This window comes from Aulonocara stuartgranti, assembly GCF_965226115.1.
Source record: "Aulonocara stuartgranti genome assembly, chromosome: 4".
NCBI classification, from domain to species: Eukaryota; Metazoa; Chordata; class Actinopteri; order Cichliformes; family Cichlidae; genus Aulonocara; species Aulonocara stuartgranti.
In genome coordinates, this window is record NC_138942.1 from 32912696 (window position 1) to 33056874 (window position 144179).

General features: G+C 41.8%; 4 protein-coding genes and 1 long non-coding RNA gene across 9 annotated transcripts in view; 2 read left to right on the forward strand and 3 right to left on the reverse strand.

Annotated features, from left to right (window-relative positions):
- The first annotated feature begins 27297 nt into the window (after positions 1 to 27297).
- On the forward strand, positions 27298 to 70289 carry hdac5 (histone deacetylase 5). The gene is made up of 28 exons (XM_082530021.1): positions 27298 to 30619; positions 40184 to 40279; positions 41869 to 42116; positions 42197 to 42341; positions 42442 to 42547; positions 46016 to 46149; positions 51238 to 51369; positions 51517 to 51626; positions 53887 to 54003; positions 55146 to 55257; positions 55381 to 55491; positions 55586 to 55779; positions 55889 to 56007; positions 57382 to 57577; positions 60421 to 60532; positions 63733 to 63866; positions 64048 to 64168; positions 64730 to 64779; positions 64856 to 64963; positions 65051 to 65106; positions 65195 to 65282; positions 67255 to 67374; positions 67786 to 67883; positions 68055 to 68173; positions 68374 to 68507; positions 68961 to 69042; positions 69135 to 69315; positions 69485 to 70289. The coding sequence occupies exons 1-28, from the start codon at positions 30463 to 30465 to the stop codon at positions 69522 to 69524; spliced, it is 3420 nt and encodes a 1139-aa protein (XP_082386147.1). The 5' UTR covers positions 27298 to 30462; the 3' UTR covers positions 69525 to 70289.
- A 7603-nt stretch (positions 70290 to 77892) lies between these two features.
- Positions 77893 to 83776, reverse strand: pex12 (peroxisomal biogenesis factor 12). 3 transcript variants are annotated; one of them, XM_082530097.1, is made up of 4 exons: positions 83533 to 83776; positions 79660 to 79784; positions 79039 to 79574; positions 77893 to 78522 (listed from the first exon to the last, which is right to left on the reverse strand). In XM_082530097.1, exons 2-4 carry the CDS (start codon positions 79780 to 79782, stop codon positions 78129 to 78131), a joined length of 1053 nt encoding a protein of 350 aa, XP_082386223.1. In that variant the 5' UTR covers positions 79783 to 79784; positions 83533 to 83776; the 3' UTR covers positions 77893 to 78128. The 3 variants fall into 3 exon arrangements, with proteins under 3 accessions (XP_082386223.1, XP_082386222.1, XP_082386221.1); XM_082530096.1 differs by having other exon boundaries at positions 79660 to 79787; XM_082530095.1 differs by having other exon boundaries at positions 79660 to 79881; positions 83533 to 83775.
- Positions 83777 to 98209: 14433 nt separating this feature from the next.
- LOC309705563 (nephrocan) lies at positions 98210 to 102265 on the forward strand. Its single transcript, XM_082531488.1, has 6 exons — positions 98210 to 98263; positions 98376 to 98624; positions 99821 to 99966; positions 100234 to 100426; positions 100790 to 100952; positions 101195 to 102265. The coding sequence occupies exons 4-6, from the start codon at positions 100253 to 100255 to the stop codon at positions 101500 to 101502; spliced, it is 645 nt and encodes a 214-aa protein (XP_082387614.1). The 5' UTR covers positions 98210 to 98263; positions 98376 to 98624; positions 99821 to 99966; positions 100234 to 100252; the 3' UTR covers positions 101503 to 102265.
- A 5488-nt stretch (positions 102266 to 107753) lies between these two features.
- On the reverse strand, positions 107754 to 120472 carry LOC309704671 (T cell receptor beta chain MC.7.G5-like). Of its 3 annotated transcripts, XM_082530011.1 has the most exons (7): positions 120387 to 120472; positions 120002 to 120295; positions 110533 to 110589; positions 109061 to 109408; positions 108946 to 108969; positions 108743 to 108849; positions 107754 to 107966 (listed from the first exon to the last, which is right to left on the reverse strand). In XM_082530011.1, exons 1-7 carry the CDS (start codon positions 120430 to 120432, stop codon positions 107940 to 107942), a joined length of 903 nt encoding a protein of 300 aa, XP_082386137.1. In that variant the 5' UTR covers positions 120433 to 120472; the 3' UTR covers positions 107754 to 107939. The 3 variants fall into 3 exon arrangements, 1 of the variants encoding a protein (XP_082386137.1); XR_014276326.1 differs by lacking the exons at positions 110533 to 110589; positions 120002 to 120295; positions 120387 to 120472 and adding an exon at positions 111326 to 111943; XR_014276327.1 differs by lacking the exons at positions 110533 to 110589; positions 120002 to 120295; positions 120387 to 120472 and adding an exon at positions 109894 to 110520.
- Positions 120473 to 141920: 21448 nt separating this feature from the next.
- Positions 141921 to 144179, reverse strand: part of LOC309705944 — a 3264-nt gene continuing 1005 nt past the window's right edge. The window contains exons 3-4 of the long non-coding RNA XR_014276639.1: positions 143754 to 144179; positions 141921 to 142608 (exon numbers count right to left, since the gene is read on the reverse strand). The exon at positions 143754 to 144179 is cut by the window's right edge and continues 137 nt beyond it. This is a non-coding gene — a long non-coding RNA (uncharacterized lncRNA). The remainder of the gene's footprint in view (positions 142609 to 143753) is intronic.

Below are 144179 nucleotides of genomic sequence, written 5' to 3' on the forward strand. Positions count from 1 at the left end.
TCTTCTGAGCTATCCAATTAAATCTGACAGTTGTTTTCACCTGTTTACATCAGACTAATTGCTTTTTTTAAAAATCAGATTTTGACAAATTTGAACTGAAGTGCTCCTGCATTACTGATATGCAGGACTTTGACTCTGATTGGCCTAATATTAGAAATTTGGTGTCCATTATGATGTATTACTACATCTTATCCATGCCACCATATGTTTAGTGGGCTACAGTGAGATTCAGAAATGCCTAAAAAATGGCAACATTTTCATGCACCTCCGCACACTTGACATGACTGACATGATTGAAGTGCTGCCCTCAATAAAGGTAGTTATAATAATAATAATGAAAAAAAGAACTATTGTGTCTTATTGTAACAACGTATCCTTTTCAGTGAATGATTGTCTGAACTCAGCAGAACATGGACATCACAAAATGCTAAGCTTGCTCCCTAAAATAATTTGGTAGGCCTTCACTACAGTTGCCTTCAGTTATTGCTAACTTATGGGTTTTTTTGCCATCAGATTAGTCTACAGTAAGTAATATAATGCTCAGATGAATTGAGTTCAGGTTCCTTAATTTCCCATTTGAGAACATTTCATTACCTTGTTTTGAGTCACTTTTACAGTTCATTTTGGCTCATTGTCGATGTGTACTGTGAAGTAGTGTCAAATGTTCTGCATTTTTACTAAATCTCAGCACAGAGTATAGCTTTATTTGCTTCAGAATCTACCCTGTTACTTATAAGCAGTCACACCATCACTAAACAGCAGTGACCCATTTCTATTGGCAGCCAAATGTGTCAGTGCCACAACACTGCCTATGGACAGGTCTAAAGACTACGCTGTTCTGGACAGCAATCTCAGATGTTGTTCCTGGGATCTGCTGGAGCCACTCACCCAGTTTTGGAGGTCAATGCCCTGAGTGCTCAGATTACCATGGGGACCACTGCTGCCTCCACATTTTCTCTAGCTCCTCTCTCAGTCCCTGCTATTTCTCGTGCTTTTTGTGGTCCTTTTCACATATGTTGATATCATTTAGAATAGTTACATCTATCACTAAGGCTTGCTTCCTCTGCTTGTCCACCACTATGATGTCAGGTTGGTTAGCCGTCACCATTTGTTCTTCTGTATCTGGAAGACCCAAAGGATCTTAACTTGGTCATGCTCAACCACCTTACGGACCGCATCCCACTTTGACCTGGTGACTTCCAGGCCAGCCTTGGCACAGATGTTCCTGCATACTATGCTAGCCACTTGGTTATGGTATCCCATGTATACCCTGCCTGCTAGCATATTGCACCCTTCCATAATGTGATGGATTCTTACACACTACACCTGGAATCTGGCTTGGTGTAGACCCCATCCTCTATTGATCTTGTCCTTAGAGCTTGTTCCTGTGTTGCCATGATTAATGCCTTTGTGGTGTCTTTCAGTCCAGTTTTTTCAGCTATTGGTGTTGGTAGCCATTTTCCAATATCAGCCACTGCTTCTACCTGCAAATAGTAGGCTCAGCAAGAGCCTGTTCTTCCATGATGGTTCCTCTTTTTGCTCCTTTTCTTTCTCTTATTTCTGCCTCCTGAGGTATTCACTAAGCACATTATTGGATGGATCTTTGTTGTTTCATCCTGGATCATAGTTCTGACACTCACTGGAACAGTACAGTATCAGGGAGGTGAACCTGGGCTGAAACCCTCCATGCATTGCAAGGTGCTTTCCAGTCTTGATGTCAGTGGCTTTCATCTTCTTCTTTGGCCAGCTTATGACCTCAGCAAGGTATCTAAAGACTGGCATGGCATAGGTGTTGATTGCACGGATCTTCTTCCCATTCAGCTGACTCCTCAGGACTTGCTTTATTCTCTGCAGGTATTTGGTGGTTGCTGCTTTGCTTTCCTAGTGGCCTTTTCATGGTTCCTATTTGCCAGTGGGATTCTAAGGTACTTGTAGTTATACTTTCGCCAATAGGTGTGAATCATGTCAGGGCCTGGTGCTGTCCAATGCTTCATACTTGAGACTCAAGACAGTTCTTGGCTTACTGGATCCTGTTCAGGGAGGTTGCTGTGGTCTGTTCTTAGATCCACTAGCAACTGAGTATTGATGTGTTGCATCCTCTCTTCCATATATCCTTACAGTATTGCTCAGTCTCCAGGCATAGTGGCATTGTTCTTATATTGTTTCCCTGCCACTGAGAGTATACTTTGGATGGTTCAGTGGAGGACATCTGTTTTTTTTATCCTAGCTACTATTTCTCTGGTATACTTTTTCGGGGGTTAGCCAAGACTATGAGTCTTTCCTTGGCAGTTTCTAAGGTCTCAGGTATGGCCAGCTTGCCTTTCTTCAGTCCTGATAGTTGGCTAACTTCCCTCTGTACTAACCTTGAGTTTGGCCTCTAGTCTCCCTTTTCAAGGAGAGTACTGCTCCTTGTCCTTGTTCATGTTGTAGTCAAACATCTCAGGAGTCACTGTTGCCATGGTGTCAACCATCTGGTTGGTTTCAGTGATGATTGCAGCGCAGTAGAGATTGTAATGCTGCATTCATATCTTCTAGTAGACGTTCAGGAGGTACTTTCTTTAGTCTTTGTAGTTAACCACAAGGGCCAGGTTTCCAGCTTAGCCACAATTTTCTTTTTCAGGCCAGCTGCTCTTGCATTCGATGCCTAAAACGCACCAGGTGTTCTTGGAGCTTGGTATCAAATCTAGAGGGTGGGGATTATGTGTGTGTGTGTATATATATATATATATATATATATATATATATATATATATATATATATATATATATATATTTATATATTTTATTATTACTATTATTATTATTATTATTTTTTTTTTTTTACTATTTAATTTGTAAAAATGTGTATACACACACACACACACACACACACACACACACACGTAGGAAAATATTTAGTATACACATCCAGAAATGCATACACTATTATATATTGTACATATATTTATTAGTTTCAGGTTGGCCATTCTTGTATTTTGCTCGTTTGTGTTGTTGTGTTTGCACATCTCTGTTGCTTGTGGGGCTCGCACACAAGAATTTCACTCGCATGTGCTGTGCCAGTGTGCCTGCACATGTGATGTGACAATAAAAGTGATTTGATTTGATATATATATATATATATATAACAACACCCAGCACGCCCCTGCGGGCGGTTTATCCTTCAAGCTCGGGTCCTCTACCAGAGGCCTGGGAGCTTGAGGGTCCTGCGCAGTATCTTAGCTGTTCCCAGGTCTGCGCTCTTCTGGACAGAGATCTCCGATGTTGTTCCCGGGATCTGCTGGAGCCACTCGCCTAGCTTGGGAGTCACCGCACCTAGTGCTCCGATTACCACGGGGACCTCCGTTACCTTCACCCTCCACATCCTCTCGAGCTCTTCTCTGAGCCCTTGGTATTTCTCCAGCTTCTCGTGTTCCTTCTTCCTGATATTGCTGTCATTCGGAACCGCTACATCGATCACTACGGCCGTCTTCTTCTGTTTGTCTACCACCACTATGTCCGGTTGGTTAGCCACCACCATTTTGTCCGTCTGTATCTGGAAGTCCCACAGGATCTTAGCTCGGTCATTCTCCACCACCCTTGGGGGCATCTCCCATTTTGACCTCGGGACTTCCAGGTTATACTCAGCACAGATGTTCCTGTACACTATGCCGGCCACTTGGTTATGGCGTTCCATGTATGCCTTGCCTGCTAGCATCTTGCACCCTGCTGTTATGTGCTGGATTGTCTCTGGGGCATCTTTACACAGCCTGCACCTGGGGTCTTGCCTGGTGTGATAGACCCCAGCCTCTATGGATCTTGTGCTCAGAGCTTGTTCTTGTGCTGCCATGATTAGTGCCTCTGTGCTGTCTTTCAGTCCAGCTTTGTCCAGCCACTGGTAGGATTTCTGGATATCAGCCACCTCCTCTATCTGCCGGTGGTACATACCGTGCAGGGGCCTGTCCTTCCATGATGGTTCCTCGTCTCCCTCCTCTTTCTTGGGTTTCTGCTGCCTGAGGTATTCACTGAGCACTCGGTCAGTTGGGGCCATCTTCCCAATGTATTCTTGGATGTTCGTTGTCTCATCCTGGACTGTGGTGCTGACACTCACCAGTCCCCGGCCCCCTTCCTTCCGCTTAGCATACAGCCTCAGGGTGCTGGACTTGGGGTGAAACCCTCCATGCATGGTAAGGAGCTTTCTTGTCTTTATGTCAGTGGCTTCTATCTCCTCCTTTGGCCAGCCTATTACCCCAGCAGGGTACCTGATCACGGGCAGGGCGTAGGTGTTGATGGCCCGGATCTTGTTCTTACCATTCAGCTGACTCCTCAGGACTTGCCTGACCCTCTGCAGGTACTTGGTGGTTGCAGCTTTTCTAGCGGCCTCTTCATGGTTCCCATTTGCCTGCGGGATCCCCAGGTACTTGTAACTGTCCTCTATGTCTGCAATGTTGCCGTCTGGTAGTTCAATCCCCTCAGTTCTGACTACCTTCCCTCTCTTTGTTACCATCCGACTACACTTCTCCAGTCCGAACGACATTCCAATGTCATTGCTGTATAGCCTGGTAGTGTGGATCAGTGAATCGATGTCTCGTTCACTCTTGGCATACAGCTTGATGTCATCCATGTACAGGAGGTGGCTGACAACTGCTCCGTTCCGTAGTCGGTATCCGTAGCCAGTCTTGTTAATGATCTCACTGAGGGGGTTCAGGCCTATGCAGAACAGCAGTGGGGACAGTGCATCTCCTTGGTAGATCCCGCACTTGATGGTGACTTGTGCTATGGGCTTGGAGTTGGCCTCTAGTGTTGTACGCCACATCCCCATTGAGTTCCTGATGAAGGCTCTTAGGGTCCCATTGATCTTGTACAATTCTAGGCATTCCAGTATCCAGCTGTGGGGCATTGAGTCATAGGCCATAGGAACGGAGCAGTTGTCAGCCACGGTACATGGATGACATCAAGCTGTATGCCAAGAGTGAACGAGACATCGATTCACTGATCCACACTACCAGGCTATACAGCAATGACATTGGAATGTCGTTCGGACTGGAGAAGTGTAGTCGGATGGTATCAAAGAGAGGGAAGGTAGTCAGAACTGAGGGGATTGAACTACCAGAAGGCAACATTGCAGACATAGAGGACAGTTACAGGTACCTGGGGATCCCGCAGGCAAATGGGAACCATGAAGAGGCCGCTAGAAAAGCTGCAACCACCAAGTACCTGCAGAGGGTCAGGCAAGTCCTGAGGAGTCAGCTGAATGGTAAGAACAAGATCCGGGCCATCAACACGTATGCCCTGCCCGTGATCAGGTACCCTGCTGGGGTAATAGGCTGGCCAAAGGAGGAGATAGAAGCCACTGACATAAAGACAAGAAAGCTCCTTACCATGAATGGTCCAGAAATCCTACCAGTGGCTGGACAAAGCTGGACTGAAAGACAGCACAGAGGCACTAATCATGGCAGCACAAGAACAAGCTCTGAGTACAAGATCCATAGAGGCTGGGGTCTATCACACCAGGCAAGACCCCAGGTGCAGGCTGTGTAAAGATGCCCCAGAGACAATCCAGCACATAACAGCAGGGTGCAAGATGCTAGCAGGCAAGGCATACATGCATATATTGTTCCAGTAGCCCACTTCTCATTAGAGTATCCTGGTTCTTTATCACCTGGCCCAAACCAGGGCCACATCTGAGCCATTATGGCTTCAGCTATATGTCTCTCGCTCAGATTCCGATGTAGGGTTTGATACCATGGGCGTAGCCTGAGGACCCTTATTGGATGTATGCTCTGGATGTATGTCCTAGTGTATATACATATATAAAGGCTTTTTCTTAATTTGAGCACTCAAAGCATTTTCTTACTACAAAGTCTTATTTTCCCATTCAAGCACTTTGCCTAACATTTACACTCACACACACACTGCTGCACACAATAGGACAAGACAAAGATTATGCCATTCATAGTAATTTTTACCAAAACACTTTTTATTGTTAGCAGCTCTGTTGGAAATGCACTTTGTTTCTGAGTTTTGCTGTGTTTATAAAATCTGTAATTCACCAGTCACTTAAAAACAAATTAAATGACAAGCTGAGAAATGAATGGTGGCACATCTTGGATGTGTAGCTCACGGATCTGCAGCAACTGTTTGATGCTATCATATCAATATTGACCCAAACCTCACAGGAATGTTTCCTGAACCATGTTTAATGCATGCCACAAAGACTTAAGGTAGTTCTGAAGGCAAAAAGGGTCTAACCTGGTATTAGCATGGTGTAACTAACAGTGAGCAGTCAGTGTAAAAAAGCTATAAACTGTGAATCTATAATTTACAACATATTGATGTTGTAAATGATATATGCTTTCGCAAACACCGTGCATTGAGTACAATTAAATGTATAATTAGGGTTGTATGATGTGGTAAAAAACAAACAAACAAACAAAAAAAAACAAGAAGCTGAAAAAAAAAAACTTATCAAAGAGCACTGGATGACAAAGTGGTGCAGTGGCCTTACCTCACAGCAAGGAGGTCCTGTTTTGAATTCAGCCCAAAACCTTTCTGTGTGGCGTTTCTATGTTCTCCCTGTGACTGTAAGACTTGTGGTTGTCTGCCTCTCAGTTAGCCCTGCAATAGATCGGACACATCTTATGACAGGGATGCGCTTCAGTACAAGTAGACACTGTATTCCAAGTTTCTACTTGAATCCTGGTCTCCTGGATGTGAAAATACTATCAAATCACTAAGAGTTTGTATTAACCTTTTATAGAACTTCTTCAAACATGTCTGGATTTTAAAGCGACTTCAGTGAAATCAAATGATTAGCTTAGTGTAATCGCCATACTAGAGCTCTAAAAAAATAACAAAAAAGGCCCTGCAGTGTGATAGTAGAGAGTTTGCTCATGAATAAAGCAAAAAATATTCATAGATGATAAGAATCTTAGCACTCTTCACAAGTTCATAAACCTGGCAGTCAGCTTATTTATTGCTCATGAATTGCGCAACTAAAGGGAATACTCTTAGAAAGTCTTTCCTGTGTTATCTGTTGCTCGAAAGTAAGACGCTGTCCGGTTGCCTCCACTAACGAAGATTATCTGACAAAGTAAGGTGAAGCAGGCAAACAAGCCAAACTTTACGTCTGTCTGTCTACTTCTGCCTTGTCTGTCTGCCTCCATTGGTTTCTATTGAGTCTATTTTTAGCCTCAGCAGACTGGTCACGTGGCAAGAGGAGGACGTCAATAATGTTGTTGTTGGTGGTGGGAGAAAGAGCGAGAGAGAGGGAGAGAGGCAGACGGTAAATATGGAGGAGGTGAAGCGGTAGGAGGTGAGACGCGTCCCGCTTGTTAAACTACGCGTTTTCGTGTGAATTAGAAGCGCAAAGGAGCTCCACGGAGGGACACACCGTGCCTCGGCAGAAACCAAAGCCGGGAGGAAGCGACCTCTGCTCTAATACACATTCCAAGAGGAGCCGCCGACATCCACGGTACCGTGGGGTTTTATCAGAGGGAGAAAGCGGGAGAGAGGGAGAGCGTGAGCGAGAGATTGAGGCGCGTGCGTGTGTGCGTGACCGTCCAAGAACATTATGCGTAGACATTTATTTGGTCTTATTTTGCTGCAGAGCTAAGATGTAACATTTTGTGCTTTTGCTATAACGTTGTCCTCACTTCTGCCGTACAGTTAACGCATAGGCTAACTTGGAAACTGTGTAGTTAGTGCTAAGGCTAGCTAAAATACACAAGCTCACACCTGACAGATACAACAGCTAACTAGCTACCAAACAGGTAACAGTTATTACAGCTTCATACAGGCACTAGCGGCGTGCCAGGAGTGACATGATAGCTTCCAGCTAACTAGTACAGAACAAACAGCTGACAACCACAAGTTAATAAACTAAGAGCTAGCAATGGGCACCAATTAACTACAAATATGGTGGTTTTACTTGCCAGGGGCTACCAATGAAGAACATAACAGCTGCTACTAGTAGCTGTTATGGGTACCACTACCACTGCTGGTATGAAGTCTTCACATGTATTCAGACACTAACTTATGTTGAGGCTGTCCAGTTTTTCCCCTGAATCTTATTGCATCTGCAGTGCCATTAAAGCATCATTGTCGAGTTGTATACTGACTAAAAATGTCTAATTTGTATGTGCATTTTTGCCATCTTGCTGCAGTTCAGGAGTTGTGTCATCTCATGATTAATGACTCCTTATTATGGAGCTCACTGAATTACTCTTTAGGCAATAGAAGGAGCATAAAAACAAGAGAGTGTAAGACAGTCAGTTTAAGAATAATAGGGGTAAGTAAAGTTGGTAGAAAGATATTTGTGAAAATCACAAGCAAGCAAGCCTCAGCTCTTAACCTGTAAGTCTCTGCAGTGAGAATACAGCATTAACAAATAGTCATAACCTGCTTACATCTTATAAAACTTAATTATATTTTACATTTAACAACAACAACATGCTAACTAAAAGCATACAATGAAGTAATATCATAACAATATGGCTCTAAAGGGCTCTAAAGTAAATATAGAAGTAATTCAAGTAATTTACATTAAAATGTTAACCCTCACACATCTCTGTAAAGTGCTTTTCATATGGCACTATTTCTGTTATTTTGCTTACCTAATGCTAACCGCGTCTGAGATTTTAAGCAGAACCTTACAGGACTCATGGAGATTTCAATTAACCTGATAACTTGCAAGTTGCAAAGTTATAAGTGAAGCGCCTCATAAGTCGAATCTGGAGTGTTCAGTCCTTCTCTCTTCCCTTTTTTGGATCAAGAGGCAGCTTTGTAATGTTTGGCAGCCCATGTAATCATTGATGTTATGGAAGTATCACATACTCAAGATTTATAATACTACACTAGATCCATACAAACAAAATATGGTTACATTACAGAAGTAATATTCAGTGCTGATCTTTAATGTCTGCTTTACCTTTTAGTCCCAGTAGTGCTAATGTAAAAATCGCAGACCAGGGTCTGGTTGCAGCAATATTACAAAACTTATTTGTGAATATGTTACATTTATGTTTGAAAAAATTACAACACTTTATAGCATAACATAATAAAATCACCCTGCTGATAAAATATCATAGTTCTGTCAGTAAAAAGCATCATATTTATGTTTTTCTGTAATGTGATGGGACATCTTGTTACATCGTCACCAGTCTCAAACAGAGCGCCACAAATACACACCCAACAAGCTAACCTGCAGCCACATTTTCTTCTCACCCCTGAGCTGGCTGTAGCAGATATGCTGCCCCCACTGTGAGCCTGGTTCTGTTGGAGGTCCCCTGCTGTCAGAGTTCTTCTTCCCCACAGTTGGTCATAGCACTGCATTATAGGCATGCCACAATACCTGAACGTTTGCAGTCTTTGCCAATACCAGCAGAATTACATGATTCTTGATACCTAATCTGAAAACAAAACAAAGCCAGTATCCCATCTACTTAAACTCTTTCATTAAAAAGTGATTTTAAATCACTTACATGATGCTGGCAGACCATTTATTTAAAATGTTAATGATATATTCTGTTGAGAAGACATAGATGGTTTCACATCTGTCTCAAACAAAATGGTAATGTATTTTTGAGGATAACATAATACTTTGGATGTTGGTAATATGAACTGAAACTCATTCACCTTGAATTGTTTGAACAGATCTGAATGCTGATCTTTCAGGTGCTTTGCTAAATTAGAAGCATTTCATTCCTTTGTCCAAAAAACACAGTGGGATTGTTTGCATACTGCCTCGTGTCAGTTAGCATGTCCTGGTCATCCACTTTCGACACAAAGTACTTTCATGCCTGACTGTTTCTTATCAATGAGGCAGGGCTACTCGCCATGTTTTTTTTGTTTTGCTTGTGGGTGTCCTTTGTTTTCGGTATGTAAAGTTAGACAGGTGCCCCAACTGGCTTTGGTACATACGCAGTGTTTAGATTCTATGGTTTCTATGGAGCTAAAACAAAAACTAGTACTTTTATATTAATGTGAAAGCCAAAATGACAATCAGTCATCGTGTATGGAATTCTCTGAACATCAAGGTTTTAGTTTCCTTTTTGCAAAATAAGACGACCACAGTCTGTCTTTATTATTAGATTTGTAATCCCGCCTCCTTGCATCTCTGCTGGAAAGTTAGTGATTTGCAGTTGGACTAGATGACAGTGTCTTTGTCTACTTTTATTTTGCCCTCTGGCAATATTAAACCTCAATCTATTTCAAACAAAGAACAATCTGAAGAAATTGATGTTGTATTGGACAGTAGCACTCATCACTAATGCTTGTGACCAGTATGACTAGGGACTCATCCGCAAATCATGCAGGTCGGTTATGGTGATAAAAATCCAAAAGCTTTGCCAAAACCACTTGAAAAGGGATTAAAGTTCATTGCACTGATCCTGCATGGTTCTGCTGAGTATTGGTCCTACTCCCAAGAGGGAGCACAAATTTGTGCGTCAGCATCAGCTGTTGTGAAAACACCTAGAGGCTGAGTTGTTTGGCCATAGATCATCCAGCAACTCAAAGCACAGGCTGAGGTAGAACACATTTCACGGGTAGGGATGCACGTCACAAGGACTGAATAGTAGCAGTACTGGTAATGCTTATCTGTATTAACTCTTATCAGTACTCTTATTCTTCCTTAGTTTAATGATTCAAATTCATATAATTGCTGTATTCATAACTGGACCCCACAATGTGCCCCTTATTCATTTACTTCATAAAAACTGCTACATGATCATAGCTTCCTCTTAATTGGTGTTTCCTGGAAGAAATTAAAAAAAAAATGATAACAGGTTGATATAGGGCTTCTTTTTTTTTTTTTTTTTTTTTACATGTATTCAATGTGTGTGAGAGAGCTCAACCAATGACTGCCTTTCTATTTTAAAAGCCATTGGTAAAGGAAAAACAACATTCACAGAGAGGCTAGTGTGTTAAGAGCAGTGGAATAAGTTCATGTCACACAGATAACACGGCACATGTATGAAAGTCTTTGAAGTGGATGTATCATCTATAGACATGGTTTACTTCCAGGGATTTTTGTGAAAATTTTCCCTGTTAACCCATCATTTGGGTTAACGGGCCTTAGACGATGGACAGTTGCCACAGTGTGTTTGAGTGTGGACAGAAAAATCTCTTCCCTAAAGAATGAAAAAAGCTTTATTGGTTCTGTTAATGGTCATTGATCAAACCCGGGACACTCATGCTACCATAAGATGTTTTTTTTAAATTGTTACCATGCTACCTGTCTTTGGTTAGTACTATTTTGTTAGTTACTAGTTATTGGTGAGGTCATGTCTTTTATAGCTTGGGGTAAACTGCACACAGTGATGTTGCAATATTGACATCACTGTGTGCAGATTCATTATTACTGCTTATGGTGGCGTTGAATTTTAGACTTTTAACAGCAGTCTAAGGTCTAAGTCTAAACAATCTAAGGGTACTGAAGGGTACTGAATACCCAGCACTTCTATAGGTAATTTAGAATCATCAGTTAACCTATCCCCACTAACTGCATGTCTTTGGACTGTGGGAGGAAGCCGGAGTATCCAGAGAGAAACTACGCAAACACAGGGTCTGTGTGTGTATTCATGAGGTCATATCGGCCTGTCCTAGGTAAGACTGAACAGGTACTATGTGTAAGGTGAGGTTATTTCTGCCAGTCTTGTTTTTCTGTTGTTACCTAAAACAGCCTAGTAGTAGTAGTATAGGACAATGATTGGTTTGACAATAAACACTTAGCTTAAGGCCTGTCATTATGGATTTGCATTCTCCTGAGAATCCAAGGTAACTGGATGCCATACAGGTAATTATACATACTGCCTGTATTTAACTGCTCTGCTCTAAGAGTGTATTGAAACTCTTGACTGCTACTGTAGGTAATATGCATAATTACCCATTATATCTGATTTGTAGATGTTCACGAAGAGTTTATAACAACCCCAAGGGTAATACAAGGAACAAGCAAGAATTTTCTTTATCATCACAATATTTTAAAAACCTTAAACCTAATAAGTGGTTGTGCTATCCTTGGCAGCATTTGCGATAACTGGCAATGAGTCTTTCACATCACCATGGAGGGATTTGGGCCTGCATCTTTGCACATATATTTAATTCAGTCACATTGGAGGGTTTTTGAGGAAGAAGGGCATGTTCGTGCCAAAGCATCTCAGTGTGATTTAGGTCTGGACTTTGACTGGGCTGCATCCATACTGGAAGTGAATGTCAGTGATGTCATGACCAGAGACTGTAGAAAGTGAAGGATGTTTAGCGACTTCAGGTGACTGCTGGTGACATGAAGTGAGCAGGATGCAACATAAACTTTCCTCAACTTCCAGCAGAGCAACTGAAGCGACTACCACTGAGAGTATAGCTGATTGACATGTGACCTGGTAGTAAAAACATTAGAGAGTTACCAAGGCAACCGGAGGCTTTAATGTCCACAGGTGACAGGCAGTCAGCTTCAAAACAATGTGTGAATCAGTTGCAGTGTGGGAACAGCCTTGAACTGCGCTTTGTTTGACAGCTCTGATAAACTCAGCATAGCATCACATGAACTAGTTCCTCCCCTGCCGCAGGTTCTGGTTAGAGCGACCCTTCACCTCACAGCACATTTTCATTGCAGACTGCTGGATGACAGTCTGAAAACTGTGACTTGATGATCCTGCAAGCAGGGAAATGTGACACTGGATGGGGCGGTGCTGGCTAGTTAGCGGGGACTGAACTTTCAAACTAGTAAGGCAATTGTCTCAGACTGAGAAGAGTCTATGTGTAAGTCATTGAATATATATTAAAATGTGTTTAGTAAATATTAGCAGAGCTTTTCTTCATTCGGTGATGTAAGTCTGTAATGTAATGGTATTAAAGTCTCAGTAGCTCTGGCTCAGTTACTCAGATCAGAACAAAACAGAATAGTGATTTGGCTTAAATGATATTGATTATCTGCCTTCATGTTTGGTTAGAATTTGTTACACTTTGTGAATTCTACCATCATGTTAGCAGATATTTCTTTATTTCTTCAGTCCTTCCTCCAAAGTCAAGAGGTCAGATCTTGGAGGTAAAGGCCAGCCTTTTAGTTATGTAAGAGCGATAATCATCTGCCATTCATTTTGACCTCCAGTGATCATAATAATTGGATTCTTGCTCTGTTATGTTACTCTGTCTCATTGCCTTCCAACTTTGATGCTTCTTGCTTTCTATTTCTAGAGCTTTCAGCCACTTCAGAGCCTTCTTTAGTGACAGGTTGTTGTGATGATTACGTCTCTCTGTAAGGGCCCTGCAGTGAACCCAGCAGTATGTCAACACTGTAACAAATTCAATTCAGTTTTATTTATACAGCGGCAAATCACGACAACAGTCACCTCAAGGTGCTTTATATTGTAAGGTAGATCCTACAATAATACATACAGAGAAAAACCCAACAATCATATGACCCCCTATGAGCAAGCACTTTGGTGACAGTGGGAAAGAAAAACTCCCTTTTAAAAAGGCCCGGCAGAACCAGGCTCAGGGAGGGGCGGGGCCATCTGCCGCAACTGGTTGGGGAGAGAGAAGGAAGACAGGATAGAAGACATGCTGTGGAAGAGAGCCAGAGATTAATAACAAGTATGATTCAATATCATTCAAATAGGTCACAAAATAGCCCTCAGGGTTTGTTGTTTTTGTTCTGCTGGACAGTGTAACACTGAGTGAAGCAGAGGAATATAGAGAATTATCTTGATAACACTCGAAGGAGGAATGACTAATGTAATGGTTGTATAAATGTGTGATTATGGTGTTTGTCCCTGTCGTGTTCAGGTTAGGACTAGTTATTATGTTAAGAGATAGAAAAGCTGTAAAGCATCAGTTTTGTAACAGTCAGGATGTTTGCGCATTATTAACTCCCTGAGGATTAAAAGCTAGTCGCTGAAGCTTTAACAGTTATTTTAAATATGTGCTGATACAGTAAGGTCACTTTGGTAAAGACAGCTACACCATGTGTGTGTTGGCGCGTTGGAGTTGCTGTCTCCTTTCTCCTTGAATGTGCTGGACTCAAGGCGGGGGGGCGGGCAGTGGGGCCGGTGTTAAATGCTGTCATGGTCCAGCAGCTTGCTGTGTGTGACAGAGAACAGGTGAGAGCAAGCAGGACAAAGGGACTCCAAAGAAATCCTGCAGGAGATCGCCTCTGACATTAGCTCCACATCCTGCTCCCCCTGTCTCCCTTGCTCAGGCTTGCTGTTTGTTTAGGGAAGAGGCGTTCAGGTGAACCGTTACCACGGCACCCAGCTCCGTGGTTGCCAGGCAGCACTTCCTGCTCCTTTCCAGGTTGGGAGGGGCCAGGTATTTTAGGAAATGATAGTGTGAAGAGGAGGAGGAGGTGGCAGAGTGAGAAACAGAGTAATTTATGTTTCTTGGTTTTCTGGCAACATTTGGACACTGAAGCAGCAGCTTCTGCTCTTCTGTTTTCACGTATTTCCTCTTTCTTTCTCCCGACCTCCCCATGCGTGTGTGTGTGTGTGTGTGTGTGTGTGTGTGTGTGTGTGTGTGTGTGTGTGTGCATGTTATTAGGCTAATGGAGTAGTTGGCCAGCAGGTTAGTCTGTCATGGCTAGTTAGCTCTTTAGCCTGAGTGCAGACACACACACATACACACTCACTGAGGCACGCAGACATGCTGACACCCACAGCGTTTCATCCCATTATATAGGCCCTGACACTGACATCCTGTGACTTCTTTCAGGAATTAGCGAAGTTGGAGGAGAGCTGCAAAGGCAGCTTTCCTCCAGTCGGACAGCAGCCAGTAACACAGTCAGTCCCAAGCTAATTATAGGCTGAAATGTTTCACTTGTTGTGTTTGATTTCTGATATTATTGAACTGTTGTGTGTTACACAAGCTTTGCAATAATTCTTGGTTTGCATGTCAGGACATCCCGTTCCTCCATAAAAGTCCACGTTCATTCCCCACCAGTTTAAGTTGAATAAATCCACTGTTGTTCCAGGCTGTGACTAATCGTATTAAATCATTTTGACCCTCTGACTAATTATTTTCACTAATTGTTTGGACTTAATGCGAGAGCTAATTATACAGAGTTACAGTTTTCTGAAAGTAATCTAAAAGGAAAACAAAAAACGACACAGAACAAAGTTAACATAATAGGTGAGAACCGGGGCCCCGCAGAGTGCGAGCCGTCGCTTTTCTTTTTTCATTCCTGGCCTGTTTTCTCTCCACTGCCTGACACTTTTTTTTTGCAGTGTGCACGGTCGTTATTAGTAAGTAACACCAGCCTACCTCTGTGTAAATAGGCAGCTCATTATTATCATTTGCATTGTTGTGCTTTCAGTTGTGATTAAAGAAGTGCACCTGTGTTGCAGCACAGCAGTAGTTTGGTGTTGCGTAGCGGTTGTTGTGAGCTGTGAGTGTTTTTAACGTGTCCAACAGGACAACGTGTTTCAGAGCTGGAAAAGCGCAGCTGCTCCTGCTAATTTCAACAATAGCTCTGTTCATTTCTGCCTCAGCGAGGTCCCATGTGCACCAGCAAACCCAGGACCTGGCTCATTAATGCTGTTAATTACTCCTCTGTTTTTCCTCTTTTAACATGTTTACATATCTGCCGGGAAATGATCCGGCCACAGCTGCATTATCGTAAATGCACTCATTTTGTTTCAAAATCAGTGAATGCGACAAACTAGTGTTTGCTATCAGTAATGTCGGTTACATTTGTGTCGTATTGTTGTCAGTAAGAGCAACAGTGACTTTATTTGGAGCTCATATGGTTGTTCTTCAGCAGCTTCTCTGGGAAACATTTGTTCCTCTAGCTGATCTCCACTGTGTTGTAGTGCTAGGTCAATATGTTCAGTTCCTTTTTAACACTTAATAACTGCTTAAAAAGTCTGAACTAAAAATCACAAACATACAGGTCGTATTTCTTAAATGTGCTGAAGCTATTCAGTCGGTGGGATTGTTAAGGTGGTAGAGGAAAATGACAGCTGAATGATTTATTTCCTCATGATTTATGCCTCAGTTTTGTGCTCAGCTCTGCTGTTTTCTTCAGTGGTTTTTCATTTTTCAGCTTCCAGAGCTGCTCCTTTAATGGCCACTTGAGGCTGGCTCCAAAAGCAAGTCAGTCCCCGTAGACTTCCATCATAAAGTAGCCAACTTTACAGCATTAAAAACATATTTTTAGAGTGGTTTTGGCTTCTGTGCTTAATTTCCCTTTTCACACAAATCTGGTATATTTTTAGAAGTCAGCAGTAGTTAGTGGTGTGGCTGCTTTGACTGACAGGTGTGCAACGCAGGCAGCAGTAGGTGGTGTCTGCTTGGCCTCTCCTTTCTTTGTTATTAATCTGGACCTCTTTACTTTGGGTGTGCTGTTTGAGGATTTTAATGTATTTCTAATGGATTACACGACTAAAGTATGGATTGCTGTGTGGTAAAGGTTCACAGAGGGCGGAGACTGCGCGAGCTACCCCAGTCTGAGAACTGGGGTACACCCTGGATAGTTCATCAGCCTATCAGGACTAACACAGAGAGGCAGAAACTATGACCAGTTTAGCATCAGCTTTTAATCTAACAGGCATGTCTTTGGGCTGTGGGAGGAACCTGGAAAGAACCCATGCAGACACAGGGAGAGTGTGAAAAGTGCTGGCAAACAGCCTCAAAGCGCTGTATAAGAACCAGTCCATTTACTATTTACCATTTACCAGTTCAGTTAATTCAGTTTTATTTATATGGCGCCAAATCACAACAACAATAATACAAGAAAACAGAGAAAACGCCAACAATCAAATGACCCCCTGTGATCAAACACTGTGGTGACTGTGGGGAAGAAAAACTCCCTTTTAACAGGAAGAATCCTCCAGTAGAACCAGGCTCAGGGAGCGGAGGTCATCTGCTGCCACAGGTTGGGGGTGAGGGTAGGAAGACAGGATGAAGACATGCTGTGGAAGAGAGGCAGACATGAATAGTAACTAGTGATTAAATGCGTGGTTTCAAGTCTAATCTTAAAAGTAGAGAAGGTATCTGTCTCCTGACTCCAAATAAAAAGAGCTTTTAAAAACCTTCTTGTTGTGAGCTGACACTGAAAACTAATGCTCTGCTGGGCCACCAGTTATTCCAGTTTAATGTGTATTCCCAGCCAGTCTCCAGTTCCAAGTACTAACCAGGCCTGACCCCGTCTGACATCACATGAGCTCAGATGCAGCCTGGTTGTGCTCGAGTTTTCATCTTGTTAAAAGGGAGTTTTTCCTTCTTGCTTGTTGTTGGGTCTTTACACTATAAAGCGCCTTGAGGCGACTGTTGCTGTGACTTGGTGCTATATAAATGAATTAAGTTGAATTTGTGGGCATACAGTACGTAGGCACGCACCTGTAGGCTTGTTTTTATCTGCGTCTGTAAGCAGTCCAGTGTACTTTCAACCAGTCAAAGCCATTATATTGTACATACAGGTTAGTTGACTACATGTGTTAAAAAGGTTTATTTTGAGCCGATTCAGCTGCATCTACAGGCGAGTAAATGTTGGATGTATGTGACATTATGACAGCGATGAAGAATCCACCCACGCTGAGATGTCCCCCTCCATCAGTTAAAAGCATTAATCGACTGCTATCAGTGTTTGGGCTGAGAGCCAGCAGTCCTCACACAACTGCCGCCACGCTGCTCTATGTCGGTGTGTGTGTGATGTGTCCAAGAACAAATGAGTGTGTGTGGTTTGAGTGACACAAAAAGAATGGAGGAGGTGAGGGGACTTTAAATCACATTACAGCTAAGTAGCCAAGGACTCAGCTGCAACACTTAGACACACACACACCTATTACACACTTTATTGGGAACTATTTAGGGTGTCAGTATATTTTCCATAAACCCTTTTTCAGTACAAAACCAGTAGGTGGAGCCAGAGGACCAAGCAGCATCAGCGAGCCTCGGGTTTTCTCTGTGTTTAAAATAATAAAACAAAACAAATGTGCTCATTATTCTAGATCAGAACAGTCTGACATATAGCCAGTGTGAATGTCATCATATCAGACTGTACTTCATGATTCTTTGTGATGTTATTGTCGTATATCATAATGAAACAGCTTTTCTGTCAGTGTAGAGAAACGTAACTGAACATTTAATCCCTGCAATGTTTTAATATAAGACAAACAAAGTGTGATTTCAACTGCACGTCTCAGTTTCTTGACATGATAAATGTGTGAAAAGACAGAAAATGTATAAAGTTTTGTTAATTCACAGATTATTTTTTTTTACATTTAAAAAAAATGTGGACCCACTATAATAAAAGCAGAAATTTCTGTAGTAGATAGTGGAAAAAGTCTTGTGTCATTTGATTATTTTTCTGTGGCTTTGGTGTAGTATGAATGTGTGGACTCTTTATCAGCAGGAAAACCTATAAAACTTGTGACAGTTCAGCTATGCACTGGTTCATATTGTCCAAAGCCTTCCAGCGGTCCAGATTGGAGTCTTTGCCGGGCCAATTGTGGCCCCCAGGCCTTATATTTGGCAAAAGTGCATAGAGGTGACGGGAGCATCTGTCACAAAAACAGAAGATTTTATTACTACATGTATTGCTAGCGTTTGTAAGAATAAGACATAGTCTATATAAGTAGCTAAAGCTTATAAACAGTAGTAAGTGAATGCTGCATCCTGAAGGCATTGCTGCTAGAAAGAGACAGAGAGGACAAGGAATGGCAGCTTTCAGTAAAACATAAAATGAAAGCTTGTGGAAAAGTGTACCAGCAGCTTGTGTGCATAAAGATTTTATTTGAACTACTTCTGTATTCATTTGTGCTATTGATGAATGGCTTTTATTGGTGTAAAGATTGACATTTCATTTTAATATTTCAGTTAATCCACAGATAATACAACATGTACAGTTGGGCCCTGGAATGTGAAACCCTATCAAAAACACCTAATAATAATAATAATAATAATAAATTTTATTTATGAGCGCCTTTCAAGTCACCCAAGGATCTGGAGGTATTTGTTGGTTAGCAGTTCAGACCTGTGTTACCTCCCTTTACTCGTTGTCATTGAAGCTGTTTTCAGATGAGGGCAGATTAGGACATAAAGTACATCAACCTGTAGCCATATTAAACTTCAGGCACAGCTGTATTATATGGCTTTGGCAATTTTGGGGATGCGAGGTATCGGTACTAAGAGAGGTCAGACTTTCTCACCATCAAAACATGACAGGACTGGATCAGTAACTAAGGTTATCTTAGTGACTAAGATAAACCTGAACTTTACAGCAGATGATGGAATCCTGTTTTCTGATGTTTGACAGAATTTGTTGCAGCAAGAGTAGAATATAGGTAAAAAGACATGAAAGAAATGACACGGCAGATTAAATCAGTAAGGAAATATGATGGAGGAAATATTAAAGTCTCTTGATTTGGATTCCTGCAGTGCATCCTGATCAAGGAGAAGTAGCATTTCATACTTCATCTTTGTGGAGAAGGATTCACAGCAGGATAATGAGCCCAAACACACCTCAAAGCTTTGAAGAACACCAGAAAAGACCTCAGACTTATGCCTGTCATGGACTTTACTCTGAAGCTCAAATCAAAATCACGATTAATTGAACATTTTACCATCATTTTACTGAATAAATACTTATTATTTTGCACAAAGACACACACACACAAGCTGCTCGGGTTGTGCTGTCGGCTCAGTGTTTGAGTTTTCCTCATGATACTTTTTCTCTAGTGTGTTTTAAAGGGGACAGTACATAACGGAAGCAATAATAAAATAAAAAACAAATAACCAACATGGATAAAATGTTCTGAATGTCAGTTTTGATTCGTTTTGTGAACGACTGCCCAGCACTGCCTAAACCCTACTGAACATTAATGGGACCTATTGAAGCTTTACAGACATCACCAGTAGCTGCAGTAACCTGGATTATTGGACGTGAGCAAGTGCTATAAAAAGCTGTCAAATAGGGAAATTTCAGAGATTTAACTCAACACTAAAATGTTTAAGCTGGCATCATTGTTTTGAATGAAATATTTTATTGACACATGCCAATAAAAACATATTCACAGGCATTCTCAGGCTTTTGGATGCATCTGTGAAAAGTAGGGAAATAAAGAACTCCAACTATACTGTGGCTCTGACTTGACCTCTGGCAGACAGAAGAACAGAAGCCAAGAGAGACATTAAGCATGCTAATCTTTGCAGTTAACTGTCGAGCAGGATCAAATCAACCTGCAGTCCGAGTTTGTCTGCTACGCTGTGACTGGGCTGTAGCTGTTTGGTTGAGGTGTTGGTTGTTTTGAGTGTGAATGCTGAAAAACGCAATTTTGTCTTTTGCAGAAAGACGTCGAGAAGAAGGTCTGAATCATCCGTGTGTCCTTCTACACATGGCCGACTCAGAGGACCCGCTTTAACCCACACACACACGTACACACACACACAGTGTAAGGGCAGGGGAAAGAAGTCCAGGTTCAGCCATCATGAATTCATCACACCCCTCAGGTAAAGTCTTCTTCAAACAGCATGATATGTAATTAGTTAACAGTGGTCCTGAATCCTGGAAGCGTAAAACTGCCCAGTTTGGACTGGTGAATGTTCATTTTTTCATGCAGTGTCTGTGTTTAATGTGTCGAAGTTCTAAGCTCCCAGATAAATCCATATGAGCAATGCAAACTTTGGCCTTGTTCTTGTGGTTGGGTTACTGTGCAGTGTGATTTTGTTGTTGCGCTTTGAGCTCAGGTCAATTATACTGAGCGCTGGCTCAATAAGGTGCTGAGTGCTGTGTAAACACTGTGAGTACGACTAAAAGGCTCGATGCTTCAGTGGCACTTTCTAGCAGATGTTTGGCTCATCTAAGCTGTCAGTATCAAAAGCAGTCATGTCATCATACTGTAGGTAGCTTTACTCCAGCTGCCTGACAGCGCTAAGTGTGTGTGACTTCCTCCTGTGGCAGACAAAGTGTCTCTGAAGCCCGCTCTGTGCTTTATCTACAGTGTTTTCTCAAGTCAGGTCAAAATTTAGATTTGTCCAGGTCAAAACTGACAGCCTTGCAAGACTTGAGCTTATTTTATAGAGCTGTGTTGGTTTGAGAGCTTGTGCCATACTGGGCAGCATGTTTGTAGGTACATCTTGAACAGTTATATTTACTGATTTGTATACTGGCTGTGGCATTAGCATAAGGAGCAAGCTAGATCCAGTTACAGTCTGTTAACACTGTGTTTCATCCATCTGCACAACAATATACTGTCTGTGTTGAACATACAAAACAATACTGCGTTTACACCAGCAAAACAGACCTAGGAGGGGTGCTCCCATCCTCGTTTAGTATAACTGTGATAATATGCACATGTCACAGTACAGTGTATAATTACATTATTTTGGTTTTCTAGTTACATCATGTTGGTTTTTGCCTTTGTTACACAGATATTGTGATGATTATTATCATCTACACAGATCAAAACACGTCAACCTGATCGTTTTCTAGAGGGAATCGTAAAATACTATTCAGAAAGAATGATTTTGCACAGTTGGCCTTTTTCTATCTGAGCTGCACAAACCCTCCTGAGTCAATCGACACCTCGCCCCTTATAGAACCTGCTCGGTCAGTGTAAATCATATAATCATCAGTCACATTCATTGCATGAATACTAAGCAATGGTAGAGATCACCTAAGATATAAATTAGTTCCATTCAAAGCTACTTTTGCTAACATGCTAATGTTGCTACTATAAAGTTCCCTGAAAATGCTCCTCTTAGTAAATTGAATGCAAATATTTTAATTGGTTGTCATTTAATAAAAGTGAATACGTAAGTGTTAGCGAACCTTAACAGCTGTGTTAAAACACAGCTTGTAGCTCAGTCTGTGCATTTGGTGGCTAGCATCGGTATCAGTCTTTGATTACATGAGTTACATGTGACATGACCATGTTACATGATCGTGTGTTACATGTATGAAAATGCATCGTGTGGTTGTGTTGCTACGTAAGACATCAATAAATAACTAGAAAATGCATTTTCTGAAGAAACTGCAGTGTGAATGCTGATAGCTGAATGATTTGAGCTGAAATGAAGCAAATGCTGAATTTAAGTAAAAAATGCAGAATGAGATTAAAAATACAGAAATTTTCACCTGAAAACAAAAGTTGAGAACTGTTGAAAGCTGACGTTCACACAGAAGTTGAAAAGTAGGTGAACATGTTTAAAATGTGAATTAGAAAAACCTGAGTAAAGACAAAAGAACATTTAGAGTCAGAAAACATCTGAATGAATATGAAACCTTATATTATTTAAATCTCTGAATGACTGAAATATGGGAAAATCCACTAAAGACAACTAAATGTTGTAAGATTCAGTCAGAAAAGATGATTCTAAGTCATCATCTGACTTCAACTGCCGAGATCTGAACCACCAATGAACAATAAGCTTGAATTTAATGGGCCAATCAGAATGCTGTATTTAGCTGGCCTGCAATAACTACTGGCATACTGTTATTCCGACCCGTGGCACTGACGTCACATCTTATGAAGACTCTAGAGCAGCTCTTCCTCAACCTCCTCCGACCACAGGTACAACATGCCCAGGACCCACTACAGTTTGCATACGGGTGTCGGATGCCATCCTGTACCTCCTACACAGAGCCCACTCACACCTGGATGGGGGAAAAAGGCACGGTCAGGATCCTGTTTCTTGACTTTTCCAGTGCCTTTAATACCATCCGGCCCTGTATGCTTCAGGAAAAACTGAACAGGATGGAGGTGGACCCCTGCCTGGTGGCTTGGATCTCCGACTACCTCACCGACAGGCCACAGTACGTCAGGCTGAAGGACATCACGTCTGACACTGTGGTCAGCAGCACAGGAGCACCACAGGGAACTGTGCTGTCCCCCCTTCTCTCCACCCTGTACACCTCTGACTTCTGCTACAACTCTGAATTATGCCATATTCAGAAGTTTGCAGACGACACGGCCATCATGGGGTGTATCTGGGATGATCAAGAAGAGGAGTACAGAAGTCTGGTGAGGAACTTTGTCGCATGGAGTCACACAAACCACCTGCAACTCAACACCTCAAAGACTAAGGAACTGGTTGTGGACTTCGGGAGGTCCAGAGAAGGTCCACTGCCGGTTCAGATAGAGGGGGAGGAGGTGGAGGTGGTCAACAAGTACAAGTACCTCGGGCTGTGGGTGGACAATAAACTGGACTGGTCATGCAACACAGAGCACCTGTATAAAAAAGCCCAAAGCCGACTGTACTTCCTCAGGAGGCTGAGGTCTTTTAACATCTGCAGGAAGCTCCTGAGGATGTTTTACCAGTCAGTGGTTGCTGGAGTACTTTTCTATGCTGTGGTGTGCTGCAGCACAGCAAAGAAGGACTCATGCAGGCTGGAGAAACTGATCAGGAAGGCTGGCTCTGTGGTCGGCATGAAGCTGGACACTGGTGACAGTGGCAGAGAAAAGGACATTAAAGAAACTGATGGACATTATGAACAATGCTGGGCATCCTCTGCACACGGCCATAAACAACCAGAAGAGTCTGTTCAGTGACAGGTTGCTTCTCCCCAAGACAAGAACTAACAGACTTAAAAACTCCTTTGTCCCACACGCCATCAGACTGTTTAACTCCTCTCTGGAGGGGAGAGGGAGGGGAAACAGGAGGACAAAGGAGGGGGGAACAACCAAGCTGTAGTGCCTCTTCACCTCACTGTACAATACCTTGTGCAATACTTTTTGTAAATAGTCAACAGTGCAATAGACTCAATACTTGAAATGTGCAATTCACTTGTATTTTTACTTTTTATTCCTATTTATTCTATTTATCCCCTTTGTATATTTTATTTATATTTGTCTCTGTATTTATATATGTGTGTGTATGTGTGTATATATATATATATATATATAACATTCTGTAACTGTAACTTCTGTCGGTGCTGTGCTTTTTTGGAAATCGAATTTCCCAGAGGACCCACCCGAGGGATTAATAAAGTTCTATCTTATCTTATCTTATCTTATCTTATCTTATCTTATCTTATCTTATCTTATCTTATTCTGTGGCAAAACCCTGTCAAATCTGCTTTGGTGCACCTGTTGAAAAACTGCATCTAAATCCAAGACCATAACTCGTAAAAAACAGCTTTTGAACTGTGAGGATCCCAAGGAATTGTTCTACACAACAGTGTCCAGGGTCATTTACTTCTTTTTCTCCAATCACACTCAATGACTTAATTGTAGTAATAGGTAAAATGAAATCCTCATCATGCTCCTTAAATATATTACCTCCCTCTGTCCTGTCTGGGACTCTCACCAGCATTGGTCCCACATTACTATCCATCATCAACAACTCACTGAGGCAAGGCTGTGTTCCGTCCTATTTTAAACATGCTGAGGTAACCCCTCTGTTAAAAAAACAGAATCTAGATCCTACCTCCCCTAGTAGTTATCGTCCTATTTCAAGATTGCCATTTATAAGTAAATTACTAGAAAAGATTGTAGAAAATCAGTTCAGGTCCTTACTATGCCGATTGCAGATTTTTGACCCTTTTCAGTCTGGCTTTCAAAAGCAGAACTCTACGGAGTCCGTTCTCTTAAGGGTCTATAATGATCTACTAATGGCATCTGACGCAGGAAATTGTTCCGTGATCATTTTTCTTGATCTTAGTGCAGCCTTTGACACCATCGACCACAAAATCTTACTCAACAGGCTGAAGGTTCTGGCTGGTGTATCTGGCACTGCCTTAGACTGGTTTTCTTCCTACTTATCAGACAGAACGTTTTCTGTTAGGACTGATAGGTTCTCCTCTAACACTGCTGCCCTAACTTGCGGGGTTGCACAGGGTTCAGTTTTGGGTCCATTATTATTTTCTTTTTATATGCTTCCTTTAGCTGGCATTATTCAGTCTTTTAGTGACCTGTCTTATCATTTCTATGCAGATGACATTCAGCTGTATATGTCCTTTAAGCCTCATCAGCTGGATAGGCTGTCCACCCTAGTCCAGTGCTTAACTCAGGTTTCTGACTGGCTTTCTAACAATTACCTTGTTTTAAACATGAACAAGACAGAGACCATGATCATAGCTCCTCCTGATCTATATTCTAAAATCAGTCAGGTTCTTGCCCCTTTCTGTTCTTCTGCTAAGCCAAATATTCGAAATCTTGGAGTAATATTTGACTCTTCTTTGGGCCTTGACTCACACGTAAAATCTCTGTCTCGTTCCTGTTTCTTTCATTTAAGGAATATTTCTAAATTGCGACATATGGTCTCCTTAGCTGAACTGGAAAAAATTGTCCATGCATTTGTGTCATCGCGTTTAGATTATTGTAATTCCCTGTTTACCAGCTTGGATAAATCATCTCGTTCTCGCCTCCAAGCTATACAAAACGCAGCAGCCAGACTACTAACTCGCTCTAGCAAGCGAGCTCACATCACTCCTATTTTATGTTCTTTACATTGGCTCCCAATAGATTTTAGAATTTGTTTTAAAATTATTGTTTTAACGTACAGAGCACTAAATGGCCAAGCCCCAGATTATTTATCCAAGCTTCTCACAAAATACACTACTGCTCGCCGTCTCCGCTAGAAGTTAGCAGGAAGTTAGCTTGCTAGCTTCTATCTAAATACAATATAGCATGTCCTGACTGCGGGGTTTTGGAAACAAATTCAAACGTACAGCTCTGTTATCACTTCCAACATAAATGAAGACAGAAAACTAAATAGCAGTGACGTTTGTAGGGTTACTGAAGTTTGGCTAGCTGGTATATAATGATGTGCTACGTGACCGCTAGCGACACAGCTATGTTAGCATAATATAAACAGTTATGTTTGAGTTATGATGCAGCTGTTATACTGGGCAAAGTATGGGACTAATCCGTGGACAGATGATTATAAGTTGTATTGTAATAGCTTTGTGCTAACGATGCTATTTGTTAACTCAGAGCTGATATTTATTTCTTTACATCTTAGTTCTGGACATTATAGATGAAAATGAAAGAAATCAAAACTGAATGAGGATCTGATGGTACGGTCACCGGAGCAACCTGCAAATCTAAAGGCGACCACAGCATTTAAATCATTACATTGGGCAAAACATGCTAAATTGAGCATGTGCAATCGTGTGAGAGTGGTTTGGGGTCTTTGAAAGGATGAAAAGTAGTTTTCTTGAAATGTGCTTGTTTAATTTGCTTAGCTAGTGGAGTGTAACTTCAGTGTAAGGCCTCAAATCAAAACCTTGATTAACTGAACAGTTTACAGTTATTGATTGATTATTTTATTCACACACACTTATGTCATTTTTCATTCATTGCTCATCTCAACTATAAACAAAAATGAAAATTCGGCCTTGACAATGACACCAGAGCATGCAGAAGGATTTATTAATGCATATCATTTGAATGGCAACAAAAATGCCAGTGTCATGGTGGTGCGAGAGGAAAGGTGAGGGGATCAGCACACGTGATAGAATTCATCCTCTGCACCATAGACTATGATTGTTTGGACTAAAGGCACACGTGGAGAACTGAGCATCATTGCTATTCCTATGTCAAGCTGCTAGCATGCTGGGAAAGAAAAGCATATATTAATATATTACAAGTCTCTGGGTGTCGTTGCAGACGTGTGCTTTAACGAAAGCAATACGTTTTTGAACACTTGTGAGTCATCTTCGTTTTACATCATCACTGGTAGGTGTATGTTTAAGGGCACTAAATGTTGGGACACATGGCTTATGTCAGAAATCTGAGTGGACCAGGTTGGAGTCTTTAAATCGAGTTGCCGACAGTCCTCATGATTTAAAAAAAATGCTTGATATTTGCTACTGATGGAGTTAGTCAGGTGAGGGAGACATTTTTCATTCACGGTGAATGTAACGGCAGCTCCTGCTTTGCTCCATGTGCTGGATCGCTTTGGTTAACTCCATTCATGTTTGTATATGTGTGAGTAGTAGGTACCTGTGCGTCCTTCTCACAGCTTTTTTGACAGCTTTGTCTTGGGACGAGTGACGGGGTGACTGACTGGCTGTAATTTGGTTGTCATGGATACAGATGTAGTAGATACACGCGCACACGAGCACGCACAGACAGCAGTGTGACTCCAGGGGTTGATGCGCCTCAAATAGAAACGCAGAGATGAGTCATCCGCCAAGCTGCTGCAGTACACACACACACACACACACACACACACACACACACACACACACACACACACACACACACACACACACTCACCTTTAGTAGATGTGTTTGGTATGTTAGACCACTGAGATGTCAGACATGTTGCCTGGACAGTTTCATCTGCTACTATAAACACACGAAAGGCTGATTTTAAGCTAACAGCACATGTCTTTAATAAATAATCATAGTGTTGGATAACAGAGCAGCAACACAGCAGCCCATTCAGTTTCAACAAGACAGGACACTTCAAGTTAACTTTCTGTATTTACATTTTCTCCCTTTGCTGTGTATATAGTCTTTACTTGTGAGTCATACTGAGGCAGCCTTAGATCTGCTGGAGGACACAGGGAGCTGTTTACACAGGAGGTGAGGATGATGAGGGAGATGAAGGTGATGAGGAGGAGGTGGGATAGAAGTGATGATAAAATGATTCAAAGAAACATTTCTGGAAAGGAAACAGCAGCGACAGTGGTCAACGCAGAGATGAAAAGCAGACAAATACATGAATTAGACGAGTCCTGAGCTGGTCTGCTGGATTTGTTTGTCTGTTAAATGTAAAATCACTGATTACACAGAGCTCAGTTTGTTCTCCTCTTTTGCTTTTTCTAATCCTTGCACTCTGCATTTGCCAGCAGCTGAGACATCCCATTATATTTCGTTATGAGGACCAAAACCTATTCTTAATCTCTAGCTTCTGTTATGACTGAATACTGAATGGAACAAACAAATTCTATAAAGAGCAGTTTCATTGAATAATATCCACGCTGACAGCAAAGTGAGGCGTGTAGCTTCTGGTTACAAAGAAGCCTTTGCAGGATTCTCTGTGACAGTTTTCTATTGGAAGTGAGGTGACTGAAAAATGTCCGAAAGAATAGAAAAATTTTTTTGAAGCACGGAGAACGACTGCTCAGGATCAGAATATAAGAAAACAAAAGTCTGGCTCACTGGAAGCAAAATGGGAAGAAATCAGAGGTGACTTAAGACTTATGCACAGTCTTGTAGTTATACTTAATTTAAATTCCTTTTTGAAAATTACATTTTTCAACAAAATGTGAAGAAACTGTTGTGAGTTTGTGTCCAAAAGCGTCTTTGTATTGTGTTTAAGAGATTTTAACGAAAGCCTAACTAGATCTGGCTGTACTTTAACTACCAGCTTTTAACCACAAGATGGTGCAAGTGAGGCGGTGTACTCTTTGTTTAACCCAGCAAGTCCTTAAGACCACAGACGTATTGGCAGCCTGGCAAGCGGCAGATGCTCTTAAAGAAATGGTGGTAGCGAATAAAAAAAAGTTAAGCAGCCATCAAATAATAACATCTTAAACTAGTAAAACACTGCCCCCTGATGGTGGAAGTTGTAGCTAATTCAAACAAGTGTCTTTAAGGCTTCAACGTTTCTTTTCAATAAAAACCTGTTTATGGGTTAAGTGAATGAAGCCTCACAAAAACAATGATTAACAATATTGTTAATGCAATTTAACAGCAAGTACAGCTTAAAGCTGCAGAACCATTCGCAGCACCAACCTGATGGTGGTACTAAATGGAACAGTTGTCAGGATTCCTCCTCTGGGAGCCATGAATGTTGGCCAATCCTTTGGCTGAATGTTGACATATTTTATTGGTCAGGTGGACATATCGGCCAGCCGGTGGCACTAAATGACCATTCAGCAGATGAGCAGGCTTTATCCTCTTGGCACTGTGGATGCTTGGAGCTGATATCACACTGCGATCTTACACTGACTGTGCCATCCCCCAGTGCCCGCTGCTAGCTAACATAAACACCTGCACGGCCACAATTGGTGCACCCAAAAAAAGGGGGGTCGTGGAGCTAGCAGAGCAAGAAGAGGTCCACAGTGCCCGCCCACACTCTTTGATTGACATACAGTATTTGGCAAGCACAGCACAGAAACATGAAAGCACCCAGCGCCACCCTCCCATCCCCACCCCAGAGCTGCAGGCTTACTGCTCCCTCCTTCTCTCCTTCTCTCCTTCTCTCCCCTCTCTCTGTCTATTTTTATCTCTAGCTCCTCCTCTACCCTAGCAGGCTATTTTCAGCACTGTTCCCCCACCCCAATCGCCTGTGTTTGTAAATGCTTCTCTTCTCTTCTCTTCTCTTCTCTTCTCTTCTCTTCTCTTCTCTTCTCTTCTCTTCTCTTCTCTTCTCTTCTTCTCGTGTCCTTGCTCCCTCTCCTTTCTATGAAGTAAAATGAGCTGTTGTTGACTTTTCTCTGTATCCGTCTAACTTCCTTTCCACCCAGTGATCTACTTTCAGCCTCTCTCTCTCTCGGTCACCCTCCTCCCTCCGTCTCCTGTCTCTCTGTCGACGTTCATTCAGTAGCTCAGTGAGCGTCTCTCTCACACACACACACACTCATCAGTGACTCTCAGTCAGTGAATATTAGCCGTCTGACCAGCAGCTGTTTGTGGTCGCTGTGTGGAGCTCCACTATCCTCTGTCTTATGATAAGAGGACAGCGTGCCATCTCCTCTCCTGCTGCTCAGTTTCTCAGTGAGGACTCCAAACTCGCCGTCCCAGTGTTCTTCCATTTCCTTCTCTGTCTGTCATTCTCTCAGTGCTTCGTTCTAATTTTGGAAACATGGAACCTCGGGGAGCGCTCTCCCAAAGCTATTTACGTCCTCGCCTCTCCTCCTCCTCCACCTCCTCCTTGCTCTCCTCCTCTTCCTTCTCTTCCTCCTCCCTCTCGTCAGCCAGGAGGAGAACAGCGTGAGGATTCTTTGATGCACACAGAGCTGGGGAATTGGGCTGCTCCTCTGTCTGTATTTTTATTGTGTTGACGAGGCTGCAGCAGCTCCTCTCGTCGTCGCTCCTCGCTCTCACAGCCTGTGGGTGACTGGATTTTCCCTCGCAGCTGAATGGAAGAAACAAACTTTCTGTTCCTTCCATCTGCAACACACCCCAACAGCACTGGAGCCAGCACTGTGTTTCTGCATGGATCAGGACTCCAGGTGATGTAGGTACAGAGAAATAAACCAAAAGACCACACAGACACTTTTCAGGTGGTCTCCTTTGGCTGTTGACATTTTGATTGATCTGCGAAACCCAGCGGAGGGGAGGCTTTCTGTGGGCTGCAGCCGAGACGACGATATTAGAAAGGAGGAGTTTGCTCAAAGTGTCGCCCGCTCGTCATCACAACTCGAGCTGAGCAGTCAGAGACGGCAGAAGCTCCAGGAGTCCGATGGAGACTGGATTACACAAGAGAAGCACAGAGCTGTTCGATTATTTTCTTTTCTTGTAATTTGCGGCCGTTCCCTGCAGAAGTTAGTTTTGAAGTTTTCAGTTTAACTGTATGGGTCTACGGCATGCCTGCGTCTCGGATGAAGAAGTGACTGGTTTAATAAAATAAAGCGCCGGCTCTCGCCTTGGCATGCTGTTGCATCCCACCGTGTCAGGATTGTGCGCCATGTTGCAGACCATCTATGAGACTGAGTCCTGTTTTTCCTCCAGCAGCACAGACAGCCACCATCAGCCTCTGGAGCTCCTGAGCGGCAACAGGGGCTCCAGCGCTGCCATGCCCACTGCTGGTGAGTCATCTATGGGAAAGTAGGGGTGGGGGGAGAGGGAAGGTGGGAGGGAGGGAGTGGGGGTGCTGCGGTGTGCTGGAGTTTGATTAAAACTGATGAATAATTTGATGTTTTCTCTCATAAGTAACGCCTGTGTGGTATTTGTGTTGAAGTTTGTCAGCTGGAGCAGCAGCACTCGCAGCTCGCTGAGGAGACGGTGGTACCTGAGTACACTAAGTGCTCGGTGTCCACAGTTTGCGTCAAACTGTGCACTCCACAGATACCTCATACACGTATTTTTAGATTCAACGTGACTTCCCACATCTTGTCTGTATCGTCTTCTCCAGCAAACACATTGAGGATAAATATTGATGGATGTGTTTAGAAATCATAGATTTAAGTGGAATAACTGTGTGCAGGTTTCCAGTGCTAGGCGTCAGTGTTACAACGCAAAAGATACCCAACCTCAGAAAATATCCTGGTTCCATAGTTTATCCCTGCAGTACAGTTAAACAGACATTTTCTCACAATTGGAACTTTTAACTCTTTAAAAAAAAAATCGAAATATGTGTAAAAGTCTCTCGTTTGACATTGAAAGAGAAAGCTCCACATTTTATGTTAAAACAAAAAGAAAAATGAATCAGATTTTTAGAAATAAAGTGCAAGTTGACGAGCCTGACAGAAGGTCAAAGAGAGATGAGATTCAGTCTTCTTTGTAAGAAGAATATTTCACTCTTAAAGCAAAAAAGCAGTTCTCGCTCTTCTTCACATTTCTTAGAGAAGAAGGGCAGAAAGCCCCGACCAGTCTCTCTTGATCTCTTGTAAAAGGTCTGAGTATTTTTGTAGTTTATGTAGATGGTTTCTTTTTAGCTGTCTCTGTCTGGACACACTTTCTGTCATTCCGTCTCATTCTGTAGACTAAGTTAGCTTTGGGAATCCTTTGGGCATCTTTAGGAAATTGACAGTGTTTTAATTATTTATTTTTGGCTACTCCTATAATGCCAAACACAAATGTACACTAGTAGGAAACATGGGTGATAAAATGGATTTTCTGAGCTTTAGGTAGAGTAGAACTGGCCAAACAATGGTGCCAAAATGAGGTAAAGCAATGTTGAAATGTAGCTTGATGACAGCAGGCTGGAACAAAGAGGATGTATATTGACTCTAATCTTCTTTTGGCTGCAGTTACAATGTTGGCTCCGTGCATGTGTGTGTGTGTGTTCAGAATAAAAGACTTGCAGAGATTGAAGACGCTGTTAATGAAGTAGCTCAAGATTTGTTAGATTTACATGTGTAGTGGCCCAAAATTCCTTTAAATGAAGTAATGAATTTCCTCTTAGATTGCAAAATGAAAACAACTCCTGGATCAACACACCTGATAACCGCCTGTTTGTTTATATCATTATAACTGGTGAACTATGTGCACATCTTAAGCTTCTCAAAAAAAGAGAATGTCACGAAAAAGAACTTAACAAAAGAACTTTCACTTGTACCTGAAATATATCGAGTCTTCTTTTGTTTGAATTTTGATTATAGCTTATAATCAAAGCCAGCCTCTCTTATTATTAGAAGAGATATATTACAACACACAAATGGCCAAAATGTTCAAAGAAATGTTTGTCTGTACACCCATGACTCTACTCCGTTACTCCTTTACTGTGGATTACTGCGTCAGTGCATCGTAGTTGTGGCATTGCAAGGCTGTTATTGAGGTTTCTTTGATAGTGGCCTTTGGCTTTTCTGGATTTTGGGAGTTTGTCATTTTCATCTAGACAGTACTCCAGAGATTCTCTGTAAGGTTCAGGTCAGGTGAGTTCGTTGGCCAGTTTCATTTTGCACTGTGGGCAAGTGCTAATACCTAGATAAAGATATCAACATCTCGAGGAGACTGGATCCTTCACACTGCACTTAAAACACTGGGATATCTTCCTTTAAGTTCTTGAGCCTTGATTTCTAAATGCAATGCAACATTTACTTTCATCTGAAAAGACTTTGGGCCACTGATGAACAGGTAAGACATTTCTCAAGTCTTTGGTTCAGTAGTGGGTTAATCGTAGGGAAGTGACAGATGTAGCATCTTTTCCTGAAGACGTCTGTGCACGGTGGTTCTCGATGCACTGGCAACAGCCTCAGTCCATCCTAAGTTTAGAATCAACTTTTCTTGACCATCATCTCAAGACGTCAGTCACCCGGGCTCCTTTTGGATCTTTTCCTATCACACTTTTCCCTTCCACTAAACTTTCCATGCTTTGGTACGGCACTCTGTGAATCCTGTGTATCCAGCCTTTTCAGCAATGACCTAATGTGGCTTACTCTCGTTGTTGCAGGCATCAGTGACTGTAATCTGAACAACTGTCAAGTCGGTAGTTTTCCCTTGATTGTGGTTATTTGTATTCTACTAGCGCAAGAGATGCACGACAGTTCTCTTGCTCTAGTAGGCTGGAACTTTATGTAACCACAAAGTAAAAGTTTACCTTTATAAATGAGATTGTGAAAAATAATGAACTTTGTATGATATTCTACCGTAAGTAACAGCAGCTGTCACCTATTGCTATTCCTGTTGTATAGATAACCCTTTAATGTATTTACCACCCATCAGCCGTATCCTTTTCTCCTATTGGTAGTTGATCCAATCCCTTGTCTCAAAGTTGAAAGTTTAAATTAGTCCTTGCCCACTATGTGTCAGTAAAGGTTATTTTGGCTTTGTAAGTAGCTTAAATTCATTGACGTTCACAACTATAATCAGTGCTAGTCTGTGTGGACGCATCTGTTCAGTCATGTTTAAATCCACCACTGTCTGTTTTGGTCTCCACCGCCTGTTGTAGGAAATGTGCTCTGCTTTGTTCATCCGATACTTTCTGAACTTTTCCATCTGCTTAACTGTAAGCATTCAATGAGAGCTTTTTGTACTCTAAACTGATGTCGGATGCTGAAATGACCAAGCAAGATCACAACCGTGAGACTCAACCAGAAGCTATAGAGTGTAAAAACACAATGACGAAATGTACAGTGTTAAACGCTGAGGAGGCCTGCTTCATGGGGTGATAATTCTTTGAGGTTTCGTTACTGTTACTGGTTCACTTTACATTGTACGTGACCACTGAAGTTGAAATATAAAAACATAACTTGGTGCATCTTTAAAGCTACGTATATTCTGTGGCACAATTAATTGTACCAGATGTTCTCAGGTACTTTCAGCCCAGTGTAACACAACAGACAAGATCCACTGTGGATGACCTACAGTCTGCCATCCCATAATGCTTAACCCACCCATCAGTCTCTATAGCAACACCACACATGTGACTCCTCTCCCTCTCTCTAAGCTTCTAATTTGTCTAAAGTACACACAGCCATTATACTATTTTTACCTCACTCTCCCTCTTCCTCTGCCTTTTCTTTCTCTTGCTCTGTCTCTCTGTCTCATGGCTTTTTTTAGAGTGTTTTGCAGGGCTGACGTCATAGTGCCTATTTTCTTTTAGCAATGCAGAGTGAACAAGACGGGGAGAAAGAAAGCAGGAGAAAAATATTGGTTTGCAGAAATACCTCCCAGCAGAAGCAGCACCAGTGTGAAATAGGAGTGATAGAACCAGAGAAAGAGTGTAAAGTAATCCAAATTGGACTTCAAACTCCACATCCCTGATGGGATACATCATGCGATTTTCAAAATATTTGCAGTGACAAATCTTGGCCAACACTTAGTAAAGCATCTTTGACTCTGTCTGGATACTGACCGGATCACAGTTGCTTTAAAGCAGCCACATGAGGTATTCCTGTCAGAGGCATTAGTGGGAAATTCCCAGTTAGTAGATTGTAGGACTGTAACGCTGCAGCCAGGCTGACAAAGAGTCAGAGGTCCGCTGAGCCAAGCATTCCTTTAAACTGAACTAGTAGACTTCATTAATTTCCTCACAAATAAAATATTCAATATTCAAAAAATATTCAAAACCACCTCACAGACATATCATTATTTACAGATACTTTCAGTAGTATGGATATTTATTTAGACTCTTTCTCTCTGATTCATTTTTCTGAGTTAACTTCAGTAATTGTTTTCCTCCAAATCATCAACGTGTCTGTTAGATTCCATTCCTACAAAAGTGCTTAATGAAGTCCTACCATTAATTAATGCTTCAGTTTTAAATATAATCAGTCTCTATCTCTATTACTGGCCTGTGTACCACACACCTTTAAGGTGGCAGTAATTAAACTGTTACTTAAAAAGCCATCACTTGACCCAGCTTGCGTAGAAATTATAGGCCAATCTCCAACCTTCCTTTCCTCTCTAAAATACTTGAAAGAGTAGTTGTCAAACAGCTAACAGATCATCTGCAGAGGCTTATTTGAAGAGTTTCAGTCAGGTTTCAGAGCTCATCACAGCACAGAAACATCTTTAGTGAAGGTTACAAATGATCTTCTTATGGCCTCTGACAGTGGACTCATCTCTGTGCTTGTCCTGCTAGACCTCAGTGCAGCGTTCGATACTGTTGACCAGAATATCCTATTAGAGCGATTAGAACATGCTGTAGGTATTACAGGTGCTGAACGCAGTGGTTTGTATCATATCTATCTAACAGACTCTGGTTTGCTCATTTAAATGGGGGAAGTCTTATAAACACACTAATGTTAATTAGTTCCGCAGGACTCTGCTTACATTATACATTCTTACATACATTTTCATTGCTATATAGATGATACCCAGCTTTATCTGTCTACTAAGCCAGATGACCACACCAATTAGTTAAACTGTAAGAATACCTTAAAGACATGAAAACCTGAGTGACCTCTAATTTTCTTCTTCTAAACTCAGGATATTGTACTTGGCTCTAAAAACCTTAGAAACATGGTGTTTAACCAGATACTCTGGACTGCACTACCTTGTCCTCCAATAACAGTCAGAGTCATTGTTGACCAGCACATGCGCATATTAGACAAATATGTAGGACCGCTTTCTTCCATTTGCACAATATCTCTAAAATTAGAACCATGCTGTCTCAGACTTACGCTGGAAAATTAGTTCATGCATTTATTACTTCTAGGCTGGACGAGTGTAACTCATTATTATTAGAATGTCTTAAAAACTCTGTGAAATGCCTTCAGTTGGTCCAAAATGCTGAAGTGAGAGTACTGATAGGGACTAGAAAGAGAGAGCAGATTTATCGAATACTGGCCTCTCTTTATTGGCTCTGTTAAATCCAGAATCACATTTACGTTTTTTCTCCTGATGAACAAGGTCTTGAATAATCAGGCCCCACCTTATCTTAAAGACCTCATATTAGGGCGATTTGGTAATATGTGTTTCCTACAATATTCAAAAGTAGAATGGGAGACAGAGCCTTCAGCTTCCAGATCCCAGATTTGATTGCTACTTCTAAGAATAATATCCTTTTTCATAAAACTTATAGTTAGGGGTAGATCAAGTGACCCTGAATCTTTCCTTAGTTATGGTGCAGTTGGCTTCACCAATGCACTGAGCGTTTGCCACCTCTTTTCACTCATCATGTTTTTTTACGCCTCTACATTTAATAACTAGTTATTATTAATCTCTGGCTCTCTTCCACAGTGTGTCTTTTATCCCGTTTCCTCCGCTCACCCCTAACCCGTCACTGCAGATGGCCCCGCCCCTCCCTGAGCCTCATTCTACTGGAGGTTTCTTTCTGTTAAAAGAGAGTTTTTCCTTCCCACTGTTGCCAGGTGCTTGCAAATAGGGGGTCATTTGATTGTTGACTTTTCTCTGTATTATTGTAGGTTCTATTATAAAGCAGCTGTTTTTGTGATTTGGCGCCTTATTAATAAAATTGAATTGAATAAGACACAAATGGTTCATTTCACCGGTCCAAGAAACAACAACAAAATAAAGTACTTGGGGATTTTTATCCTGAATTTATAGTTGAGCGGCTGTAGATCATTTTTATTTCCTTCATGCTCATTATTATGGAGAATGTTTATATGGTTTTGCAACATCTAAAATGAGCCATTTGACAAACAATAGTAAATACTGAAGAATCTTAGTTTCATTATGCCAATTCTTAGAAGAAAATGGAAAAATGTAAAATTCATTTTTTAAAAAAAGTAACAATATTTAATACAAAATGAAGTCAATAGTTACTGCTCTCACATTTACACTGTTCTACTTTTCTGTTAATTAATCTTTTTATCCAGTAGTTTGACAATTTTCCTGAAGTACCTTTGGCCAAATGGAATCTCCTTGTGCTGGTGATTTCAGTGCTTCCTTGTGTGATGGATGGATGCACAGAGTGTACAGACTTGCTTTTATGGACGTAGCGTTGGGCGATGGAAGCTAACAGTCATTGCATTTGTTTGCTTGGTCCTTATCCATTAATTAAACTGCAATTTGTGGTCTATTGATTAGCCACTTCAACTTGCTGTTTGAATAAAGAGGACATGGCTAGTAATAGAAAATCACAAAATGCTTGCTAAATTACTAATGCTAGCTGTTTCCATCAACCCACAGATAGTACCTGATCTCGGATCAGGTAAATCAGAGTCAGCAGCGGGTTATCTAGTTTGTCTATCCACTATTAATCTACCCTCAAAGACCAGAAGTTTGTTCACAATGTGCATGCACAAATTAACAGTCCTCCTAGCTTGCCCAGCTCAAGCCAGTGTTAATGGCACATGCACATGCTCATCAAATCGACCGGTGCTATGTATTCTAGGGAGGCAAGCATACTTAAGCCTGCTTACAGAGTTAACAGCTAACTGTGGCTGCATGATGACAGTAATTTAAAGGATGGTGCACACATGCAATGAGAGAAGCTCATGGGACAGAACACTCTTTGAGATGCAAGGAGAAATATTGATGTTGATTTTTTACATGTTACTGGACAAGCAGTAACATGTTTGTCCAGTAACATGCAGTGGTGGCTTTGCTTGCCCTGATTGAATGCCACTGATACACATTTATTTAATTGGAGTTCTTCACGCCTTCATTTTTAGCTTGCTTTATAATAAACTCTCTGGTTTTACGAGGTTCATTCATTTTCTTGAAGAAGTGTGCCTGTGTATCTTATTAGGGCCAGGGTATAATGACCAGTCCGTCTTGTTTCCATCCAGATTCATTGACTGGACGAAGTGGACCCACAGTCTGTCTTTCATTCTTTTTTACTGCATCTGCCGTGGTGCATGAATGACTGCGTGGTGCTGCAGTGAGCAGTAGTCAGTTAGAAGCCGATACTGGATGATTGACTAAAATGTTGCCTGAGCCCTGCCTCTGTGTCAGACTGTACGTTAGTGTGTGTGTTTACCAGACTATAAATGTCTTCAGTTTGACGTCAGACGCTGGCTGCTGTGGAATGCTGCTCTGTTGCCAAACGGACTGTTGTACCCACACTCACAGACCGGTCTCTCACGTACACACACATATACAGACAGAGTGTGTGTTGTAGTGGAAGGGGAGACACGTGCGTCACAGTGAAACTCCAGAATATTTGTTTAGGTAATTTGTGAACGGCTGCACACATATGCACAGGCACACTTGTTTATCCAGAGCTCCCACTTTTTGGGCATTTTTGGTCACAAACCAGCAGCCTGAAAAGCTTCTGCTGATTTCATATACCTGTGTCATGAAGCACTTGTTCACTCGTTGTAGATCCACTTCATGTTTCTCTTCAGCTCTGCTATGATCTGAAGCCAAAGTCGTCACAATCTAACAGGCTTGGCCCTACTGTCGATGTTCCTGTTTGATTAGCTTAGAAGCCACATGGGAAGCGTCAGACATCAGAGACCAATCGGTCTAACTCAGAAAGGTCAAAGGTCAGACTTCACAGTAGGTAAAACCTAATTAAATTTCCTCCCTGGTCTGCAGACAGGAAATGTCCTGACGTCACAGCGTGCTGCCGTGTGTGGCGTTTCCTAAGAAATAGCCTGATCCTCTCATAGGGTTCACCAGGAGAGCAAAGGCAGGTCACGGTTACAGCCCTTCTCCCGGACACAGTGATGGCTGCTGATGGAGCAGGAATACGAGGACCTCTCTGCCCCTCTCTCTCATTGCTCTCATCTTTTACTCCCAGCCCTAAATTACAAATGACCAGAGTCTCCGTTATATGGCAGCCTTTGGGAGTGAAGAAAGTAAGAAAACAGATTTTTATTGGTTTATTAAAGTTACCTTTCACATTTTATCTGACACCCCCTTCACTGATGTAGACAGAACGTAGACAGAAGAAGAAGGTTTTCTGTGTCTTGCTCAGACCCTCTGAGGTGCGGGATCTGCAGCTTCTCCGTCCCAGCGTACAGACTGTGTGTTGATGCTGACGGTGCTTGTTGGTGCAAATGTAACACTTCTTTGTCTTGTAAGGGAAAAACACAAACAGTCTATGAAAACATTTAGGGAACGTTTAAACATTCAAAGTGAGAAAAGGAGAGTTTTCCACTGCCTGGCTCATAGTTCATCTAGCATTGCTCCAGGTATCTTATAGCAGCAGCCTGGAGAGCACATCATTATCTAAATTACAGGTTATCTTATCTAAAATATAAACATGGGCTAATGATCTAAGTAAATATTAGCAGACAGACTGTTGTGGGTGCGTGCATCGAGTCCAACATGGTTAAAACGTCATCTGATCTCCCAAAGTCCCGGACAGCTACGCAGGACCTTTGCGATACTCATCCCTAGTGTTAACCTGTTGCTTCTTTGCGCTTCCAAGGGCCAAAACTAAAGAATCAGTCCAAATGAGATCATACAAACTCTCCCCCCCTCTTCCTCTTTCTCTCTCACTAACATTCACTTATACACACAAGTGATCAGTATAAGCTGATTGGAGCTGCTAAGCTGATTGGAACCTTCCGATCTAAGCACTGCTGAGGCTTGTAGCTTAAATGTACTTGTGAAAAAAAAGAAGAAGAGTACATTGCAACAAATGCAGCGAGCGAGTGACGACAGTCAGCTTAAACTGAGTGCATTTCTGTACGTACACAAATGATGCTTCATTTCTGTTAAAATGAAGCCGATCTTATAAGTTATTGTGAAAAAGTCTTTAAGAGAGTAGCCAGTGTCCAAAAGCAGGTTTTGTTTGTAGGTTATATTAAGAAAGCTCACCAATTAATCAGTATCACAGCTCGTAATTATTAATCAGAGGTCATAGCCTGTTGACACACTTAAAAAAAGTCAGCTGCTGGGCTTAGCTAGGCTTTGTCTGAAGCAGGAAATCAATATGAATCTGGCATTTCAATTAAGAACAAGTGTTACAGAAACGAGTGTTACAAGACACTTTTTCTTTGTTCCTTTTTCTTTGCTTGCTACTCGTACTACTGTAATAATCTGTCACTATTAGTATGTAAAGTACATGTTAGCATGTTGCTGCAGTGTCCTTTAGTGTAGCCATGCTGAATAAAGGCTGACTTCAGCGCTGGAGCTCAGTGCTACCCACTGCTGCTTGTGAATATTTTTAGGCAGCAGGACTGTCCCCCTCACTTTTCTTACAACACTATCACAGCCCATCTGAATGACATGGAAGCTGTCTCTATGTGGGTGTGTATGCGATGAGTGATGCAATAATCTGCTGTGTCCCTGACATTTTCCACACTAATCAATCACTCATTTCTCTATTCTCGCTCTCTTTCCTGCAGTAGTGGAGGTGAAGAGCAGCCTCCCATCAGGCATGCAGAGCCCAGTAGGAACAGCAAGCGAGCAGAGAGGAGGAGGAGGAAGTGGTGGAGAAGGTGGTGAGTAGGGAGTCCTCTAAGAGTCCTTGAAGTGGGAGGTGTGTGTCTGTGTGTGTGTGGTGGTACAAATTTTAAAAAATAACCAGAATGTGGGAAGTGAAGTGTCTGATGCTTCAAATTTGACGCTCACAGCGTGCCTAACGTTCCTCACCCCAGCGAATGATATACTATGGCTATGTATGTCATATGTATCATGGACAGTGTGCAAGAATGATGTAGTTATCGTGATGTCACCCACCGGTTTGTTTCCTGGTACGAAACTTTCAAATCAGAGCTGGTGTTTGTGGGTGTTTGTGATGAGCGAGGGGTCTGACTACAACGTGCCATTCATGAGCCAGTGTAAAGTGTAAAACCCTTCTTTAGTAATATCAGAATAACCAAAACTGGGCTTAACCTAGACTCATATTCAAAGTTTTTACAAAAAGTGTGCAGGAATGAGGCAGCCAATCAGGACTGTGCTTAGCCTTTACATTTCAAGCACAGGCCTGATTGGATAAAACCTTCTCCAAAGCATCCCTTCTTATTTTAGCAGGTTGTAAGCATCTGTGAGACCAGTTGCTGGACTTCAGAGGGAGAAATGTTGTGCCATTCCTGCCTGATAGATTTGAGCAGCTCATGAGTCCTGGTTCTACTTTCTTATAGTTTTCAGTTTAATGAAGCAACTGTTCCACAATGCGCCCATGCTGCTGTAATAGATGCAGGGTACAGTTTAGCATTGCCTTGCTGAAATATGTAAGGCTTTTCCTAAAAAAACATCAACTGGATGGGAGCACACATTTCTCTTGAACCTGTGTATAGTTTTCAGCACTGATGATTTACAGATGTGCAAGCTTCATACCTTCATACCAAGTGAGCACTGATACTGATGATCTTTAGTTTGGAGGACTGAGCTTCTGTTTTTGCCAAAAAGAATTTCAAATTTCTAATCATCTGAAGACAGAAAGGTTTGCCTCAGTCCATTTTAAATGAGAAGACGGTGGTGTTTAGCGATCATGTTCACATAGTGCTTCTTCTTCTTCTTTGCACATAAGAGCTTTAACCTAAGTTTGTGGATGGGACGGTGCACTGTGTGCTGAGAACCTGAAGATCAGGGTCGTCCACGACTGGTTTTTGGCCTTATCCTCTTTGCACAGAGATTTCTCAGATTTTCATAATCTTTTGATACTACTGCTTTAGATGATAAGATATTCAAAGTCATCACAATTATACATTGAGGAATTTTTCCAAAGACCCAATCCTGTTACTGACGTGTTGCCAATAAACCAATATTAGATGCAAAATGTTGTTCCAGCTCATTTTATTAACACTTACCTTTGCAGCCTTTAGTTTCTCTTTTTTGTTGCTGCTGCCAGAATATAATATTTTTCATAAAATAAATAAAAGGTCTCAGATTTTAGCTTTTAAATAGTGTCCAGTGTGATGGCTGCTGTACTGTTCTTCACACAGTTTTGCTGGAAGGAAATAAAAAAATTAATAATTAGGAAATGGAAAAAATGCAGTAATTCAAATCAGACTGCAGATATACAGAATCAGAAGCTCAGCTGTGCACTTGGCTAAAGTTGATGCCATGTTGTTTTTGACATTTCCAGGTGGGAGTCCTGGAGAAAGCCCGGGAGGAGGAGGAGGCCCGGTGGACCTGCGAACTGAGCCCAGGGTAGGGTCTGTGTCCGGGGGGGCAGTGGTGGACACAGCCATGAGAGAGCAGCAGCTCCAGCAGGAACTCATTCTCCTCAAGCAGCAGCAGGAGCTGCAGAAACAGCTGCTGTTTGCAGAATTTCAGAAAAAACACGAAGTGCTAACAAGACAACACGAAGTCCAGCTGCAGGAACACTTAAAGGTGAGCTGAAGCACCAGCTCTCTTTCCCGCTGCCTTATTCCAGGAACCATTCAATAACCTGTGTGTGTATTTGTGTGTAGCAACAACAGGAGCTGCTGGCAGCCAAACGACAGCAGGAGCTGGAGCAGAAGAGGAAGCTGGAGCAGCAAAGACACGAAGAGCAGGAGAAACAACGGCTGGAGCAGCAACTGCTGCTGCTGAGGAACAAGGAGAAAGGCAAAGAGAGTAGGTCATCCTGATGCTACTCGCAGACCACAGGCTGTTTGCATACAGACAGGGAAGTGGCCTGATTGCTTTGTGTGTTTGTGTGTGTGTGTTTTGGAAGGTGCCATTGCCAGCACAGAGGTGAAGCTGAAGCTGCAGGAGTTCCTTCTCAGTAAGAAGGAGCCTGGTTCTGGCGGACTAAACCATTCCTTCTCCCCAAAGTGCTGGTGAGGACCAAAACTGTTTCAGAGTGTGTGTGTGTAGAAATGGGAAAGTGTTTCCCACTGATGGTTTGATCTTCTGCACCAGAACTAATATAACATGCACTTAACACACTTCGCTATGAAAACAAAACAGAAATAAAACAAAGCCGGACCTGAGAGATATCGAGGAAGCACTCTTCACTTTCCAAGCTGAGGAGAGTGTGAGGGTGCTGTTTTACCCGCGATATCATGAAGTTGTGTTTAGTTTGTCTTTATGTAGAGAAATAAGCATTAAAACACACATGGCTTTGGTTTTACACAGTTATACCTCGTTACCATGGTTATATGTAGTATTTGAGGGAAAATGATGCAATTTGGTGAGCAGCTCTATCTCATTAAATTGACAGTATGCAGTTAATGTACTAGAGTCATGTCTTAGGTCACTGGATAGTAACATAATCACTGTGACACCGCGGCATGTGCATGGTGCAGTGATGCACATGCAAATCCTCTGTGCTATGGCTCAGCAATAGCAATAGTAAGCAATGTTTATCTATGTGGCACTTTTCCAGACACGAGTCACCAAGTGTTTTATGGAAAACGCTGTGAATAATGCAAACAGTGAGAAAGAAACCTGAGGAAAAACTTGAGAATGCAAAAATACTGCTCGGATAATTAAAGAACGCGGACATTAGTTAAAGAGAAGTTACAAAGACAGCAACGTACACAGCAAAGAAGAAACACGTTACTCGAACATCCGAGGACACTGCTCTGTCTTCAGCTGACTTTAACAGCAGAGCTCACCGGTGCAGGTGCAGCCGTCCACAGGCCGGACTCATGGTTCCAACAATAATGTAACACTGTTAGAGCTGAGTGAGCAAGCTCAAGGGTGAAGATGACGCATTTAGGACACCATGCAAGGGAGCGTGTGATGCTCTGGAGGAGGAAACATTCAGACTGGATCCTGAATGCAACAGAGAGACGTTGAGGGTCATGCTGGGCATCGATTTCCATTTCTAATCGATTTGATTTGAATCAATTTTGACTGATAGTCAGAAATACAGTGGAACCCCGACTGACGAAACTAATTCGTTCCCGAGGGTCTTCGTAAGTCGAAGCACCCATCGCGCCTTTTCAGTGAACGATAGGCTACAGGCTAATTGCTAACTGCAACAACAATACGTCGTTTAAGTGGAACAGCGAAGTGCAAGTACCAAAGCCAAGGGGGTTGTCACATGATTCAGAAGGCATTCTGGGCTCAGCCAATCAGAGCCAGCGGATTTCGTTACGTGGGCATTTTGCCGTAACACGGGCAGAAATATTGCCGTTAAGTCCCTCCGTAACTTGAATTTTTTGTTAAAGGGGGTATTCGTAAGTCGGGGTTCCACTGTATTATATTTCTGATCATTTATCAGTATTGACACTTGTGAGATTTCATCAGAGGTGTAAACATCACAGCAGATGCCTTTGTGTCAAAGTAACTGAGGATAAAACAGAAAAAACATGAAGCAGATTTTCCTGGCCTGGCTTTTTATAGCAGATGACCTAAAAAATATTCTGCATTAGATCGAAAACTGAAGAAAACCATAAATCGACATATGAGCATTATCTGATGCTGCTGACGTGAAGCAGAGCAAAGTTAGAGGTTTCATTAGAGACACAGCAAAGCAATTTGGAATTTGGTATCATTTTAAAACATTGACATTTCTTCGGTGTTGAACAGCAGAAATCAGGCTTTCTTATCGGAGGTCATTTGTGTACAGCGCTGTACAAAACGGTAATAAGCAAGCTAATAATGCAGAAAACAGAGATTTGAGATGGGAAACCGTTCTTGAAGTACACTGAGAGAGAGAGGAAGTATGATTTTATCGTGGTGGAAGCAAAACAGCAAAAGTAAGAGGGAATCCATGACGATGTTTATCAAACGTGAAGCAAAATTTGGATCTTTTGCTGCTGGTTCAGCGAGAGCGACAAAACCTGCAGCATCAGAATCTGTGAGCTGTCGGCTCTCAGGCCCGGCGGCGTGTCCGTGTACGTGCCGTCGGGTGAACGATCCGCGCTTTGTATTTACATCTTTGTGTGGAATCCGTGTACCTGCTCTCATTTGTTGTTGTAGCTGTTTAGCGGTTGTTGAAGTAGTTTTGTGAGCTTCAACCTGAGATTCTGGCATTTCTGGCAAAATGCATTTTTATTTAAAAATATTTCAGGATTTACTTTATTTTATTGAAGCTAAAGTCGATTTGAATCTGGAAAATCAATTTTTAAACCCAGCCCTAGTTGACGGGACTCTTATGTAGACTAGCAGGAGCATTTTTGAATTTGGGTGGGAAGTGAGTCATGTACTTTCCCCCTTTTTATTTTAGTAAATGTTTCCCACTTTGTTGAACTGGCCTCTCGAGTGTTTTAGTGCTGTTTATCTAAATAAAAGTTCCCGCCTGTATTAAAACTCCAGCAGTTTCGAGTGCTTCAAAATAAAGTTTGGTTGTGTTATCTTAATGAGGCGCTGTCTATGACAGCTATTAAAGCGTGGACCCAATCCCAGTCCACGAGGGCCGGTGTCCCTGTAGGTTTTAGGTGTGTCTTTGATCCACCACAGCTGATTTAAATGGATAAATTACCTTCTCAGCATGTCTTGAGGTTCTCCAGAGGCCTGGTAATGAACTAATCATGTGATTCAGGTGTGTTGACCCAGGGTGAGAGCTAAAACCTGCAGGGACACCGGCCCTCGTGGACTGGGATTGGGGACCCCTGTATTAAAGTTTCATTATGGCCTGTTCTAACAGAAGCATCACATGTTCAGTTTTCCTACAGCAGAACGGACCAAAGATTGTCCAGTTTTGATCCTCCTATAGAAAACGTCGATCCCAAAGCTGCTCGCGTTGTGTTTTCAGTGAGCTGAGCTCTTTTTCGTTTTCTACTATTAATAACAGCCACAAACCCATCGTTCTGTGATGTATGTTTTTTTCAGTCTGATGTGTGGATAATCACCTGAATCATGTTAAAAAATATTGCTCCAACACCTCAGACACATCTCCATAACACACGCTAACATACCAGACACCTACGCCTGAATGACAAAAAGCTGTCACTTCCCATGAACGTAATGAGTTCCCAGTCTGAAAAGGGCCGCAGACAACACGATGCCACGTCCTGTTAGAATCAGCAGGGCCAGAAGCAACCGGCAATGTTCACTGATCTACAACAACAACAGAAAAGGTCAGGTTTGAGTGTCATAAGCTTTTACTCAGACCCGTTCTGCAGCAGCTATAACACAGGAGGAAATTAAAGGAAGAAGCACAGAGAGAATGTTTCCACACTGACAATCAAAGGAAATAACGCAGCATTCTAGGAAGTGTAGGAAATGACTAAATGACGTACACGTCCCTCGAGAACCTGGGCAGAAAATGACATTCAGCGCTTGGTCTCATGGTACGATAAAAGGGTTTTCCCAGGCAGCTAATCTGCCGTCTGTTTGGGTGTTTGTGTCTGCAGGGGAGCCCAGCACACCTCCCTGGAGCAGAGCTCGCCTCCGCAGAGCAACACACCGGGGACTCCTCCTTCCTATAAACTGCCCCCTCTCCTGGGGAACTATGAGGGCAAAGACGACTTCCCACTCCGCAAGACGGGTACGAGTGTGTGTGTGTGTGTGTGTGTGTGTGTGTGTGTGTGTGTGTGTGTGTGTGTGTGTGTGTTTGCACGTACACAATTCATAAGGTATGCAAAGGTGGTGCAGTATTGTCATATAATTATTTACTTGTGAAATAAGTGTTGCAGACTGCCTTACCTGGACCTGGAACAAAAGTGTGTAGATACTCCCCAATGCAACGGACAATTCCAACCTACCAGACACATCTCATATATATTAAAGGTGTTTAGGTGGATCCACACATGACAACAGGTGGAGTCCCGATGGCCGAGCAGTTGTTCCTGTTATACTTTGCAGTCTGCTGCCTGGGTGCATGAGTAGTCGGTGTAATCAAAGTCTCTGTGGAAGACGGAGTGAGTAAAGTAAATTTCGCTCACTGTTCGACCCAAATGGACCCTAGTGGACTCGCTGATGGAGAAAGTTTAAAACACACGTAACAATGTAGCTGTGATATGCTACATGCAAAGCAACTGTGGGCACGTCTCAGGTTCATTTTACTCAGCAGCATCCATGGAGGTGAAGAAAACCTCATTTTACTTATGAAGGGGCGTCAAACAATGACACAGTCATCTGCACAGTCCGAGTCTGTGTCTAACAGGGACCGGCCGTCCGCCATAAAGCGATGAGCAACAAGCCCACAAACTGAAGCTCGGTCACAGTCAGAGCACATCAGCTGGTCCCCACGTCAGCTGACGATTTACAGTTGCTAACTCTTACACAGGGAGCTGTGTTTAAGCTGCTTGAGCCTGCACACAGATGCTGGACATCTGGAAGGGAGTTTGCAGCCCACCTCCACCCCAGCTCTTTCTTTCATGCTATTTCTGAATTGTCCTATCTGTCGTCATTTGTCCTGTGGTGGGATCTTGTTGTTGCTCTCCCCGCCTAAGGCTTTTCATGTGTGCACATGGAAAGTGGAGGTTCTCAAATAGATGCCGCCAAATATAAATGGCTGCAGATGGAAACATCATTTTCTTTTGACTGTTGTGGTCTCAGCTGAAGTAGCAGTTACCGGATAACATGTTTGCCTCTGTAGTTAAATTGTTTAAATGCTCAGCGTACAAAGGTCGCCCACAACACTCCAAGACAGACAAGAGCGCAGCAGCTGGGCTACGTGAAGCTCACATGGATGTGTGGCAGGACCTCCGTACTGCATCTGCACCACCCGACTGCAAAGACTGTAGTTGTCACTCGTGCACAGCACATAGGTCTGAGGTATTTTAGCTTTACTTTATATAGTAAAGCTAAAATGTGATGGATATAAATATATATATATATATATATATATATATATATATATATATATATATATATATATATATATATGTGTGTGTGTGTGCGTGTGTGTGTGTGTGTGTGTGATATGATCATATACATGTCCATAAACCCAGCTTCTGATGCTCCTACACTGAATTATAATCATAGTCTGTATCATAGCCAACACCAGGGTGAAGCAGTTTCGGTGTAAGGTTAGCACGAGGTTGTATTTTAGCCACATGCTCTCTTTCATGCATCATGGCTTCACAGTTTGTCTCTTACAGGGTTTCTGTTTCAGTTATGCCATGTAGATGTGCACGTACCCTAACCTCCCAGCAACCTGCCAGATTTTAAGAGGTTCAAATAGAGCTGGGCGATAGAACGATAACGATATGTATCGCGATATAACTTTTACTCGATAGAGAAATTAAGCTATCGCGATAGACCTCGCCGCTCTTGTCCTCTTAAAAAAAAAAAAAAAAAAAAGGTCAGCCAATCCAAATTAAGTAGCGCAGAGCCGAACCAATCACAGCCGCAGCGTCACGTCACGTGACTTGTTACGTACAGCACAAGTGCCAAGCCACACTTGTGTTTGTTTGGGAAGCAGCCAGCTAATACAGCTGGAGGAATGGAGGAAATGAGTGTGCCGACTAGAAAAATCAACCGAGCGTGACCGAAGAGAAAACAGATGATGGTTCCAATGCCGGAGAGATTGTCGAACGGAAGAGCCAAAGAAGTTCCGTAGTGTGAAGGTATTTCGGCTATTTCAAGTCTGACAAAAAACAGAGTAGCATGCACTGTAAATTGTGCCGAAAGCAAGTCTGGAAATACAATAAACTGGTGCATGCGTCACACTGTGCGCCACGTTATTGTTTCGGTGAAATGGATTTCTACAATACTGTTACTGTTAATTCTACTCTCTGCAGTGTTTAAATGCTTACATACACACACAGTTACTGTCCCTCCACACATACGACTCGGTTCTGCTTCTATTAGTGATGGGTCGTTCGCGAACGAAATGGCTCTTAGAGCCGGCTCTTTGACGTGAACGACGCGAGCCGGCTCCTTATCGCGAGCCGTCACGTGTGTTTTGTTTTGTTTTTTTTCTCTCACCCTCTCTCTCGCACTTTTTTTCTGCTTCACTCAGCATGCGAGCCTTGTGCTTTACGCTGGGCAGAGGGGGGAGGGGCAGTAGTTACACTCAGTAGCACAGGAACAGATCCAGAGGGGGAGAGAGAGAAAGAGAGCCAGGGACAACAACGTCACATTAGAAAGGTATAGTAATCATCCACAACTATTTTCAGTTGCAGATGATAAAGGATTCAGAAAGTTTATTCATGCAGGTCCATTTGACAGAGAATGTGCATGTTTCTTTTTGTTTTCATATTTTAATTTATATTTAATTGTGTTGTGGTTTGCAGTGTTTTGTGTTGTTTCACTTTAAATTTGTAAAAGGAAAAAGCTGAAAATTTAAATAGTTAAAAGTTGAAATGTGAATAGTTGATTTTTGTATTATATGATTTATTTATTACATTTTATGTGGAGTGAATAAATAAAAGTATATTTACGGTGGCCCCTAGAGATAAAGCACATACAAACTTCAAATCACGTACGAACTCGGAAGCATGTACAAACTCCAAAACACGTAAAAACTCTAAAACACGTAAAAACACGTACAAACTCCAAAACACGTAAAAACTCCAAAACACGTAAAAACACATACAAACTCCAAAACACGTAAAAACTCAGAAGCACATAAAAACTCAAAACACGTACAAAAGACAACAGAAGTGCTCCAGGATGCTGGGGGCAGTGTTGAACTTTTGTTACCGAGTGGCTACACAAGCCAGCAAGTACCAATGACTGGATTTGTTGTGTGGTAGTAACAGGTAAATGAACATTTTTTTTAAAATTATTTGAATATATATGAGTGCCTGTGTATAAATACACAAACAATACACACATGCTTTCAATTGTGTAATTTAAGTGATCTAGTAGCTCTGCTTTGGAAGTTCAGTTCATGCTAGAAATGTGTCTTGGAGTTTGTAGTGTTTTGTCTCTAGGGACCACCGCATATATTTATATATAAACATATATAAATAAAACCACTTTTTTTACGTTAGTAATTCCTTTTGTGCATAATTTTATAATACTGTTAATAATAAATTAATTAAAGCAACAAAACAACCTGAAGAGCCGGTTCGGAGCCGAAAGAGCCGGCTCTTTTTAGTGAGCCGAACCGAAAGAGCCGGAAATCCCATCACTAGCTTCTATGCCCCAGCTTTGTTTACTTTTTCCCACCGAGGCTTCTAGACTTCTGATTGGCCAACATTTCTGCACGGTTAGGAATCTAGCGCCACCTGCTGCTTTGGCATGTTCATAGCAGCGTTTTCCTTCATTTCTGCCTTTACGTGTGGACGGGATTATTTTTTAAAACGAAAACGGAAAATCTCCGTTTTCAAAAATACCCGTGTACGTGTGGACGTAGCCTCAGTCTCTGACTGGAAGCGCTAATTCGTCATTCGGCTTTTGTCAGACTAAAGTAACTGTTAAAACTGTTTGAAAAGCTCAGCTATACAACAAGGAGAGATTGAGAATTTCCTTTTAGTTCTCAGTTTATTTGATATTGACAAAAGTTAGTCAGTTTTGTCTGATCTTCTGTAAAACAAACTAAGATTTATTTTTAGAATTAATATTTTGTTTCTAAGTGGAATTGACAATTTAGTCTGTTTCGTTTGTTCTATTTTGAAACTTAAACGCTTTAGCGGCTGCCTTTTGTGTAGTTTGCAATATTTGCCTTTATTTATCTGAAAAAGTCTCATGTTCCTTAAGTACATCTACCCTGTTGAACTTATTATGGGAAATAAATATTTAAATAAAAACAAGCTGCTGATTATTTCACATTTTACTTGTGAGCAACGGCACATTTAAATCTTACAAATATAGTTATTTGGCTTATATCGTGATAGATATCGTTATCGCCTGAAATGAAAAAAACATATCGTGATATGAAAAAATCTCATATCGCCCAGCTCTAGGTTCAAATTTGTGCTAGATGGAAAATTGGCTACAATTGCAGATAGAAGCATCCATGCCGTGATGTTTTCAGCTCTAAAGGGTTCTTCCTTTTAGCCAGTCATCCAAATATAGAGGCAGGAACACTTTGTAGATGTGCATGACACGGGTGCTCTTCAGTGGCACTTGTGTAAATCACATAGACCAGATTAAACTCACTCTTTGTAAATATACTCCAGTGTGTCCCGGGATACTGTGTGCAGGTTCTGCTGCCTGGCTCACAATAATGACAAATGGTTTTTAGCATAACAAATGCCAGGCCGAGTTGTCATTGGCTGCCCTGATGCCACCGGGTAAGCAGTGACATGTCATCCCTCTGGATCCAGATACTGTTTATGCCACTGAAAACTTCATGTTTTCCCTTCTACTGTTTATTATCCTCACCTTGACCCATACACCAAAAATAGCTTAAACTCCACTGTGGCTGCTCGTTTAGCAAACGACCCAGCCAAATTGTAATGTAGGATTAGCAGACTTCTCAGTCTGCCCTGATAGAATCTTGTTGGCAAGTCACCAGGTGACTTAAAATATCACTGAAGCCCTCTGCCAAAACAAACCACTGCATGTTACCAGTGACCTATAATGAAAAAGAAACAAGACAGATCAGCAGCCGACAAAATAACTGTTCTTCTTTCACCTGCGTTCCGAGCACAGCTTAGTATTTACAGGAAATGGTCTGCGTTACACTGATGTCTCTGCGCTGAACAGTTTTATCTCCCCTCTCTCTTTACTCGTCCAGTCTCTGAGCCTAACCTGAAGGTGCGTTCACGCTTGAAGCAAAAGGTGGCAGAGAGGCGGAGCTCCCCTCTCCTCCGCAGGAAGGACGGAACTGTCATCAGCACCTTCAAGAAGAGAGCCATAGAGATATCAGGTGAGCAGAGACGCTTACGTTTTCATTCTGAGAAGAAGTGCAAATAAGCTCTCAGGTGCAGAGTGTTTAGTGTGAATAGCTGCTTTAATCAGAAATTTAAAATGAATTTGCTGCTCATTTATTCCTGTGTCTGTGTCTCTCCACCAGTTTCCTCTCTCTGTAACAGTGCTCCGGGGTCAGGTCCCAGCAGTCCCAACAGTTCCAATACAGCTATTGCCAACGGCAATACTGGATCAGTCCCCAACATACAGACTGAGGTACACGTGCACACACACACAGGCTGGCTTCATTTTCAGTTCTTCAAACTCGACACGAAGCTCGAGTTTGCCCCCTGCAGTTCAGTGTGGAGCACTGAATCAAAAATGACGATATGGGGGAAACTGTAACAGGCGACATGTAAGCAGCTGTGTGAAAGTGATGATTGAGCAGCAAAAGGCAGCATTTAATCACCTTGAACTTCTGCAGGAACTCTGGCTTTGCCCCTGTGTTGTCTTCTTTGCTGTATCTGCAGAGTGTTTCTGCGTGTAGTTGTGCTTTCTGTTCTGTACGTTGTGTTTGCTGTGCATACTTTGATGCTGTTTGGGTCACAGCCAAAGTATAAACCATTTTAGCACTGCAATCTTGGAAAAGAAAACATTCTCGAATTTTTATTGTTTGTCAAATGTCAAAGATAAAATTGCTCACTTTGACGCAGAAATAGGGCTGCAAAAATACTAAGTTATAAATATCTAACTGTACCTTTAGTGGTTCAGAGCTAGTCACTGGAGGGAAACTCTAAAGTACTCCCTGCACCCTGGAGGGGGGATTTTATTTGTACCCTTGTGGTTTGTGCTTACAGAAACAAATCTTGAACCTCTAATTACAGTTTCACAATAGTATAACAGAATAAAAAGAGACATTTAAAAAAGGCCACAGAAAACCCAGAATCGTTTTGCTGTGAGGCATCTGCACCACCCCTACAAGATCAAACTTCTGTAATGTCTACAATTATTTTTGGAGAAAATAAAGCAAAACCTACAAATCTAAATGTAAAATTATAATTTAACATAATTTCTTTTTTTATTTGACAGAGTATTGATTCTCGATACTGGAGAATAAAATCAAGAAGAATTTGAAGTATGTAGCCTTTACTACTCATGAATGAGGTACAGTGATTAGTGTTAAAGGGTTTCAGTGGAATAATACACTTTTCCTGTGCCCTTATTTTTAGGAATGTAGAGTGTGTGATGCAAATTACATAGGTCCCATAATGGAACCCTGTGGTACACCACCAGATGTGCCATATCTGCAATAAGTTTTGCTGTTTTGTTGATAAGAAAGGAACTATACTAAGATGATATCCAGAGTTCACCTAACAGACAAACCGTAGTTGTAGGGTTGATCTGATATCCTCGTGTTGGTGTTGTTCCCAGATCATCATACTAAATGTGGTTCCAGGATCAACATTGCAAGTGACCAATCAGAATGTTGTGACGTCATACTTTTGCGACTTCAGGAAAAACCGGCGTAAAACAAAAAACTGTACCTAAGCTGCGTGAAACCGCCTCTGTCTGCCGATCAACGGACCCTGACCCTAACCGTAACCCTTTAATAAACAGTAAGCAGAATTGATATTGTCCTTGCAACATTGGAATTTCATAAATGCACGAATGGCTTGGCGCGCAAAAGAATAACGTCACAACAATGTGATTGGTCACTTGCAATGTTGAACCTGGAACAACATTTTCATGATGGTCTGGGAACAACACCAACATGAGGGTATCAGATCATCCTAGTTGTAGCCTCAGCAGAGTTGGTTGGTTTTGATTGGTTATTTCAGTATATGACTTTAAAGACACATGAAATGATTCCCCTGACATTTTTTATGTTTTCGTTGTAGGTCTTTATGAAGATAATATGACAAAGCAGTTAAATAATCATGTTTCGGATTACTCATTTACACTCATTGCCACTTGAATTAACTGGTTGTTGTGTTTGGCTACAAGCAGGTACGCAGAACGCCCTCTGGTGGTCAAACTATCCAACATCAGTGCTCATAACATGGTTTCCTGTCTCTTTACCTTTTGAGTTTTCATTTGTTGGGCATTATAAACACTGATACTGAGATATCAGTCGGGCTCTAGTTAGAGATTAAAGACAAGCATGGCCAAAGACAGTGTGATTTCATTTTTTCATTTTATTCCAGAGGCATATTTCTAAGAGTGGTGTTGAATATGGATAATATACTGGGCACAACTGTATCAAATGCATGTTAAAGCAGGCTGTATGGAGTAATTCTTAAAGGCCTTCAAGGCTGACAAGACTCCTCTGTTTATTTAAGTTGAGCGAGTGTGGAACAAATGCCATGGAAGTTTCCTGTTTTTGTGCTCTTCCAAGAAACTTCCAGGAAATGGTCTTCTTCTATAACAAGAAGAAGAAGCAGTTAATTATATTTTGCCCCAGTATGTGCTAAATTTAACAAACTGAGTTCTCCCTGTGCAGGACACTAAAACTGCTTGCGTGTTTGTTTTTCTGCAGCTGAGGTCTCTCCATCAGACGCTGGGGGCTGATGGGACATTGAGTCCTCTGAGTCTCTACACCTCACCCTCCCTGCCGAATATCTCGCTGGGTCTCCCTGCCAACACACATATCACGGTGAGTCACTGCGGTGCATGTACCCATCGACACAAGAACACACAAACACACACTATACACCCCCACACTGATGGACTCGCCACACACACTGTTACACAGTAACCTGTAGTTCTATAAGTATCTGCGTATCCTGTTTTTTCTGAGCTTGGTTCTGGTGGAGGTTTCTTCCTGTTAAAAGGAAGTTCTTCCTTCCCACTGTCACCAAATGCTCAGTCATAGACAGTTGTGGGATTGGTGTGATTGCTGGGGTTGCTTACCTCTGCAGGTTCTTTACTTAACAATATAAAGTACCTTGTGCCAGCTGTTGTTGTTAAATGGAGCTGTATGAATGAATTGGGAAAAGGTTTACTGAGGGTGTCAATCAGTCATTTGCCAGTGACTTCTTTCCAACTGGCCTCCTTGTGGTGAGCGTAGAAGTCGCCTCCTTGTTGCTTTGCTTTTTAAACCCAGAAGTTTCGTCTAGCTGACGTGCACTTTTGTTACAAAGCAGTCAGTCTTACTCACTTACACTAAGTGATCCATGAAGCAGTGGCTCTTCTTTTTCTATATGTGTGTAGTTTTCCACACAGAAGTAAACCAAAGGAGGCCGTTTTATTTCCATGACTGTTCATTTTGGTGAGAGATCACTTCTAGCTTGCATGTGTAAGCGAGTGCTATCCTTAAAATGTATGATTTGGTTAAAAGCTCTTTCTCCAGTGGGATTTTTATGTCTGCACATTTCTACACGAACCCAGTGGAAAGATATCCACAGGCTGCTTCTTATGGAATACATGGAAACAATAAAGAGTCCTATTCTTGTGTTTCAGTGTAAAGCTAGTTATTCCTGCATTTTCATAAAGGTAAAATATGCTAAGACAACCAAACACGGTGTTGAGACTCCTTTGGTCTTGGCTTTGGATACATTTTCATGATGAGTTTTGGTTGCTCCGTTTGCTCCGAGCTCTGTTTGCACCACTGTAGGAAATCTGTACCATCAGAAGGAATCCAGCACTTCATAGATTTGTTGTTCTGAGTTCTGTGTTAAATAAACAGTTCCTGTTCAAGGAGAGGATTTAAGCAAAAAGCTGAGCAGCTGAAAAACTGCCATGAGGTGCCTGTCAATTTGTGTCTGTGTGGTAACTATGGTAATACTCCCTCTAAAGCCCTCCCAGAAGCTGTCTGCCCAGCAAGAGGCAGAGCGTCAGGCCATCCAGTCGCTGCGGGGGGGTGGAGCTCTAACAGGAAAGTTTCTCTCCACGTCCTCCCTTCCAGCAGGTGAGCTGGACCGCTGCTCATATCAGAGTTTAGTGAGTCATTGTGCACTAATCATAAAAGTGCATCGTGACTGTAGTTGGTTTAAATTGAATTCTTTAGTTATGATTTAATATCTCTTTGCAGGTGTGGGACATGATGTGGAGACTCCGCCCCCCAGCTCTCATTCAGCCCATTCCTCGTTACTGCAACACGTACTACTGCTGGAGCAGGCTAGGCAACAGACTGCTATGCTAGGTGGTGCAAACACAATCACGCACACAGCACATACACAAAAATTCACGACAGCGCCTAACTCATCACCTTTTTCTGTGACCCTTGACCTGTCCAGTGCCCATGTACAGCCAATCGCCGCTGGTTACGGCAGAGAGAGGTGTGTCGGGTGGCATGCGGGCCGTCAACAAGCTGCCTCGCCACCGGCCGCTGGCTCGTACGCAGAGCGCACCTTTGCCCCAGTCCCCCCAGGCCCTGCAGCAACTGGTGGTTCAACAGCAGCACCATCACTTCCTGGAGAAGCATTACAAGGTAGACACAATTACACACACACACACACACACACACACACACACACACACACACAGATGAGCACACGTGCAGATTCTCACATAATCTTTGTGTGTTTGTGTGTGTGTAGATGCTGTCAAAGGGGACAGATTTACCTAGGCCACCACCCACTCACCCAGAGGAAACAGAGGAGGAGCTTACAGAGACCAATGACATGCAGGAGGAGGATGAAGGGGTGGGCCTTCACAGGTGTGCCAGTATTTCTGTGTTTGTGTGTCTCTGTGTGACACACAGTGCTTAACACATTATTAGCCCCAGCCTGATGTGAGGTTTATGCCAATGCCAAAATCCTCGTTCAGTAATGGTTCCTCCAGCAGTATGTGGAGGCTGTTTAATGCTAAATAGAAATATTGTTTTTATCTGTGATGTTTCAAATTTGTTGCTTTACAAAGAAGCTGAAAAGCTGTTATTTGTTTTTAATTGAAATTACAAATACAATTCCTGAATATAAAAAGTGAATGTTCTGTTCTCAGAGATGTCCACTCCGTTAGCTCAAATATGAGTATAAAAACATGAATTCAGTTTGTTATTATTTAGGCTTTGTTATTAGGCTGGTTAATAACAATATAAATATAAATATATATATATGTATATATTATTATATATCTGTAGAAATGAAGAGTGTGGCTGCTCCTATTTTTACATTTTTACTGATCTTGTTGGCTGACGTAGTCATCACAGTTTCCTCTTCTGAGCTCAGAGTTTTGAGAAATATTTAAGTGACTCACAACACGATTTAGGTTTGTGGTTGCCTGCCATTATTTCTACACATTATCTTAACTGGTGTTCCTGGCATAGCTGAGATGGTTGTTAGCGGAACAAGCTTATAATGGGTGGCTCAAACTGTGAACCCAAGTGCTTTGGTGCTAAACACATGCAGGTCATGGATCTGTTACAGAGAGTCAAGTGTGCAGTGTGCAGTGTTTTTGGTTTATAGTCAGATTTCTGTACAAACGTTGGGAGTGAAAACTGCAGAGAGCTATAGAGCTCTTCATCATCACAATTAAGCTTTTAGGAATTTTCTATGACTTGCATAACAACATAAAGTGTGTCGCTTCTATTATTGATGTAGATATTTGACTGCCTAATCATCCCATCAGTCAGCTGTCAGAGTTCAGGTTTGTAAGGTGGAAATGAAACAGCCCTGGACTCAGTCTTAAGACCCGAACGGATCTTGTTCAGTTTCCTTTGGTTTTGCTCTTGAATCAAAACATTTTTCTGAATTGCTGTTTTTCCTGGAAGGAAACACTGTAAAACATGAGCTTGTTATGTTTGTCAGATTTCAGCAACAATAGATGACTCATTCTCTCACCAGGTCCTACTTGTGTCCAGCCTGCTAATTTGTGCTGCTCTTGGTAGATCATGCCGACATCATTATTGAAATGAACCGGCTGTGCCTGTTCGCATAGCTTTACACTCTCGTTGGTGCGTTGTTCAGTTGCAGGTTGTCGATCAGTTGCCCTGCTTTGTAAATCTGACCCAGAAGCTAGTTTTCGTAAAGAGCACGTGTATCTGGCTCCTGGACACACCTTTTCCCTCTGTTCTGTCTTCTCATCCAATCAGGCTTCAGAAGGAGGGGTCTGATGATAGCACGCCTTCATCTGAGCGTCTCGGCGTGCACGTGAAGGGTGAGGAGGAGTGTGGAAGCGTGCATATCAAAGGGGAGAGCACCGAGAGTGAGCTGGAAGAAGAGGAAGAGGATGAAGATATCATTCAGTTGAGGGAGGGCGACGAAGAGGAGAGAGGGAGTTACAGTCAGGTTTGTGTGTGAATACAGTGCAGCTTTGCATCATTGATAATCAGCTTGGTTCATGTAAATGGGTGTGGTCAGTTAGTGAGCTTGGGCTCATCTGATAATGACAAGGTGTCCAACAGGAGCTCCTTCAAAGCCCACGGTCTGTCTTAAAACTCAGGACTTGTTGGTTCCACAGCGTCATCCCACAGAGGGATGAGTCACACAAATGCATCACTGACCGCCTTCCTGTTGTTTTGTATCTCGCTGCGTTTGCTCTGTTACAGCGGTTGCTTTGCGTTAGTGATCTGACTCATCCCAGCTAATGGTCGGCCTCTTACTTCAGTCTAAAGCTGAGGTGGCTTCAGGTGTTTTTCACCCACGCGCAACTGTTTTCACACATAGCAATTCTGAGCTGCAGTACATTTACGTATCACTTCAGAGTATTCCTTTTGGGCTGAGCTCATTGCATAACGTGTCTTATCTGCTTTCAGGAAAAAGAACACACATTGAATTTTCCAAAATTTGCCAAACGCATATTTTTCTCGTCTTAGACGAGGCTAAGCGTTCTTGAAGAGCCAACTTATACAATGTGATGCTCAGACCACTTGGCAGTGTGCAGGGTGGTGACGTCTAACTGTGTGAGCACAACACTGTTCAAGGACTCTGACTGAACGTAAGGATCACTTTGCTCAAAGTGGATCAGTGATGCTAACTACATGAATTCTTTCCTATTTAGTCTGCCATCTGGTATTCTAAATATGTCGTTCCACAATCAGACTCTGATGCCAACATTTGGTATCAACAGTTGAATTGGCCAAAAACAGAAGGATGAGCTGAGCAACACCAAAAGACCACGGAGACTACACATGGCAGATAAAGGTGATAATCACAGTTGAGTTGTTTCCCTGGTAAACAAAAGCCCTACATAACATTGAGTAAAGTTGAGAACATTTAAATCTACAGTTAGTGAATGTAAGTAGAGTTTAACCTCAAAGTGAGTGGCTGCAGTGACGAGCACAAACAGCCAGATTAGAACAGCCTTACAAATGTGAAACATGATAAGAGCATGAACAGGGACAAGAAAGCATCATTATTCATACACCTGATCGCCTCTCCAACATAGTAGAGACGGCATTAAGGACGTACCTGTCATATCTAAGAAGTAAAGCCTCAACAGAAATACTTTAAGCCTGCCTTTTATCAAATGGCCAACAGAGGGCGACTTCACCAGCTCTGAAGAAGTGCCGACGTTTTTTTTGTAAACACTTCTGCGATGAGCTTATGGTCACAATCATTCAGTTCAGGTCACCACTCTTCTTTATTGATTATGTGACTGCAGGTGCAAACTGTACTTTCAATCAGTTGCTGCAAAACTGATAAGATAGTGCTTCACAGTTCAGCCTTGCAATGGTCCAACAGAAGCACCTCTTAAAGCAAAACATGGAGAGGTCTTCAGTGGTTACCAGCTTACCTGAGCACACAACACTGAAGCCACAGAAGGAGAACTCTCAGTTTTTGGTTTGGCTTCCGAATGTTTAAAGGTTTCTGATATACTCAGTTATGGTACACTGCTCTTGTTACTGTGGAGGGAGTGTGTATAAAAATAGCTGTAATTCCTAAATGCTTAATGCAAGATTTGTGGTCAGCCTCTTGAATTAAAGCTGAAGTTTCCACTTCAATCGCATCTTGATTGCTTCATTTCATTGATTTAGTACGGAGGCAACATTTCTGTAGGAAAATACTTCTGGACCCGACCGTAAAGGTCCGTGTGTGACGTGCGTGCTAGCGGTCATTGAGTTTAAGTGCATTTAACCTGCACATTTCACTGTGTTTTTCAGTCATCTTTCTCTCTCCAGCCCCATGACACCTCTGACCCGTGTTCACTGTGGGTGGTACTTACTGAGAGGAGGGTTAAAGTGGATGCTGTGATTGTGGAGAAACAGCTTTATTTATTTATTTTTGCACCGGTACTTGATGAGTCATCAGAAGAAGAAGAAATCAGATGCTTAACCAAAACAAAACAAGATGGCATTTGAATATGAACAACTTCACTGCTTTTATGCAGCGTATACAGTAATATGCAAAATCAGAGGGAGGATGCTTCCTGGGAGACTACATGATGAGATCAGGGCTCTGCAGGGGTTCACGTCCTCTGCTGCAGGACCTGTTGTTGCTCAGTACTGCAAGTATCAGGTTGGATGTTTGGGGCACGTTGTTGAACAGTGGAGGAAAGACAAAAGCCTTTAAAGCTGACCCAGCCTCAAGATAATGATGCACAGACACACACACACACACACACACACTTGTTGATGCCGCAGTGACATCACCAGCTGATGACTCAACCACTGGACTCACCGCTGTGTGTGTATGTGTGTCCTGTATGTCTGTATATCTTCGAGTGTGTGTCTTTTAGTGTCCACCCACGCGTGATGAGTCACCCAGATCGCAGCAGGGAGCACAGCAACACTCCCTATATATAGACACCACAGAGTGTGTGTGTGTGTGTGTGTGTGAGGGGAGTGGTTACACAAACCTGAAATCTCACACACATACCATGAGGGGGTGGTGATCAGTTAGATTTCAGGACAGTCAGTCCAAATGTCATGAAAACGGAACACAATTTTTGTGAATGATACAATATTTTGAATAGTGATTTCAGTGTGTGTGTGTGTGTGTGTGTGTGTGTGTGTGTGTGTGTGTGTGTGTGTGTGTGCAGAGACAGAGAGACAGGACTGGTTTTAAGTGTGCTCTCCTCTTAAACACACACATCCTCCATCGCTGCAGTGAATGAGCTGATCTCTGATTCATCCTCCTGCAGCGAATCATTACTTTCTATCTCTTCTCTCCCTCCATCCCTGTCCCATCAGGCCTTGCAGCAGCTGGGTGTGTTCCAGTCCTCGTTGCCCCACAGACCCCTGGGTAGAGCGCAGTCCTCTCCTGCAGCTGCCGTTAATCCCATCAAACACCTCTTCACTACCGGTCAGTTTTCTGTGTTTGCGCTTCTTATGTGGTTGTGCGTGCGCACATCTGGTTTCCCATTGGTTAACAATGTGATGGTGTCAAGTCTGCCTACTGGAGGCCTCCATACTTGTTGCCTAGCAACAGGGAGCTGACTCTCTCGGTTGACGGTTCAGATGAACAGCGCATGAGCCCATCACTCGTACCTTGTTTTATATTTGATTATTTTCCAGTAAGAGCTCTTCCTGTTTTGATGTTGCATTGATGTGCTGGGACGAGAACGTGCAGGTCAGGTCAGGGTGTTCTTTACTGTATGCTCTGAATCCACAGGACAACAGCTCCATATGAGACTTCCTTGCATGAGTACTGTAAACTAAACTGTTACACAGAGGAGTCTGAGCACTTCACGTTTTAATCGCCTCACCTAGATTTACTTCAGCTCACACTGTGCAGCTGGCACACTTATAAAGTTTATTCAGACCGTAAGCTGCGTTCTTGGCATTTTCAAAGCCAGAGAGAGGGAGCGTCACAGTAATGACCTGTTCTGCTCCAAGTTTGAATTCTTGGATTTGAATCATAGTTCATAAGTAATCCTTATTCATCTCACACTGCGTCTGTTATTAAACAGATTTATTCTGGTATTAAATTAGCTTTTAAGTCTTTGGTACCAAATAAAGACTCAAACCATGAGTTTTGTGCTCTTGTTTTCCTAGTCCAGTTCTTTTATGTAGAAAAGGGTTCACTTTAACATGAGCTTAGCCTGAGATGGGGTCTGACCAGGATGAAACGAGGGCAGATCTGACAGATGTGGCCTTGTAAAAATGCAAGCTTGAAAACAGAGGCTCCAGAGAGCATGCTCATGTTAATCCTGATAATGAAAGCTGGTGATTAAGATAAGATAAGATAAGATAAGATAAGATAAGATAACCTTTATTAGTCCCACACGTGGGAAATTTGTTTTGTCACAGCAGGAAGTGGACAGTGCAAAAGTTATGAGGCAAAAATTAGAATACAATAAGAATAAATACAGTACACAACTGTACAGAATAGAATAAAATAATATACTATATACAGTAGAATAAAATAGAATAAAAATATACAATAAGATAAAAATAGAATACGAATGCTATATACAACTGAGTAAAAATACAACGATGGCAGAAAGGATTATTGCACTTAGTATTATTGCATATGTATGGATGTGTGTGTTTGTTCAGTTAAAGTCTTTGTTGTGGAGTCTGACAGCAGTGGGGAGGAAAGACCTGCGAAATCTCTCCGTCCCACACCGTGGGTGCCGCAGTCTCCCACTGAAGGAGCTGCTCAGTGCTGTCACAGTCTGCTGCATGGGGTGGGAGACGTTGTCCATCAGGGATGACAGCTTAGCCGCCGTTCTCCTGTCACTCACCACCTCCACTGGGTCCAGAGGGCATCCTAGAACAGAGCTGGCCCTTCGGATCACCCTGTTCAGTCTCTTCCTGTCCCCAGCAGAGATGCTGCCGCCCCAGCAGACCACGCCATAAAAGATAGCAGAAGCCACCACAGAGTCATAGAAGGTCTTCAGGAGTGGGCCCTCCACTCCAAACGACCTGAGTCTCCGCAGCAGGTACAGCCTGCTCTGCCCTTTCCTGTAGAGGGCGTCTGAGTTATGAGTCCAGTCCAGTCTATTGTTCAGATGAACACCAAGGTACCTGTAGCTGTCCACAGCCTCAATGTCCATACCCTGGATGTTCAGTGGTTGCAGTGGAGAATGCTTGTGCCTGCGGAAGTCTACCACCAGTTCCTTGGTTTTACTGGCGTTGATCTGGAGGTAGTTCAGCTGGCACCAGTCCACAAAGTCTTGGGTCAGTCCTCTGTACTCCTTGTCGTCCCCATCAGTGATGAGGCCGACTATTGCAGAGTCATCAGAGAACTTCTGCAGGAAGCACTGGGTGGAATTGTGGGAGAAGTCTGCAGTGTAGATGGTGAAGAGGAACGGCGCCAGAACCGTTCCCTGTGGGGCCCCCGTACTGCAGACGACCCTGTCCGACACACAGCCCTGAGTCCTCACATACTGTGGTCGGTCGGTGAGGTAGTCCAGGATCCAGGTAGTGAGGTGATGGTCCACTCCAGAGTTCTCCAGCTTGTCCTTTAGAACCGAGGGAAGAATAGTGTTGAAGGCACTGGAGAAATCAAAGAACATGATTCTCACAGTGCTTCCAGCGGTCTCCAGGTGAGCGAGGGAACGATGTAGGAGGTGAATGACGGCATCATCCGCTCCAATGCCAGGCTGGTAGGCAAACTGAAGTGGGTCCAGTGATGAGCTTATTAGGCGCCGAAGCTGAGCCAGGACCAACCGCTCCAGGGTCTTCATCAGGTGGGATGTCAGAGCCACCGGCCTGTAGCTGTTGAGGTCCTTGGGGCGTGAAGTCTTTGGCACTGGTACAACACAGGAGGTTTTCCAGAGCTGTGGGACTCTTCCCAACCTCAGGCTCAGGTTGAAGAGGTGCTCCATCACCCCACACAGTTGGTCCGCGCAGGACCTGACGACCCTCGAGCTGATGCCATCTGGACCCGCTGCCTTCTTGCCATTAATCCTCCTCAGTTCCCTCCTAACCTGGGTGGTTGAGAGAGACAGGCTGGAGCCTTGTGTTGAGTGTGTATTGGATGCTGTTGTTGGGGGTGGGGGGGAGTGAGCAGGGTGAATAGAGGAGGTGTGAAGTGTCAGAGGTGGAACAGCAGCAGTGGGGGTGGGTGAGTCTGCAGCCGATGTTGTAGACTGTCTCATGGTTGAATCAAATCTGTTGAAGAAATGATTCAGTTCATTTGCCCACCTCACATCCCTCCCAGGCAGAGAGTTCTGCTGTTTGTGGCCCGAGATGGTTCTGAGGTGACCCGTCTCTCTTTGACAGTTATTTCAGAGTAAACGTGTGGCTGTAAATTTTGAAATCTTAAATCTTCATAGATTGTGTTCTTATTGTGCTGCTGTGACTCATTTCATGCTTAAAGTGGATCTTTTGTTTTCCACTCCGTAACAGACCAACCAGTGTTAAATTCCAGTTTACGAATATAAAAACAGACTTTATGCAGCTGCACACAAATACATGTAATTGGTAGTTGCTCCTGACATCTTGTGGTGATCATTGGGTACTACAGCTGCTGTTGACCCGGTGTCCATACCACTGAACTACAGGCTTTTATTTCATTGCAATATCTGTGTGTATCTTTTTCCTCTCCCTCTCCAGGGCTCGTATATGACAGTCTGATGCTGAAACATCAGTGTGTGTGTGGGAACGCTCACATCCACCCAGAGCATGCTGGGAGAGTTCAGAGCATCTGGTCCAGACTGCAGGAGACAGGCCTGCTGGGCCGCTGTGAGGTACACACACATTCTTAAGTTTCAGATAAGGCCTTCACACTGACAGCAGAGCCTGCAATGATTTGTTCAATTCAGTTTATTGATTTATACACTGTGTAAAAGCAAGTACAGCACATCTGTCATTTCTTGCAAAGTTGATTTTGTTGTATGCAAACATTACTCTCTGTCTGTGTGTGAGCAGAGGATTCGTGGGCGTAAAGCATCTCTGGATGAGATCCAGTCCGTCCATTCAGAGTTCCACACCCTGCTGTATGGAACCAGTCCGCTCAATCGGCACAAACTGGACCACAAGAAGCTGCTCGGTACCCGTCTGTCTGTCTGACTGTCTGTCTACACTTTCTATACACTGAAGCTTGACTAAAGTAAATCTGTAAATTATAAATTACAGAGTAAATTATAGAGAAAAATGCAGCCCTGGCTTAACTTTTGCTGTACGAGTTAGCATGAGTTTTATCGCTTCTTTAAATGTTCCTGTTTAATTTTTAGAAATAAAGCAATACATCAATCAGACACCCAGATCAATTATCCTCACAGTAACTCCACAGAGGAAAATAAGACAGGAATGTCACAGCATCCTTACTGTAAATAAGCTCAGGACCCAGCAGTGTGTCCACTGTAACTGAATACTTTACCCAGGAAACATCATTTGTAATTACATAAAGGTTGATAACATTGAGATGTCGTGATGACTGAGTGTGTGTTCTGACAACCCAGTTATGGTCCTTCCATCCTGTGTTTGGCTGTTGCCTGTGTGGGTGTCGTACCCACTTTACTGTTTGCCTGTTATTATTATTTCCACTTGTGATAAATGTATCGAGCACTTCCTGTGCCGTAACCTCAACTCTGGCTGATTTTCGTTCCAGGTCCGATTAGCCAGAAGATGTACGCTGTTCTTCCCTGTGGAGGAATAGGGGTGAGATTCTCTCTTTCTAGCTGGTCTGCCTGTGTTAGTGTTAGCCCTGGTCTGAACTGTGTGCTGCCCCCTGCAGGTGGACAGCGACACAGTGTGGAATGAGATGCACTCATCGGCTGCAGTGCGCATGGCGGTGGGCTCGGTCATCGAGCTGGCCTTCAGAGTGGCTGCAGGGGAGTTAAAAGTAAGGCTTTCACCGAGGCAACCACAAACCATGAGTGTGAGCTCATGCTGCGTGCGCGTCCCCCTCACTCTGTGCTTGTTTCTCTAGAATGGCTTCGCAGTTGTTCGTCCTCCAGGGCACCATGCTGAGGAGTCCACGGCTATGTCAGTACACCTGTCACAGAATTCTGACTACATTTCTCTCACTACATCTCCAGCTTGACTAATATGTTTTTTTAATGTGTTTGCACAGGGGCTTTTGTTTCTTCAATTCAGTCGCCATTACTGCCAAGCTGCTGCAGCAGAAACTTGGAGTGGGCAAGATCCTCATTGTGGACTGGGTGAGAGGGCAGACACACACACACAGTCATGTTTTCATATTTTTGTGGGGACATCTAATTGACATAATGCTGTCAGCCTAAACCTAAACCTAACTGTAACCCTGACACTAAAATCACATCTCAAAAATGCCTTAAGCCCGTTCAGTTATCTTAGTGAGGACCTTCATTGACATAATGGTTTCCCTAGCCCCTTACCCTAACCCAGGGGTGTCAAAATCAAATACACAGTGGGCCAAAATTCAAAACTGGATCAAAGTCGCGGGCTAACATTAATATTCATTGAAAAAAATCTTCCTCCAAATATAGCAAGGAATCTTTTCTTATGGACTCAAACAAGTTTTGCTGAAAATCTGAATATGGAACAAGCAAAACTTAATACTGAACAATATATATAACTATATAAACGTATGTATAACTTAAAATTGCACACATGCAAAATCAAAATTCCAATTAAATAACACATCAGTGGAATTCATTTCTTAAATAAAAATGTATTTGCAGCCTTCTGAATTAAATTTGATCATTTTATCATTTATCAGATTTTCATCATATTCTCCCACCTGTCCAGAAAGCTCCTGTTTTCTGCCTTTCTTTTTGCCATTTTGGGATAGATAGCATGGCAGTATTTGCATGGTTGCTATGGCTATGGTCAACAGAGGAGAGGGTGCTAATGGGTCCTGTCATGACTGACGCGCCGAAACACCAACAGAGCATTCTGGGAATTGTAGTATTAGCAGTACATGCACTGTATAATACTGGCAGGCCAGCTCTGATAGTAATTTTGTATGGTTTCGCGGGCCAAATGTAATTAGGCTGCGGGCCAGAGTTTGACACCTATGCCCTAACCATTAAAAATGAATGCCTAACCCTAATACCTAACCATAACCTAATTGTAACCCTGACACTAAAACCACATTTCGAGCCTCAAAAAGGCTTCAAACGTGTGAGGACCAGTGTGTGTGTGTCCTCACAAGTGACTGTTGGTTTTCACAAGTATAGTAGAATGCAGATTTCGGTCCTCACAAAGATAGCTAGACAGGAACACACAGTTTCTCTATGACTATAGAAAACATTATATTTACATACATTTTTTAGGCATTTCATATTTAATAGAAAGTGTAATAATAACTTCATTTTTACTCCAAACTTCCCCCCCTGAACAGATGAATGCTTCTTCAGTTTGGGTGAAACAGATTCATGTTAATACATTCATCTATCAATGTACTGAAAGATGAATGTATTAATGATGCAGCTGGAAGCAGGATTTAGGCTTACTGGGGTAAGATCAGGGTTAAATGTGACTGTTCATTATTGCAGGTGAAGTGACGTGATTGGACAAAGATAATTTGAGTAAATACAAAATGCACTATTTGAATAATGATTTCATGTGTTAAAGGATAAAGAAAAGCTATCCAAACCTACCTTTTGTGTATGTAGCCTAGTGGACTCATTGTATCTTTGTTAAATTATGAATTATTTGTGATTCACCACATTTTATTAGGATATCACAGTTCAGTTTTGCTAGCCACACCCAGACCTGATTCCTAGCAGACCTGCCGAATCAAGACATCAGTTATAGCGTCAGTACACCCTCTACATCGGTCCTTTCACTCACACAATGTTATCACACAGTCATTTCTATTTATCCCGCTTTAACTCTCAGAAAGCTGCTGAAGTATTCTCCATCTATCTGTCTGGAAATGGTTATAAAACCGTTTCTAACGCTTTAAGACTCCAGTGAAAAACAGTTAGAGCAAAAGGAAAACAAAGCCATGTCTCACATTTACCAGAACAGCATCTTGACGATCCCTGAGAGTTTTGGGAAAACATTTTTTTAAAAGGTTTTAAAAAGTTAAACTAAAAGGGAAATGAATCTGAGTGAAAGGCTAACCCGTCCCTGTGTGTCCACTGCGTCTGTACCATACGTTCCCTCTAACCTTCTCTCTGACGCTGCTGTGATATGTCACTGCAGGACATTCACCATGGCAACGGCACTCAGCAGGCCTTCTATAGTGACCCCAACGTCCTCTACATTTCCCTCCATCGCTACGACGACGGAAACTTCTTTCCTGGCAGCGGCGCTCCAGAGGAGGTAATCACACAATCCCACCGGTCATTCTGTGGGTGTGAGGATTCGACAAACCAAAAGTTTCAACCTTGGCTGACCAAACTGGCCAAAAAGATCTCCACTTGCATAATGTAGTGCACAGGAACGAACAAGAGGCAAATCAACGAGAAGCGGTGGCTATTTGAGTTTAAATGGCAAATATGGTCACAGGAGAGAAAAGACCTGATTGCAGGATGCAGGAGGCCAATGACTGAGAAAGCAACAAGAATACAGAGAGAGATTAACTGATGGTGAACAGGCAGGCAGACAGCTGGAGGCTCAAAGACACAAAGTGAAACTGACAGAAATGCAAAGACAGCAGAGTTTACAAACAGAATGGCTAAAGACACGTGATGATGATTGTTGCTCTGTCCCTGTTTGTCCTGCTGTCTGCAGGTGGGATCAGGTGCAGGTGTTGGTTTTAATGTGAACATAGCGTGGACCGGGGGAGTAGATCCCCCAATGGGTGATGTGGAGTACCTCACTGCTTTCAGGTAAAACTTTTCAACGTGGAGATTTCATCGTTTCGTGATGTTTGTACTGCCATGTATGCATTTGAATGGTGTTAATTCAGGTTTGCAACATAAGTGGAATCAAATTCTGTTGTTGTTGTGTGTGTGTGTGTGTGTGTGTGTGTGTGTGTGTGTGTGTGTGTGTGTGTGTAGGACTGTGGTGATGCCCATCGCTCAACAGTTCAGTCCAGATGTGGTCCTGGTGTCAGCAGGCTTCGATGCAGTGGAGGGTCATCAGTCTCCTCTGGGAGGCTACAATGTCTCTGCCAAATGTGAGTACAGCCTTTAGTTTGTTTTAATTTGGGGTTTTTGCTCAACTTCTTTTTTCTTTTTTGACCACAACTGTTTTTCAACAGTAAGACAACAAACGAATAGAAACATGCTGTCTCTGTACAGAGCCGTCTTCTGAGGAGTCTATGTGACTATGGTTCACATGCAGTGTTTCTCACGTGTGACGGTTGTGTGTTGGCAGGTTTTGGTCAGCTAACGCAGCTGCTCATGGGTCTGGCGGGTGGGCGGGTTGTTATGGCGCTGGAGGGCGGTCATGACCTCACCGCTATCTGTGACGCATCGGAGGCCTGCGTCTCTGCGCTTCTGGGAGACCCGGTGAGAGTCAGAGTCTAATATTTATGTCTTAACCTTAGACTTTTACCACCTGGAGGTGTTAGCCACAACAGTATGGAACAACAACACCAGTGTTTACAAGGTTTTGTGATGGTTTGAGGTGACTGAGCGCAAACTGCAATTACTGCTTTGTCCAAATAAATTCACTCAAATGATGGAAAATCTGCTTCGTAGCTTTCTTACTGGGACAAAAGCTATGAAGCCGATTACACTGTGATACACACACAACCACATTCACACCATGTAGTGCATGTCTTTGGACTGTGGGAGGAAGCCAGAGTATCCACTAACTCATAAACTAATAAAGAGATAAAGCATGTTAGCTAGCCTATTCTGTGATTCAGTGATGAGAACATCACTCCTCACTGGTCAGCAGACTTTCTTGAAGTGTTGAGCACTTATTTTTTGGTTTTCCCTTCTCTCTGTCTCCGTCAGTGCGACTCTGTGTTTCAGTGGCCTCAGGAGCAGCCCTGTCCAAAAGCCTACGCCTCCCTGGAGAGAGTAATAGAGATCCAGAGTAAGAAACGCTCGCTAAACTGCCAGAAACCCATGAGATCGTATCTTCTCAACTTCCTGATTGTATTTCTTTCTCTCACTGTGTCCCTGCAGGTAAACACTGGTCCTGTCTCCAGAGTTTGTCTCAGACCAGTGGACACTCACTACTCGACGGCCCCTTGGGGGCTCAAGGCCAGTCAGAGAAGGATGAGGCGGAAACGGTCAGCGCCATGGCGTCTCTGAGCGTTGATGTTGAGCAGCCAGGCTCTGTTCCTGATAGCACAGAAACCAGCAGGTCAGCAGTGCACAGTGAAAGCTTTATGCTACAGGGCCAGGAGAGCACGCATGTCATCCAAGAACATTAGTGTTGTAATTCACAATGAAATGAAACGAATCATGTTTTCAAACAAATTCTCAGGCTTGTATTTATTCATTTATGTTGTTTTGCTTTGACCTTCTCTCAGGTCCACAGAGGAACCAATGGAAGAGGAGCCCTTTTCGTAGGAGGAGCTTAAACAAGAAGCCCACCAAACTTCCACTTACATCTCCTTCTAGCACCTCTCTTTCTCTTCCTCTTCCTCCATGGAGTGTGCATTGGTAAACACAACACACACACACAGAGCGCAGTCGTGCTGTTGTGGAGGACTCCAACTGGCAAAGGAGAACTTAACGGAGGAGAAACCGTGTCATGCGAAAACATGGATGCACTTCTTTTCTCTACTGTTTCGTCCATGCAAGGAGGAGCAGACGACTTGTTAGCACCTCCGTGGGTCTCAGCAGAGAGGGAGCCCTTGAATATTTGACCACCTGTACACAGCACCACTGAAATGTTCTCTTCCACCCTCCAATCATTCTCGTGACCTTTTTATTCCATCCCTGCTCCTTTGTTTCCACTGAGGGACGATGACTGTGGAAAAACTTGAATCTTAAATGCCGCACACCAAGCGGACGACTGGTCCTCTTGCGTGTGTCGAGCGCAGGGTTGCCCGTTGGAGGAAATAACTGGTTTTAATATTCGCAGGGGAGGAGGAGGAACTAGGTGCCTTTTTTTCTGTCCACAAAAACTAAAACTAAGTCCAGAAAACACAAACCACCACCGCAGCACCTCAGTACAGCAACCAGCTGATCAGGACTGAAGAAGCACACTTTTAAACACACACGCAAACACACACACACACGCTGTTGTTGATCCAGTTGGTCACTTCATTTCTGAGTCCTTGTTTCTTCATCTGGATGCCTTAGTTTGTCCCAGTCTCACTATTTAGCAGCCTGTAGAGAGATGGAGAGAGAGACTCATGAGCTCATGTAAATACATATTCTGCTTCTTGACTATTTTTTAATATCTGGCTATATTCCAAAAGACTGAGTTTTGCTTTTTTTCACATTTTTGAGGGAAGAAACCCCTCTAAAGCCATCCTCACACACTAGAACTCTCCAGTAAAAATCTCAGTTGAATATTAGTAATAAGATTAAAATAATATTCAATCAGACTTTTGTGGAATCTGGTGGAAGCGTCTCAGGATCAGATCAGCTTTAGCAGGATTCATGTAACTAATGAAACTGCAACACCCATCAGTCCTCTCTCTCCCTCGCTCTGTCTTTATCATTTGTGTTGATCTAGTCATGTGACCTAAACCCTGCACCTTCTTCTTTGAAGGAGGGGACTGTGGGATTGTACTTTTGAAACACCGCAGTGACCACCGCAGTGACCACCACGTCCCACGTTATCTTTCTCTCTCTCTCTCTCTCTCTCTCTCTTTTTTAAAAAAAATAATTGTAATATTTCCTGTTTGGTGTAAATAGCGTCTCCTGTCCTGTTGGCCATGGTTACATCACAGCAGGTTTGGTGTGGTCACTTTTCTATATCTGTACATACACATATGTATAAAACCACAAAAGACTTTCTCTTTTTGTATAAAAAAGCAAAAACAATATTCTATATAAATATATATATGTAAACAGTGTTTTATCCAATCAGATTGGATTTCTGAATATATTCTATTTGAAGATTTGAAGTTTGAAAAGGTTTGGCTGTTAGACAGGAAGTAAGCACATGGTCTGATGCGATCAGACCACGACCTGTTTGTTTGTTTGTTTATAGATGCTCAGGATGGCTGAATATTGTTGTGTTGGAGGGGGGGTGGTCAGCAAGCTCTAGTTCTTCTAGCAGGACTAGCGCTGCCCTCCGCAGGCAAACAGCAGCAACTACAGAAAGGTGATATTAAGGTCAAAAGTCATGGCTGAGTAAAATAGGCTGGTCCAGTGATTATGTGTTTTTGTAGTCCAAATGACGCTAGCTCCTCCAGAGACTGTGGTATTCATTCTACATATCACACGATGGTACCAAATCATGAGCCCTGTAATTCTCATACGTTAGGTTTGTATCAGCTCTGATCCAGGAAGCAGTGAAGCAATGATGGTCACTTGATGGATCGTGAAATGAGGTACAGCAGGAGTGTTGAAAACAGCCTCGCTGGATGGATGACAGTCAGACCTCTTAAATGCTGTTAAACTCACTACCATCCATTTTCTAGAGGTCACAGCAACAGTCTAAGCAGACATGCTAAGACGGTCTTCCTCAGCCACGCCCTCCATCTCTTCTGGGGTGATAAATGGGTGTTCCCATTCCAGCGTGCCCTGGTTCTGCCCCACATTTAGTTGGACATGCCCAAAACACCTCACCCAGAAAGCATAATCACCACCTTACCACAGTGGAGGGCTTTGGCTGAGTGATCCCATGGGTTCAGAAGTCATTGTTGCCCCTTGTAGGGTCTGTCAGGGTGAAGTGGTTCTGGGTGAGGACCAGGGGATCAGCCAGAGCCTAGACCATGAGGCTGGACTGGGATATTGGTATTTCATCCCCAGCTGTCCACAGTAAACTTGAATAAACTCACTACAAACTGATTACAATCAAGGTGAAATAAGCAGTAAGTACTGAGAGCGAGGAAAACCTGCTTCCTCAGGTATTATTGGACGTGGTTTGCACCAACTTTAATGGAGAAGACCGTTTTTTGTTGAGGACACATCAGGAAGCTGCATGCATGAGTTAGCAGTAAATGTCCAGGTTGGCACTTGGATTGCCTGAATTGCTGTTAAAGCTACATGATTCTCAGTTTGTGCATGTTCAAATTGGGATGTTATCACTAGTTTTCCAATGGTGAACAGACACAGGTCTAAAGGTGTGTATTTCTAATGGGAGCAAATATAATCCTGCATATATAATCCTAAACAAATATGAGGAATTTAAAGATATAATCCAGGCTGAAAGCTACACAGCAGCTGTAGCCAAAGCTGGCAGAAAAATGTGCAACTCAGCAGGCTTATCAATATCACTGTTACATCAATAGATCACAGGGAGATCTGCCTAGAATTAGAATTTCTTGATAGATTCATTTTCTGTTTTCTCATATTGTTTAGTTGCATCCTCGTGTCGAGATGATTTCTCATTTCAAGCTTGTTCTTTTTCAAATTAAGACTTAAGAGCATTGCTCAGATTTTTTAACAGTCTCGTTTGAGTCAAAAAAAAGTACATGCTTTGTTTATTCTAAGGTTTTAAGTATCGGGCATAAACAAAATGACTGAGTCGTCACCAGCTCTTTAAATGAGGTCATTACAAAGTCAGATAAATAAAAGCTGGGATAATTCAGTAGTTTGTAGAAGCACAAGCAGCAGTAACCGCTGTATGACTATCATTTCCTCACACTGTTGGAGGAACAGCTCTTCTTTACAACATTGCTTTAGTTCATACCCGAGGTGCTCTGCCTGGGTTCATGTCAGTTTCTCTGACCTTGGGGTGATTCTGAGGTTGCACTTTATCTGATTATGTACTGATATGTGAAACATTAGAAGTTACATAGGGCGTACTTTCTTATTACCACGACTATATATCATGGTGACTTACATCCAATGAACAGAGCGCATATGAAGGCTGTTAAAACTTTTAACACAAATTTCGCTTCCATTCTGTGACAATGACTGAGAATGCATCGTGTGCTGTTCCTGGATCAGTGCTGACAATCCACTATTTTCAGTGCAGTAATGAAGGAGCGAGTGCTTTGTTACATGATATAATCCTCACATCCTCATTAAAAAAGTGCAGTCAAATTGCACCACTCATGAAATCTTTAAAGTGAATGTTTGAAAGTGTTGAGGTTTGTTCAGTCTCAAAAACTCAACCTACCCAACTTCAGGCTCAAGCCTGCTGACTGCTGTTTGGCCACCACCTTCCCATTCTGACCAATCACACAGAAGCTTCAGAGCTGGACCGGCCTATTATGAAAACCTATTGAAACTCAACTCAGAAACACTATACTGGGACGTCAGGGGACTAACTCTGATCGACGTAATCGTCAACCTCACTAAACTTCATTTCCCAGGACCCTTTGTGGTGTTCTAGCCGACGCTGCTACCTCTGGGTCTCGTCCATTTAAAGCAATACCACAGTGGTAGAACTGCAGTGACGGGAACAGAGAGCGAGAAGGCCATAGCAACCGATGATCGGAGGAACTCTCTGTACCTTTTTACACAGTGTGGTTGAGTGCTCTTTGTGTATATTATCTGTCAGGTGGAATGGAGAGGCAGTATTGATTGATTGATTTATTGACCTGTGTTTCCAGGTGGTTTAGTGTAGTCTTTTTGTACTATTGTAAACACTAAGGGCATTTTGTCCATTTAACACGCAGTCAGTAATAGCAGCGCCTTGCGTCGGGTTCGTGGGGGCCGTAGAGTGAGCGAGAGCTGGACAGGTCGATCGTTTTAATGACCCGACACCGCAGTGCTACACGGGGTCAGCTTCTGAGCTCGACTGGAGTTCATGCAAGCACAAAGGGAGCAAATGAAGAACTTTGGAGGCAAGCAGCAACTACCACAGGTGTTGGTTCAGATGAAAAATACCTTAACATTTATAAAAATGAGTAACAACAAGTAAAAGATTCACTTTGTTAAAGGATCTTCCATTCCCTCAATAACTAGACTAGCATCTTGTGGGCATCATGGTCACTGTGGCCTAAACCAGCGGTCCCCAACCTCTTTTGCGCCACAGACCGGTTTATGTCTGACAATATTTTCACCGACTGGCCTTTAAGGTGTAGCGGGTAAATGCAACAAAATAAAACCAGTACCAGTACCAAAAAAAAAGAAGATTTATTCATAACACACGGAAAGGACCCAGGGAAACCGAGTTAACGAAAAAAACGATAAAAAAATAATGCTAAAAAACCCTGAAAACCATGAATTTCACACCTGAGCCTCAATACTCGCATCCCGGCACCAAACTACTCATGGACCGGTACCAGTCCCAGGCCCGGGGGTTGGGGACCGCTGGCCTAAACTGTTAAACCAGTGAAGAAGAAAAGACTGAGTTGATGTAGTTAAACAGTAAGACTTTGTTTTCCATTTTAGAAAAGATGATATAGAAATGTAGTTTTGCTTTTTGTAATAATTAGGAAAAAGGTTCAGTAGCAGCAATTAGCATCTAATCTAATTGGTAGGTTTTCCTTTGAGATGCAAACAAGTGAAGAGAAACCAGTAAAATGGAAACAACCAATAAATCAGATGTTGGTTTTCTAAGTCCTTTGATTTGGAAGTGCACACAATTTTTCCAATTTTCCTTGTTCTTGCATTCACAAAGGGAACAAATTGTTAGTTGATTTCCTGTAAATCAAGTTTGGATAACAATTTAGGTATTTTCAAGAATTAAAATCACATTAAAAAAAGCCTTGACCCAACAAGTCAACATGTAAACCTATAAGAGCTCATGATTAGCTACCTTATCTCGCTAGGTCAGACTTATTTTGTGGTTTTTATTAGTTCCACAATAAAAATTAAAGATTTAAAAGAATTAGAAAAAAAATAACAGGAAAATCCTCCCAAGATGTTGTTCAGATGGGTTTCTTGCAAACTCAGTCGGATCTAGAAACGGAATTGCCAAGCGAGCAAAACTTGACACCAGCAAAGTTTCCAAAGTATATGATGGCAAACGTTTATCCCTTTCTTCACACATGGTTGTGAACAGTTCTAAACTTTGCTCATCTTTAAAAATACCCACTTTCATATTAGCATTACTGTCCAAGATTCGATTTTGAGTGAGCTCCTCTGTGTCGTCGTAGTCGACAGATGCGATGGACAAACCTGGCCTAATTTGGAAAAACTGAATGAACCACTTGTGGTTGCGTTGATTTAGCACGTTACCAAGAGACGGCCAAACCCTTCAGCTGTAGTGGTTGCTGCTTGGTGTCGAGGACACTTATGAGCACAGATCGAGGTGGGAAACATTGGGATCTTGCCTCAGCACGGGGGCTGATTGCGCTAGCTGGAAGAGCCCAAAGAGAAGAGGGAAGGGAATGGAGAACTCTTTCAGGACACCGTGCTGATGCAGAGAGATGGTTTGGGTTGTCAGGGCACCTCCCCAGCCTGGAGGCCACATAGCTTTACTGCTGCTGCCACCCACACGACACTGAGGTGAAACGCACACAGTCACACACACTCGGACTATTTTGCTACGAGTTGATACTGTGTATTTCTTGATATGTTTGATACTGTGGTGTAAATGTAGTGTCCTGCTATCATGCGGTGTTCAGGGGCGGGGGTGGGAGAGCGGTACATTTGGGCTGTCGGGTGGGAGGGAGACAGAGGAGGTTCGCCCTCTCTCCCTCATTTACCTCCTGTTTTTTGAGGGGAGACGTTCTCTCTGTTACCTTTCACTCGTTTCAGCTCGCGCCTGAAACGTTGTTTTTTTCTTTTCGGGAAACGCCATTTTTGTTGAAACTGATCACGAGCACATTCCTGACTCTTCTCTGTCTGTGCTGTTGTTTTCTCCAGATTCTTGCCTGTTGCGACGATATAACATGTGTCTAGTTCTTGCTGACTCACATGTATATAAAGTGCATATATGTGTACACATGTGCAATACACGCTATTCGAGCAATCTATTACTGTGACTATTATTGATGATGATACTTGTCCCTTTTTTGAAGTTTCAGCCTGTTTTTTGTTTGTTTTGTTTATTTTTTGTTCCCCTCCTCGTCCTGATTTGCTGTTGATGGATTGTGTTGCAGGAGCCTAAAAAGGGAAGGTGACTATTGTGATTCTTCACGCTCAGTTTCATTTCAGGGGTTTGTGGACATTTTAACGAAGCCCTTTTTTTATTACTCTCGCTGTAATGTTGTGATGTTGACCCTGATTACCTGTTTCTCTGTTTTTTCTTTTTGTTGTTTTTTTTAAGTGGGCTTGTTGTTAAATTTGTCTGGAAACTCAATAAAGCAATTCACCGATGGTCTGTGCAGTAACTTGTATTCTGAAACTTACAGAGCGCTTTTCTAGTCTCAGATACAGCAAGAGGCTGTCTGTATACAGACTATGGATTATTTGCAAAGCCTGAAAGTTGCCATCATGATGTGATCAACTGGCGCTAACTCTTGAAGGAATTCAAGTCGGCTTTTGAAATTGATACCACAGGCGCGTCCACTAGGAGGCTGAGAGCTACCCTGGTGGGTGGCAGTATTTTTGAACTCTTTGTTCAGTTTAGCTTTTTGACTGTCTTGATTTTCTCGAGCCAGAAGTGAGCATATTTGAGCTAGCAAGCGTGGTTATTGAGCTGAAGCAAGCCAAAACTGAAGCTCAGGCGTGTCTGTACCACACAGCGAACCATATTGTTTCATATGATTCCAGTAAAATGGTTTAAAGATGACTCACAAGTCCACTTCTAATTAGCAAAGATGAGGTCTGTGTTGGAACATCTGTCCATGGCTAACTAAGCCTTAACAAAACAGCAGCTGAAATTAGCCATAGACTGAATTTCATTGTTGAAGTTGGGGTTTTTGATGTGATCGACTTGTCTTTCAAGTGGCCTGTAGAGCAAGTGCTCGGGGTTGTACAGCCTATTGGCTGCTTGCTGAAAAGTCAAACAGTGCACGAGGAGAACCCTCCTCTGAAAACTCTAGATTGGAGAATGGAGACCAAACTTTTGAAGTAATCATCGTTATGTACACTGCTAGCTTAGCACTAAATCGCTATGAGCCTTTAAATCGCATTTGGATAAGGTTTTATATTTGGTGTAGACATGAGAGCATCATTAACCTTGTTATGTTGTTTATGCCCTACTGTCAGTCATTAGTGTGATCGTAAGGTCATATCTGAAACAACTCTTCCACTTGTTAGATCAGCTTAGGCAAAAAGGAAACAGGACACACACACACACACACACACACACACACACACACACACACACACACAAATGCTTTCTAGGCTCATTCAAAATGCATCTGCTCCTCTAAGAGTGTGTTCACACAACCTTATTGATTAGTATATTTATTTTTCTTCCAACTCCTCTGCAGTTTGTTTGAGGAAAGGGCCAGATCTCATTCTAATCCATCTCCATTAGCATGTGTCCTCATTATGGGATGCAGCAGAGCACTCACACCATAGAAACTGATTCTACTAGGAGCAGCTCGACAATGTTTCTCTGTGCAGCAGGAGAACACTTTTTAGGTTTCTGGGTAAAAGGGAAGTGAACCAAGTTCCCAAACTGGTCGTGCCTCAGGTCTTCTTTGGGCAGAACCAGGCCAACGGTTCAACAAGGCCACAAAAATGAAGTTGCATCTTACAATCCACCATGTAGGAGTTTAAACATCTTTGCCAGGTCACAGACATTTTTATCAGTAATGACAACTTATTTGTGAACAACTCATTTGTGAGGAAAAGACCCACTGACTGATCTGCTTTTATGCTAACTGTGACAGGCCTAAATCTGGTCCTAGCACTGGAAAAAGCTGCTAAAATGCAGCCAGTTTGTAACCAGTAACCCAACTGGTGACCAAATTAAGGGATCCTGCAAATTCCTCAAAAAAACAAAAACAATTACACTCCTATTAGATTTCTTTTAATTAGGCTTTATTATTATTCAATTTTCACTTTGACAAGAGCTGAAACTTAGTAAAAAAGAAATATTATTAAAATGAATTAGTTTTTTCAGAAACTTTAAGGACATTATTAGTTTATTGTATAGAAAAAGGAAAACAGCTGTGAATATCCCTCAAATATAATTTTCATATTGTGTCTGTATATCATCTCTCACACAGTTGATCTTGTCTGCTTTGACTGCTTGATGCTTTAGCTCTCTGGTGAGTAGATCTTGATGAGGTGTTGCAGTTCGGTGGGATATCCGGTGACTGGGCAGCGGTGGTTACTTTTCACGTATGTGTAAATGCAGCGGTAACAGAACACGAAGCCCGAGGTGGACAGCACGGTGGCATTGGTGTGGGGCTTCCTGCACAGAGGACAGTTCCTGCTTTCTGAGCCCAGCCCGCCCTGATCCTGCTGCAGGTGGAGCGGGGGTGGAGGAGCCGGCAGGGAGGTGAGAGCTTTCACTGTGCTGAGGTTCTCCGACGAGTACCACCACTCCAGGAACTGCAGGAAGAAAACACCCATAGAGAGGGAAGAGGAGACAGACACAGCCATGCCCCTCGCTGCTTGTGACATCATCCACCACGCTCTCTGCATCACGCTGTGAACACAGAAACAATGCATTGTGGGTGTTTAGCAATGTTTTTTTTTTATGACATTCCTCATTCAAGAACTGTAAAAACTATCACTGAGTGTATGTTTGTGTGGCCTCAAATCAATTCACCAAATGAGCTAAAGCCACACAGTGCACATCAGCAAACATTAAACTTGATAAGTGTTTAAAGTACTTAAACCTTTGGCCAAACAAAGTGAAATTAATCTCACTGTCTGAATATTCGCTGTGAAAAACATCTGTTTTCTAATGTGTTGGATCTGAGCCATCCCAGCAGACAGGCTTGGACCATAAGGACACAACAGTTTTGTGGTTTTTACATCACTGACTAAATGCACTTTAATGCATGGAACGTTGTATCAGCAACATAGAGTTAAACAGGCTGCATGAAAAACTTCCTTCAGTTTAGAATCTGCAACTGGTGATCTATCCGGGTACAAAGCACACCTGTTAGGACACCACTGTGGGTAAAAACAGAGACAGCAAGGAGTTTGCGAGCTGTACCTTCCTCCAGCTGGTCTCCCGGGAGTCCTGGCTTTCCACTCCATGTCTCTGATATCTTGAGTGTTAAGTCGTTCCAGTCTGACCCCGGCCAGCCACAGGAGAGGACTGTGGGTCCTGGAGACTCCAAAGACAAACAGCAGCTGCTGACAGAAGATCCAGGTCTGCCAGGCTGAGCTGACGTACGGATATGCTGCTACGGCCGCCCGGTACAGCCTCTGGCTCCTCGTCTGCGCCAACCGGATGGAGAAATCCTCCTCATCCCTCTGCCGTGCCAATGTAGCCTCTAGCTTGGCCTGCAGGTATGGCAGCAGGCACAGAAGAAGAAGAGACCACCAGCGGGATGTCCTGGTCATCCCGAGGCGCACAGGAAGTCTCTGCCTGCCTGAAACTCTTTTCAGTCCGTAGAAGTTCTCCGAGAAGGAGGCACTGCAGTTAGACAGGAAGTGGTTCTGAAGGAGGAGGTCCAGCAGCAGGTAGAGCTCATCAAAGCATCGCCACAGGAAGCCAAAGCGGGATGGGTTGGACTCTGCCAGAACCTGGAAAGGACACCAGGAGCTAGGCTGTTAGAACCCTAACACTGATCTATGGAAAGTATAAGTACCACCACACACACACGCTCACTTTGACTGCATGTTTCAGTGCCGGTCTGACCGCCTCCATCAAAGACTCCTGTGCCAGGACTTCAAACACTGATGGCTGCTCACTGACAACCGTGGATGTGAGATGGGCTCCGGCCTCAGCCATGGCTGCTGCACAAACACAGCACAGTTACCTTTTACTGCCTTTTGTATGACCACTGCACTCAAGTCCAGACTGAGAGACTCTTCCATCTGTATCTTCCACCTAGAGCAGGGCGATATGGCCAAAATATTTATCACGATATATATTTGAAAATTTGCGATAACGATATAACAGACGATATAATTGATGCGAGACAAAATACAACTCCACAACATTACTAGCGCAAAAAGACAACCTTCCATTTATTTTCACTTACATAAGAAGCTGGTTTTTATGTACATTAAAGCTTTATAAAAATGTATCAGTGCAAATGCAAATTCCTTGCTGAAAGTTTAACCAAAAGGCATTTCCAGTAGAAATGGGCTGATATATCCTGAGCATAACCATGTATAATATCCACTGAAGTTAAAAAGAGGTGCTTTGCAACATTAAACTGCAGTGTGCAGTACGTATTTTTTGGACCATAAGGTGCACGGGATTATAAGGCACATTAAGCGAAACAAAGCAGTCAGATAAATCAAACTTTATTAAACTCATTCTTCTTGCTTCCTCCACTTCTGTACCATTGATTCATTAATGTTGAATTCTCTGGCAGCTGCTCTATTCCCATGTTGTTGTAGTATATTAATGACTAACCTCGTATTGTGGATGGATTATCTCAGTTGTTCTCCTGACTGAAGTTTGGTCCGTTTACAGCATCCTGCCATGCGATTGCATTTGTCTCTAACCATGAAGAACCTTCACGTTCACTTTTATAAGTGGAAAAGTGTTAGTGTTCGTCCTCCAGCTTCACTGCTTATGTTATGCTAACATAGCTGTGTCGCTAGCGATCACGTAGCACATCATTATATAGCAGCTAGCCCAACTTCAGTAACCCTACAAACGTCACTGCTGTTTAGTTTCCTGTCTTCATTTATGTTGGAAGTGATAGCAGAGCTGTACGTTTGATTTTTTTCAGAAATCTCTCAGTCAGAACATGCAATATCATGCTTAGGTAACTAGCGAAACTAGCGAGCTAACTTCCGCTAGCTTCCTGCTAACTTCTAACTCCGTTAAATGTAATAACTTTTGTTTTCATGGATGCCTGGAAGTTAAACTTTATAGTTACACCTCGTAAAGCAGCAATGCTGATCGTTTTATTAAAGATGAAAGAATTTAGACAGTTTTTAACTCTAAGTGATGCTGCAGTGTTGTTTGACCTGAAACATACGGAGTTTAGGACCCAGATTACTCCCAGATTTAAGAGCATCTTAGTCCGACAAATACGACAATAACAACGGCTGCTTGCATGTTCTGCAAAAAAATGTGCTTTGTTGTGTATCTGACGGACAAACACCAAACCAGTTCCACATCACGGAAGTTGCACCATTTTTACAAACCAATTCTGGTTCATCTGTTTCACTCAACAATCGGCCATGTGCGTATGAAAACAAAGGCACTGCGCATGCGCGTTTTACTCCCATTCTATCGCGATATTTCATTTTCCTATCGTTGCCTAACATTATACCGGTATTACCGTGAACGGTATAATATGGCCCAGCCCTACTTCCACCTTTCTGTTAATCTTTGAACACAGAGCGCAAAGCAGGGTTTACACTGGCATGGTAGAAGAAAATCACCATGTGGTGCTGCGTTTGAGGAACAGCTTGAAATGCACTTTCTTGGGAATCTCACGACTAATATTAACTTGAAATCTGTCAGTCAGTCACGTTTAAACAGTTTTAATTCCCGTTTGAGGGGCAATTGTGCAGTTTTTATGTCACTAAAACTAAAATTTATTCAAGTTAGGGCTGCTCAATTAATCGAATTTTAATCACGATTACGATCTGGGCTTTCAACGATCATTAAAAATGACTGAGCCGATTATTAGCCCCTCCCTCGTGCTTTACTCTGGCGCTGCTCCGTGTGGCAAATCGAGCGCACCTCTCTGCATTTCGAACACGCGTCACAACAATTAAGAGGACCCAAGGGAAGCTCGGAAAGCTATGCAGAAGTTATTTGGAGAGGAGAGTGACTGCCATTGGTTGAAAAGAGAGGTAAAAAAAACTTCAGTGGGTTCTGGGTTCGCGGAGTCGAGACGTGGGTCAAGTAGACGTAGTGTGTAAACTTTGCTACAGTGTCGTAGCTGCACCACAGAGCAACACTGCAAAGTTCACTAAACATAGATGTTTACATTTTTCATTTATTTTTTATATTGCAAACATTTGCACTGTAATCAGTATTTGCACACTATTTTATATTATTTTTTAAAGTCATTATTCAATACATTGTTATTGTTAACCCTTTAAATCCCTGTAGAACCGGAGCTGCGTAAGCTAGCGCAATAATTTGTTTTGCATATGAAATCGGAGGAGTTGTACTTACATCTTATGCCATCAGCTTGTCCTCGGTCACGGTTTGCTTCCACATAAAGCTTTGCAAAAGCTGCATGAAAAGCGCTTGCAGGAACAAAAACATAATATTCCAGAAACACGCTTTGCCGATCTGATCAGCTGTTCGTAACACTTCCCACATTGAAAAAGACGTCAACGCGAACTATCGCATGTCCGCCATTTCTTGTCCGAAACCGGAAGTGACGTCATTTTTCGCGGAAAATTTAGTTTTTTACTTGTAGGCCTTAAAAGCCTATACTGGTGTTTTTATAAGTCATGTTTGACTTGTTTCTGGAATGCTTAGAACTCGAATTGCACTGCTGGAAATAGTTTATTTTGATGCACCTGCTGATTTCTTTGCAAATTTGCATCATAGGATTGTTTTTTGTTTTTCCTGCAGTATATAAAAATTGCTGTATCTCCAAAATAAAACTATGAAGATACTCAAAATAAATTTCCTGTGGTGGGAAACTATTTTTTGCAACTTTTTTGTATTTAAAGTTTTGAGGGATAAGCCTCTTAAATTTCCCCAAGTAGAAATATATGTAAAAAAAAAAACAAAAACGATTTTCAATTTTTTTGTAGTTTATTGCACTTTTTTGCAATTAATGTAGTTACTCTGGACTTAATGCATACATATTATTAAAATATGGGCTATGACAGTTGTATTGATATATAGCAACTTGAAATGCTCCCAAAAATGGCACTACAGCATGTAAAAAAAAAAAAAGCTCTGGAGGACTTGGTTCTATGGTAGGTCTTAAAGGGTTAAATGAATATCGTCAAATAATCGAGATCTTAATTTCAGTGAAAATAATCGTGATTATCATTTTTGCCATAATCGAGCAGCCCTAATTCAAGTTTGAAAATTGCTGCCCAAATGAGTCTTAGGAACTACTTTAAGGTGGCTGGAGCACAAAAAAGGAGGTTTCTATCGGGGCTTTGTGATTCACACTTATCTTGTCTCCCTTACAGAGATTCAGTAAGCAACATGACGGATACACGCGGCTGCTGCATGAACTTAGAACCGAGGTACAAGGTGCAAAGCTGGCATGACCTACTTCAGCGTGAGTTGTCCCTGAAGGCTGCATGTGTCGTTAAACGGCCCAGGTGTCTTCAGTGCAACACTCTAAAGTCTTTAAAACGCAAGCCGCGTATATGAGCATTTGTGAAACACTTAATATGTCAGTGACGTTTTGAAATGACGGCTGGTAAACACCAGCTAGTGTCGCATCTTACTCAGTGCTAACGCCAGGTAAGTAAAGCACTGGACAGGTGCTATTACCAGTTTAACACAGTTTAATAGACTAAACAGTAAGAAGTACTGACGGCGCGGGGTAGCATTTACTTTTCACTACTTTATTTCTGTGGTCACACGTACCTTCCTCTGCTGGGTGCTAGCTCCCAGCTAGCAGGTCTGCATTAGCGTCGATTCTCTTTAGGCTCCTTCTAACTCACACGGCAGCGCTGAGCAAAACATTAGGACGGAGTTTGATTTTGTCCCATTTCTCTCCTCTCTCGCCCCACAACGTGTACTGTCCACAACAATTCACCATTTCCGTTTACACACGTTCTAAGTGTTTTTTTCTTCAACAACGTCATCGCGCAAGAATACGTATGCGACTACCCTGTAACTCTACGGTGATTGGCTGTTTCGCTATCAAGCAACCGATGACGCTATACATCCTAGGCCACCGATAGGTGGACGCAGCCAGGCGGTGCCAAATAATGGTAGTCTGCCAAAAAAAGATGATTGCCTGTATTTAAACCGTTGTAAATGACTTGTTGGCCTATAAGCTCCCAAACATATCTGTCATTAATTATATTAAGTAATTTTCAGCCCAAAAAATCACACTAGTCACAAGGTAGAAGATGCAACCAGTTTTTTGCAAAAGCGACGCTACATCCTTTATTTATACAGGTAAAAAGTGCAATTGACCTTAAAAATCCACCTCAGGAAGAGGGAGAGTCAAGAGGGCAGTTATTAGACAACTATAAAATAACAGTTGTTTAAACATATTTTTAATTTACGTTATTTACGGATTCATATTAATTACTTGATTTTGATGTATCGTCGATTTTAATCTGGGCAGCGTTTTTCTTTACATTATTCTATACATACAGCAGTCGAACAAAGCACCGAGTCCAAATAACACAGAGAAACACATAGACCAATCAGGTAAATTGTAACACATCTTACGAGATGCAGAAGTCCGAAGTAGCAAAGTCAAGGAAACAGAAGGGAGGAGTTGAAGCTCATAGTTTACATGGGACATGTAGTAAAGGAAGAAGAAAAGGGTAAACCAGCTGCATCTTTTCATTATTTTTATTTTAACTTAAAGATGACCATTTTTTATACTTTTGAATGTAACATTTATTTTAATTAAAACAAGAAATTAAGATTGCATTATTTTATTTTTACGCTACACCTTATTTCATTGTGGAAATTAATAATACACATTGGTGAACTAATGTGAGTTTGGCACTGATAGAAATTTTAGGCTACTTTGTTTTACAAGAAAAATGTTCGCCGCCCCCCCCCCCCACTACTAACTCTTTTACTCTACGTCCACACTTAAACGGGTATTTTTGAAAACGCCGCTGTTCGAACCTTTCGTCCACACATAAACGGCATTTCGAATCACCGAAAACTGAGATTTTTTTTTTAAACGCCGTTTTTAGCGTTTACGTGTGGACGGGGAATACAGAGTTCGTCATGCAACTCAAAGGTATGTGCCTTTTTTCACGTCACGCTGTGCGTCACGTTATTGTTTGCATGAGATGAATTGCAGAATGGCAGATAGAGACAAAATACTGTTAATCTGACTATCTACAGTTTTACACTCTATACACACGCAGTTACTGTGCCCCAATTTAGAAAGGCAGAGGCGTCACAGTGTAATTATTTTATGTGTAGTTGTTTTTTTCCTGTGTAATAATATTCAACATTGATATCAATACATTTCTCAAAAAAATGCCTCTGTGTGCAAAATGGATTCAAAAACAACTGTGGGATACTGTTAGTCCGTAATTTCGAGAGCACAGAGCATGCTCCCGACGAAAGGGAAACTAATTCTGTCGCAGAGACCTACCTGGCACTTGTGCAGGTGAAGCCAAAGGGAAGATAAGCTTCAGCATATTTACTAGCATTTGGCTTGGAAGGAAGTTGGTTTGGAAACATATTTGGCGATGCTTCATCTCCAGCTTTGCGTTTGTGTGGGAGCCCCGTCAAAAACCTGTCAATGATGCTAGCAGTGTCCAAGGGTTCTTTTTTTTCTCTTTCTTTTCGATCATCTTATATATATTCTCTTAATATGATGTCATCTAATCTATTTCTGGTTTTATCAAACAGCCACTGTGCCTTTAGAAGCAGTGACAAACCAGCAGGTGATATAAAACACATTATTTTATATACAGTCTGTGAAACGTGATGGTTCTGCTTCCTTATCCGTTCTGTCCACATTTAGCCTGTGAAGGTTCCTCAATCAATCAGGAAGGAATTTTGGAGGCTGTCTTTGTGCTCTTTTCCTTGTTGTCTTGTGTCTAACATGGGTACCTAAAAACAAAAAAAGTGATAATTAAACATGAACAATATCCAGCTCTCCATGTGGGTCTGAGTCTGGTTTAATCTCTTGATCCTATGCCCTTCTCTCTCTATCCTCTTCATTTTCTGCCTGCTCTCAGTTGTCTGAGTTCAGTAAAGGCTTAACACATAACAAAGCAAAAATCTGTAGGCCCAATAACATCACTGCAGCAGTGCAGCTTGTTATAATGACCTTGAATTCAGGGACTGTGCAGTCCTCCTGGTGAATGGATGCTGGGTATTTAACCTCTTGATTGCATAATGTGCTGAAATTGTTGTGCACAAACAAGAAGACAAAACATTTTAATCCTCATATATGCAAATATAAATTCCAACATTACACATTATTCAACATTTTGTGGCTTTTCTTCACTTATGCACTGAATTATCGTTTATTCTGTAAAATAAAACACAGTCAACTTGACAGCACATTTACAGTGCTGTGCCAAAATGTTGGCTCACTTGTAATTTCTGAAGCTCACCAAAGCCTCATCAGAAATTGCACAGTAGAAATTAGTTACTGCTAGTTACAATAAATCAAGCATGCGTCTGCGTAGATACTATAAAATCGTAGACTGTATATAAAAATGGACACCTTTTTTGTGAACCCTCAAAATAAATGTTTTGCCATCACCATCTTGGTGTGTGTTGAAATCAGATGTGGTTATTTAGGGGCCAACCTAACTGAGGCATTACATCCTAGTAACCTAATGTTGTTGATCACATGATAAAGCTTAGTCCCCGTTGTCCTTTTTTGACTTTAAAACAGACTTTGATTGACAAAATCATGTTGTATTTTAAAAGAAACGACCATATGGGGAAAGTGTACTGAGAGCAAAGGGAGCTAAAGGCTTGTCTTATCCAGTCGTTAAGTCTGACGTCACTAGCCGTGTCTGGGCCTAAACTCCGCTGCAGGTCCATATATCAGACGATCACTATGGCATTACTGAGAGTTGAAAAACTGTCTAAAGTCTTTCATCTTTAATAAAATGATCAGCGTTCTGCTCTACCAGGTGTAACAATTGAGTTTAACATCCAGGCATCCATGAAAACGGAATTTATGACATTTAACGGAGTTAGAAGTTAGCAGGAAGTTAGCTCGCTAGCTTCTATCTAAATATAATATAGCATGTCCTGACTGCAGGGTTTTGGAAACAAATTAAAACGTACAGCTCTGCTATCACTTCCAACATAAATGAAGACAGAAAAGTAAACAGCAGTGACGTTTGTAGGGTTACTGAAGTTGGGCTAGCTGGTATATAATGATGTGCTACGTGACCGCTAGCAACACAGTAGTGATGGTAAATTTGATTCTTTTTACTGAATCTAGTGTTAATGAGTCACTCACCAAAGTGAATCGGGTGTTTTGAGTCATTTGATTCACTGAGTCAGTTGACCACAGAGTGCAAAAATTTTACATTTTCACTCAAACTTAATTTGTTTCCCTTTTCATGTAAATCCCACTGCTAACATGAATGATTAAAAAAAACAACTATTTTATAGAGAACAAAGAGCAAAAACATTTCTAAAATTAAGCAATTTCTTATCAAAATTGCTTAATAAACATTTATTTTGTTTATTTGTATTTTATTAGTATTTTCCTTAAGTGTGTCAAATATATATTTTCTCATCTAAATGTCCACTGCGCTGTGAGCCAGGGGGCGGTAATGCGCCTTAACATTGGTTGCCAACCAAGAAGAAGAAGAAGAAGCTGTGAGCCAGGAGGGAGGGGGTGTGTCACTACCCGATCCGTACCGGAAACCCGATCGGTACCCCGCATGCGGGAAAGGTGTCTACTTCCGGTCGAAGCCTTTTACGATAGTTACAGGTCAGAGTATCTGTTAAGATGTTAAGAATAACAAGTATCTCTTAACATGTTTCCGATAATGAAACATTTAATATAATGTAGACAAAAATAAAAAAATTAAAAGATAGTGACAGATCGGGACTCCCGATCCTTACTGCGCATGTGCAAAGTCAGACCGTACAAATCGGGTCTACCCGATCCGTACCGCGCATGTGCAGGGGTTTTCTTCTTCTTCTGTTCGTTTAATGGCAGTGTACTCCCCAGTGTACGAGGATATCGCCACCTGCTGACTGAGCGAATGAACCCTATTGTAAACTGAATTAGCGTCATTACAAATGTGTGTTAAATTTGATTTAGTGATAATCGAGTGTGTTTATGCTTGTCTGTGTGGAGAGGATTGTTGGAAAAGTGATGATAATGTCCGCTATCACTGTCAATTGCCAGTAAACACTTCATCTGGCTGCTGAATCTTCACGTGACATATTATAAAGTCTGTATTATTAACTCTGTCATTAGGCACCATTCTTCTTATTTTACGGCGCTGTTGTTCAATTGGGGAACGCTTTCTGTTGAGGAGAAAAGCAAAAATTTGTTGCGGATACGGATTATTCATTGTTTAAATGTCCTGGTAGTCGAAAAGGAGGCAGAGCTGCAGAGAAATGCTAGGAGCTAACTGGGCGCTAACCATATCATTCAAATATATTGAATGTCTTTTTTTTTTTTTTTTTTTTTTTTTATTGACAAAGCACAAAATACAAATACAAAATAGGAAATACAATGTCAGGGGATTCGTATAAAAAAGCAAAATAGACACAGTCTGTTATAGAATCACATAATATTGAACAGGGAACATAGGTTTACGGTTTTGACAGCTTTTTGATTTTGAGAATGTTGTATGGTTTTAACATATTGTTTGGTTTCATTTAAAAAGCACCGAAAGGATGGTTTTGCGTTAGAAAATTTAGATTTATGTATATGAAATTTAGCCAATAATATCAATAAGTTAACCAAATAAAATTCGTTCGCCCTGTGCATAGGGTACTTAAAGAAACCAAACAATATATTCTCGTAACAAAGAGAGAACTCAGAAAAGATAAAGGAAACAACAAAAACACAAAATTCTTGCCAGAAAAGACTCGTGTATAAGCATGACCAAAATAAATGAGAAATATCTTCCTTCACACAATTACAAAATGTACAGTTAACATCAATGTCCTTTTTATAACGTACAAGAAAAGACCTAGTTGGGTAAAAACGATGAATAACTTTAAAAGATATTTCCTTTACTTTGTTATTTAATAGAAATTTCGACGGTAAGGTCCAAATCTTCTCCCATTCCAGGTCCTGGTATAAGTTATTCCAATAGGCGACAGCCGTTGGGACACAAGTTCTGTCTTTTTGAAACAGAGTTCTTATTTCACGGTTGTTTTTCCTCCTTACAGAGGGGAAACACACCTGACCGACATAAGTAGCAGCAGGATCCAGTGGTAAAGGGGTCAAATCACTAACAACAGGATTTCTAAACAACATTAAGACCCCAGCAGGGATAGCATCAAACACTACGGCATATTCCTTTGGTGGAACAGGAAGACCATATGTATTCAAGAATTCTGAGTAAGAGAGTAAACCTCCAGCTGGATTTATAAGTTGTGCAACACGATGAATCCCATTATCAAACCAATTACTTAAAAACTCAGATTTATGTTTGTATAAAATGTCTCTATTGTTCCAAATATAGTATCTATGTGGAGAAAAGTTGTGTTTATAAATCAATGACCAGGAAAGAAGCATTTGTTTATGAAAGTTGGATAGTTTTAAAGGGATTTTATCAATATTGTAATTACAAAGCAAAAGAAAGTTAAGACCACCAATTTTTGAGAAAATATAATTGGGAATAAAGTTCCAAATTGAGGTTGGGTTCCTGAAAAATTGTTTAATCCAGTTTATTTTAAACACATTGTTTAATGAGGAGAAGTCAAGAAAGTTTACTCCACCATGTTGGTATGAGTTGGATAAAACTGATCTTTTAATATAATGAATTCTATTCTTCCATATGAAATTATAAAGATGTCTGTCAATATTTGCCAGGGTTTCTTTATTTACATCAAGAGACAAAGCAGCATAAGTTAGACGAGATAAACCCTCTGCTTTCGTGAGTAAAACTCTCCCTTTAATGGATAAATCCCGCTGCAACCAGGCATTTAGCTTTTTTTGTGTTTTGTCCAAAATTGGAGTGAAATTAAGGGAGCACCTGGTGGATTGATCTTTATTAATGACTATACCAAGGTAAGTGACAGACTCTTTAACTGGGATGCCAGCAATAGATAGACTGGTACAATTTCTAAGGGCAAGCAGTTCACATTTGCCAATGTTTAGGTGGAGTCCTGAAGCTAAAGAAAAGGCATTAATTGTGTTAATAGCCATCTGCACCTGTGAAGCATTTTTTAAAAAGAGAGTGGTATCATCAGCAAGTTGACTAATGAATATTTCTTCATCCGCAATTGTTATACCTTTCAGAGGACTGCGTTTAATATAATCAGAGAGGAGTTGAGCACAGATGAGAAATAAGTATGGGGAGATGGGGCAGCCTTGCCTGATACCGCGGTTCAAGTTAAACCTAGGTGATGTACCTGCTTCTAATTTGATGGAGCAATTCATATTTTTGTACATTGTTTTAATTGCATTCTGAAAATAAGAGCCAAAGCCAAATTTGTCCAAAGCCTGAAAAATAAAACCATGTTCAATCGTGTCAAACGCTTTGCAGAAATCTACAAATAAGATAAAGCTATCATCCCTACACAAATCTGCATAATCAATTAGGTCAAAAATAAGTCTGATGTTGTTGGATATGTGTCTGTTAACCATAAAGCCAGACTGAGTTTCATCAATAATATCATTCAAAACAGCTTTCAGTCTTTTGGCAAAGATCTGAGCTAGGATCTTATAATCATTATTAAGGAGGCAAATTGGCCTCCAATTGTCAATATAAGTGGGATCTTTCTTTGGCTTTGGGATTAGGGTTAAGAGACCTTGTGATAAAGTGGGGGGAAGAGACTGATTTGTAAGACTTTCAATGTATACATTAAGAAGAAATGGAGCCAGTTGATCTGCAAAAGTAATGTAAAATTCAGAGGTTAAGCCATCGGGTCCTGGGGATTTATTAAGTTTAAGACGTCGAATAGCAGGTAGCACCTCACTAATAGATATCGGCCTATCACAGAAACTCATCTGATCTTCTTTAACTGTTCGCACATCAGGGATTTGTTCCATAAAGTTCAGAGCAGCACTCTCATCAAACTCTGACTTGTATAAATTTCTGTAAAAATTGGAGCAATAGGTGGAGACTTTTCGGGGATCATCAATTATAATACCGTCAATATTAAGTCTCCGAACAGAACCAAGTTTAGAACGAGATCTCTCTAATTTAAAAAAATAGGATGAGTGTTGTTCACCTTCTTCTAACCATTTCCTCCTTGATCTCACAAAAGCTCCCTCTGCTTTCAGTTTATAGATATCATTTAACTTACTCTGTTGCAAAGCTAAGTCAGTTTTGTCTTCTTCAGATAGGTTCTCTGGTGGGATCTGAGTGAGAGCAGATATCCTAGTAATTACATTAATTTCTTCATTTTTCCTCTGTTTTGCTGCAGATGAGCCATACTCTCTTAAATATTTAGCGGCTTCAAATTTAAAGAGTTCCCAGTTTTGACAGTAGAGATGACTGGTTAAGGCTTTATCCCAGAAACGTTTGATTAATGACAAAATATCATCAAGCACTTTTTCATGTTTTAGAAGGGAGTTATTAAGTTTCCAGTAGCAGCTCCTACAAGTTTGGGCGGCATTAGTATTGAAAAGGACCTGAAGTGATACCGCTTTGTGATCCGTGAGCGGAGTTGGCATTATATTGGCTATAACATTATCCCTATTTAAGCAATCAGAAATTAACCAGAAGTCAATACGGGATTTAGAAGAGTTGGATTTGTTACTCCATGTAAATAGTTTGGCTTTAGGGTTTTTAAATCTCCAAATGTCTATTAAATGAAACTTTTGCATGAATACATTTAAACAACAGGACAGAGAGTTATTTGAGCTAGGTGGCCATCTGTCTAGTGAAGGATCTGGAGCAATGTTAAAATCACCTCCAACTAATAACAGGAGATTCGGGTATTTGGATAACCAGAACAAAAAGCGTGTTTCAAGGGCATCCAGTAAGAAGTCATTATCAGACTTAGAATTAAAACCATACACGTTGGCAAGAAGAAGAAGTGTACCATCAATGTTGACAATCATTAACACATAGTGTCCTTCTGAGTCCATTTCAGAGTGCATAACGTTCCCATTAAATTTGTTCTTCAGAGTAGTAACTCCTGCCGATCTTTCCGATCCATGTGAGAACCATAGGTCCTTGCCCCACTGAGTTTTCCAAAAAGCAGTATCCTTAATAACAGAATGTGATTCTTGAAAAAAAACAAAGTCAGTATTCTGTTGATTTGCAAACAAAAACAAAGCTTTTCGCTTAACAGTGTCTCTTAAACCCCTGACATTGAGAGAACAAAGTGATATAGACAGTGCGGCTTTAGCACAAAATAATGAACAGTTTACTTCCCATAGTTAACATGGAACTGGTATTAACTTTTATCCTGAACCTCAAAATTGTAAACAACCCCTTTGACATCTGTAACTTTATACCTCAAGGGGGGCATGAAACCTCCATCAACGCAGGTGCAGCTTGATCCTCAGGCGAAGTGAGCATTGGGTGCACCTCTTTCCCCTCAATGATCACACGGACCCCGGCAAAGTGTGCTCTTTTTCCTTCTTTCCTTGCAGCATCAATAAGAGGCCAAAGCTTCTCTCGAATTGCCCTGTCAGCAGAGGACAGATCTTCAGTGAACCTCATGTAGTTTTCTTTCAGAAAGGAGCAGTTTTTAGCTTTTCTCCAGATCAAGTCACGAGCTGATCTTGTCACAAATCGAATGATAACCAGCCTTGGTTTCTTCTGAGTTTCGTTGTAGCGGCCCAGGCGATGAACTACATCAATACTGTTTTTGAATCCTGCACTTGATTCCCCGGCAACAGTGGAGCAGATGTCAAGTACTTTTCTGGTGATGTCTTCTTGCTTTTGCTCAGGGACACCTGAGAGCCTGAGATTCCATCTCCGATGGTATCTTTCAACTTCGTTGACCTTCAGTTCTACTTGAGACATTCTGCTGCTGTTTTTTTCACAAGTAGCTTTAACGGTTTTGGTGACATTCTTCAAAGATTCTACTTCCAAGAACATGAAGTCAATAGACTTCTTCATGGCCTCGATGTTAACAGTATTCTTGCTGATCATAGCCTCCAGATTATCTGAGCGCTCATTAATTAAAGTAGCAATGTTATTTTGCACATCAGCAAGAGTTATATCACCTTTGTGTTTTTTACCATCTGGTCTGGCTGGAGTATCGGGATCCGAATCCGGCAGTGGCATCAGTTCAGGACTTTTGCTGCGGTTGTAGTCATGTTCGGCAGTCACGGCATTCTTGGGGCTGGTTTTTGAGCCAGCAACACCTGTGTTTCTCTCCATTTCCTTGGTTGCTCCTTTGGTTAAACTTTTAAACTTCATGGATGTTTCTTTTTCCTTCCTTTTGCTTCCCTGAGTTGCTGAACGCATCTCTGAAGTAGCAGAGCTTTCCTGCTGTTAGCTGAGCTATCGCTCTGGAAAGAAGCTAGGGTCGCGAAAAAGTCCTTTGAAGTATGGTTCAGGAAGCCGTTACTTAGAAATGCCGCATACGTGTACTGAATAAACAGTCGGTAGAATAACTCATTTGAGATTCAGAGAAAAAACGATGGCTGAAAGGGAAGTAAAACTGCAAAATCCTGCTTAGCCGCGGAGAAGAGCGTCTACCTCGGTCGCCATCTTGGCTGCTCCCCCAAATATATTGAATGTCGCAATGGTGGCAAAGAGAGGAAGTGACGTAAGATTTGCGCATGCGGGGTACCGATCGGGTTTCCGGTACGGATCGGGTAGTGACAGGGTTTTTTTTTTTTTTTTTAAATACTTTAATTAAATTTATGCACATATTACAATCTCTCGTTGGGAGACAACATTTGTGCAACAACATCTTGAAAAGGTTGAATAAGAAATCAAACGAAAAAAAACAAAACAAACAAAACAAACAAAAAAAACAAAACAAAAAAAAACACATATATACATATACATAAATATATGAAGGCCATTTTTATGACATATAACAGTTTCCTTTCTGCGAACACTTTAACATACATGTGGCTTACTTAGTACACCAAAAACACAATCATTAAAAGGATAGAGATTGAGTCCCATTGTCGCATATCAAAGCAGCCTCTTTACATGAATCCCTCAGTAATTCTAAAGATGACAAAAAAGATTTTAATTCAATTTTCAATACAGTTAGGGAAGGTCTTTTACTTTTCCATTTGCATTTGTGTATGTGGTATTTGCCCATAATTATCACCACCTTGTGTAGCATGGACAGTTCCTTAGATGGATCACCATTATTATATAAAACTTGTGTTAGAGTCAGTGGGGTCATCCCATCTATTCTTATACTCAACCAGTCTACTAGATCTTGCCAAAAGTCAGTTGTTACTGAGCAGGAAAAAAACAAATGATCAATACTTTCCGCATTTTGTGAACAAAATCCACATGGCTCTACCTCAAACCCAAACCTTTTTTTAAGCATTTCAGCTGCTGGGTAATATCCATTAATTATTTTAAATTGCATTTCTTTGACTTTGGGGGGGATAGGCCATTTTAAAAAGTGCGTATATTTGTTCGTTATTTTAATATTACTCCCTTTTAGTTTTGTGTTACTGTTAAAGTCGTGAAATAATTTGTTTTTAAATATCTTGTTCATGGTTTTATTATTACAGTTTTTATCCGTCAAAGGAATCTGGTTTAGATGTAAAGAAGGTAGACTAATTTGTGCCTTAGAGTAATACAAATAACCTTGAATCAAACTCAACAGAGGTAAGGGGGGGTAGTGACAGGGTGAGTGAGTGATTCGTTTGCTCGCTCTATGATTCAACACAGGAGGGAGGGGGTTAGCGAGTCCTGAGTGATTCGCTTATGCTTACGATTCAGCACAGGAAGGGAGGGGGTGAGTAGCTCAAATGTGCTGTTAGCATGTTAGCAGCGCGATGCTACTGTGAACCGAGGAGATATTTTCTTGATGTGAGCTTCTACTCAGGGGTTTTTCTTCCAGTTCAGAGCAGAAATGCTTTTGTTACGAAACTGGCTGTTGTTTTTCCCCCTCACAATTTTAATTATAAGCTAGATATATTTCTCCTAATGGAATTAGTTTGCTAACAGCAACAGGGATGAGTCAGTGAGTCAGTTGGGCTTGTGAATCATGATTCACGAGTCAGTAAAGTGATTCTCGATTATTGAACGATTCGTTCACGAATCGAACATCACTAGTGAGTAGCTCAAATGTGGTGTTAGCATGTTAGCAGCGCGATGCTACTGTGAACCGAGGAGCTATTTTCTTGATGTGAGCTTCTACTTAGGGGTTTTTCTTCCAGTTCCGAACAGAAATGCTTTTGTTACGAAACTGGCTGTTGTTTCCCCCCCCACAATTTTAATTATAAGCTAGATATATTTCTACTAATGGAATTAGTTTGCTAACAGCAACAGGGGTGAGTCAGTTGGGCTTGTGAATCATGATTCACGAGTCAGTAAAGTGATTCTCGAGTACTGAACGATTCGTTCACGAATCGAACATCACTACGACACAGCTATGTTAGCATAATATAAACAAGCTAACTTTTTTTCCACTCGATAAAAGTTATCGTGAGTGTTCTCGGTGGTCAGGAACAAATGTAATCGCATGGCAGGATGCTGTAAAAGGACCAAACTTCAGCCAGGAGAACAACTGAGATAATCCATCCACAATACGAGGTTAGTCATTCATAAACTGCTGCATGGGCTAGGCTGTAGTTACATCCTAAGGTTTTAAAAACTGAGCTTAAATAAATGATTAGCGGTAATAAAAGCCGAGGGAGGTCAACAGTGATCACTGACTGTTTTAGGAGCTTTTTGAGATTAAATAGAAGAAAATACATAACATTAAAAATGTTAACAACACAAAAGCCATATTAAACGCAGACTACTTTAGGCCCGGAAGTAGGATTCGCCACGCCATCACTTAACGACCGGATAGACTTTTTTACAATCTTAACTATTTTTTATATCCACAGTATTTGGCCCCCTGCCGGTCATGAAAAAGAATGGCAGTTTAAGGAGCTTCCACAAAGGCTTGTCTTTTCAGAACTGTAAGCTGCATCTGTCTTGCAAGGCCCAGGAAATGAACCTTGTAGACCTCCAGAGTTTTCCTCTGTGATTTATGAGCCTTAAGTAAATTAACATGTTGTACTTCTCCTCTCTAATTTATCTAGTATAAGAATTAATGACTGCAACAATTTCTAGAAGTTCTTATCAGTTGTTATATTGATGCTAATAGGGGCTAAATTTGCAAGTAGTCACTAGCATTGCTAGCTAAAGAAGCTGTAGAAACAGCTGACTCTTTGTATTAAAGTAATAATTAATTAATAAATAGCCCAAGTGAATTTTCATAGTTAAATCTGCACTTATCCTTACTTGTGTGCTTCTTTACTTACTTAATAAAGAAACACACAAAAATATACACAGAGACACACACGCAATATTCTCAAAATGTTAAAAGTCTTTATATAATATTTAAGTCGGTAAAAGGGACAGATGGAGCGATGCCTAGGAAACCAGAGGGAGGGTGGACAGAGAGAGAAACACCATGACAAACATCAGACGAGTTCAGTGAGAGAGAGAAAGCGTTTGGCGATTGGAGAGGATTAGAGGATTATTAACGCAGCTGACTGCACTGGAAGGCTCCATCAGCATCATCGTCGTCCTGTCTTTGGTTCTCTCGCTCCTTCCTTCCTCTGCCTGTTGTCTCAGCATCATCCATCAAAGCCGAGGGCATGTACAAGTTGAGGAGCTAGCATGGATATATTTTGGCTCTTCAGCAGCAGAAGGGGTGAGTCAGGTATCCATTGTCAAAATAACTGATAAAAAATATCCCACTTGTTAAACTTTAACTTTATTGATCCTCTTTGTTTGCTGTCTTTATTTTCTTATTTTTTTACCATGGAAAATGTTTTATTTTGGAGATTGTTTTTCCAAAATAAGCATTAGAAAACTACATGCTAACAAATAAAATAAAAAATTGATACAGTAAAAAAATAGCAGTTTCATCAGACTGGCTGAATTCATTCATGATCTGATTATGCAGCTATATCTGGATGAGGCATGGAGAGACGAGATAAAGACGTATCCCTGTAGTCCTACAGCCTGTTAGGTAAAACTGTCCTTTGGAGATTTACAGAAAAAAAATGAAGAAAGTCATGTTTATCATGTCGTAGCTTTTCAGAACTTTTATGCTCATTGTTTTAATTTTAAAGCATACAAATTCAACTGTCATAAACTGTGCCTTCATTTGCAGGAGGCAGAATTGATATAATAAACTGTACAGTATACTGATGAGTACAGTGGAACAATTAACAGCTAATGATCCAAACATTTCTGTCAGGACAAGTAGGAACCCAAACAAACAAAAAACCAGATAAAACTTGTAAGTTTTTGTGTGCAACTTTACATTTTCTTCTCTTTTTTAAATTCACTCTGTTACAGTTCTCTTTTTTCTCGCCTCTATTCTTAAAGGTGTTTTATAAATATAGCTTACTACTTCCACAAAAGCCATAATTTCTTTGGTACTGTTTCCATGTGTGCATGTTATTCTGTCTTTAATAAAACCTGCAGATAGGGTGAAAGTGAACTCAGTGATTTATTGGCTGGAAAATTGGCAAAAAGCCTTAGAAACTATGATTCTTACAAGTTTGGTGTGAATTATCAACATATATAATATGTTATCGATATATAGTAAGTACTGTATAAAAATTTGAACTATCATGTCACATTTGACCTTTAAACTCCCCTTCAAGGTCAACAGACTGATCCTAACGCCAAAGCGATAATAATGATAATATAGAGCTTTTAAAACGATGTTTCCTACTGCCACTATATGAATTGACCACATACAGGCATATAGGGATACACAGGGATTCTCAATATCACATTATGGTTTGCGTCCATAACCTCTGACCTCACTTTGACATGTCACATCTGCCTTTTTTCCAAGTTGACCCCAAAATGTGTCACATGTTTAAAGAAAGCATTATCAGGTTATCAGTTACAAATGTACTAACTAGGCACTCTCAAGTTATTCATGTCCAGTTATTTACAAATCAGCACATATTATCTATTGATCCTACATAATGCTTATATATATAAAAAAACAATACAATTCCCTTAAAAGTAAATGCTGTCCAGACAGTGAGCTACCTTGGTGGAGGTTTGTGCTCTCGGAGTGCTTCTCCACGGCAGCCTGAGCTGATTACAGCATGAATAAGGGAGAACTGGATCAGGGGGGTTGTTTCATGAAGCTCACAGATATCTGTAAGCTTTATCAGTTAAAGAAAATGATTTTAAATTCATTTCTGGATTTAACAGCGAGCCAGTGAAGACTACACTATTATTAGTACTGAGTATAGTATTATATTCTGATATAGAAAATATATTCTGTTTCTTTCTATTGCCAGTTACTTTGGCTGCTTTGACATGGACTGCGAGGTTTGGGAAAAAGAACAGCAGAATTAAACTCCTGCCCTTCAGTGAGCTTTCTGCTTCTTAAAATCTCCTGACCCTCCTTCAGCTGTCCTGGGAAATATGAATCTTCTTTCCACAACACATCTCTTCTTCCTTCTTGCCATTTACTCCCCGCAGTCCCTTCTCCCATGTATTCAGTGCTCAAAGTTGTGTCCACACAAGTGCATTTGTTATGAGCATGCTGACCTGGTGGACTGCCGCGACCGTGGGTTTGAGCACGTTCCCAGGGGTCTCCCGCACGGCACGTGGCTGCTGGAGCTAGGAAGAAACAATCTGAGTGTGATAGGCACTCAAGCCTTCAAAGGACTGTGGTCCTTACGGGTGCTGGTGCTCACCAACAGCCAGATAGAGGAAATCCAACCACAGGTAAGAACAAAGTGGTGGAAAAACTATTTATGCATCTGAAAATGTTGCACAATTACAGTTGTAAGGATAATACGAAGACGTATTTTAGAGATTTAATATGTAACTAAAGCAAATTATCACAAGCATGGAAAACACTCCAGGGTTGGGTTGGCTGCTCTCCGGTTACTCTGGCTTCCTCCCAACGGCCAAAGGCAAGTAAGTTAGCTTAACTGGAGATCCCAAATTGGCATTAGGTGTGAATGTGAGTGTGGGTGGTTGTCTGTGTCTAAGTGAAAGCTCTGAAACAGGCTGGTGCTGGTCCAGGATGTACGCTGCCTCTTTGCCTGTGACTGACTATCTGTCTGCAGCTCACAGATAGATAGAAAATAAATTGCAACTTTGTATTTGTATAGAAATCGACTTGTATATATAAAAAATAATACTTTATATTTAAAAAACACATTTACAGAAAATAACAGAAATGAGAGACATGGACTGCAAGGAAATGTGTTTACCACTACATCACTGCCAGTCACTGATATGTCATATAAAAACTGAATCTGTCACGGTCGCGCTGGCAGACCGTGGGGATGTGGGGAAATTAGAACCCAAAGGCAGGGCTCTTCGATGCAAAGCAGTGTGTTTATTTACAGTGAAGTAAACTGACACAGTGCATTCCCGACTCCGTGCTGTGTCCTCTTCCCAGAGTAGTGCCCAGTGTGTCTGCGCTCGGCAGTGTTCGAGCACCCCGTGCTCACTGCCCTCTCGACTCCACACACCACCTGAGAAATAACAAAAAGGCAGCTGTCAGAACACACCACAATTGCAGCAGACTAACCTTCTCTAACTGACAAAGAGACTAACGTGAAGTCACTCAATGATCCAGCGTTGAGAAGCACTCAGCCACACTGCTATGTAGCTCCCCTAACGATCCTTATCAGCTGCAGGTGTGTGTGTTACTCCTCCTCGGGTGTGGCCAGCCTCCCAACAGGACACACCCACTAGGCCTGGTGGTCCAGGAAAACCAGGACATCACACACACGCACACACATACACAATACAAAGGGAAACCAGGGGCACAAGCACCACACAAAATCATGGTACACACAGCAACAAATAAACAAGTTCAAAACTGCTCATGGACCCTCAGACCCAGGTCCCTGACAGTAGGAAAGTTGAAACAGCACACCTAATTGATGCTTTTTGTCTTTGAATAGGCATTTTTCTCATTGTCCTTTCTGGAGAAACTGGATCTCAGTTGGAACAAATTAAAAACTCTCCCTGTGGACTTCTCATCCAGTCTGCCTGCTCTCAAAGAACTGCGACTGGAGCACAACATCTTGCATTATCTATCTGGATACAGGTACATGGCTATCTGTGGGTCATCAGAGTGCCGTGAAACTCCATCTCACTTTTCCATCAGCTTCCATATTTCTGTTTATCGTCTGGCTTAACAGGAATATGTTTAAAGTGATCCAAAAGACCAGGAGCTGTCTTAATAATAATAATGGACTGGATTTATATAGCGAATACAGTTACAGACAGTAGCATTCAGCACAGAGCTTCTCTCTGCCTGTCTCTCACAGTATCTTCTCACTGTCTCACGCTCTCGTTGTCTCTCTGCTGCCAGCCTGGAGTTTCTGGACAACATGGAAAAGCTGGACCTGAGTTATAACAAACTGGTGTCTGTTGGCCCCGGCGTGTTCAGAGGCCTCTCCCGGCTCAGACAACTCTATCTACACAACAACAAACTGACTGTGGTGCAGCATGGGAGCCTGGACATGCTGCCTGGACTGGAGGTGAACAGACTTTTTTTTAAATGGGTAAATAAACTGGTACCTCAAAGTTTTTTTTTGATTGTGGACTGTTGTAGATTTAGCCTCTAAAAAGTATAATAATGTAAATGAATCTTATTTCATGTCTTAATTCATCTGCACGTAAGACAGCTAGTGTTTTGGTACACTGAATAATGATAAGTTTGAAATTTATCATTAGTTATAAAGTATAAAGTACTATGATATCTCTACCTATTAATGCACACTTTAATGTGCTGCTTTGGAAGAATTGTCTAATTATTGTAAGAAGAAGTGGCTCAAAAACAGATCCCTGTTGCACACCATTTTCGATGACTTCATTATTCTGTATGTCTGCCTTTCTAATTAGTACCTGTTTGTCTGTCTTCCTAGGTACTCCAGCTGAGCAACAACAACATCTCTCAGATAGATACTGATGCCCTGGCACCTCTGTACAGCCTGGCTGTTCTTGATCTGGAGGGAAACAACCTGCATAACCTCAAATTTAAGACCTTCATCAGCCTTCATACAACAGCAACACACATACAGCTGTCAGGTCTGCAGAAATACTTTAATTCTATTTCATTCATTGTTCTCCATGTCAGAAACTGACGGAACAGACTGAAATATGTTTAAAACGTTTGGACTGATTATCATGCAATATAAAATAGATGATGTTGATCAACACCCCCTCTTCTACAATCAAGTTCTGACTCAACACTCTGACACACAATTTTAAGGTTTGCATTCTTTGTTTAATTGAACTCTGTATACCTGCCTTCCTTCTTTCCCTGCCAGGGAACCCTTGGAGCTGTGACTGTGAGCTGCATCGTGTTTTCAGTAAGATCCTACACGTCCGGCACCTCCACATTGACGACTACCGCAACGTGACATGCCAGGACCCTCCGCAGCTGATGGGGGCTTCGTTGGCCTGGGTAGACAGCCAACTCTGCGTGGCTGAGACCGCTACTGTACTCGTCATCACTGTCACTATGCTTGTCACCGTGGTGGCCGCTCTGGTGATGGCGGAAAGGAACAGGAAGAGGAACCGAGGGAAGAACTGGGACACTGAGTCACAGACGCAAACTCACAGCCCTCCTTCCTGAGGCAAAATTAGTGAGAGGATAAGCAGATGTTTCTGGCTCCTCTGGTTACAAAAATGCTTTTAGCACACACTTCCTGACTGCTGCCACAAATGGATCGTACTTGATTTCTTTTTCCTTTCAAAAAGTGAAAAACAGAGTTGGAATTAAAACTGAAGAAGACCTGGAGTATCTGTTCAAATTTAATATTGCAGCTGTGATCTGCTGCTACCAGTGAACTGCTGTAAAAATGTGGTTCTTTCGATGAATTTTTAAGAACGACCATTGTCAGTAATGGGATTTTTCGCAATAAAAGCCATACTTTGGTAAAGACCAAAGGCCAATACACATAATGTGGAGTTTGAAGAGTAAAAAAATGTCTGACTTGTATTAACAGTTGCCGAGGTTTCATTCACCTGTAGTCTCTTGAAGTCACCAAATGTCAGATTGACTGTCTGCGGTCTCTTGTCACACATCACTGTGAATCGCTCCCTGTGTGGATACAGCTGAATGTTCACACATAATCTGACTTCTGTTGTGCTTTCTTTCTTTCCCTTTCACTGATCTCGTTTCCACCTATTTTATAATACCTACGCTAATTTGAGCTTTTCTTTAATCTCACGGGATCACCACAGCAGGCAGCTGTCGTAGATGTTTAATTTAGCAGGTTTTTACACCCTTTCTTATGCAACACCCAAGGGAAGTCTGTTCACTCACAAAACACATCTTTGCATGTCTGTAACTCATAATGTAAAATAGAAAATTGCAAATAAATTATTTAATATTTAATAGAAGGTTTCTTGAATATACTCTTTGTTCTTTGTAGTTTATCACCATAGAAGCCCCAGGAATGTCTGAACCTATTGATTGACAGTCAGACCGAGAGTCAGCAATAGAGATAGAGGGGGTCATGAGGACCATATGTGTCTGTACTCCACAGGGGATTAGTGCAGGACTGATGGAGGGAAAGAGAAGGACAAAGTCCCACAGAGGTCAAAGATGTCAAGATGATTACTGCTGATCTGCAATACAGTTATTAACTGTGAGTGTGTGTGTTGGAGGTATTAAACAGGCAGAGAAAGAGAGCCGTCTGGCCTCTAGCAGTAGACTGCCCTCCTTTCATCCATCTCTTCTTTAATTGTTGTGTTTTTCTGTCCTTTTGAAAAATCTTTTAGTAATGAAACTATTAGGACCAGTATTGGGAACTTTGTCACAGTTTCCAGCAAACAGGGTTGAAACCCAAACCTCACCTCTGATTAAAGCTGATCGTGGTACTGTGCCAAAAACAGAATGGTGGACAGATGGATGTCAGTCTTATTTCCAAGCAGAGTAGAGGTTGGGTTTGACTTGGCTTACAACTCGAGAAATACACATCAGATTATTGCAAAGAAGGATTAAAGTGTTCACCTTTGTTTTTTCTCAAAAAACAACAACTAATATGCGTAGAACTGATGGTGATCAGACGTCAGTCGTCTCCATGTACACAGACTAGTATTACTGGAGCCTGTTTTAGGAAAAGAAATGACACTGTGAAGCTATTGATGATTTAATATTTCTAAATTCTGCATCGTGTGATTATGCTCGCTCTGTCTGAGATGTCAGCATCATAAACTCAGGAATGCTGCTGCTCTTATGTGCGGTTAGTTAGTTTAACAAGATAAGAAGTGGGCCGAACACTGTTTGAAACATCAGATATCTGCTTGTTCTTTTTATTGAGAAACGTTAAAATGTTTTACATTTTGTTTATTCTCATTACCAAATAGATAATAGAAAACAGTTACTGAAAACAAATTCTTAGTGATATTGAAAATAAATGTCAAACTGACACTGTGATAATGTCCCTAGTGTCGTTTCATCTTTAATTTTAGTAATATTTTCCAATATGTTTGCTAGGGTGCAGCTTTAATTTCAAAATGAGAAATTTGGGTTTAATAAGCAGCTAGCCCCACAGTTTGGTCTACTGATCCAGCACTGAGCTTATTGTTAGCCTCTGTGACTGTACAGCTCTCTACAAATATTCAGTGGACTTAGACTGATAATAATTGATAATAGTTATTAATAATATCGAGCAAGCTAAAGTGGAACCAGACCAGTTTGGAGTTAGCAGAACATGAATTTCTCCAGTTTAGGTACATGCTAACTGCTTGCACTTCAAACCAAGCGAATGTTTAGCTGCTAAGTGGGCAACAGCAATTTAGGTTTTCTGAATTATTCTTAACTGAACCGAGCCCAGGCATGTTTACTCTGTTTATTCTTTGAAACACTCAGATCATGACAAATGCACTGCAGTATTTTCCAAATTCCAAAGAAAAGAGCAGCTTTTTCACCCCACAAGATATAATTTTTCTAATTTGAATTCTTTTGAATAAGTAATGGAAGCTCTGCAGGAGCTGTCTAATGTCTGGTATATGGTGCTTTGTTTAGCTGTGTGGAGGGTTTTCAACAGTGCAGTGAATGGGGCACTATTTATAAAGTTTAGTTTCTCTTTATACAGCCATGGTTATCGACCAAACTGTCTGCTTACATACACATTATTCCAAATATCACCCCACCATCTAACCCCTGATGACAATTAAAAACACTGGTGACTGCCCGTGCTACCCCACAGCCTCCTTGTAGATGGACTCGTGTTGTTTTTCCTGCGCATTACTGCCACCTCTGATCAAGTCAAACTCCAAGAGTGTTATGTTAAAAATTGAAAGAGTGAATATGCAGTTATTAGCCCATTTGCTGTAGACCTGTTGTTGGTAGAAAACCCTGCAAAAAAACCCAGGAGGAATAAAGACACAATGAGACAAAATTACTTTCTGTGCTAAACGTGTACACGGGTGAGCCGCTGAGAACAACTCACACCATGAACAGAGGCTTGGCATTTTTTATAGGCACAGATCACAGAGACCGTGAGAACAGGATAAGAAAATAATAAACAGATAAAATAAAACAACTCCATATATGGTGCTAGTCTAGTCAGCAGAGAGCTAGGAAAGATAAAACAATCTGAAACAATATGTCCTTGCTGGGAAAGTCTAAAAGGCACTTCTAAACTAATCTAAACACAGACAAAGGGCATCTTTGTACATTTAAAGAAGGTAAAGAAGCATAGAATCATTTTTCCTCTAACACCTGTAAAATCTAGAGCAATGAACTGATGAACCGACGTCATACAGCCAACCTCTCTTTGACTTTTAGGTAACAGGTTTTAAAGCTGGAACAATAGGGATTAGAGTGAGATTCACTCCACATCTGACTGACAGAAAGGACGTGGCAGAGTGAATTTTGGGAGCTAATGATGATGTTTTATCTGCTGGATGACAGCTGCATTTAAAATGACATTCTAGGTGAACAGGATGTTCCTAATGTTCACTTCAATTCAATTTTATTTATACAGCACAAAAATCACAAGACAAGTGTCTCAAGGTGCTTTATATTGTAAGGCAGACCCGACAATAATACATAGAATATTGTAGGGTCTGCCTACATTATTGGACTGAATGAAACAAAATCAATACTTAGAGATGGTTATGAGATCGTTCTTTGTTAAGAGTTGATCAGTTTGGAACTCTCTGTGGGAGGGAGTGGAATAGGCATTGCTGTACACATAGAGTTGCAGCAGTCGAGCAAAGGCATGATAGCTGTTTCCAGGTCCCTAAAATGTTGTGTTTGGTGTGATTTTGTTAAATTTCTGCTTCCATTGTATTTTTTATGGAAACACAATGAATACACTTTGTGCTCTTCCAGCATTTTTCTATTTGCTGGTGTTTTCCTAGGGTGCAGTGTGTTTAACAGTTCATATGATATATGAAGCTTAGTCATTTCCAGCTGTGCTCCACCCTCCTAGAAGCACATGTACAGTATGTTGTTGAGGATAACAGACTAATATGTATTAAAGAAAGTGACAAGTGGCTCAATGTCAGTGTAGGAGACCTAGGTACAGACACAAACCCAAAATCAATTGTCTTCTCTGGCATGCTGCTGGCAAGTGAGGGTGTGTCCATGATAGGAGTGAAGTATAGCTCGTGCCCTTCTGGGTAGCAACAAGCTGACCGGCTCTGCAACCCGGAGCATCACTCTGTCTCTGTTAGCCATCGCTCTGCAGCTCTGCTGGATCCTCCTGGATTAATTGCAACCGTGTGTGCATTTATTCTAGTGTAATTTTCTGGAGCTTGATAGCTTTTCTTCTTTAAGAAACATTTTAATATTTAAGATTCACTTTGTTCCTTCATCCCCAAATGTGCCAATAAAATCAATCATGTTCATTTTGAATCATTAAAACATTTGAAAACTATTTGTGCTGATTTTTGTTTCATGTGTTAAACTTACCGTCTATAGTAGCCTTTAAGCTCTTGATGTAGTGGCATGGTTTGCCCAGCAGATGGAGACACTGATATAGTGCAGATGCATCCTATGCATGGCTGTACGATGTTATTCTTTAATTAAAAGACCAGCAGGCCTGGGTGTGTTACTCTCAGGAACACTAGCACTCTCTGATTAAGGTAAACATATTTATAATTTATTAATGTACAGCTTGTTTCATTTCCCATCAGTCACAGCTGATAGATGAACACAGCACTGAAGTTGTTCCTGAGTTGTTCCTACACTAAGCCCATCAACACTCCCTCAAAACTCTAAATGTATAACCTGAGCATGTTCATAAAAAGAGTGTTGAACTGTGATAAGTTTTGTAATTTTACTATCACATCTGTTACTCTTCTGACAGATAAAACACATACACAATAATAATTATTTTATTACAAAGCACTTTGGTGGCCAGTAAGAGTAAAAATAGCACAAAGTGAATACCATCCCAGTGTCATACTTAAACTACAATCATATTTAAACTGGAAAAGCACCTCAGAGTGTGAATTCTTAAAGGACATTTTAATGTATTATTTTAATATCTTCCAGCAGATGCAGGAGGTGGCTATTGGTAAAGAATAGGCAGCGTGTTTGAGTTCAGTCTTTCTCACGCAGTCTAAAAATGAGAGCAATTATCAGGCGATAGAGGCAGATCCCAGTTTTAATGGTAAATATACTTTAACAAAGTTAGATTTGATCTCACTTTCAGATAGAGACTGCTGTTATTTGAAGGATGTGACGTGTGGGGAGAATAAAATAGACTAGTTAACATATCCCCATGAAACACTCCTTCATCTGATAATGCAGACTAAGGGGAAATATGAGGTTGTTCTTTATTGAATTAAATGAGCTGTTTTTTTCCAGCCCTGGGCTGAGTTGGATTAACAAAAGAAAGTGGATGGACAGATGTTAGCTTTATGTACTAATAAGAAGTCAAGCCCCCCAAAACGATTTATTATATTATAGTTTTATTATAATCATTGTAGTTTATTGTTACCTTCTTGTTATGTAATGCTGTTGTGAGCATTAAAGGATTACGGTCAGTACTCTTAACTCTGAAGCAGAACTCTCAGCTTTAGGAGATCAAAACTCTGTTGTGATATAAACATCCTCTGATTAGGAAAAAGGAAATGAGCACTTTATTGTGTCTGATAGTTCTGATGAACTTATGTGACCTCAAACTCTAAATAAAAGGCTGCAGTAATGCGTATGCACACAGAGCAGCTGCTGTCTCCCAGCGTAGCTTCAGTTGACACAGTTAGTGTGCTTGGTGCAGCGCTGCAGAGTGGGGAGCTGGTGCACAGGTGCGTGTTAATGCTTGTGAAGGTTGCGGTGAAGCGGAAGTCTGCACCTCTGAAGCTTCTCAGCAATCTGCCGCTCGCTCGTCTCACTCTGTGACCACATCCTGTGCTCTGCTGTTGCTCTCAACGCCTCCGTAAGCTGTCATGACCTGGTTTGTTCCTCACAAAACAACAGCTTCAACCTCCGTCTCTGGAGAGAGGAGAGTATTGATTTCCTGTTCCTACGAGCTGTGGTTGACTCACATTTTACACACATACTTCAATATGTATAGCCCTCCACCTACTGTGAAAAAAACACAGCTTTACTCACTGAGAATGGAAAAAGTGAATCTTGAACAGGTTTTACAGATAGGGGAACATGTCACAGTAAAAATGGCCCAATGTTTTTGAGTTGGAGTTCATAGAAAATGGAAAATATAAGGGTGAGTTCTCAGAAACCCAACAGATAACAGGGTGCTAAAAATAGTTCCCTGCTAGCCATGCAGTGTAGTGAAGGCTCAGACATAAATGAATAATACCTGAAACTGCACCTGATGAGTAACTGTATGTTGTACTGTCAGGTAGAACTGCCTCAGACTCATATATGAAAGAAATAAACAGTTGTGTGTTTAAGGAGTACTTTTATTAAGAAGCAAACTGAGCACAAAGCACTTACACAAACTAACAGAATAATAACTAATAACAGCACAGGATGTCCACTTATTTATATACTAAATGGAAGAAAGTCAAATGGAAAGCAAAGCTTTAGGATACTGTGAATGTTTTTGTTTTCACAGAAAGCAGCTCAGTCGTTCAGCTCAGCTCTCATTTCTCTGGTTTTCTTGAAAACCCCTGTGAAGACAGGAAACACGTTTTCAGTTTACAGAGTTGCTCTTTAAACAAAGGTTTAAATGTAAAGCCTCATGTCTTCAGTGAGTCTTCACTAAACAAACTGACTATAAAGAAGGCAAGCTTCACCTTCCTACTAATTTTTAATTATCAATCAAGCACAAAGAAATTCAGAAATGACGTGGATGTAAAGCAGTTTTCTTGGATACACTAAATGATAACTATAAGAAATCCTTTTCAGAGCTTCTGTGGTAATAATGAGCACTTTGTCAGAGTTTTTACATATATATTACCACCGGTGCTGAGATTACTGAGAAAATATTATTACACTAATTTTAAAAGTGATTGATTGAGATATTTAATGAAAAATACTGCTGGGGTGACTGAAATATTGTCATGGAGAATCTATAAATCTATAAACTTTAAACAACATCAACAACAAAACCCCTTCCTTGTTATTTTAAATGATACCTTTATATTCATTAGTTTTAGCTCATTGGCTTTTAAAATGTTTTCAATAGGTTTTAATTGTTGAGTGATAGTTGCTGAGAAAAAAGACATATTCAAGATAAACAGGCTAACTGATGTTTTTCTTAGCTGCTAATTTTTACGGCGGTCTAACAAATCGATCCTGCATTACATTTAGATTCAGTTTCAGACAGGTTCCTTTGGAGGAAGAAGCACGTGGTGCTGTTAAATGATTGTTTTGTATTGAGATATGTTTCATATAACGACCACTGCTCGTGGCACAAACAGGAGCTGGATCGTTTTGGACCAACCTGAAGTTTCCACACCAGGATGATCACAAAGAGTCCGTAGATGCTGCTCTTGATGATCAAAACCAGATATGACAGCTTGGCATTGTGGGTGGTCTTCAGATACTTGTCTGCACAAAATTGTAAGATTTGTATTATTTTCCCAGCTCAGTATAGAGCAGACACACTGGGTTATTGTTATTAATAATATTATTAATAATATTTACTTCTTATTGCTGCAGCTCCTGGATCTAAGAAAGAGAAAAACGATTTCTTTCAGTGAAATCAAGTCAAACTATTTCAGATGATTTTGACACATTTAAAGATTGTAAATGAACGTACTTCGAATGCCTGCGACCCAGCCTACACGAGAAACCGTCTGTTCCCCATCAAAGAAGTCGACGGTGCAGGTGAAATTCTTGCCTGGTTTGAACCACTGTGAAAATAAGACTCTCAGCCTGCTTGTGATGCGGTAGTGGGTACCATTCCAGTGGGCAGAGTGATCGGTGGCGACGCCATCTTTGACGTCCACCCCATCAATCTGCCAGGACACATTCACATGGTCCGGGTAGAAATCAGAGGCCACACACAGCAAGGTCTTCTTGTTTTTCTTGTGTTTTTCATTTTGACACTCCTTTGTTGAAGGTTTAAAAACTTTCACCTTTGGTGGCTCAACTGTTCTATTTGGTGCTGTGGGACAAAGAGAATCGAATCATTAGAATGCAAACAGTCTCATTATTCCCATTTTGAATACCCAAAGATAAAAAAAGTAACACTTGTAAAAAAAACCCTGCTTCATCATTTTCTTTTGGATTTTTGGATCTTTTGGAAAAACAGCAGGTGATTACTGGGTAAAAAGAAAGTAAAATGAAATAAATAATGGCGTAAGGTGTTAATATGTAAGCTTCTGACGCCACATCTCTTTTTTTCTTTTTTTCTTTTTTCCAAAATGCTGCTTTTGCAACATATATCTTAGATATAGAAGACATTTGAAATAAATTTCATGGCACATTGTTTTAAATCCACAGCAACATGTTTATAACTTTGTGATTCTGTCTACACCCAAATATGAAAAACGACATTCAAACTTTGCTCTTTTTACAGCCCTAAACGTACATTAGAACTTCTCAGAGGTTCTCGGCAGTGGAAGAAAAAACATGCATAAGGTTTCTTACCCAAAACTGTCAGTTTGGTGCCAGTACCAAAGTAAGCAGGGTTGTAGTTTGCCACACTGATATGCAGCGTAGTAAAAATTGTTTGTGCTATCAACAGCTGGAAACGATCTTTTTTTTCTCTTTATGAAAAATTCTAATTTCTCCAAATTTACTCTTCATAACAAAACCTAATTAGACAGATTTTAGATTTTAGACAAAGTCAGGAACCTTAAATGATGCTACAGTAACTCAACTTACTTACAGTTAGGTTTTAATTTATGGACTATTGCATGATAAAATAAATTTGTGCCTGTTAAAATGTTCTATTTTTGCACCTTACCTGAAACTGTGAGTTTAGTTCCCAAAGTGAGCCTCGGACTGGGAATACGCAGTCGCTCACAGAGCTGATCAGAACTCCATATAGCCACAGATAATCTGGGCATAGAGCCAATTCTTTTATAGCTGCAGCACTTTGCTGAAGACTAATCAGCACTGACACAAGACTAACTTTGTGCTTTAATAGCTTTCACTTTTTAAAAACAGCTTGAATATGTTTATGGCTGATTAATAAAACCACCCAAAAAGTGAAGCACACTTATCACACATTATTTCTATCATATTAAGACGTGCAGTTTGAGTCTTCGCTGCAGATTATCTTACCTAAGACGGTCAGTTTAGTTCCAGCGCCGAAATAAGCCTCGCTGAATGAACACAGAGCTCTCAGACTGTTACAAAAACCTCTTCCTTGTCTCTTGGGGCTCCTCTTTGCAATTTATCAAGCTTTGTCATAGTTTCAGACATTGAGCGTTTCATAGAGATCGACAGTAGTCGACAGCTAGAGTCTGCTAAGGATCGCCCTTGAAACGGCAGCAACAGGACACATTTTTATATAGATATATATATATCTATATAAATATAGTGAGTTTTATGGCTATTATTGCATCGCTCATTACCTGAAGGTGTCATTCAGGCTTTTGGGTATTTTGCCATCAGATGAAAAACAACCATTAAATGATATTCTGATTTATATTCTAGTTCTTTCACTTTATTTCTTAACTAAAACAGTCAACCTGGTGCCTCCATCGAAAAAAGCCTCAAAAACAAAACCACCAGCACAGTAAACTGAACTTTACTCCAATCACCTTAAACATGCCGGATTTGCTTTCTTTTGTACACACAGGCTAATATCCAAATACTTTCCAACATCTACACATTTGTAACGCTTCCAAAGGGACGAGCGGACGTTTTACTCACCGAGAACGGTCAGTTTTCTGCCTGCACCAAAATAGGCTTCGTAAGTAGCACTGTGGACCAGCTTAATATCAAATAGCACGGAGCTGGACCAGTAATAAACAGGACCACATTTTTGTAGGTCACTGCTTCAGCCATAGTCTAAACATTGCAAAGGTGTTTTTTTTCTCAATGAACAGAAAGTGTGAGGGCCCCAACTTACCCAGAACAGTTAGTCTAGTTCCACTTCCAAAGCAGGCTTCAGCTCCAGTGTCACATTGAACGCATCCTTTGTGAAAAAGTAACCAAACAGTCCAGAGCAGGCACTTGAAATGAGACTAAATTCCCACTAAACACTTGGAATTTTAGCAAAGGACATGTTAATCCCACCAACTGAGTTTTAGTTAAAAAAAAAGATGAGTGAAATAAACTCAGAAGCTGCACTGTGTTTAAAATTTTATTGAATTCTAAACAAATTCCCTCACTAATCATATTTCTGTGCAGTAAGAGCAGGGCTACCTGCACTTTTTAAAATACTGCTCATTTTATGCTTGTCAGGTGTTGAAAATAATCTGCAGAGCTCCTCGCTGTGCATTTTAAATGCAGGAGGTTTTTGTACGGCGGCTCTATTGGTTTGTATCACCGTGCCCCCCCTGTCCCCACAGTGAAAAAGCACTAGACAAAAACCTGACTTCACTTTGCTGCTGTCTTTCCTCCCCCCACCCAGCATCTCCATATCTCAGCCTCCATCTTTCTCTGTTGGTGGATGAGAGCAGCTGTGCAGGCTGCCTGGAGGCCTGAGGTGAGCATGAATGCTGCTATTTCTGTGACTGCTAAGAAAAGACGCACAAAGAAAACGAAGCCCGTGTTTCTATATACAGTAGCTGCACGGTGACGTCTTCTCTGGTCACACCTCTTTATTTCCGCCCAGTCAGTATAAAACTGGAGGAAATCAGCAGTTCCACATCATCATTGTGATAATGTTTCCCAAATTACAGTGATTAAACCTATGGTTTGACACCCCTACAAGGCTTTTAGATGAATAAAAAGGAAAGCGAGTATATGATCAAACTTATCAGATATGAAGGGAAACCCTTTCAAAGTCAATCGCAGTCAAGACAACATTTTGTTTGCTTTCTTTTCAGATTGTTCATCCTGACAGAATTACACACACTGCTGTGGAGGCTCAAATTATTCACTTTACTGTTTTCTAACCACAACTAAACTTTTAGATGGAAAATAAAAACATATCAAACACATTAATACTGATGTTACTACTAGTGCCACAATCCTAAAAGGAAAAAAAGGTCTTATGTGATTTTGTAATCAAAAAATATAAACGTAAACGCGACATGAGAAATAAAGTTGTGGGACAACTGATAAAACATTTGTTGTTCTTTCTTAAAGAATTTTAACAGTGATGCAGTTGGACCTCAGATCATGCTTAAGCACAAAGTTAAATCAGTCTGGTATAACTTTAGACATAAATATAATCTGAGATCGGCTCATTGAAGGGTCATCATCAGCATGATTTTTCAGACATATGTAACCCCAACTTCAGCCAGCAGAGGTCAGGCTGTGATCAACTTGTTCTTAAACAAAACAACTGTGTGCTCAGACAGCAAACACTTAAAGAATAAGAGAAAAAGAAACGCAGAATAGCAAAATGCAAGATATGTGGATGCTGAGAAGCTACACTGTACGGGACACTGCTCCCTCTGTTATAGCACCTGTGTACTTATCTAACTGATCAGCTTTGTGGTACTGCAGACACGTCAGCGAACTGAAACAGATACGTTTTTATGACTTCATGGATCAGCGACTGCTCCTCTGCTGCTGATCAAGTTTTGCTTCAGCTAAATTTTTCTAGAAAAAGCTCTATGTGGTAAAACCAGAGAACATAGTCCAAGCAGCTTGTACTTTTGGATTACCCCACCATGTCAGAAATCTAAAAACCGCAGAGCAAACTAAAGCTGATAAACAGATAGCTTGTGACCTTCGATTTGGAAGGCAGCGTGTGGCAACTAGAATATCAATCATGCTCAAAGAGAGACGAGAAGGATCAGAGATTATTTTCACACTTTAGTAATTTTTGATAAACTGGAAATGTAAGTGAAAATATTAGCTAATGTCCCATTTCAGCGTTTTTAATCACGTATTGGTTTATTCATATTGTGAAATGTCTGTCTGTACTGTGCTGAGGTTTGCAGTCAATTACTATGTTGGACTGCAGCAGAGCAGGCTAAGGCTACCTTAGCCCCACCTAACATCAGTTTAAATGCTGATTTGATTCATTCACTAAATAAGACCTTTGCACTAGTTCTATAGTGTCAAGAGGTGAAAGGTTAGGCATGATGGCTCGGGATGTCTAAATCCAAGACGTAGTTTGGTATCAGCAGAGAAAGCCGGCTGATCTCTATGCAAAGAAAAATCTACCACAGAAGAATGAATTGTGACTGAGGGTTCCCCCTTGCTAATTTCCACTTTAACCCATAATTGTCTTAATGTACACAATTGCACGTATAGTATAAAGTACTTATTTTATCATAGTATACACAAGCAGGAAGATCATTTCAAAATTGGAGAATTACTGTGAGGTGTAACAGGTATAATTTATACACAAGGACATCATCTACCAGGGTTTCAGTGATATTTCAACTGAGGAGCTGAGCGATTCCTGAGTGGCAGTGAGGGGATGCTGTCATTTTCTATTTCATTTCAACTTCAACTGGTATGCAAACACTGCTGCAGGGACTTTTTCCACACTGTGGAATTGTTTTTAGGCAGACTAGAGCAAATGTAACATTTCAGTCACGAGATGGTCAGCTACTGTAATCCGATTACTTTTTTCAAGTAACGAGTAAAGCAAGGGATTACTATTGCAAAAAAGCAATTAGATTATTGTTACTTTCCCGTAAGCTCGCAGTGTTACTGCGTTACTAAACTGTGATTTTGTTTTTGAGAGTGTCTCATGACATTGACGTATGAGGCAGCAACAGACGTGTGCAGATTAACAATGAACAATATGGAGTGCGGGAGAGAGTACGACCATGCAGCGTTTAAAGCTTGGAAGTACTGACATTACTTTGAGTTTGATTCTGTAAAAGTGGCAAAAACATTAGCGTCCGCTGTTACTCTGAGTGGGAAGAAAACTTCTTTCTTGAAAAATTAAACTTCAAATCTGAGTACGCGCCAAGCACGCTACCACGGGAATGTGAAATTCACAGAGAAACCCCCGCTGTGATGACCGCTGCTGCACCGGCAAACCTCCATCCGCCCCGCTCCTGCTAGGTGAAAATTAGATTTAAGAGCGACAGGACTCAGAGCTGCTGAGTCTTTGATTTTATTTATTTTCTGCTGTGTTTTACTTGCATCTATTTGAAAGAGGGAGTGTAAACACAAAAACATTATCTTATTTTATATGCTGAAATATGCAGAAAATAGGTTTAAATGTTAAATAATTTCTGCAAGTCAAAGACAGCTGCATATAATTAAATTTTTGTTTAATGCAATGTGCATAAAATTAAAAGATTAAAACTCATAAAACAATTTTAAAAAAGATGTTTTCATTTGATTCAATTTTATATGGATTATGCAGGAAAAAAATAGATTTGGGCTGAAAGGTCTGTTGTTTTATTACATATTCAGGTTGCGTATCATGTTTTTAAAAAGTAACTAAGTAATAAGGTAAGTAATTACTTTTGAAAACAAGTAATCAGAAAAGTAACATATTCTCTTGGAGAGGTAATCAGTAACGAATTACTTTTTTAAAGTAACTTGCCCAACACTGGTCACCAGTCTTTGTTAGGCCTCCCTCCTGTTATTTTGTCTTTGTGCTGCTGTTATTTTTTATTTTTTTAAACTTGTGCTTGATTTTTACTTTCAGTTTCGTGTTTGTGCAGCGCCTTTTATGACTTTTGATATCACTGAATGTGTTTTGTCATGTGACTACCTGCAGGTCTGCCTTGGATTTTTGTCTGTGACTGTTTCAGGTTCTGTCATGGTTCGGCTGTGTACAGGCAGGAGAAGGACCCAAACGCAAAACTCACGACAACGAAATTAAACTCAAAAAGCTGCTTTATTGCAGAATGGCGTGGAAAACTAAACTGGGACATGGATGACTAACACACATGGAAACACAGCCATGAGGGAGACTACGACACTGACAAAGAGAAACACAGGGCTCAAATACACAGAGGGATAAGGAGGGAACAAGACACAGAAGGAGAGCACAGCTGGGAGTAATCAGGCCGGACGAGACAAGGGAAGCAAAACTAGAAATACTGACATGAGACACGGACCTTCAAAGTAAAACAGGAAACACACTGACTGAACTCTAGACATGCAAACTTAACAGCAACTGGGGAGACAGAACATAGGAACCTGAAACATGGCACAAGAACGTCACAGTAGACACAACATGGAACACAGGGAAGCCATATTACAAAGCCAAAGAACTAAACCTATGATAACCATAACTGAGACCTAGGGAAACAAGAAACAGTACAAAGGACTCAAAACATAAACCATAATATAAAAACACAAGATCTCTTCAAAATAAAATAGGTAACATAATGAGACGCAGACATGACAACCAGAACTTGACAACGTAAGACACAGACATGAAACATATGAAGAGCAGGGGAGACTTAACATGGGTTGGAAACACAAGGGGGAACTAATAAGCAAATGAACATAGGAGACCTAAAGAGCTTAAACATACTTTAAACATCAAAATGAACTAAAACTCAAAACACTGGGTCATAAGACCCAGGATCGTGACAGGTTCATATTTATATTTAGTGCTGTAAATATAGCAGGGTTTTGAGGCATTTTAATGCAAACATAATATGCACAAAAATGGCCTTATGTAATGTATAACGCTTGATTCATTTCAATGTGTAACAAAATATATGAACAAAACTTTTCACAACAGTACATTTAGAGAAAAAATAGTAAAATGATTAAAACAACAGTAAAAAAAATTGGATTACAATTTTCTACAAATTACATAAATAAACAAAATTTCAGTCTCATAACAAACAGGATGCTGAAATAATCTATGTATCTTAATCAGGACAGAAAAATTATAGATAAACTGGAAATCTGAATCATGTTACCTTCAAATTGTAACAAATTCAAGAGCCTTATTTTCTATTCTTTTCTTAAAAAATTAAGAAAATTAAGAAAAATACTACCATTACATTTCTAAATTACACTTTTAAACAAATAATTAACTTAGAACTTAGTTCCTCCTACGCCGAGCGGCGCATCGGGCAGCTAGTGATCTCCATCGATGTCGGTCAGCAGCGACTGCTTCGAGCTTCGTCCCAGGCAATGTCGACAGTTCTCAGATCGTCCATAAATGTTCGACGCCATGTGGTCTTTGGTCGGCCTTGCTTTCGCTTGCCAGTGCGTGGACGCCATGTCATGGCAATCTTAGCTGGGCGATGAGGGGGTAGGCGTAAAATATGTCCCGCAAAGCGAAAGCGCCTTTCTGCAACAACATCGGCTAATGGGCGGGTGCCTGCTCTTCGTAGGACCTCCTCATTTGTTATTCGGTCCCGGTAGGAAATTCTCAGGATTCGCCGCAGGCCACGTTGTTGAAGCACATTCAGGTGTTGAATAATTGCACTTGTTGAGCGCCAGGTTTCACTAGCGTAAAGTGCAGTAGGGAAGACGATAGAGTTCAGTAGTCTGATCTTGACCCTAACATTCAGGGAGGTCGAGTTCCAAATAGGTTGGAGACGTTGCAGGACACCAACTGCCTTCCCTACTCTGGCGTCGACATCCTGATCAGATGATTCGAGATGATGCTGCCAAGATATGTAAAATTCTCCACCTCTTCAGCACGTTGTTGGTTGATCATGACAGGAATGCGGGCACGTGCATAGCCAACTCGGAGTACCTTGGTTTTTTTGGCGCTGATTCTTAATCCAACTTTCGTTGCCTCCCTCTGCAGGGCCGCGGTCAACTTTTGGAGGTCTTCCTGAGTCGAGCCCAGCACCTTCCAAACAAATAATATACAAATATAATCAAATCTAATATATAATTTAAAGACAAATTCTTAAAGTCAGGCCAAAGCTTTACTAATTGAACACAAAGAGTTCTGACAAAAACAAACATCTGCAGGGAGACTGAGTGAGCTGCTTGTCAGCCGTCGACCTGCTGTGATGTTGGGGTTGTTGATGAGCCACAGAGTGAGTCTGTGCTACTGTGGCAGTCTTGAGGCACAGTAATACACAGCTGAATCTCCAGGCTCCACTCGCTTTATGTGCAGACTAGAATTACGCACCGCAGGACGTGACATGAAGTACTTTGTTTCATTAAATGGAGCTTCAGTGGTTTGAATACCTTTATTAATAGAATACGTTAACAGCTGCATTTGCCTAAAGTCTGTGTGTTTGTACCAAAACATGTATAAATATTCATCATTGTCCTGTTCACATTGCAGCGTCGCCGATTTCTCTCCTTCACGGCTCAAAGTAAAAGGTGGTTGATATATTTTCACACTGCAACAGAATCCTGGACAACGAAGAAAACAAAAAGGTTAATTGAAGGGTTTGGTGTAGAGATCAAGTCAAGTAAAACAAACAAACAAAAACAATTTTCTTACTTGAAAACAGGAGAAGTGCTAGAGAGAAGAGCTTCATGTTCATTAGGGTTCATCAAAAGGAATGTTCACATGCTTGAATGTTTCCTGAGTTTTCCACGAGTGCTCCACCCACAGTCACTGAGAACAGCTACAGCCCTGCCCATGGTGGCGTGGCCTCTGTGGGGAGGCTGCTGACTGCTAATTCAAGTCATTATAAAAGGCTAATTAATAAGCAGAAACCCTTTAGTTCAAGTTCAAATTAATTCCACCTCAAGGTGCTTTATATTGCAAGATAATAAGCAGTAAGCCAGAATAATGACAGTAATGGATTGGCCAGAACAGTCTCTGGGTACGAACCCTGCTGAGCTGCTGTGGGAACTGTTTGACATACTGATGGTAGGGAGGACGCTCCAGGAAGGCAATCTTGTGGGAGATGTTCCAGGAAGTGTGTGGTTAAATGTCATCAGATTACCTTAAAACATGAGCTGTAATGTGTAGGAGCTGCCAGACTGTAACTGCTGCAAAAGGTGGTTTTTGAAGTTTGAACAACGCGTTTATTCATTTATTCCTTTTGAGCAGTATTGTATGTATGTGTATATATATATATATATATATATATATATATATATATATATATATATATATATATATATATATATATCTTAAATCTTTGTGAGGCAGAGTAACACCATTGCTTTTCTTTTTTTCACTGAAGAAAAACATTATAAAGTGCTTTTTGGGTTAATTGTCCAAAGTACATTGTTGTTGTGCCATGACTGTCATCTCACAGCAAGAACAATTCGGAGATGGATGTGCTGGTCCTCTGCAGCTGCTGATATAAGTGCACTCTGTGGTAAACCTGTGATCGGCTGGTCCTCTGTGTACTCAAACACTTCAGTGCCCCCTCAGTCGCTGCCCTATAGCCCTAGTTAGATACAGAGTTAGTGGACTGAAGAATGTCCTTTTCCTTTTCAACCAAGTTCCAAAAGTTTGTTTTTGATGGCTTCATAGGATCACATTCTTCAAGATCGTCTTCTACGATACTGTAGTGTTTGACCCAACACACTGTATTACTTTGAGTAGTGTTTATTGCAAATCGCACAAAATGCTTTCTTGACAGGTTTGGCACCCACTTCAGCTTTTCAGATGGTCTCCAGCACTCACACCTCCTTCCCCAGGTCTCAGGCTTCACTCTAGAGGGAGAAACCTCGCTAGTGGAATCCCAGACACCTGTCCCTCCAGCCTCCTTGGCACTCCCCCCTTGAGCTCACTGCCCTACTGTTCCCCTGAGCCAGAGACGACACCTCTGCCACAACTACATTTTTGTCCAAATGTCCTTTTCCCCCCTAAGTGATTTATGATATTTTATTTCTTCTTCAAATATGAAAAAAAAACCCCAACAAAAACAGTAGGAGATGTCTTTTCCTTTGTTGCCTTTACTTTATTATTATTTCTGGGACTGTTATTGGTGGGTCTATTTTACAATATAAAGTGCCTTGAGATGACTGTTGTGATTTGGAACTGTATAAATGAAATTGAACTGAATTATTACCTTTACTTTACCTGCATTTATCTCAAATCTATTATTGCAATTCATTGGAAAGTGGGGTCTTTTATTTCTTTAACTTAACCTGATTCTGTCACAATTACTAGGTAGGACTGAAGTGCAAGTGGAATATTTACATATGTACAGTGAGAGGGGGAAGAGGGGTCCAGAGATTCCGTAGGCAGGTCCAGGCCTGGAGAACAGACATGCTCACACTCACTCCACTCGTGAAAGAAACACACTCGGTCCAAAAGATCCACGCTGTGCCTCAGTCACACTCTCACTCATCCAAAAGGGTTCCAGGAAAGGCAGGCTGGGGTCCAGGGTACAGGGGAGACGGAGAAACAACGATTAGCCAGAGAACCATAAGCACAAGGAAGAATACAACAGAGAGCTGGGCTACACTAACTGAGAAGAGTACAATGATCCAGCGAAGCCTTAAATTAGATCAAGGCAATCAGCCAGGATGAGCAGGTGAGCAGATAAAGGATGGGAGATCCAGGGAGGCACAGGTATCCAGACGCAGCCCTTGTGGAGAAGGCGAGTACCACCACCAGAGCACATTCTCTGTGCTGGTTTGTGTCTGACCTCCTGCTCTCCTCATGTGCTTTGGACAGGTCAACATGGCAGCTCCAAAAACTTGAGTGATGAGAGATGTCGATCTCTACAAAACTGTTGCAGAAATATGCTGTCTCGCACAGCATGGCTGCACAGATGGTTTTAGTAAGTCTGTGTCACTGAACCACATCACTGTGTACTGGCAGCGCAGAAATACACAGCTGAGTGTGACAGTTTGACACTGGGGAGGCTCAGAGCTCCTTTCACTCTGGTCTCTCTCAAAATCTCGGTGTGATTCTGAAACGCCGGCTCATAGTCGGGTTTGTTTGTGCCATAGCTATATCCAATTAAGCTCATCGCTCCATAATCCCTTTGCTGGTACCAGAGCATCACGTATAAACTGTCATCATCGTGGCTGCATTGGATTTCTACTCTTTCGCCTACGTTGACTATCCTGGACTGAGGTTGCTGGAATGTCACACAGTTGGCTTGATCTGCAGGAAAGAGATTTAAAATGTGGTTAATACTAGTTGACAAAAACAAGTAGAAAAATTCTGAAGGTTGTTATTGTTGAAGAAAAATTACATGGAAATAAGAGCAGAAAAAAAAGTGTGATTCCAGCTGAACACATCTTCGAGTATGAGACCGACTGCCTATCTTCTCTGCTCTGTGAAGACATGCTTCCTCTGACGTAAGAGCTGAAGAAAAGAAGACGACACTGAGGGACTTTTTGTGAGGGAGCAGTATTAAACCACACCCCTGTGTGCTGGCAGAGTAACAGGTTTGCTGTGGGAATAATCAGAGCTCCTTTGACGTTGTCTTCTCTTTCAAGCTTAAATTCTTCTTTATATTGACGCTCGTAGGTCGGGTCTCGTGTGCCATATCCAAACCCAATGAGGGTCATAGACTGACTGCCTGTTCTTTGCTGGTACCAGAGCATCACAAGGCGGGTCCCGTCACCGTGGCTGCATGTATGCGGACCTTAGAGCTCACGTTCACAATCTGAGGAAGACTTTGATTAAATATGATGCTGCTGTGGATGTTTGGATACGATTATTACTGCAGTACAAACAAAGAGGACAGTTATAGGTTTATGTATGAGGGAATGTGAAACTGAGGCTCTTACTTGGAAAGCAGAGGAAGAGAAAGCCAAACGTGTGGATGAAAGGAGACATTGTCATCACTGCTGTGTGAAAAAGTAATGTTTGCTCTGAGTGACTGAGCTCATGTATTTCTGGAATGGGGAGGTGCTACCCATCCCCGGCTGCCTCCCTCTTCCCGCTCCAACACCCCCACCCACACAAGTAGGGCCTTGGGGTGCGGGTGTGTCACCAGGGTGCAGGGGAGGCATTCCCCCCCCCTTGTCCCCTTCTGGCCGCCTGTGCCTCAATTTTATTCCACAACTTAGACATGCACATTACTCACGCTCTCATAACATATACATATATTGTGGGTGGGCACGTTAACGGCGTCCAGTGGACGTCTGTGTATTCAACCCCACCTCTGGCGCCGGTGCCCACCTTTCAATTTTAAATCCATGTAGACATTGAGGGTTCTCGGGAGGTGCCGTGCTAACACCTGCTGCTCTCTGGCAGCAGCACCATGCTCTCCCGTGTTTTAAATTTTAAATGCGTGTTTAGAACAACACGCAGCAACACTACAGGGAGTGCAGAATTATTAGGCAAATGAGTATTTTGTCCACATCATCCTCTTCATGCATGTTGTCTTACTCCAAGCTGTATAGGCTCGAAAGCCTACTACCAATTAAGCATATTAGGTGATGTGCATCTCTGTAATGAGAAGGGGTGTGGTCTAATGACATCAACACCCTATATCAGGTGTGCATAATTATTAGGCAACGTCCTTTCCTTTGGCAAAATGGGTCAAAAGAAGGACTTGACAGGCTCAGAAAAGTCAAAAATAGTGAGATATCTTGCAGAGGGATGCAGCAGTCTCAAAATTGCAAAGCTTCTGAAGCGTGATCATCGAACAATCAAGCGTTTCATTCAAAATAGTCAACAGGGTCGCAAGAAGCGTGTGGAAAAACCAAGGTGCAAAATAACTGCCCATGAACTGAGAAAAGTCAAGCGTGCAGCTGCCAAGATGCCACTTGCCACCAGTTTGGCCATATTTCAGAGCTGCAACATCACTGGAGTGCCCAAAAGCACAAGGTGTGCAATACTCAGAGACATGGCCAAGGTAAGAAAGGCTGAAAGACGACCACCACTGAACAAGACACACAAGCTGAAACGTCAAGACTGGGCCAAGAAATATCTCAAGACTGATTTTTCTAAGGTTTTATGGACTGATGAAATGAGAGTGAGTCTTGATGGGCCAGATGGATGGGCCCGTGGCTGGATTGGTAAAGGGCAGAGAGCTCCAGTCCGACTCAGACGCCAGCAAGGTGGAGGTGGAGTACTGGTTTGGGCTGGTATCATCAAAGATGAGCTTGTGGGGCCTTTTCGGGTTGAGGATGGAGTCAAGCTCAACTCCCAGTCCTACTGCCAGTTTCTGGAAGACACCTTCTTCAAGCAGTGGTACAGGAAGAAGTCTGCATCCTTCAAGAAAAACATGATTTTCATGCAGGACAATGCTCCATCACACGCGTCCAAGTACTCCACAGCGTGGCTGGCAAGAAAGGGTATGAAAGAAGAAAAACTAATGACATGGCCTCCTTGTTCACCTGATCTGAACCCCATTGAGAACCTGTGGTCCATCATCAAATGTGAGATTTACAAGGAGGGAAAACAGTACACCTCTCTGAACAGTGTCTGGGAGGCTGTGGTTGCTGCTGCACGCAATGTTGATGGTGAACAGATCAAAACACTGACAGAATCCATGGATGGCAGGCTTTTGAGTGTCCTTGCAAAGAAAGGTGGCTATATTGGTCGCTGATTTGTTTTTGTTTTGTTTTTGAATGTCAGAAATGTATATTTGTGAATGTGGAGATGTTATATTGGTTTCACTGGTAAAAATAAATAATTGAAATGGGTATATATTTGTTTTTTGTTAAGTTGCCTAATAATTATGCACAGTAATAGTCACCTGCACACACAGATATCCCCCTAAAATAGCTAAAACTAAAAACAAACTAACAACTACTTCCAAAAACATTCAGCTTTGATATTAATGAGTTTTTTGGGTTCATTGAGAACATGGTTGTTGTTCAATAATAAAATTATTCCTCAAAAATACAACTTGCCTAATAATTCTGCACTCCCTGTACAAAGAACAAAGAGTATGTTCAAGAAACCTTCTATTAAATATTAAATAATTTATTTGCAATTTTCTATTTTACATTATGAGTTACAGACATGCAAAGATGTGTTTTGTGAGTGAACAGACTTCCATTGGGTGTTGCATAAGAAAGGGTGTAAAAACCTGCTAAATTAAACTTGCCTAATAATTCTGCACTCCCTGTACACATGAGCAAGAGGAGGGAGGTTTGGGGTCTTCACACACCCCTGTTCTCTGCTGGCCATCGGGGCGGGGGGGGGGGGCTGGAAGGAGGTGTTGGCCATCTGATTGGGATCTGGGATGCGGGGCCTCCCTGCTGCTGGGGATGCCTGGGGCGGTCTGCTTGCCTCCACCCCGGGGGAAAGGGTAACATCTCCTGGGACTAGGTGCCATTTCCCCCTCCAGGGGCGAGGGTACCTGGACCCGGGGTATAGAGTATGTTTGGGGAGTGTGATTGTGTGTACATGTCCATTTATGTCAATCCTTTTTTTTTTTTTTAATTTTTTAATTTTTTAATTTTACCAAGTGGATCATCATGGCCTTGCCATATTGGTCCATTTGATTGACCTTTATTATAATTATGAATTTATTTTATTTTCAGTTGCTACAAACGGGACAGACATGACTGTGGGATAGGACAGGGGGAAAGAATGAAAGAAAGAGAGGGAGAGAAAGAAAGAAAACCAAAGGGGAGAAGAGACGGTGAGAAGGGGGGGAAGAGAGAAAAAAACAAACAAACAAAAAAAACAAAACTCCTGGGTCACCTGTATGGAGAAAAAAAGACAGAGGAGACAGCAAACAACAAAGAACAACATAATAATAGAAAAAAAAGCACCATCACAATAAACTAGCTAGCCATAGATATCAATAGTTACTAAATAATAAACGATATTGTGCAGCACGCAACATAGACAGCGCACAGTGTGCTTTGATGCAGCAGCCAAGAAAGCTGTAGTCCGCGTCTGTGAATACCCATGTGTACACCTGTGTGCATACCTGTGTGGATCAGGTTCAAGGTTCAAGGTTCTTTATTTGTCACATGCATAGTTATACAAGTATAACACACAGTGAAATGTAGCCTGACACGCTCCTCGACATGTGCAAAAATTTTGGGGGGGGGGGGGGGGGGGGGGGGGGTGTAGAGGAAGAACATTATATATATATATAGTATATACACTGGGTGAATGTGCAGTGGTAGCAGCAAGCAGGTGAATTCTGTACATTAATATGAATAGACATCTGACTATTTTACAGGATAGACAATATAAACATATTTAAAATTAAAGGAATTTGAAATGTACATTGTTCCTTGGTTTAGTGTCTGGAAGAGTCCTGTCTCAGTCAATTATAGATGATGTGAGAGGGCGGGTGTGTGTGTTTAGGGCACGGATGGCTTGGGGATAGAAGCTCCTCTTGAGTCTCTCTGTCCTTGCCCGGAAGATGCGGAACCTTCTACCAGATTGCAGAAGTTGGAACAGTTTGTTGCCAGGATGGGACGGGTCCTTCAGTATCTGCGCTGCTCTAGTCCGGCATCTCCTGGTGTAGGTGTCCTGGAGCGGGGGGAGAGCAATCCTGCAGCAGCGTTCTGCTGTACGGATCACTCTCTGGAGAGCTTTTTAAGAAAGAAGAAGAAAGTGTACTTTATTGGTCCCCGTGGGGAAAATCCCTCTCTGCATTTAACCCATTCACTCAGTGAAGCAGTGGGCAGCCATTGGGCGCCCGGGGAGCAGTGTGTAGGGACGGTACCTTGCTCAGGGGTACCTCAGGGTAGCTGTTCAGGGGAATCGAACCCCCGACCTTCCGATCATGGGGCCACCACTCTACCTACTGAGCTATCCCTGCCCAATTTTGGTCCTTCACACAGCTGTTCCCAAACCACGATGTCATGTTCTGTGTGAGGATGCTCTCCACAGCGCCTGTATAGAAAATCCTGAGGATCTTTGGAGAGACCCTGAACTTCCTCAGTTGTCGTAGGTGATACAGGCGCTGCCTAGCCTTTTTGGTCTGGACCTGAATGTGGGCAGCCCATGTCAGGTCTGAGGAGATGTGGACACCAAGATACTTGAAGGACTGCACCCTCTCCACTGGAGCTCCATTGATGATGATGGGCTTGTAGTCTCTGTGCTGACCCCTTCTGAAGTCCACCACCAGCTCCTTGGTCTTGCTGACGTTCAGCTGGAGGTGGTTGTCCTGGCACCACGATGCCAGATTCTTCACTTCATCCATGTAGGCCGCCTCATCGTTGTTGGAGATGGCACCCAACACCACTGTGTCGTCAGCAAACTTCACAATGGTGTTGGAGCCATGGGTGGCCACACAGTCTGAAGTGTAGAGGGAGTAGAGCAGTGGCTAGAGGACACATCCCTGAGGTGCTCCTGTGTTGATGGTGATGCTGTTGGAGAAGCACCTGCCCACCCTCACCACCTGAGTTCTGCCAGTGAGGAAGTCCAACACCCATGCACACAGACGGCTGTTAAGTCCCAGATCCCTGAGCTGGGACTTAACAGCTGGCTGTAGCTCAGGTGGCAGAGCAGGTCAGCCACTAATCAGAAGGTCGGTGGTTTGATCCCAGGCTGCACCCTGGCTGCATGCCAAATATCCTTGGGCAAGATACTAACCCCATGTTTGCCTACTGGTGGTGGTCAGAGGGCCCGGTGGCGCCTGTGTCCGGCTGCCTCGCCTCTGTCAGTGCGCCCCAGGGCAGCTGTGGCTACAATGTAGCTTGCTATCGCCAGTGTGTGAATGTGTGTGTGAATGGGTGGATGACTGAATGTAGTGTAAAGCGCTTTGGGGTCCTATGGACTAGAAAAGCGCTATACAAATGCAGGCCATTTTGTGAACAGTCTGCAGGGCACTATTGTGTTAAACGCTGAACTGTAATCAACAAACAGCATTCGCACATAGTTACCCTGTTTCTTGTCCACGTGGCTGAGAGTGGTGTGTAGGACGTGGGCGATGGCATCCTCTGTGGATCTGTTGGATCTGTAGGCGAACTGCAGCGGATCTATGGTGTCTGGGATGGAGGAGGAGATGATGTTCTTCAGCAGCCTCTCAAACACCTTCATTACTACCGAGGTCAGTGCAACTGGCCGGTAATCGTTCAGGGATGAGGGTTTGCTGTTCTTGGGCACAGGGATGATGGTGGATCTTTTGAAGCATGTGGGGACCACAGACTTCGCCAGGGACTCATTGAAGATGTAAGTGAACACACCTGCTAGCTGGGCAGCACAGCAGCGCAGCAGACGGCCGGTGATGCCGTCTGGCCCCGCCGCTTTCCTTGTGTTCACTCTCCTCAGTGCCGCTCGGACGTCATGCTCCGCGATGCTGGTCACCGGTCTCTCGCTGATGACGTCACTGTCCTCGGTAGTCAGGCGGTAGATAGCATTAGCCGCCTGGCTAACCTCGAAACGGGCGTAGAACCGATTCAGCTCGTTGGTGAATGCAGAGTCGGCGTTAATCGGCGCAGTGTCCCTGGCTTTGTAGTCCGTAATGGTGCGTAGTCCGTGCCACATACTCCGTGTGTCGCCCTGGTGGAAGCGGGACTCCACACGTTCCCGGTACCGGTGTTTGGCATTTCTCACCGCACGCCGTATGAGGCAGCTTTGTAGGCGCTCATATCGGCAGTGGCGAGACCCGCGTTGTAGGAGGCGGTCCTGGCGTTTACTGCAGTGCGGATCGATCTGTCCACCATGGTTTCTGGTTTGGGAATGTGGTGACTCTCGCAGTGGGGATAATCTCCTCCACTAGCATATTGACGAAGCATACTGCTACTTCCGTAAACTCGTTGATGTCGACTGCGCATGCTCTGAACATGTCCCAGTCGACGTCGTTGAGTGCGTCCTGTAGCGTAGCTTCTGATTGGGCAGTCCACCATTTTACCTCCCTCGTGGTCCCGTCTTCCCTCCGTATGCTTTGTTTATACTGGGGAATGAGGAAGATGGCATTGTGGTCAGACTTCCCAAAAGCCGGGTGTGAGACAGCTTTGTAGCCCTGCTTGTATGGCGTGTAGCAGTGATCCAAAATCCGATCCCCTCTCGTTGGACACGAGACATGCTGGTATAAGTTTGGCATGACTTGTCTGAGGTTCGCTTTGTTAAAGTCTCCTGCTACAATGAGGGCTGCGCCCGGGTCCTTGTTTTGAAGCGAGCTCAGCACATCATGTAATTCGGACAAAGCCATACCTGTGTCCGCTTGGGGTGGGATGTAGACCACCGTGGCGATGACTGAGGTGAACTCACGGGGCAGATAGAAAGGGCGGCACTTAATGCTCAGGAACTCCAGATGTGGCGAGCAGCCGCTGGAGAGAGTAGAAATGCTTCTGGCATCGCACCACTTTCTGTTTACCATGAAACACACTCCTCCGATCAGCATGCTTGCATTCCAAAGGTTTCTCCATGTAATGATCTGCTAGGGAGTGTGGGGAGCCACAGCCCTGTCCTTTATGGTATCAAGCAGGTATGGAGGAGATCAAGACTCCAGAAATCCAGAGGCCCCCAGAACACAAGAGACCAAGGAAGACCCACAGAGGGGCAGCCGCGCCACTGTCCCAGTAAGAGCTGAGGAGAGTCCCAGATGAGGGCTCATTCAGCAGCCACGGAGCAGAAGCCAGGGGGAGTTGCAGTGACGCGCCCGTGAGCTCCGCCGGCAGCCAGCTGTGCCTGAGTGACCGAGCCCCAGGCCGAGAGGCCGGGGGCACCTCACCTCCGAAGTGGCCCGAGCGAGCCCCAATAAGCGGCCGCCAAGGAGTGAGCCGGTGTGTACCTGGACGCCCACCCCCAGATACAAAGAACCACCAACGCACCGACACCTGAGGGAGTCCGCCACCGGCAGGGGAAGTGGTGGTGGGTGGAGATAGGCCTCCAAACCTTGGAGGGCCCGAGATGTCCCCAGAGAGGTGGCGTCTGATACCCAACCTGACATATAGACACAAACATACAGGCACACACAGACACAAACATCCATTCCCACCCTCATGCTCTCATGTGCACTTCACACTCAACCGACGTGGAGACAGACATAAAGAGACGCTGTATACACGATCACACTCCCCAAGCGTACTCTACAAACCGGGTCTAGGTACCCTTGCCCCTGGAGGGGGGAACTGCATCCCAGACCCAGGTGGTGTTACCCTTTTCCCTGCGGTGGGGAGAGGCAGACCGCCCCGACTCTGCAGCAGCAGGGATGCCCCACACCCCAGACCGCAGTCGGACGGCCAACTCCTCCTAGCCCCCCCGCTCCAGCAGGCCGCAGAGAATGGGGGTGAGAGAAGACTCCAAACCTCCCTCCACCCGCTCATTGTAGTGTTGATGCATGTGTGTTCTAAGGTGCAATTAAAACCCAGGAGGGCATGGAGCTACCTGCCAGAGAGCAGCAGGTAAGCGCATAGTCCCTCCTGCTAGCCCTCAATGTCTACGTGTATTTAAAATTGAGAGGTGGGCAACGATGCCAGGGGTGAGGTGTACACCCTGATGGTAATTTGGACTCCGTGCCCACCCCCAAGATCCTATATGTATGTGTAATGAGGGTGTGAGTAATGTGAATGTCTAAGTTGTGGGATAAAATTGAGGTAGAGGCAGCCAGAAGGGGACAGAGGGGAGGGGGGTAGCCTCCTCTGCACCCTGGTGACATACCCCTACTCCAAGGCCCTGCATGTGTGGGTGGTTGTGGTGGAGCGGGAAGAGGGAGGCAGCTGGAGATGGGGAGGGAAGGAAGGGAGGGGCAGGTGACCCCTCCCTGGGGCCAACTCCCCCGCTGACCCCAGTAGGCACTCCCATACTCTGCGACCCGCCAGGGAAAGGGGGCCCAGGCCCATCCAGACCGGGGCCCAGCGCAGCAGCGCCCCCCGGCCCCACACAGTCCACCCAACCCCACCACAGAGAAAACTGCACCCACCCCACCATCCACTCGTCTTCCAGACTACATGAGACAATAGAAGCCCAGGCTGAGATCTTCCTCCACCTCTCCTGTATCTCCCCCTCCTGCAGAGAGTTCCTGAGGGGAGGAAAGCTCCTGCAAGGTGTGACAATCTTCCCCACCGGTTGAAGAGCCCCACAGGCGGCTCGACACACCGGCGGCACCCTGCGCCAGGGATGGGCCCCCATGCACCCACCCGCCCACAACCCCGGCAACACACAAACCAGGACCCAAGGCCCCGAGGCCCGGCCAGGGCCCCGGCCCAGAGACGGAGCGCCCCCAGACCCTCATGCCCATCCCGGACCCACCCAGGGGCAGACAGGCTACCAGGTCAGTAACCCACGTCCATCAGCACAGACCCTCCCCTAGCCCCGCTGCACGCAGCCACGAGGAAATAGTCAGAAAAGAGCCCCCAACCGGACATTACCGCTACCCCGGGTTGAGCCCCCCAAAGAAGATGCCTCCGGGGAACCCCCCGACGCCCTAAGCCTGTCCCTGCCCCCACACCAATCACAACATTGAAGGCGGGACCAAACTATGACCCCCCACCCCCACTAGGTGATGGAGCCGATCAAAGGAGCCCAGAGCAATTGATCTGATGTGGTGGCCGAGGCTGTATCAAAACTAATGTAATCTAATAAATAATTTCTATATTGGTTAGAATTAAGATTGTTTTTATTTTTCCAGTTCATGAGGACAGTTTTCTTGGCTATGCATAGGGCAGTGAAAACCATATGGGCGATATTCTTTTCTGAAGTGACATTATCTAAGCTGCCCAACAAACACACTAAGGGGGAAGTTGGAATGTTACATTTCAGACACTTTGATAAGTCTTCACATATCTCACGCCAAAACTTCTGCACTGGTGGACAGAACCAAAGAGCGTGAATGTAAGTGTCTGGTGTATTGCTTTGACAGTGTGAGCAGTTGTTGGAAGATGTAAAGCCCATCTTGAACATCCGATGACCTGTATAGTGCACTCTATGTAATATTTTGTATTGTATTAATTGCAGACTGGGATTTTTAATCAATTTAAAGGTTTTTAAGCATACCTGAGACCAGAAGTTTTGGTCTAAACTGACTGATAAATCTGCTTCCCACTTTGCAGTAGGAAAGGATATTGATTCATCTAATTTAGAAAGTGTTCTGTATATTTTAGATAATAATTTGGGGGATTTAAGAGTAAGAAAATGTGCCGCACTTAGTGGTGTTTGTAATTCAACTTGACTGAGGTTAAATTTCTTTTTTATTATGGATTTAATTTGTTGATATTCCAAAATTTTTTTCTTGTTGATCCCATATTGTGCAACTAGTCTGTCAAATGGGATAAATTCTGTTCCCTCTAATATATGTTTTAAGTATTTAATTCCTTTACAACTCCATTCTGGGAAATTAATCATATTATTGTTTTGTAATATGTCAGGGTTATTCCAGATAGGTGTACGTTTGCATGGGATTAATGAAGGCTCCGTTATTTTTAGAAACTCCCACCATGCTGTCGTGGCTCTGACATCTGTGGTCATGAAGTCATTTGAGCGCCTGGTTCTCTCCTATCTGAAGACCCTCACTGCCCCCCTCCTGGATCCCCTGCAGTTTGCATACAGAGCCAACAGGTCTGTAGATGACGCAATCAACATGGCCCTACACTTCATCCTGCAGCATCTGGACTCCCTAGGAACCTACGCCAGGATCCTGTTTGTGGACTTCAGCTCTGCCTTCAACACCATCCTTCCAGACCATCTCCGAGACAAGCTTTCCCAGATGAATGTGCCTGATCCCATCTGCCGGTGGATCACTGACTTCCTGACGGACAGGAAGCAGCATGTGAGGCTGGGAAAGAATGTCTCGGACTCCCGGACCATCAGCACCAGCTCCCCTCAGGGCTGTGTTCTTTCTCCTCTGCTCTTCTCCCTGTATACCAACTGCTGCACCTCCACCCACCAGTCTGTCAAGCTAATCAAGTTTGCAGATGACACCACCGTTATTGGACTCATCTCGGACGGGGATGAGTCTGCCTACAGGAGGGAGGTTGAACGTCTGGTGTCCTGGTGCAGCCACAACAACCTGGTGCTGAATGCCCAAAAGACAGTGGAGATTATTGTGGACTTCAGGAAGCACACAGCTCCACTCCCCCCCATCATCCTGTCTGACACCCCCATCACCTCTGTGGACTCATTCCGCTTCCTGGGTATCACCATCACCCAGGACCTGAAGTGGGAGCCCACCATCACCTCCGTCATTAAGAAAGCCCAGCAGAGGATGTACTTCCTGAGGCAGCTGAAGAAATTCAACCTGCCAACACGGACGATGATGCAATTCTACACCGCAATCATCGAGTCCATCCTCACCTCCTCCATCACCGTGTGGTACGCTGGAGCCACTATCAGGGACAAACAGAGACTGCAGCGTGTCGTGCGCTCTGCTGAGAAGGTGATTGGTTGCAGACTCCCATCTCTGCAGGACCTGTACACCTCCAGGACACTGGGGCGTGCAGCTCGGATCTCAGCTGACCCTTCTCACCCTGGACACAGTCTGTTTGACCTGCTCCCCTCAGGCAGGAGGCTCCGGTCCATTCGCACCAGAACCTCTCGCCATAAGAACAGTTTCTTCCCCTCTGCTGTTGGACACATGAACAATAACCATATGACTGTTCCCATCACTAACCCATGACCCTACGCTGTGTTCACTGCATCATTCCATGTTTGGCACTGATCACCACCTGCACTCATGTATATATCATGTATATATCTATCCACTTAGCACCTTTAATTCTTATTCTTATTTTTATATTTTTATGACACTATGTTTGCACTGAAGCACCGCAGCAATTTCCTAATGTTGTAAACCTGCTCAACATTTGGCAATAAAACCCATTCTGATTCTGATTCTGATTCTGATTCTGAGAGAAGCTGATGTTGATACTTTTAAAGCATTCATGTCTTTTGATGTTTGAGCTAATAAATGGTAGGTCTGAAATCTCTAGATCCTTGCATAGTGCCTGTTCAACATCTAGCCAGGGCTCATCTAGGAAGGTATGTTTTGACCATTCTGAGATGAACTGAAGCCTGTTGGCTAAGAAGTATTGGTGAAAATTAGGCAGATCTAATCCTCCTCTATCCTTGGTTCTTTGTAGCGTTTTTAAGCTGATACGCGGGGGTTTATCTTTCCAAAGGAATTTGGAAATATATGAATCCAGAGATCTGAACCAATCTTGTGACGGTTTGTTAGGGATCATCAAAAATAAGTAATTTATTTTTGGCAAGATCATCATTTTTATAGTGGCGACCCTTCCCATGAGTGATATGGGTAAAGATTTCCATCTAGTCAGATCGCCTTCTACTTTCTTTAGAAGTGGGATGTGGTTTAATTTAGTTAAGTCTGAAAGCTTAGGAGAAACATTAATACCTAAATATTTAATATTTCTGGATTGCAGTGGGGCAGAGGAAGAATTATGGAAGGAGCAGTTAATTGATTTGATTTGATTTTATTTTATTGATTAGCATTCAAATTCAAATCTCAGTGAAAACAGTGAGAAAAAAAAAACAAAAAACAGTGAAAACAGAACAAAAATCTACCATAAAGAAAGAAAGCATGAGACAAGGCTAATCAAAAGGTATTGGCTGAAGCATTTGCTTATTACGCCAACCCTTTTCACAAAATATCTTTTTGTATGCAGCTCCTGTACACAGGGCTTGAAGAAAATAATAAAACAAAGCAAAAACCAAACCAAACAAACAAACAAACAAACAAACAAAACAAAGAAAAAAAAAACTTTCCACCTTAGATAAGTAACTACATCAAAGTAAAGAATCAAGAGGTTGTTGTTTTTTTTCTCCTTTTTGTTCTTTTCATTCTTGATATATATATTTTTCTAATACTCTATTTTTAAACATTTTTTTAAACAAGGAAAATTAACTACACCTTTTTAAATCACTGTCATAACTATTCCACAGGTTAACTCCTCACAGAAACACATCTCTGCTTTATATTTGTCCTCATCTTGTTTTTCTTAAAGAAATCTGTTCCCCTTAAGTCATATTGACTCTCTCTGACTTTGAACAGCTTCTGAGTACTGGGGCAAAGCAAGTTATTTTGTGCTTTATACATTATCTGTGCCATTTTATATTCAACTAAATCATAAAATTTCAGGGTATTCAGATTAATAAACAAAATGTTAGTTGGTTCTATATAGTTTGATTGGTTTATAATTCTTATAGCTCTTTTTTGTAACTTGAAAATATGAAGAGTGTTCGTTTTATATGCATTACCCCATATCTCCAGACAGTAAGTCATATATGGAAGCAACAGAGAACAATAAAGTGTGTATAATGATTTTTTGTTCAGGACATGCTTTGTTTTATAGAGAATAGCAATGGTTTTTGACATTTTTGTTTTCACGTGGTTTATATGAGACTTCCAACTCAGCTTATCATCAATTATCACTCCAAGAAATTTATTTTCGTACACTCTTTCAATTTCAATTCCATTAACCCTTATTTTAGATACATTTTTCACTTGTCTAGTGCCAAAAATAATCAATTTTGTTTTCTTTATATTTAATGATAACTTATTTACATCAAACCAGTTTTTTAATATATTTAACTCCTTTTCCGCTGTAGTCAGAAGCTGTTCTAAGTTTTTACCTGAGCAGTACAGAGTCGTATCATCAGCAAACAATACACATTTTAACAGTTTGGAAACACTACATATGTCATTTATATATAATATAAATAATTTAGGGCCCAGCACAGAGCCCTGAGGAACACCACAAGTTACCTTCAACTGCTTAGATTTTACATTATTGAATTCGACATATTGATATCTTTCATCCAGGTAACTTTTCATCCACTTGTATGCTATCCCTCTTATGCCATATCTCTCTAGTTTATTTATTAATATAGAATGATCAATTGTATCAAACGCCTTTTTTAAGTCTATAAAAACACCAGCAGTATATTCCTTATTATCTATTGCATTAGATATCCCTTCAACAAGTTCCATCACTGCCATTGAAGTGGACCTTTTCACTCTAAAGCCATATTGGTTATCACTTAGGAGATTATGCTTCTCAATATACTTATCAAGTCTATTAACAAATAACTTTTCTAAAATTTTTGAGAACTGTGGGAGTAGTGATATTGGCCTATAATTGGTAAACTGACATCTCTCTCCGTTTTTATGGATTGGAATAACTTTTGCTATTTTCATTTGTGAGGGAAACACACCAGTTCGAAAGGACAGATTACAAATGTATGCGAAAGGTTGCACTATATATTCTATAATACTTTTAACTAATATCATGTCAATACCAAAACAGTCAGTGGACTTTTTATTTTTAAATGTCTTCACAATGTTAATTATTTCTCTATGAGTTACAGCACCAATAAACATGGAGGACACATTCTGAGTAATATGTTTATTTAGGTCGTTATTATTTCTTGACTCTGGAATTTCTTTTGCTAAATTAAAGCCAACATTTACAAAGAAATCATTAAATTCATTTGCAATGTCTTTAGTTTTATCAAGCACAATATCTTTATCTTTTTTAAAATAATCTGGATAATTCTTATTTTTTTAGCCCTTTTTGATTATACTGTTTAATATCCTCCATGTTTCTTGTGTGTTACTTCTACTTTGCTCCAATAATTTGTGGTAATATTCTTTCTTACTTGTTCTTATAATATTTACTAATCTATTTTTATATAACTTGTACTTTATTTCAGCATCTTTTGTCCTCTGTTTTATGAATCTCTTATATAGATTATTTTTCTTTTTACATGCATCTTCTATCCCCTTTGTGATCCATGGCTTATTTGATCTGTGATGCTTTCTAGTGATTTTCATTAAAGGACAATGTTTTTCATATAGTGAAATTACAGTTGATAAGAATGCATCATATGCACTATTTGAATCTTCATTTGCAAAAACCTCATTCCAATTGTGTTCCTTTAAGTCCACCTGGAGGGCAGCAATGGCTCTTGTTGTTCTATGTCGTATCATATCAAATATTTGATTCTTTTGTTTAGTTTTAATCCCAAAATAATTTTGAAAAATTGCAAAAACAGGAAGATGATCGCTTATATCAGTTATAAGAAGTCCACCTACTATTTCATGGTCAATTTTATTTGTGAATATATTATCTATCAATGTAGCTGTATCAATTGTTATTCTACTTGGTTTTATAATTACAGGGAAAAGGGAGTTACTATACATTGTATTTATGAAATCTGTTGTTTTCTGATGTCCATTTGGGTTTAGCAAATCTATATTAAAATCACCACAAATTATTTGCACTTTTTTATCATTTAGGTTGCTAAACATAGCAGCAAGTTTTTCATTGAATATCTCAAGGCATGAACCTGGTGTCCTATAGATGCAACTTATAATTATATTGTTAGCTTTTTCAACATGAATTTCAATAGTGACACATTCCAATAAGTTATCTATGGTGCTTGACATGCATTCAATCAGACTACATTTCAAAACTTTATCTACATATAAAGCAACACCACCTCCTTTTTTATTCACCCTGTTCATTGTAAATAATTCGTATCCTTCCAGTCCCATTTCACTAACTTTCTCATTATCGAGCCATGTTTCTGATATTGCAATTATATTAAACTTTTTTAACTTACTTAAACATTCTGTAATTTTAGAAAATTTTTTATACAGGCTTCTACTATTGAAATGTATGACCGACAATGCATTTGCCATTTTAATATTCACATTGAATTGGTCATCTGTATAGTACTCACAAGTATTATTGGTGTTATTGTAGAAGTGGGTATCTGGGTCAATGCTACTTTCAGGGTCATTCATGTTGTGCTCTGCATAGTTAAACGTTTTGAAGTTTGTTTTCTCAGCGTGTGTGGCAAAATAACCACCTTGACAGTCCTTTTCATAATCAAAGTCTTCCTCTTCAATATCTCCGAATGGAAACCTATAATCTGTGTCCAAACTTGTCATTTATGTGTTTTTGTTGTTGTTGTTTCCATTGTTTTTGAGCCATAAGGCCAGAAATACTTTCCATACCCATTGTTCATTATCCAATCGTCACTTTTCCAATAGATTCCATAGCAGATTCCTGATTATTTATATTGCTCTAAGTCTTTGAGTTCTCTTATCATCACAACTTTCGCTTCTTCGGGATTGCCATTTAGTCTTATCATTACTTTGCAGTTCCTCGTCCATGTCGCTTGTATCTTATTTTGTTTTCTCAGGATGCGTGCCTGTCTTGCAATTTCAGCAGTCTTTTTCGTTAAATGTTCATTTAAATACACACCAGTCCCTTTTAGCTTCTTACCCTGTTTCAGTAACTCAATCTTTGTTTTGCGACTCACAAACCGAAGAATGATTGCTGGCTTTGTTTTACTGTCTTTTCTGGGGAGCGTGTGGCATGCTGCAATATGATGGCTCTGAATACTTACATTCTTCGTTTTGAAGGAATTTTATCACTTGCTGTTCAAGCGTTTGCTGCTCCTCTACCGGGGCATCTTCACCGTCTTTACCTCCGCCAGCTGTTACTCTGGCGTAGGTTCGGTGTTGCGTCTCCAGACCATTTATGATTAAATCATCCATTCTTGTGTATTGTTCAAGGTCCTCGATTCGCCGTTCCAAGTCGTCTATTTTCTTGTCCTTGTCCTTTATGAGGTTTTTTAGTTGTTTTATTTCATCCATTAGGTCATGTAGCATACCTTGTTGTTTAGCCACTTTGCTCAGTTCATCAGACATGAAATTAAGCGATTTCCTAATCTCCTCCAACTCCTCTTCAACTCCTGGGTTTGCTTTTTTAGGTGGCATTTTGAAAATGATGAGATTGGTATTTCCTTGTGATGGCCCGTTGAAGTCACTGTTGATTTATTTGTTGGTGCCTTGCTAGAGGAGCCTGGGCCTGGTGGCTGCTGGAAGATCCTGGGCCTGGTGGCTGCTGCAGGATCCTGGGCCTGGTGGCTGCTGGAGGATCCTGGGCCTGGTGGCTGCTGGAAGAGCCTGGGCCTGTGGCTGCTGGAGGATCCTGGGCCTGGTGGCTGCTGGAAGAGCCTGGGCCTGGTGGCTGCTGGAGGATCCTGGGCCTGGTGGCTGCTGCAGGATCCTGGGCCTGGTGGCTGCTGGAAGAGCCTGGGCCTGGTGGCTGCTGGAAGAGCCTGGGCCTGGTGGCTGCTGGAGGATCCTGGGATGGGGAGAACTGTAGATTTTGGCCAGTTAATTGAATAATCTGAAACTCTTGAAAACCAGTTTATTAGAGTAATTACCTCAGAGAGGTTGGTTTGTGTGTTTTGCAGAAAAAGCAACACATCATCCGCATAGAGACTGATTTTATGTTCTATGTTCTTACATTTTATGCCCTTAATTGTTGTAGCCTGTCTAAATGCTGCTGCTAGAGGTTCGATAAAAATTGCAAAAAGTGAAGGGGAGAGTGGGCATCCCTGTCTGGTGCCCCTCAGGAGACAGAAGCTGGAGGATGTCTGGTCATTTGTTCTGATACGAGCTGTTGGGGAATTGTATAATATTCTTATCCAGTTTATAAAAGAGTTTCCGAAACCAAATTTGTGTAAAGTTGCGAATAAAAATTTTCAATTAACTCTGTCAAATGCTTTTTCTGCATCTAGAGATAATATTATGGTTTCGACATTTTTATTGTATGAGTAGTCTATTAAATTAAGTAATCTACGAGTGTTTGTTGAGGAGTGCCGACCTTTTATGAAACCAGTTTGGTCAGGATGAATTAAGAGGGGGGTTATTTTCTCTAATCTCTTTGAGAGAGCTTTGCAGATTATTTTAAGGTCTACATTTAAAAGAGAAATTGGACGATAGCTTGAGGGAAATAAAGGGTCTTTGCCTGGTTTTAGCAGGAGACTAATGTTGGCAGAGTTCATATTTGGTGGTAGTCTGCCATTTTCCTCGATTTCCTGCAACATTCCGTGGAATACTGGTGCCAAAATTGTCCAGAATTCTTTGTAGAATTCTGCAGGGAAGCCGTCTGGACCTGGAGCCTTATTATTGGGCATACTTATCAGAGCTTCCTGGAGTTCACCTGGTGTCAGTGGCGAATCCAATTCCATTGCTTGACTGTCTAGTAATTTTGGAAGATTTACGTTGTCAAGAAACCGATCAATTTCATTTTTAGATGGGTTTATTTGTGGTGAGTATAAAGTTTCATAGAAATCCCTAAAAATGTTGTTTATTCTTCCAGGATCATATATTGTGTTCCCTGATAAATCTTTAGCAGCACATATAGTTGTTTTTTCTTTATTTATTTTTAACTGGTTAGCTAGAAATCGACCTGATTTGTTACTGTGTTCAAAATTCTGCAAGCGAAGTCTTTGTATAAGGAATTGTTTTTTTATTAATAGTTTCATTTAATTCTAGTTTTGTTTTGCATATTTTGTTCAATGTTTCCTGATCTTGGTCGCATGCGTAGGCTTCTTCTAGTGATTTGATGGTTTTTTCTAATTCCTGAATGTTTTTGTTTTCTTCTTTCTTTTTGTGTGATGAGAAAGAAATTATTTTACCTCTCATCACAGCTTTTCCTGCTTCCCATAGAACAGAAGCAGATATTCCGGGAGTGTCATTAAAGTCTAAATATGAAGTCCATTCCTTTTTAAAATATTTAATAAAGTCTTCATCTTTAAGCAGTGATGTATTAAATCTCCAGTTTTTACTTTGCGTAGTATTATTCTTGTGCATTAGTTTTAAAGATACAGGAGCATGATCGCTGACAGCTATAGGATGAATCTCAGTGTCTGAAATGTCACTCAGCAGTGAGCTGCTGACCAAAAAATAATCCAGATGAGAGTAGGAGTGATGAACATGCGAGAAAAAAGTATATTCCTTACTGTTGGGGTGAAGGGAGCGCCATGCATCGCGAAGGCCAAAGTCGCTCATATACCATTTGATTATATTTGTGGACTGCCAATTGCGCTGAGTTCCTGTTGTGTTGAGCCTATCCATGTCTTTATTTAGTCCAAGGTTGAGGTCACCGCCAAGAATGAGTGCGCAATCGAGGTGTTCAGAGAGTGCACTAAAAAATCCGTGGAAGAATGAGGGTTCATCAACATTTGGACCATATATACTTACAATACATAGTTTTTTGTTCAATATTGATAGTTTAATAATTAGAAATCTACCCTCTGGATCTATAACTGTATCGAGTACTGTAAAATTAACATTTTTATGTATTAAAATTGCTACTCCCCGTTGTCTAGAATTATAACAGGCTGCAAACACGTTAGGAAACTCAGGTGTTTTAAGTTCGTTTAAACCTGTGACAGGTCTGTGAGTTTCTTGTAATAAAACAACATCTGCCTGTAGTTTTTTAAGCTGGTTAAATATCTTTAACCTCTTTCCTCTGGAGCCAGCTCCATTTACATTCCATGTGACAAGCCTCAGAATGCCCATAATTGTGTGTGTATGTCTAATGATGTACGCTGGGTGTTTCGTTTAGACAGGTGGAGAGAATATGGAAACATCCCTTGTTTATAAATAGAAAGAGAAAAAGAAGTGTGGTGAGAGGCTCCATAAGTCTGACTATGTGTGAATATTCACTAATATGAACAAGCATGGCTTGCTTATGTGTCCTGCAAGTCTGTGCGTGCTGTGAGGCTGTTGTGAATGTGCTGCCGTTGAGCGGATGTGTTTGCGTGATCGTGGTATGAAAATATGGAGAAATAGAGGGTGTTGTTTGTAGGTGAGTGGGGAAGTAGGTGATCACAGCAGTGAAAGACAAGAGAAAGAAAGAAACCACATGAACTGTGAGCAACAACAAAAAAAAGAAACGAAACGGAAACATTCCAATTAAAGTAATGACGGAGGGTGACGGTGTTATATCTGCTATGCGATGTACTCTATCGAAGTCGATGTTCTTTACGGTGTCCTCCGGCAGCTTCAGGTGGATGTCATTGTCATTTATGTCAATCCTTACGTTGGGTGAGTGCTGAGTATTTGTATATGTGTGCATGAGGGTGGGAATGCATGTTTGTGTCTGTGTGTGCCTGTTTGTCTGTGTCTATGTGTCAGGTCGGGTCTTACACTCCACCTCTCTGGGAACTCCCCTGTCTCCCCACACCACACTCCCTGCTGGTAACAGATGCCCTCAGGGGTCGGTGCGTTGGTGGTTCTTGGTGTCCGGGCCTGGGCACTCAGGTATGTACCAGCTCACTCCCGGTGACTACTTGGCGGGGCCTGGTGCCTGTTGCTCGGTCAGGCCTCTTCCGGGGCAAAGGGGGCCCTCGGGCCTCCGGCCACTGGGCCTGCGGCTCGGTTCACTCTGGCACATCTGGCTGCCGGCAGAGCTGGCGGGCACGCCACTGCAGCCCCCTCTGGCTTCTGCTCCGTGGCTACTGGGTGACACCTCATCTGGGGCTCTCCTCTGCTCTTCCCATGAGGGTGGCACTGATGCCCCTCCGGTGGTCCTCCTTGGGTTCTCGCACTCTGGGGCCTCTGGAAGTCTGGAACCTGGATCTCCTCCATGCCTGCTTCATGCCCTGGGGGACGGGGCTATGGCTCTCTACATCCTCTAGCAGACCATTACATGGGGAAACCTTTTGAATACAAGCACGCTGATCCACACAGGTGTGCACACGGGTGTTCACTGTTCATAGACATAAACTACACCTTTATAGTCTGCTATTTCCAAGCACATTGTGCGCTGTCGGTCCTGCTTGCTACACAACAACACTCAATATTTAGTATTTACTGCTGTTTACACTTAGCTAGATTAACGTGATGGTGTTGTGTTTAGTATGTTGCTCTGTTTTTTTTTTGCTTGTTTTCTCTTCTTTTTCTCTCAACAGGTGATCCAGGAGAGTTTTTTCCTCTTCTTTCTCTTTTTAAGTGCCCTTTCTCACTGTCCCTCTTCCCTTCTGTTTTTCTTTTACTTCATCTTTCTTTCTCCCTTTCCTTTCCCTCAGTCATGTCTGTCTGTAACAACTGAAAATAAAATAAAATAAATAATAACAACAAAGATTGATCAAATGGACCAATACGGCAAGGCCGTGATGATCCACTTGGTAAAGTAAATCCATTGGGTCTCCTTGTTGGTCTTCAGACAACAATTCTGACGGCTAAAGAACCAAATGGGACAGGAAAAAAAAAAAGGAATGGGGAGGTGCTAATTCATCAAGCCTCTATGCTGCGTGCTCTACCTCCACCTGTTGGCTGAATCTAACCTTTAATAGACTCTGGAATCGTTTATTTTGATAAGTGGATCATAGTTATACTAAATGAGAAAGAGCAGGGCCATCATATGGTTTTTTGGGTGGTTACACTATGGGACTTAACAATTGTGGGATTTGTTCTTCCAAATGCACCCCCCTCCCGCCACCACACACACACACACACACACACACACACACACACACACACACACACACACACACACACACACACACACAAGGAAGACCTTAGTTTAAAATATGTTTTATATATAGCACCAAATTGATGGGGTTAAATGCATAACCATGGTACCCATCTGAACTGGCTTGCAACATCCTAAAAGGAAACCCAAACAACCCTCAGAAATAGCACAAATTAGCTTAATCTTTTCTTCATTGTGTGGTGTAGGTGTGAACTAAAAACATTTGGGTTAACAGAGAAATATAACTGTCCTGAGTCGAGATCCAGGAGTCGTGTACTTGGACTAAACATTCCACAGAGGCTAAAGCGTATCAGTGAAAACACAAGGCTCAACCACCAGAGTGTGTCTGGTCTGTTCTTCTTATCATCAGAAGTTGTGACGTGGAGGGTTTCAGTAACACATTACATACACTGGACCTGCAGAAAGAATTAGCTTCCTTTTCTGTGCCTGACCACAGGAGCTGTTAAACTCACACTGAATTGCTGGTTGGACTGATTTAGGAACAATCATTCACTTCTTTTACTGTAAACTTTGAATTCACACAAAATAAAATTGCTGGAGGATGACATGACTTGCCATAGTTATGTTAATATAATACATAAGCACACACATAATCATTTTTTAATAGATTTTATTTTCACCTTTACAGTTTCCCAAATAAGCATGGAAATTATAATATAGACCAATTAGTCTATAAGTAACATTAAAAACTACAAAGAGTGTTAAATGCTTAAAAACTGTTACCTTTTATTGACTACCAGAAGCTTGAACCACATCATCATTACCCCTCAGCTGTAAAACGCTTGTGGGGTATCGCTTTAATTCTATTGTTTATCAGTCTGTACTGTTATGGAGGCTAAACTGAAGCATCGTTGAAGGAAAAAAGCTTCTTATCTCAGTGCTTTCCAACCTCATCACATGATACCAGTGGTTTACCATCTGTTAGCATATGCAGTTTTTGTAAGAGAGATGAGCTGCATTCATTACTGTGCTATCTTGCGGCACTAAGGTACTCTGCGCTGTGTTCAGGGTGTCTCGGTCTCAGGATGTGAAGATCCACTGCACTCTCTCCATTTCCACTAATGTTGAACTGACCTACAAATGATGGTTCAATAGTTGGAGACTGATAATACATGAAGCCAATCAGCTTCAGAGCAGTGTCTCCTTTGGAGCGCTGATACCACAAAATAGTGTTAAAGTTTTGGTTTTTATGTTTGCAGGTCAGCCTGACTTCCTCATTCGGCGGCTTCAGGAGCTGCTCTGGAGTTTGAAGAACCTTTATTTCTTTATCGAGGGACACTCCTGTAGAGAAACAAAGAAAAGTTGACAGGTTGTAAATTGATGGCATTTCTTTTGAAGGATTCTATGCTCACTGAGACAACTGCTAATTATAGGATTAGAATAAAAAGTACACAAAATGTAGTTCAATCTGAGAATATGACGAATTAAAAGAGGGTTTGTTGGCTAATTGATAATTAATAATACGATTAGACATCAGAGAGTTTATAAACCCTATCCCTAACTCTCTCTCTTAACCTCTTTAAATGACCTGTGCTTGTGCGTACATTCCCCTGGACTCCCTATTTAAAATAACAGCTATTAGCAACTTTAATTCCTAATCTTTTAGAACCTGGTCTGTATTGTCCCGTGTCTTGCTGTCTTGTAGACGGACTCAGAGGGAGGGAAATACTGAAAATCAGAACTAATCACTCTAATGTGGCTGACTATCTGGAACATGTCTCTGCTGAAGGCTGACCATGGAAGGGTAAAATAATTGGAAATAACTAGTTCAGATGCTTTGCAGCATTTAATTTTCCAATAAAAGATTAACCCTTTGTGGTCCTCATTGATGACAGAATCAGAGACTTTATTTATCCCCAAGGGGCAATTAAGATACAACAGAGCAGCATGACTTTAAAAATAAGGACAGGGCATAAACAGACAATAAGAGTGAGATAAAAAAAATACTTAAAATATACAGTATGTACACAGTTTTTAAATGACAGTGACTGAATAAGTGAATAAAAAACTATAAGTGACTAACAGTGAATAAAGTGTTGGCAGTATAAAAAAAGAGTGTCAAGTAGTAGGAAATAAGACCGACAGGAAATAATCTCAAGTCGAACCTCTAAACTATCTATTGGACAACAAGTAGAAGAACTCTCTACATAAATAACACAAACTGTTTTTGATATATTTCAGTCACAATGATTTTTGTTACCTGAATGCAAAGACACTGGGGAAAGCACAGCGAGCTATTGTTAGAACTGAGGATTCAGACTTCAGGGTTTAAACTAAAAGTCTGATCATTGAACACTAATAAAACCATTAACTGAATGCAATTATGAATGCCCAAATTACAAAGTTTTATAGTTTTTATACAAATAGAAAACATGGAAACCACTTCTAAGTCAAAATTCTAAAGGACAGAGAGTCTCTATGAATACCTTTAATGCAGATGATGATGTGTATGAAGAGATGAGACCAGTTCATGTTGAATGTGATAAACCAGCTCGAATCCCAGCTGAACTCAACCGTTTGAAAAGGACTAGAATTCGCTGTATCTTTCTGTCAACTTCTCCAGCGCAGCTCCTCCCACTGTCTGCAAAGGTTTGTGGGCATGTGGTTTGCTGCAGGTGTTCAGGGTCAGATGAAGGTTTTTGTAGAGGAATTTCAGGCTTTTCTGCTGTGGTGGGACTAGAAACTGCACAGAAATAATGCCCGCTGTTTTCAGGGTGCCTGAGTTTGCCCAAGTGCAGGAATGCTTCAACCTCTCCATTTCCACTCACGCTGAATAAGCCCTCATAGGGTTTCTCCACAGTCTGAATTTCCTTATAACTTGTAAAACCAACTAGCTTCAGAGAGGTGTCTCC

What these genes read in the sequence shown, in the direction of transcription:
- hdac5 (XM_082530021.1), top strand. Translation starts at nt 30,463, where the DNA reads ATGCTGTTGCATCCCACCGTGTCAGGATTGTGCGCCATGTTGCAGACC. An exon ending in CTGCGCTTCTGGGAGACCCG is followed by an intron (nt 68,508 to 68,960) that starts GTGAGAGTCAGA and finishes TGTCTCCGTCAG; the next exon opens with TGCGACTCTGTGTTTCAGTG. An exon ending in GAGAGTAATAGAGATCCAGA is followed by an intron (nt 69,043 to 69,134) that starts GTAAGAAACGCT and finishes GTGTCCCTGCAG; the next exon opens with GTAAACACTGGTCCTGTCTC.
- LOC309705563 (XM_082531488.1), top strand. Translation starts at nt 100,253, where the DNA reads ATGGAAAAGCTGGACCTGAGTTATAACAAACTGGTGTCTGTTGGCCCC. An exon ending in ACAGACTTTTTTTTAAATGG is followed by an intron (nt 100,427 to 100,789) that starts GTAAATAAACTG and finishes CTGTCTTCCTAG; the next exon opens with GTACTCCAGCTGAGCAACAA. An exon ending in AACACACATACAGCTGTCAG is followed by an intron (nt 100,953 to 101,194) that starts GTCTGCAGAAAT and finishes TTTCCCTGCCAG; the next exon opens with GGAACCCTTGGAGCTGTGAC.
- LOC309704671 (XM_082530011.1), bottom strand. Translation starts at nt 120,432, where the DNA reads ATGTGTTCAGCTGGAATCACACTTTTTTTTCTGCTCTTATTTCCAT. An exon ending in TGTGTATTTCTGCGCTGCCA is followed by an intron (nt 110,590 to 120,001) that starts GTACACAGTGAT and finishes ACAGTCTGAGAG; the next exon opens with CTCTGTGTTCATTCAGCGAG. An exon ending in AGGAGCTGCAGCAATAAGAA is followed by an intron (nt 108,850 to 108,945) that starts GTAAATATTATT and finishes AATTTTGTGCAG; the next exon opens with ACAAGTATCTGAAGACCACC.
- pex12 (XM_082530097.1), bottom strand. Translation starts at nt 79,782, where the DNA reads ATGGCTGAGGCCGGAGCCCATCTCACATCCACGGTTGTCAGTGAGCAG. An exon ending in CACTGAAACATGCAGTCAAA is followed by an intron (nt 79,575 to 79,659) that starts GTGAGCGTGTGT and finishes TGTCCTTTCCAG; the next exon opens with GTTCTGGCAGAGTCCAACCC. An exon ending in GGGAGACCAGCTGGAGGAAG is followed by an intron (nt 78,523 to 79,038) that starts GTACAGCTCGCA and finishes CTGTGTTCACAG; the next exon opens with CGTGATGCAGAGAGCGTGGT.